The sequence below is a fragment of the Paramacrobiotus metropolitanus genome, unplaced genomic scaffold (assembly GCF_019649055.1).
Source record: "Paramacrobiotus metropolitanus isolate TYO unplaced genomic scaffold, Prichtersi_v1.0 Parri_scaffold0000133, whole genome shotgun sequence".
Lineage (NCBI taxonomy): Eukaryota > Metazoa > Tardigrada > Eutardigrada > Parachela > Macrobiotidae > Paramacrobiotus > Paramacrobiotus metropolitanus.
Genome location: NW_026570353.1, coordinates 232,818 through 342,124, shown reverse-complemented (window position 1 = coordinate 342,124; position 109,307 = coordinate 232,818). Strand labels below are relative to the sequence as shown.

Here is a 109,307-nt window from a genome sequence, read left to right as displayed (position 1 = left end):
TGGGTTCAGTGGTGGTTGTGCTGCTGGTGCCGGTTCAGTTAGGCCAAGTTGGGCCGCCAATTCCGGTGGAACCTCTTCTGGCCGGTTGTAAATGGTGAGCCGTCCATTCACGAATACCCGTAATGGGTAATCACAGGCTGGTCAAGCCGTGATGTGCTTGGCTGGGTTTCCGGCGGCGCTGGAGTTTGGTAGGCTTCCGGTCCGCTCGTGGAGGCTCAATGGATGAATCAGACGGCGCCTGGCCCGTAGGGTCAGGTTGTGCCATGAAGGTGGGCTATACGGCGGTTGGCCATGTCTCCATATCCGCCATAAGGCGGTGGATATCCATAAGGTGTAGGCGGATACATCCACGGTGGTGGGTATCGCCATTGGTTCGGATCTGGCTGCGGCTGGTTTGAAGGTCCAGGCGCAGGGTATGGTGGATATCCATAGTAAGGGTTATGGTATGGAGGCGGAGTGTACTGTGGCCGCGGTCCAGTATGGACCGGCGTAGTCGTGACCGTTGGCCCGACTGCCGCAGTGATGAAAACTGGCTGACTCGCCGAAGTGGTCGGTAGGCCACCATACCGAATTGGCTGATGTGAGCCGGTACGGCCGTGAGGATAGCGTCGGACCGTTTGGCCCGACGTAGAGCTTGGCTGGCTGCCGGCTATTGCTGCATTCACCAAGTCCAGTGACGTCAGAGAATGTCCCTGGCGGCCAAAGTTGTGGCGGATGGCTCGAGGTGGCAGAAGGCTGTGACCGCGGTAGTGTGTCGGCCGTGAACTGGGGCCGACTGACATAGTTGCCAGCTGCTCAGCGGTTAGGTTGCTCTGATGTTCGGTACCTGTACACTCGGAGGCCGGTTAGACGACCGAGTGGAAGATCCGCCGACCGGGATTCCGGTCGTGAGTATGGATGTGTGCGGTTGCGGTCGGAGTCATCAGAGCGATCAGTGCGTCGGCGTCCGTCCATCGTTGAATGGGGCGCTGTCACGAGACGAATCACGCGGTGTTAGACTCCTACCTACTGTGTTAGTTCAAAGTACGGCTAGCTAATTCTTAGCTACCATGTCAGACCAACTTAGGCTACTTTTAGGCTACTGGTCTTTTGAATTTAGGTTTTAGCAGCTCACGAAGATGATCGTGGGACTTTAGGTTAGTTAGACTAATTCTAAGTCTGAATTAATTATGCGTCATTCTGTCCAGCCTGATCAAGACCGCCTTGTCCAGTACATCCGGTGGGACTGTACTGGACTTGTCCGATACGTCCGGTAGGACCGTATTGGACTTCTGCTTTGCCCTTTGAGACTTTCTCTAGATTTTTCCCGTCCTGTAGTTATGCGGGTGAGCAAGTCTTTTTCCGCCTCATCTTCAGCAACGTCCTCTTCCAGGACTTGCTGGGCCGTAAGTTGCCTTAGGCTTCTTGGGCGTCTTTGGTTTCTTGGGCTTTTCCTTGGGCGCCGGAGCCACCTTTGGTTCGGTCGCCGCTGGCTTGTCCGTAGCGGATGTTCCTTTTCTGGTTCCGCCGGGGAATAAAGTCAGGTCAATAGCGGCCAATGGCTGGTTTGAAGTTTTTCAAAGCGCCGGGTGTCTGGCTGGTTTGAGTTTTGAAGCGCCGGTGTCTCGAAATCCGGTTTGGCCTTTCGAGGTCGGCCTGGGCCACGCTTTACTGGTGGCTCTGGGTCTGATGTCTTTGAGTCAGGTGGGCCATAGCCAGGGATTCGCAAAGTCTTTTGTTGCTCCGCCACAAGTTTCTTGGACGGGCCCTTTCCGGGCTTCTGCTTTTTCAGCAGCGTCTCAAGTTTGCTCTGGGCATGTAGGAGCTCTGCATCTTGTCCTGGCTCTGCCTTGTTATTGCACCTTTCCGACTCTGTGGGTTCAGGTTCTGCGTCGCCGCTCTTCTTCTTGGATGAGCGTGTTATTCTGCGACTCGGGCCGTCCGGGTTAAGGTACGGCTTAAGGCGATCGACACATACAGTGTGTTCTACACCGGTGTCCCGCTCTCGGATCCAGTAAGTGTTCGGCTTAGGTATGCCGATGATGGTGTAGACGCCTTCGAACTTGTTTAGATTGGTCGGGTCGTCCACCATGTTCTTTAGGGTGACCAAGTCCCGTTTCTTGAACTCGGCCTGCGACTTCTTTTTGTTGTAGATGGCCGCATCGCCAGGAACCCTTCTTCGATCCGCGTTTTGGCAATTTCATGCGCCCGGTTCAGGCGCTGCTGCATCCTCTTGACGTAACGTTCGTTAGTCGTAAAGTTTCTGGGACGTTGGTCCCAGCGAGGACGTCTTGCGGTATCGTCATTTCTCGTCAAACAGCATGTGGTATGGCGAGAATCCAGTGGTTGCGTGAACGGCACGGTTCATGCCCGAGATCACGTACGGTAGGGCCCGGTGCCAACGATGTTCGTCGCCGGCGCCGCCAAAGTTTCGGATTCCGTCCCAGATGGTTTGCATCTGGCGTTCGACTGGCCTTGGCCCTCCGGATGATAAGCGGATCCGAAGGTCTGCTCAATGCCGAAGATTTTCGCCACTTTGGCGAAAGATTTTGCCGTGAAATGCGTGCCCCGGTCGGAGTGCATTGTATGTGGCATGCCGTACTTTAGTACGACTTCTTCGACAAAGAACTTCTCAAATTCCTTGGCCGAGTTTGTCTTGGTCGGCCGAGCTATGGTGAACTTCGTCATTTGATCGACCACCACAGCAATGTACCGGTATTTCTTTGTTTGTGTTACCGGTAGAGGTCCTTTGAAGTCGGCGAAGACGCGATACCATGGCGCAACAGCTTCAGTCGGCTGCAGCATACCGTAGGTAGCTCGCCGCGGTACTTTGCCGAAAATGCACGTCTGACATCGGTCGATGTAGTCGTGTATGTCGCAGCTCATGCGGTCCCAGTAGTACCGGAGTTTGGCTGCTTCAATGGTCTTGCGGTATCCAAAATGGTTCCCTGTTTTTCCGTCATGGAGGGACTGGATAATGTTTTTCCGCATGAACAGAGGGACAACGAACCTCCTTTCGAGTTTCGCATTGATGTCGGTGAGTCGGTAGAGCACACCTTTGTCCATCTGGTAATGTTCAGGTAGTTTGGACCTCTTGTCCAGTTCGCTTTGATGTTCCAACTCATAGATTTTCTTGGCCAGAGTTGGATCACGGTGTTGCATCCGTCGCAGTTCTTGCGCGGTGCGGTCCGTGACTTTTTCTGGACACGGTGGGACTTCGGGCTCTGGCTCTCCCGGTGCGGGCGCCGGTACATTGATGACCCGTATGTCCGCCGTGCTGAATTGATCCCAATCTGTAATTGCGTTGCAATCGGGAAGGAGAGGCTTATCCCATTCGGTTGCGGGGTCCTTGTCCGTGACTTGCAGCCTGCGCACCTTTATGATGCGTGCTGGGATCTCGTCCTTATAATCCTCGAAGTTAGGGACTTGGTCCAACTCTTCGTGTGGGCCTTTGTCGTCGTCCCGTTCGAGTGGCCATCTGGACAATGCATCAGCATTGTCACAGAATGTGCCTGGCTTGTACTCAATGGTGATGTCCCTTCCCTGTAAGGCGAGGGCCCATCGAGTAAGACGAGGATTGATGCCGGGCCGGTTAGACTCGCATCTGAGCAGATTGGTTAGGGCTCTGTGGTCCGTCCTTACGGTAAATGGTCCATGGTCGATGTAGTGTTTGAATTTTTGGACGGCCCACACTACGGCTAAGCATTCCCATTCGGTTACACCGTAGTTTTTCTCAGCGCCATGTAGGACACGACTTGCGTAGGCAATTGGCCTCGAGTCCTGGCTGAGTATGGCTCCGATGCCAGCGCCACTTGCATCACATTCGATGGTGGTCTGCTTCGTCGCATCGAATTTGGCCAATATTGGGGCTTCCGTTAGGGCCTTTTTGATTTCGTTGAACTCAGCGGTGTGGGCGTCGGTCCAGTCGTTTTTCACTGAACTTTCCTTCCGCAGTAGTTCATACATCTTGGAAGTCTTCTGGGCGTAGCCCAGAATGAACTTCCGGTAGTAGTTAGCGAGTCCAAGGAACGAGCGAAGTTGACGCTCGGTCTTGGGCGGTAGTTTTTCGGCGATGGCCGCTACCTTCTCGGGATCGGTATGGACACCGTCCTTGCTGAGGATGTGTCCAAGGAATTGAGTTTTCCATTCCAAATTCGCATTTCGACGGTTTTATTGTGAATCCGGCGTCTCTGAGGCAGAGGAGCGTGTTTCTGAACGCCTTCCTGAATTCCTCGAATGTCTTGCCGAAGAATATCACGTCGTCGATGTATGCGAAGACGCCGCCTTGTTTGCGTGCTGGCGCCATAATCTTGTCCATTGTCATTTGGAATGTGGCTGGCCCGTTGCAGACGCCAAACGGCATTCGTTTGAACCGGAACATCCCTTCTGGAGTCACGAAGGTAGTGTAGTCCATCGACGCTGGATCCATGGGGATTTGCCAGAATCCGGACTGACAATCTACCTTGCCGTAATAGGCGTTGCCTGCACATTGATCCAGAAGTTCGTCTGGATTGGGCAATGGGTAGTTGTTCTTTTTGGTCACCGAGTTCAGCTTTATGTAATTTATGCAGAACCGGGTGCCCATGGTCCCGTCGCCGTTTTTCTTCGAGGCGAGGACCACTGGGAAACTCCACGCTGCCATGGACGGTTCAATCACGCCTTGGTCCAACATTTCTTGGACATGCTTATTGATGAACTCTCGTCCCTTCCAACTCGTTCGGGTTGGGTTCATTTTAATTGGTGCAGCGTCGCCGACTTCTATGACGTGGGTCACTCCTTTAACGTCGCCGTAAGGCTTTTTGGACGTCGGGAATATGGCCCGGAGTTCCCATAAGTCCTGACGGAGTAGAGCGGTCTGCTCTTCGGTCAGGTGATCGCCGAAGTGTGCATTAGCGATGTGAGCGCGAATTTCGCGCTCCACTTCAGGATCTTCCTCTCCGGTTTGGAGGGAATTGATCTTGGCATAATCTTCATCCGAGATTTCCTCGTATGGTTCCACTTGGCCCATGTTAACTCCTTTCCGGAGTATATGGGGCTCTTTGGAGTAGTTTGACACCAATATGGTGAAACTGTTGCCATTATGCTGGACTGGTCCGTCGAGCATGGCCAGACTCCGTTTGGTGTCTTGGCTTCCGAGGTACATAAGTTTCTGTCTTGGATCGACAGGATAATCAATGCTGACTTGGACCGGGGTAATGGACTCCGGTGGGAGTTCCACTTTTACAGTTGCCCGGACCATAGCATGGTCGTTAATGGTGCGGTACCGATTTGGATTGTTCCCCGCCGCTTTTGGCCATGGTAAGGCGTCGGCGTTGGGAATTGACCAATCTACGCCGTCCTCCTTGATGTCTGGCTCATATATGTCGCTATAGTACATATGGCCAACTTTTGCACCTTTGCGGAGGATTTGGTCGCGTCGGGACTTATTTTGGACCTGAATCCACGCGTGTTCGCTGTTTCGAGTTTGGACCTCTGCTTCGATCGGTATGACCAAGCGGTGTGGTCGTCTCAGCGATTTAAAGTGGATTGGCCGTCCCGGGTCCATAGTCCGATAGGACCGGACCTTAATCCAGCAGGTTGAGTAAGCTGGTAAGGTGTACCGCTGATGAACGAAAACGACTTCTTTCTCCTCCTTTAAAACGTCGGTTGGACGTCCGGTCCGCAGTTTGCGGATTACCGGTGCTTCGGCTCGAAGTTGGAGGATTTCTGTGTCCTCTTCGTCATCACTTGACTCCTCCGATGATTGGTTATCGGAGTCCGTGTCCGGTGAGTCGCTTGAGCTTTGGACGTCCGAATCGGTAGACTCGGGTTTGTCGTCCTGCACTTGTTTTGGCTCGCCTTTATCCTCGTTAGAGGCTGGCGGCCCGCCGGTCACCGTTGGTACCGGTTCTGTTATGAGATCCTTTGGTTGGATCTCTGGCGTCCCGGTTGCGATTTCCTGTTTCTCAGGTTCGTCCAGTTCCGCCAAAGTGGTTGGACGGCTCCCGTTAGGGAGTGGCGAGGCTGGTCGGCCTTTTGCCCAACGTTGAGTCGAACGGGTTTGTATGGCCCGTATTACTGCTTCAACGCCGTCTCCACATAGAGGACAAGTCAATTGGACTTCCTCTGATGAAGGGTCCTGCTCGTTCTGGCTGGTGTCCCTTCGATGGCCTCCCTGTTCTGGGTGTGGGCCATCATTGAAGCGCACCTTTGTCGCTATATGCGGTGCAGCTTCCGGCAATGGTTCCGGTATGGTCCTAACGTTAGTCAGGCTCAGGTCGTACTTTGGCCATATGCTGACGGTTAAGCCAGGGTGTTGGGCCACTTGTCTTCGAAGTTTTATGATGTCATCGAAGAGATCCGTGCACATCTTTTGAAGGGCTTTCGGCATTTCCATGTGGTACTCCCTGTATTCCCACACTAGGGCTAGACGTTCGTCCTCCCATAATGCTCCTTCTTGAACCAAATCGTCCAATTCTTGGGCGAATGGTCCGTATTGTTCGGCAATTTGCGGCCACGTTAGTGGTTCGCCTTTTCTTCAAGCCAGCTCTCTTCTAGAGCAAGGAGTTGGTTAACGCGGTATTCCAGGAAATTTCTTACTCCTGTGAACCAAGTTTTATAGCGCTGGACCAGGTTCTCCTTAATTTCTCTGTCAGGCACCGGCCGTTGGCCCGGTGCCTCTGGTATCGGGATAGTCTTTACTATCCCGTGATTTGGCTTGAGTATGCCTGCACGGAATTGAGTCATATAACGCTCGATTGCGTTATGGACGCGCAGCTCCCATATGAGGCTTTCAATGGTATCCAGGCATTCCCAGCAGGTAGAAGGAGAACCTTTCGGGTGATCAAGCCGATTAACTCTCACTTCATCATCGGGTCCCGGTGCCTCTGGTATCGGGATAGACTTTACCGCGTCCCAAACGATTTCTTCGTTTGGCTTAAGAATGAAGGTGAACTTGGAGTGGAGATAGTCACATCCAAGTAGTACGTGCACGTCCGTTAACGTTGGTTGGACGAAGAACGTGTGGTGGCTCTTGTATCCCTGCAGTGTCACCGGTACGGTGCAGCAGTGGGAGACCACGAAGGCGGTTTGTCCGCCAACACCAAGGATTTTGGTGTTCCGTCCTAATGGCTCCGTTTTGATGCCATTGGCGGTGCAGAATTGCTGGCTGATGAGGGATGTCTCCGCTCCAGTGTCCAGCATAGCGAGCGTGTGGACTGGTCCAATTTGGACTTTGTGCGTCCATGCTCTGACAGTCTTTGGTTTGCGGTTTTCATCAAGGCCAACTGTCACTTCCCGCATCACCGGTACTATGGGGATTAGCGACACTGGCCCTGGATCGTCAGGAGCGTATTGAGGTGAAGGTGGCTGCTGTTGGACAGACTCTTCCTGTGGTGGTGTTTCCGCGACCCGTAGGGTGGAAAACATACTTTTGGTGTTAAGGAAGGTCCGTGAACTTTTTATGGTTCGCACCGTTGGTGTGGTGCCGAGCGGTTGTCCACCGATCTGGGCCACAGATCGGGAGTAGACGCCTCGAGAGGTTCGGTTGTCCAGTCTTTTAGGGATCCGACCTCGCTGTCCGTATCTTGTACGGACCATCCTTCCGTTGCGCTGTCGGAGGATGTGTCTGACGCCGATTTAGGGTACGTCATATTCGTGGTGCGACGTCTCGCTTTGCCACGTGTTCGGTTGGCCTTAGGGGTTGAGGCTCCGAGTTTTGGGGATCGGTTGGCCTTAGGGTTAGTTGAGGCTCCGAAAATCGACTTGGTCGCCTGCAGTGCGACTGTCGGCCTGGCATCAATTTTAGAGCCAGGTGGCTCAAACGCTGGTTTGCCGCTGAGCCTGGATCCACTGGTGGGCTGTTGAGCCATAGGGGTTAATTTGGGATCCATGTAGGGATTAGTTAAGTACGGATTAGTAATGGTTATGTCCGGCGGTTTCGGTTCCGGTCTTAGGTCGGGTGAGTTGCCGATACTCCCCGACCTTAGGCGTTTCCCGCGGTTGGGCTGACCCGGCTAGGGCCGCCGCCGCCGTTGCCATTTGGCTTCACCAGCTGGTCCGGTATGGGTGGTAGCGCTGCCCTTTCGTTGGCTGGCGTCTGGTATCCCTGTTTTGGACCGTTCTGCCGGTTGCCGCCACCTGACCCACTTCCTGAGCCGGTGGATTGCCTTCGGCTGCCATTCCCCCCACTACCACGTGGTGGTCTGGGTTGTTTGGGTGGCACTAAGCCGAGGCGGTTAGGATTGGCTGACCCGGTAGGGTAGCCTTTCTGATAGCGATTTCGCCAATCCAAATACCATTTCCGGTTTGGATTTTCGCCATATGGCCTGTTTGCGTAGCCACAGCCCTCGGTTGGGTGGTTTCCCCATAGGCAGTGGTTGCAGGTGATGATTCCATCTTTGGCCCATCGCTCGAACATGCGCTCGACTCTGTCGATATACATGTCCTCTTGTCTGCGGGCCTCCTCGGGGCTCAGAGTCTGGCGTTGGCCACTCTGGCCTCCTGGGCTTCGGTTTTGTCCTCCAGGGCTGTTGCCGCTTTGGTTTCCACTAAAGCTGGCGTTTTGGCCCTTGGAGAACTTGCCCTTTGGTCCTCCGCCGCTATTGCCCTGGCCGTAGCTATAGTTGCCCTGGTTCCGGGCCTGGCCATAGCCGCCACTACCGCCGTTGGGCGGTGTAGACCCACGTTGTGGGGAGGCTAAGTTCAAGGCCGCGATGGCGGCGTATGTTGCCTCTATTTGGGCTTGTGTAGCCTGCGGGGGATAAAGTGCCGGTTGTTGCGGTACGACTTGGGCTTGTGGCGTTTGTATGGCCGTTCGGATGGTTGGGTATCCGCGGCCCGCCTTCCCTTCGTACTCCGGCTTTCCCATTGTGTATTGCCGGACGTAGTCCCGGAATTCTGCCGGTGACTTCGGTATCCGGATGTCCAGAGCGCGGCGCAGTTCTGGCTCTTTGACGTTCTCCCTCAGGAAGTGGAGAGTCATTGTGTCGTCCAAGCCAGCGCGCGTCTGGAGAGTCAGCATGGCGTCGTAATACTGCTCTGGGGTTTCGGTCAGGTGCTGGTAGTACCGATGTGTGATTTCTCCCATGGCAGTGGCCTGCTGATTATCGTCGCCATATCGAGTGGCAAACTTTTGGAGCCACTCTTCTACTGGCCAGCCGTCCTCGTCCTCGCGATTGGCTTGGCCAGTGTACCATTCCTTTACAGGGTCCGATAGGGCCATGTAAATGCGGCTCATAAAGTCCGGATCTGGTTTGTTCAGATCGGACGACTGCTTACAGATCCGTCGGACCTGTGCAAGCCATCCTTTCACCATTGTTTTGTTGCCATCGAATTTTGGCAACTCGGTGCGGACTTGAGCTCTCGCGTTGGCTTTTCCCATCTCTTGGGCCATTTCTTTGATTTGCTCTCTGGTTGAGAGAGCTGGGCTGGCCGGTGGTGATGGGGCAGGTGTTGGCTGCTGTGGTATCAGCGGCACCTGTTGAGGTTGGGCCCACATTGGTTGGCCCGGTACGATCTGGATGGCTCCGTTGGACGCCATCCATCCGTATGCTCCATTCGGGAGCTGGACCAACATGGGCGCATTTTGGCCCTGGCCTGGTTGGGCAGCTGGTCCTGGTGGCATGGCCGCTGTTGGCGGTATGCCTGGTGGTTGGGGCACGTTTTGGCCCGTGGGCGTGGTTTGGCCCATCTGTGGCTGAGCTTGGCCCGTTGGGGCTGCCGCCGAGATAGGAGGGCCAAATAGGCTTAGTTGGCCTACTAGTGGTGGTTGCACCGTTGGTGTACCACTTTGGCCTCCTATCTGTCCTTGCGTGACTGATGGCCCGAACATAAGGCTCGGCTGGCTGGTCCTGGTTGGATCCATGCTGCTAATGTGAGCCTGGCTTGTGGCCGGTTGTGGACTGAAGTTAAAGTCCATGTTCGGGAATATCGACGGGTACAAGGACGGGTACGATGGCTTTGGTCCGAAATAACTGTGGCTGGGTGTTGCCTGGCTCGGGTCAAAGCCTAGCCCGCTTGACGTAGACGGATGAGTCTGCGTTGCGGGCGTCACTATTGTCGTTGGACCAATAGTGGCAGTTGTGGTGACCGGGACTGGTGGTGGCGGCAGTGTTACTGTCGCCGTTGATGTTCCGCGGTCCACCGGGCTGGGAGGCGTAGGTATGGTTGGCCCCTTTGGGGGATCTCCAACCAGTGGTCCTTCCACAGCCATGTTCACATGGTAATGCTGCTGTTGATACACTGGCTCTCGGTAGAAGCGTTGGCCTTGCCGCAGAGCCTCGTCGACTTTTTCTTGTCGGCGTTGTGTATCCGAGTCCGGAAAGGTATGGTAGGACGGTGGTTCAGCGGACAACTCGGAGTTAATGTCTACGAGGTGTTATTTCTCCGCGTCTAAGCAGGCGTTTTCCGTGCTTAGCCTTTCCAGTTCCTCGTTCATTTCGGTTATGCGTTGGGTGGCCGCCTGGTAGTCTTTGACCAGGCCGGCGTTATTGGCCTCCAAGGTGATGATCCGGTCATGTTGGCCCTGGATCACCTGTTTGGCTTGGTTGAAGGCCTGCTCCAATTGGACAAAGTTTTGATGTCCAATGGCGCTATTTTGCTCAAGTTGGACCCGAATAGTTGCTTCGGTGTTGAGCTGGCTCTGGAGGGCAACGATCTGTTGCTGGAGTTGCACGTTCTGTGCCTCCTTCTGCTGAACCGTTTGGCTCATCAGTCCTCCTTGTTGGATAGTCTTCATGAGATTCTGGTGGCTCTCATAAAGAAGATTGTAGCCGTTCCGCAGGCGGTTGATTTCGTCCTGCAGGTTGGCCATGTCTTCGGTGAGACGCTCGTTTTCTCTCTGTAGGCGGTCCGCCTCAGAGTCGGTGTCGTCAATGGTGGTCCGGGCCGCAGCCAAGTCATTTTTGGCTTTGGCCAGCTCAGTCCTCGTAGAGGTGAGCAGGGCTTCAAGGCCCGCCACAGCCGTTTCTAGGCTGTGGATTGTCCTGTTGAGCTGGTCTCGCTCAGCATTGGGACATGGTGACAACTTGAGTTGGGTTAGCTCAAGTTGGGTCTGAGCCAGTATGGCCGAGACGCGTTTGGCCTCTGCGTCCGATTGGACCGCAAAGTTTTTGTGCCTGCAGATCTCGTCCTGCATCCAACGTTCGGATAGCAGGGAAGCTTCTGCAATGTCCGCCAGCTGTTTGGTCAGGTCCCTTACTGTGGTCCGAAGTTGGTCGACTTCGTCGACTTCGTCGGGCCGGGTTGCCTGGATCAGCTTCGGCGGGCTGACGTTGGCGCGGCTTGTGTCCCAGGAGGGCTGGTTAAGGTCCATCCTGGCTGTGGCCCTGTTAAGTTGGGCCAGGTCCACAATTGGCTCTTCGTCCGGTTTGGACGGGCCAGACGCGCCGATGACGTCATTGGTTGGCGATGGCGTTGCAGGGGTTGAGCCATCAACTTCAAACATGATGGGCGACTGACTCACAGGCTGTTGGCCCTGGTCATGTGCCTTTGGACCAGCCTTTTTGGCTTGGCCCTTTGCCTTGCGTCCACCTTTGGCCGCCGTTGGCGCCTCAGGTTGGATCTGGTCCAAGCCCGATAGGGCTGGACGTGCTGTCAGATCCTGGACATCAAGGTTGGACCGGGCCAAGTTGTTTGGCTCTGGTCCATCAGTGCGTGTCCTGTCCTCACCTGTGGCTGCCGTTGGCGCCGCAGGTTGGACTTGGCCCGGACCAGGTATGGCCGGTTGGTGCGCCAAGTCCCGAGGGACACTGTTGGCCTGGGCCGTCCTATCGGCGCCAGGTTGGCTGTCCAGAGGCTGGTCGGCCTCGGACAGTTCGTCGGATGCCTCCTGGAATGTGTCGTCCCGGGTGGCGTCCAGACTTTCATCACTGGTTTCCAGGTCAGCCGGCAGGATTTGTTTGTCCCGCCTGGCTTTGGCCTCGACCGAACTCGTTGAGCCGGCCGAGTTTGGCTCGTCTGGTTCAGAACCGCTCTGTTTGGCCCTGCGGAAACCGTATGTTCCCGGTGGGTCGCGTGTGGCGTAGTTCTTCCCCAGTTGCTTTTTGTATTCGTTGGGTTGGCGCCTGTCCATTGGACTGAGCAATCTCCGTTGGAGTTGCTCATGGCTGGTGTATGGCATCACCTTGGCCAAAGCGCTTTCGATTTGGCCCATGGTATTGGGACTTAGAAAAATTTCTTTGGTCTTGGTCCGGACCGGAACGGTTGGTTTGGCTGTCGCTGGTTGGTGCTGGTCAGGTGTACTAGAGCTTAGGATCAGCGTTAGCTCCCTATGGCCCTATGTTACGCTACTGACCAGTGTGACGTCAGTTACAAAGTGGTCTTGCAAAAAGCTCTACGTCACGAGTAGCGTGCCGTGAGCAAAAAACGCAAAAAAGTATGATTCACTACGGCTGTTATAACACGGGGAAGTTTCCCACGTGTTCTGATTGGCCGAAATTTTATGGAAAATCACCACGCTGACGTCACGCGACTTTTCGCAAAATTTTCCGGCTGGACAAAATGGCGGTTGTTTTTCGCCGATAATTCGTCAAAAATTAGGAAAAAATTTCTCGAGAGTAACACTACACGATTCTAGTGCAGAATTTCACGAGGAATCCGAAAATGCTAGTTTTACGCAAATCGGATGAAAGGATCAAAAGTTATGGATTTTAAAGTATAGTTCTACGCGGGAACCCCGAAATTTTCGAAAGTTCTACGAAAACCTAAGCGTCACAGTCTGGTCTTACCGAGGTTTTCTCGTCCAAACTGCTGCTCCGTCGTTCCACTTCACCCTCTTCTACCGTGAGGGCCGCAGCGCACCCGATAGGGCGTAATGGAGTAACAGGACCGTACCGAGCGCAGTTTTTGCTCCGGGAGCCAAAGCTGCGGGAGACCTACTTTTAGGCGCTGACCCGTATCAACGCAACCCGGTAGGGCGCTTAGTTGGACAACTGGGACGTACCGAACGCAGTTTTTGCGCCGGGAGCCAAAGCTGCGGGGGACCTACTTTTAGGCGCCGACCCGTATGTAATCCGTCGCGCAGCAGGTTTCCAATGAAACCTGTATGATGCAGGAGATATGGTCGCGGGATTGCTGGCCTACTTATAGGCGATCAGCGTAGTTCGACCGATGCCTTCACTGGGGATCAGAGGTCTCGTCGGAAGGAAAACCGAACGAGTCTGCTACCATGTCAGAGATGACACAGAGGCAGATGGAAAATGGGGCAAATATCGCCTTTATTGGTACAATAAAGCAACAACAACAACACAAAAACCAACAGAAAACCCAATGCGGGAAAAGCTGGAAAAAGTGCCTGCAGTGCGCTGGTGAGGAATCGTGATTAATGATTCCGCGTGCTGCGGGTATGCAACAGCTGATGCGGCAAAGCATGGAATCGCCCGTAGGCGCAGGGCTCCACCCCCAAGAGTGCAGAGAAATGCGCTGATTGGTCAGCGTGGACAAAGTATACGCTGAGTAAGCAGCGTAATAGCGCGGCACGAATGGAGTAGCCATGTGCGGGCGGGCGACAGAGCAAAGCCACAAGAGGTGTCTACCGCCTCGAGTGAGCGGTCTCTGACATGCATTTCCAGTTTTGATAAAGCTCTTCAAGTTCCAACTTTCCGTGGACTGTGATTCTCAGGATCTCTGAATTTTGCTGCATCCTTTTTGTTAGGATCGGAATGGATTATTATCAGTGTACCGTGAGTCGAGTTTGCACTTTCCAGGCAGTACGAGTCAGCAAACCGCAAGGCATTTTGTCGTCAGCTCGCATCTATCCCAGTAGTTTATAATTATCCTCATAAATTATGGCGCAGAATCCCTCGACGCCGTTGTCCGCAGACCGTGAACGATCCTCACTGCTGCTACCCAGCAGCATGAAACGGGCCCTGAGCAGCGGAGAGCTCAGCGATGTGCAGTTTTCCGTCGGACGGGAGTTTGGGCCAGCCAAATGTTTTCATGCGCATAAGTAAGAAGTGATGGCAGCCATCTGTTGCTTTGATGCTGGAGCCTGGCATTCGTTTTGCCTTTTCTGTAGGCTCGTTCTGTGCCTGCGGAGCTCCGTGTTTTATGCCATGTTCTACGGAGGTCTGCCTGAACGTTGTGATCAGCCAATCGACATTCCTGATATCCTCCCCGATGCCTTTGGGAATATGCTCAGGTAACTGAGGTTGGGTAATCTGATACTGTTCCCAGTAGCTAGTCATGTACGTAATTATGGCTTTTGTATGGCAATTTCAGCTTTCTTTATACTGACACGACGGAGAATTTGCATCTCGATAATCTCATCCAGACGTCCATGTGCGCTGACAAGTACGATCTGCCATTGCTGGTGGAGATGTGCAGCGACTTTGCCAGCGCTGGGCTTACCGTCGACAACTGCCTAACCATCCTGGAAAATGTGCGTCAGCAAATGCAACATTTCAGTATATTTTTCCTATTCCGGACACTTTTGCAGATCCGTATATGGATTCCCTGTATGGAATCTACGAGTAGAGGCACGGTGTTCTATGCGTTGTTCCACATGATAAAACTTTTCGAAAATTGATTACATTTTGATTACAGCTTGTACACCAAAAAATAAGAAATTATCAAGTTTTCTAATGCGGAGCAACGCTAAACATACCAATCTATTGTGTCTGGTTCGCGAATTCGTATCGTGAAAGTGTCCGGATTGCGAAAGAGCTTGTATTCGCAATTTCGCAGTAATTATGATGAACATGGTTGCAGGCAATATGTCTCCGTGCCGACATGATTGTAGGTTGTTGCCTGGAATTTATCGACGGGTGCGCTGACGATATTCTCCAGTCGGAACATTTTGCGGCTCTTGAGCAGAAGACCATGGTGATGATTCTGCAGCGGGACACGTTGTCGGCGGACGAACATAACGTCTACCTGGCTGTCGAGAGGTACATACAGGTCCGAGCAACAGCTGAGCACCTAACAATACAAGTAGCGCGTACTGAGTGCGATGCTGATGATTGCAAGGATAGCTATTGCAACATCATCGCAGTGACAAATTTTTTACTTTCATGGTATGCTTGTTTTGTTTTCGTAATTCAACTACGTCGACGTGGTGTGGTTTTCAGACACTAATTTTTGCATACTGGATCCCAAGTCACGGGATTTTATACTATTCTCCACAACGAAGAAACTACAGTACATATAAACTCGATTTTATAAGAACGATAGAGTCAAAAAAATCGGTTCTTTATAAAATACTTTATATTCCATACAGTGATTATTATAGCTATTACGGCACAAGAGCACACAACCCCTAGTTGATCTCAAGTCTGGTCGAACAAAAAAGCAAGTTTATGCTAATGATGGTATTGGTTGTTTGTGTAGAACATGTACGTACATGTACCTATTTCTGTAGCACTAGGGTCTGGTTCATACTGTGCTAATTAATTATGCATCGAAATAAAGAGTACGTACCTATTTAATGGTATATACCACGTTGTTCTATGGATCTGTCAAGGATAATTTGTGTTCCAGATGGGCACAAGAAGCCTGCAAGGCCCACAACATGGAGCCGACCGCCGCCAATCGGCACCAGGTGCTGGGCGAAGCGCTGTTTCTCGTCCGGTTCCCACTGCTCAGCAATACGGAACTGGCTGATGGACCTATCCAGGTAACCGGGACGTTTAATTAAAGTGGGCAAGTTTTATTTCGGAGATATTAAATGAGATTTACCCGCATTTGGAGTGATTGCTCTTACCGGCCTTTCGCAGCACGAACCGGCGTTTTTATTTTTTATATTTTTTCTCTGTTCGGGGCACACACGGTAGTTTTAACCAACGCAACCAGACCCGTTCCCATAGGTTTCCACGACAAGCTGTGCTCACAATTTTTGAATTTTTGTTGTTCACGTTGTAAAAAATATGAAACCAAATTCAGATGACCTGCACATCAGAAAAGCTAATTTGGCAAGTGCAACGGCAGAACTGCAACCGCTGGTTACGGAATAGAATAAATTCCTGTTACGATGGATGGCGCCGGGCTGTGAATAAATTTGTGCGGGGTTTCTTGTAGTTAACTATGCTCATCCTTTGCAGAGTGGTTTGCTGCTGCAGTTCGAAGTGCACGACCTGTTTCAGTACAAATACGCCACGGTCAAACCGTCGCTACCTTTCTCCGGGCAGCCTCGCAAAGGCTCCGCCTTCCGTGTGGGCAAAGTGGAGCTCCGGTACAAAGAACTGGTATTTGTCAAAAAGATCACGACCAGCAGTATCTGGAAACCAGCGGAGATCGTTGGTGTTCGACAGACTGTGTTCCTGCACCAGTGGCCTCTAAGTTGTGGTCGCATCTTCAGAGGCACGGCCGGAAGCGGGAATATTGTACGGGCGTCCGACATCTTGCAGCCGGGGCTAATGTTGTTCGCCGAAATCAACGACCTCTTGGAATATGTTGCGTACATCAAGAGAGACGGCGATCGGTATGCTGTCCTACACAATGGTTCGACGTATACAGTCACCTTTGACAGTTTGGTGCTGGACGACAATGATGTGTCGCACGATGTGCGTTTGATCTTCTAGTAGTGTTTTTCCGATGGTTGCAGTGAAGTTGTTGGTGATTTGAAACTAGGAATCGAACCCAGAGCATACAATCTTATCATTAAAGCCAGACGTAGTATCAAAGTAGTAGAATGATCGCTACTTAATTTTTGCTCACGATTCCGAATAATTAAGAGTACCAGTAGTTCGAAGTCACGACGATCGCAAAGAGTTCCGCGATGCTGCATTACTGCTGTGTTATTAACGAAAGTCTTTCCATGACTTTGTATTTTAAGGCCTTGCATAGTGATAAAGACATGCTAGCGGATCACTTCCGGCCACGAACACAACGTAGACCGGAAATTATACACCACCCGCCATGGGGCAGTGATCTTTTTCATATAATTATTTTCTACGAGCTGACGCATGTCGCAAACCCACTTTAACGAGTTTGATGTTTTTAATTTTCGCTTATCATTAATTTTTGAGTTTTATCAAATCTTGGAACTGTGCTGAACGGATGGACAGTGATGGGATTTCTCGTACAATTTTCTGTTGCATGATTGCATTCACTAGTAAATTGTGTTTTTCAAGAAGCCATCCTCGTGGCCTGCACAGCTTGCAGCTGCTGCCAACCAGCCATTCTTTCGTCACTTTGGTATTACTTTTAACTCCGCGACCCATAGTCTGAGCAGACATATGGCAGATATGAGTGCGAATTCCTCAGCGTCCATCGGTCTGGAACCATCCGCACTGCGGCTGGCCAGCAGCATGAGACGTTCCCTGAGCAGTGGAGAGTTTAGCGACGTGCAGTTTTCCGTCGGACGGCAGTTTGGGCCAGCCAAATGTTTTCATGTGCACAAGTAAGCACATGCAGCATGCTACTCAACAGTCGACACTGGAAATGGAGCCCTGCGTTTATTTTCGTTCTGGGTAATTTGAACTTTTGAAGGTATGTTCTCTGCCTGCGGAGCTCTGTATTTGGCGCCATGATCTACGGGAATCTTCCTGAACGTTGTGATCAGCCAATCAATATTCCGGATATCATCCCCGATGCTTTTGGGAATATGCTCAAGTAAGGCCTTTGTGGTACAGATGGCACTGTTAATCTCTTTTTTATTGAACGCTGTGGTTTAGTTTTCTCTACACTGACGTTGTGGAGAATCTGAACGTGGAGAACGTCGTGCAAACGTTGACGTGCGCTGACAAGTACGATCTGCCGTTGCTAGTGGAGATGTGCCGCGATTTCATCAGCACCCACCTGAACGTCGACAATTGCCTTACCATCCTGGAGAATGTTTGTACAGCGTCCACATTTATATCTTCCTTATTTTTGCATTTTCTTTTTTTTTTGTTAGAACGTGTGAGGCTGTTGTAGGCGATTCGTTTCCACGCCGACGTGATCATTGAACGTTGCCTGCAATTTATCGACCAATGCGTTAAGGAGGTTTTCCGCTCCGAAAAGTTTGTCGTCGTCGATCAAAAAGCGGTCGTAAGGATTTTCCAGCGTGACACACTGTCTGCCACCGAAAATGACATCTACCTGGCCGCTGAGAGGTACTGTACAATTATTGCTTGGTGGAACCTATTTAACGACAATAATTCTTTTCGGCATAAAAAAGCAATGGGCTTGTCACTACTGAGCACGCCCCTGATTTAACCTTGCATATTTTTTTGGATAGCAGAATGGCTGGTTTGTTGCAGCGTAAAATGTATGCTTCCCAAGTTGCAGTATATATATCATCTTTAACTAATTTACAAAGACATGATGGAAAAGTAACATTTTGTGTGAAAATTCAAAAATAAGATTATTTGAAAGAATTTTCTGAAAATTTTTTAACTAAAGATCGCATTAATTAGCTGCCCAACAGACCGGTTGCAACTGCTTCATGCACCGGAAGCGCCTGAATTTTCTTTTCTTTAGTTTCCATCTTGGAAGGGTGCACATCGCATGCCATGAAATCGTGTTCATTATATTGCGAATTCGACTACCAACGTTTTTAACGTTGTTTATGACATGATGTGGCCGGATGATATGTTTACACTGGCGTGAAAGCCGTTTGTGCGCGGAGCATCAAGTTAGGGAGTTGGGGGTGAAATGTGAATGAAATTCTGAAAAGTTTAAACGCATATACAGAGTACCTACTCGAGTAGGTTGCCAGACTGATTGTAAACCTCTTTTTTTTGGCCGTGGTCATGTGAACGCCCATATCTGTATGCATGAAAATAGTTCTTCCATCAGAACTGAATTTTAAAGTATTTAAAATTTATTTTCAATAGCAGCAAAAAATAGTTCTGTCTGGTTCGGCGGAAGTGCCAGACAGTGAAATTTTTGAACGTATGCTGGTGTAATACATGAATTTGGTTCCATGTACCGGGTCAGTTCCCTTTAAAATTCGTTCATCCATTTTTCACTGTACGTGTGTACTGCATAGCTTTGTGTCCCAACAGGCGTCGGGTTATCACTGAAATTGCTGTCCGCTGGCTGTTGGTTTGGTAATCCGACGTAAATATTGTACTCATCAAGAGGATAATTGTTCCATTTCAGGTGGTCACTGGAAGCGTGCAAGGCCAACAACTTCGACCCATCAGCCGCTAACCGGCGCCAGATGTTGGGGGAAGCGTTGTTTCTCGTTCGCTTTCCGCTGCTGACCAATGCCCAACTGGCTGATGGGCCGATAAAAGTAAGCAAACCGTGCACTTTCAGTTCTTGCTGAACCCGAAAGGCATTAAGTTACACTGAATGGGGGCTTTTTAAAAACTGCTTCTCATCCTTGTCCGTTGCTTGTAGAGTGGCTTGCTGCTGCAGTCGGAAGTGCAGGACCTCTTTCAGCACCGGTTTGCCACAGCGAAACCCTCGCTGTCCTTTCCCGCCCTGCCTCGCACACACCCCGGCTTCCGTGTTGGCGAGCTCGTGTTCCAGAATAAAGAACTAGTTTTTATTCATCGCAGCCCGCAGTCCACCGCATGGTGCCCAGCGGTAATTATCGGAGTTCAGCAGGGAGAGTTTGTGTACGAGTGGCGCAGTTGTTTCCCTCAAGGCACCGGCACGGCAGCCGGTGCAAAGATTGTGCGGGCATCCGACGTCTTGAAGCCTGGCCTCGTGTTGTTTGCGAAAATTGAGAGTCTCGCTTACGCCTTGTACTGCCGGGCCGATGGCGACCAGCATGTCGTAAAGCGCTGTGGTCAAGAGTATACGGTTGGGATTGACCATTTAGAGTTGGACGACAGCCGCCTACATCTGCGCGTTTGAAACACTACTTTGATTATTATTACTATCATCTTTCTGGAGCAGACGTCCCTTTTCATGGGACTTCGACAGTGACATTACAGTTGTTAAAATGGCCATGTGGCATTGCTTTGCTCGTGTATGTAAGTGCACGTACGTACAAGTGCAGCGATGTCTATCCTCGTGAACGTGCATATTGTCCGATGTCCATTGTGCCGTGGCAACAACTGGTAATCGGAGCACCAGCGCTGGTGCGTTTACTACGTAATACGTTATGTCTATTTAGTTGGTTTTTGCTCGGCCAGCGAGCGGATAATTATAAAGGTATTATACCGCTGCTGCAAACGTGACAGTCTGGTGGTAGCAGTTTGCAACAATTCGCGATGATATGGTCAGGGCTTCGATCGGCTTCGTACCTCACTCACGTACAGAAGCCTCGGTTTTATACGGTTGCTTTATATTTCTCTATACAGATACAATATTTATGATACCTGCATTATATTGATCGCGGCATTTGGGGCTGGCCTCTTTGGCCATCTGTCGCAAAATAAAGTCCGAAGCCGTAAATAGCAGTATTGGTAGTTTGATTTGACCTTCCAGTATCCACCTGATGCCGTAGTATTCTGCCGGCCGTTTCCGTTCTTACCGCATGAAAATAAAGTAGAAAATACATGCAAAGTTTTCTTGGCAAAAATGCTAGAACTGCAATTTACTGTACCCGTTATCAAGGTGAATTTTGTGATTATAAGAAGCAAAATTGCGGATCAACCGGTGAGTTTAATTTTACTTTGTTGGATTTTTCTAGACGCTTTTTCTCTCAACTTAAATAAACATTTTATTCTCGATGGAATTTAAATAAAGAAGCAGCAGTTGCATCAGTCTTGCTGCCTACTTGCAACGGTAAATGACTTTCGGTCAGGCCTGGACAGTGTACAGATAGAAAGCTAGGGAAATGCAACGACAGTTTCCATAGTCAACTCCGCCCGTCTGCACGGCCACAGCATTCAAAAACACAGTCACAGTGATGACAATACATACATTCGTTTTAAAATTTCGTGCCCATTTAGCTGCGTTACAATTACTTCACTATACCTCTAAGAATCTGTTATGAAAACTGATGGAGGCCAGTGACGAATGTCCATCAATCTCTGCGCTATATGATGGCAGCAGTTAAGACGACAATTAAAACGATCAGATTCTTCGTTGAGAAATGCCGCAATAGCCCTCTTTTTTTGGAAATCTCGAGATATTAATTCTACTTGGTTAAAAGATTTATTTGTTTTGAAATAAAACCATGGAAACTTTATGGTTACGCACTTCTGGTCAGCCTCGGCAGTTCCGGTCAGTCTATATGATTAGCTGCGGGCGGAGGCAAATATCCTATGCCAACAGCGCGCTCGCCTCCCACGGGAAGCGCTCTGCTGGCCCTGCTCATAAAGGCTAACGGTTGCAGCAGCAATGGGGATTTTTATTTTTACACAGTTCTTGTTTAATAACATAAACTATTTAAAATGCCAAAAACTTACTTTTTAATACCCTACTTGTAACAGAGTGTTTGAAGAAACTGTTCTAAAACAATCATCAATAATTTTTTCATCTAAATTTTGTATTCAGCTGTTAGTCGTGCAATTAATCTCGCATCCGCACGATAAATTATCGTGAAAAAAGAACAACTCTAGATCTACGTATATGCGATCCGCTGCATCATCACTCTGCACGCCATGTCCCAGAACTCCTTTGAGCGCACAGCCCGGGAACGCGAAGCGCTATCCTGGATAAAAAAAATCGCTGGACTGCCAGCGAAATCGCGGAAAGCCCAGTGGAAGTGGCAAGCACGATTCCGTAGCGCCCTCAGCTCCCGAGCACCCTGGGCTCGCAGTGCTCGTTGACAGTTTGAAACAGTCGCTGACTAGCGGAGAATTTAGCGATGTGCAGTTCACAGTCGGACGCCAGCTTGGAGAAACCAGGACTTTTCACGTACATAAGTAAGTTTTGATTTGTTTTGTGCTGGATGCTAGAGTTTCCCCGTGCTACCCTGCCTCACGAAGAAGATTTTATATGCCCTTTCGCTATATGATTCTTATATCTAAAATCCATTAACGAAATACAATTAATTAGTATTTCGTTAATGTATTAATTACTGTACTAATTAATTAGTTAGTTACCGGCATTAAGATATGGTTTCCTGGAGAAAAAGGACTAATGTAAATTATTAATAAATGAAAACAATAAAGAGCACGAATGCCAGTAAATTATAAGCCGCCCAGAAATCCATGGGAATGCATATCACCCATGTCTGCTTAAGGGGGACGGGAATAATTTATAGCAGGACTCAGGAACCCCATTTTAGAAATCAGCTATTTTCTAAAATGAATTTATACTTGTTAAACAAATATTGCTCTATTTAAAACAAGTGAGATATCGGAGAACGGATGAGACGCTTAATTCTTACTCAGTTTTGTTTTTGCGAAGTGTGGTATATGTTGCGACCTTGTCGGTCGCGTGTATTCTCATAATTATAACCTTGTATGTCCTGACTTGCTTAGATACGAATATACGCTGTTGTCACGTACAACTGCATTAGCAGTTAGTACGTTCGTGGACAAGTTACAGTAAACATCAATAAACATTAATGTAGTATTATACAGTACGTACCCAATACTTCACATTGGCGTGAAGCTTTTTGAGCTCATTCGGGCCGTATGCCGCCCAAACCTCCTACGTCTACTAATCCAGTAAATCCTCAGTCCATTTCCGCTGCTACTACTACGACATCTACCAGCATTTCCGATCCATCCCTTACAGCTCCGTCGGGCGGGTCCGTTCCCCAAGTACTATTCCACCCAGTTCCACCCGTACTTCCGGATCCTTGACCAACCAGCGCGTGACATCCTCATCCAGCCCACTAATGGCCCAGCACATTCTACGGCTGGAAAAGTGGAATCCGGATGAACTCACTTGGACAGAATGGTACCAGAAGTTCGAAAACTACATTGAGATGACCGGCGTCCCTGATGACAAGAAGGTCAACCTTCTGCTGGACTCCCTAGGTCCGAAACCATTCAAGCGCCTGGTGGCCGTATGCCTTCCGGGTAAACCTAAAGATTTCCCATTGGATCAGCTGCTCGAGAAGTTACGTATCCGTTACACTTCCTTCACCTTCCGGAAAGTTCAAATTGCAAAATTCTTCAAGGTGACCCAGACTTCCAGTGAAACCTTAGAAGACTTTTCGGAAAAGCTCCAAGACGCGACAGCCTACTGCCAGTTCCCGTCCACAGTGCTGGACGATAACCTCTGCGCGGCCTTCATCAACGGTCTCCAGAACGAGAGTACCCGCTCTCACCTGATGACCCATGACCTTCAATCGTTCGAAGAAACGTTAGAACGCGCAAAGAAGTACGAAGCGGGCCGGAACGAAGCGAAGCAGTCCGGATCCCGTGGCGATGCCGACAATGATGTCCACAAGGTACAAGGCAAAAGGGCGTTCCGTCGCACCCCGAAATCCGGTTACAAATGCCGCAGTTGTGGTTCCGACAGCCACCAACGCGACGAGTGCAAATTCCGAAACGCCACATGCAATCAATGTGGGCGTAAAGGTCACATTGAGAAAGCCTGTGAATCCCATGGAACGAAGTATGTCTCCGTGGAGAAGTCGAACAGTTACTATGACCTTTCTATTCTATAACCTTCATTCCTAGTTTTAGTTTCTTTGAACTTGGGGAGGAGTTGTGGTATATGTTGCGACCTTGTCGGTCGCGTGTATTCTCATAATTATAACCTTGTATGTCCTGACTTGCTTAGATACGAATATACGCTGTTGTCACGTACAACTGCATTAGCAGTTAGTACGTTCGTGGACAAGTTACAGTAAACATCAATAAACATTAATGTAGTATTATACAGTACGTACCCAATACTTCACACGAAGCTTGTCATAAAAACTACTGACGCAGCAAGCAAATAATTTACGAGGCTAATAATGAGTTGTGTTTGTGTTTGTACTCATAATTTACGTACCAACTGTGTTTGTAATCATAATTTACGTATTTCGTAAGATAATAATTCGTAACTGCGGCTACCATGTACAAGCTAGTTTGTTCGGCAGGTATATTTTATGCCTACGCAGTCCGGTATTTCGTGCCATGTTCCATGGAGCCCTTGCTGAGAATTCGGATAAGAATATCGACATTCCGGACGATTCGCCCGATGCGTTTTCCAATGTGCTGAAGTGAGACACCTGTTCCCACGGTTGCCACCCATAGGGTGCCATTGGCCGTTGCATAGCACATGATTATTAAATATCTATATATTTATTTCTACTGTAGTTTTCTGTACATGGATTCGCTGGAGAATCTGACCGTGGACAACGTCTGTCAGACGCTGATGTGCGCGGACAAATACGATCTGCCACTGCTCGTCCGAAAATGCTCCGACTTCGTCAGCGCCCAGCTTGGCAGGGATAACTGTTTGAACATCCTACAGACTGTTAGTAAAAAAAAAATTGAAAAAATTACACAGCCGCACTCAAGCCGGTATCAGGGATTCACATTGATGCGGGCTATCGGTTTAGGCAGTTGAGTGTCATTCTGAAATCAATATTAGACTCTGTCTGGAATTTATCGATCACACCGGTGACAGTGTCATCTTCACGGAACCATTTCCCTTCCTTGCACTGACGATACTCGTGATGATTCTGCAGCGTGATACACTGTCCGCCCCGGTGTTCAGTATCTATATGACTGTCGAAAGGTACGCATGCAAGACCACTATATACCTACGTTCTTGACGTATGGCGAATACACCAGCTATTTTCGTGTTATCCTTGTGTCTACTGTTGTTCTGCGCTGTAGATGGGCGCAGGAGGCATGCAAAATGTCCAAGCTCGATTTTACTGGCGCCAACCAGCGTCTGCTGCTGGGCGACGCATTGTTCCTGGTCCGGTTTCCCTTGTTGAGTAGCACCCAACTGGCAGACGGGCCTGCACAGGTTATACTCATAAGTCTCATAATTATGATACTGCATGGTTTGGGGATTCGATCTAATTGTGACCGATTAACTCCGTTTCGTCTTTTATCGTAATCGCTTGACATGACTTTGATTTAAATTTTTTCAAAGGGAAAACATCCTTTTTTTTTGTAATAATACTATAAGTTATACAGTAAAACACCAATACAGTACAACAGTTATACAATACACAACACCGATACAGTTATACAGTAAAACCCCAATACTTCTATCACTAATTACAATTTGAGATAGTTTCACGAGTAAGGAAAACAGTTTCTTGTTAGTTGTTAGGCTATGAGCAGCGTTTGAAATCTGAAACGCACGAAAGCGTGAATGAAATGCGCAGCACAAAAGTAGAAACTCCTGTGTTGTACTTGTATCCTTTTTACTCTTATATTTTTATACGATCAGAGTGGCTTACTGCTGCCGTCGGAGGTGCAGGATCTATACCAGTACAGATTCGCTCAGAAGAAACCTTCGCTTTCCTTCCCCACAAAACCTCGGCAGTCGGCTGCCTACCGCGTCGGAAAGACCGTGTTCCAGCACGGGGAGCAGGTGTGCGTCAAGGAACGAACGCGTGGACAAATTTGGAATCCCATGGTGATTGTGGGAGTACAGTGTTTTAGCTACGGGTTCCAGTTCCAGTAGGCGCCTCCCCGCGCCACCGATAGCCCTGACCAATATAGCACGGCTATGGGCATGGACATTGTACGCACCGCTGACGTCCTGAAGTTCGGCCAGGCGGTGATGGCGTCTATCGCCAATACCGAGCGGAAGTGCATTTACCGCAGCAAACTGCGTGCGCAGCATGAGGTTGCAATCCGCGATGTACAGCATTTTGTCTACTTCAGGGATCTAACCATCGCCACAGCGGAACTGAAATTAAAAACCAACCAAAACGTGTGATCCCCCAATGGAAAATCGTCTCTGGCCTTTGCATGTACATGAAAAATACTATGTCGCTAACGTTTATTACAATTTGTTATTTGGAGCTTGCGCTTGTATTTGGAGCTTGCGCTGGTAGATGTGCCACAGTACGATATGTTCTGATTTTCTGGCAATGTGGGTAGCTTTTTACCGATTTGTTGTAATTTCGAATTTCACGTCTATCGGGTGGTGGGACTATAAGTCTATAACCGTGGCAGTGCATAATTTATTCGGTATACAAGTATCCCAAATAAAATTACTCTGGTGATTGGAGCAGGATGTTACATCAGACAGGATTTCAAGCAGCGTTTCGCAGTCTTTTCGGCAGCCTAGTGGGAAGATGTTGAACAATTTATGACAAAAAAACTGGGCAGTTGAAGAGCCAGGTGTTAGAGCGGCATCCGCTCTCTATAGGATTGTTTGATAAAACATTTCGATAGAATTTGTATGCTTTGCCCATAGCCTAGTGGTGCCTCTCTCGGCCTTAGAGTATGGTTCGATTCCCTCAATCGGCAGATTTTTTCCGAAGTTCTATACGATCCTACCACATCCCTTGCACAGGGCAAACATGCATAACAACAGCATCATCCTGTCATGGGCCTGCTGGGTTTGCTCCGCTGAGAAAGGTTTGGCGCCGGCAGAAGCCCGGCATGCCCCCTCGGGGAGGTGGCAGTGTTGGTATCTTTCAGTAGAAAAATGACGAAATTAGTACTAGTAAGTAGTAACATAGAAAAGGATATCTGTATTAATTTTTGCACCGTGCTAGTCCGTCTAACCTATAATTATAATTTTCTGGTTTTCAGTATTACAGGCGATTTCAAGCGATTCTTCATTTCGATGTAATCATTCCGTGAAAGCCTTAATTTGAAACACCTGGTTATACGTACGATGGAGTTGTTCTGAATTTGCATCTTGCTTGGTTGCATCCACCTGTTAGTGATACGTTATTCGTGCTAGGGTTGAAATTCACGAGGCTTAAACCCGTTTGTGAAACGAAGTGAAATGAAAGTGAAATGAAGTGAAATGAAATGAAATGTGAAATGCAGAAATTACCCAACGCAGTTTTTATTCATTTCGTAAAACACTGTCATTTTGAATAGCCCAAAATGTCTTTCAGACTAAGATTATAAGCACCGCTCAGTTCTGACTCGACAGCTTCATCACTTTCTTGCATCTGGTCGTAGCTGTACACCAGATCCAAAAAACTAATCTCAACATCCACACTGCCGGTTTTCTTGAGTACCATCTGAATCTAATGAAATTGATGAATCGACAATCTCCACAACTTCTTCGTCGTCCTCAACTTCCGCTTCAGACTGCTGCGTATTTTGTTCCCGTTTCTTTTCAGACTCACGTTCTCGAATAACATGCAGTTTGACAGCAACCAAATCCCGCGCTTTTTCATTAAGCAAACGGTTACGAGGCTTCGTGGCAATACTTCGCATCATACTCCAAATGCGTTCGATATCAGCAGCGTGGGGACACAGTTCGTGTAAAGCAAGGCCAATCTCAGAAAGTGCTGGATACACCGACGCAGCTAATAGCCAAAAGGATCGGTGATCAGCTTCCGATACAACTTCGTCAAACGGAGATTCTGCAAAATGTAACACTTTTTAGACGAGGGAAACAAAAGCCGCATTTGCAAGATCTCGTTAGCTTAAAACTCGGTGCCGTTAGGCAACATGCAAATTGTTATGAACGCTACGTATACCAGCTACAATCAGACAATACTGCTAAGAGTATTTCTATTTTAAAATTTTTAATTAAGTAGCCTTCTGAGTTAGCTACAAAGTCCCCGTTTATGCGATGCTTTAATTTCGTACCTTTATTCATAAATGCCACCACAGAATTTCCAGTGATTGAGTGCTTGGACTTCGGAAACATTTCCTTATGAAGATCTGTCGTCCACTGTTTGCTGATTATGTACGTATTATGACAGACAGTAGGGGGTTTTTTACCTTTAATACCAATTTCAAATCTAGAATGGAGCGAAAACACTTTGCGAACGAGTACCAACGGGTTTCGGTAGGCTTTTCAAGGGAAGTGTGTTGTCGATTAGGGTACATCTGCTTCGCAAATTTGCGCAACTTTCCCAGGAGAAACGTTTTCCGGTTAAAGTCCGTAACAATGGCCAGCGCAGATTTGCACGTGGGAGACAGAAACGGCAGCTGCAATACATCTTTGGTCCACAAGTTGAACTGGTGCGCATAACAAGGCAGACTAAGCATCGATGGAAACTCGTTCTTAAGAAATTTTCTGGCCTTAATGTGGGCTCCAGTAGAATCGCAAACCAGATACGCAGCTTCAGCACCAAACTCCTTGTACAACAAATCTTTTGCCGCTTTCACATACTCAACTACGTCTTCAGCAGTATAGGTTTTGTCACTGACGTTCTCCGCTGACAACAGTGTCACTGTAATCTTCCCTTCCGTGCGATACAGGAAAGTAAAACCTGGAAAATCAAGATACGTTGAGTTAATAACTGATCAATAACAGGCAGTCAAGTAAATAGTTACTTATTATAATAGGTCTTATAGTTTCTTATGTATTAGATTTTACTTACTACGGCGCCTTCAGTTTTACTTACTAAGTACGTTTTCTTTCCGGACATTCTTGAACGAATCCATAGACAACGTCACTGCTGGTTTAATGATCTCTAGCTTTTTCTTGACGGCAGTACTAAGCCTGGCAGCTTCTCGAGGCAAAACAGTATCGGACAAGCGTTGACGATGCGGTATATTTCGAGTAGGGATTCCTGGTCGCAGAAATGACATCATTCGTATAAAAGTACGAGAATTGAAAAAACTGAAGGCAAGAATATTTTCAGCCAGCATTTCCAGGAGAATTCGCTCGAACGGTTCTTTCTGGTCAGCCGTCAAGTCACGATCCAGAAAGCTCCTTAGAGGTTCTACGGCTGATTTCGGCTTCTTTGCAGAATCGACAATTGCGGATTCGTTCTTACGCTTAGACTGAATTTCCACAAGTGTTTTGTGTGCTGTTCCGCGTGACTCAGCAGTTCGGCGTTTGCACATGGACAAATGTTTCAGCATCACCGTACGACAACCACGAATGGGGTTTTTCTGCTCTTTGTCACAGTGCTTGCAGAAGACCTCGTACTCATTAGTCTTTTTGTATTTGATGGTGCCCTTTGTAAACTCATCAAATTCTTTCAGTCGGTGTTTTGGATCTGGTGCTCCTGCTGTAGGATTTATCAACAGACATTAAGCATGCAGGATTTTATCATTAAAAAGTCTTAGTTTACCTGTTGCATAAATGTCCTCCTCTTCTTCTTCTGCCATATTGATGACCTTACTACACCTTGATAGCTTCTTTCACTTGCAAAAGACAAAGAAAATCGAAACCATTCACGGTTCAAATGTTGGAACTAGGAGAACACTTTTGGATTGCAAAACACGAATGAGTAAATTTTACACAGATTACGCCGATGTAAACGGGCTTAGTGCAGCTGGCAGATGCGGGCGGTGAGCCCTGAAGTACTAAACATACTAAAAATCAGCAGTCAGCGCAGCCTGATCTATTGTATTGTCGGCATTGTTACTATCATCAGTAGTTCATATTTCGTAAATATTTTGATACTTTGCTATTTGTCATTGCTGTTTCGTTTCATCGTTTCATTTCGTGGATCCGCGTTTCATGCGGTTTCCCTATTTCACTGTTTCACGCATTTCACATTTCATTTCACTTCACTTTCACATTTCACGCGATGGTCCGCGTGATTATGAAATGAAAGTGAAATGAAAAGTGAAATGTGAAATAGTGAAAGCGTGATTTCAACCCTAATTCGTGCGTCATATTAAACGGTGCAAATCAATTCGAAAATTGATTTGCATCCTCACATTCGAGGAGAAGCTGCTAAAGAGATTGATCCATTTAAATGGGCTATGTCCCAAAATTTCTCGGCGTTCTCAACTCACAAACGCCTCAGCACATGCGAAGCACCGAAGTTGTAACCGCACCAACCGACGGTTTTGTGAAGCGTCGGATCAGCTATGTCGCACAAACCCCTAGCATCTACAGCTCCCGAATGTCCTGGACTAGTAGCACTGGTAGATAGCCTAAAACGGACGCTAATCAGCGGAGAGTTCAGTGATTTTCGGTTTTCGGTAGGACGGCAACTGGGACAAGCCAAGATTTTCCACGCGCACAAGCAAGCTGTTGAGATTTCCATGCTGGAGTTTTTTTGTCTAGCACGTCCAGAATTCTGTATGTCCGCTTTGATAGCTCGAAAGTCAAATCTCAATCCAAAAAAATATAGGGAAGCTTAAAATAATAAATTATTCTTGGCCGAAATAAGGAAAATAACTCAATCATCAATTCATCATCCAGAATCCATGTGAAAAAATACTTACTGATAGCCTTTCGTAAGGACACCTTAAGACTGCAGCGCACATTACATACCGTGACAGATAAATTGTTTTATAGTACATTCTGTGTCTGCGCAGCTCCGTGTTTCGCGCCATGTTCCACGGAAATCTGGCTGAAAGCGGGAGAAGATTATCGAGATCCATGATGATGCGCCTGATGCTTTTGCCAACATGCTCCAGTCAGGCACTTGTCTCTATGGTAGCCGCCCCTAGACGTTGATATGTCTTACATCGCTCGTTTGTAGTTTTCTGTACACGGACACCCTGGAGCATCTGAATATGGACAATGTGTGCCAAACGTTGATGTGCGCGGATAAATACGATTTACCGCTGCTTGTGCAGAACTGCTGCGACTATGTCAACGCCCAGTGGACCGTGGACTACTGCCTCATCCTTCTGCAGGACGTTAGTAAACAAATCACCGAAAAAGGGAAATACTCCATCTTATGTCACATTAACGGTGATATAGGCCATTGATTTGCATGCCGAAGAAATTGTGAAGCGCTGTCTGGAATTTATCAATCAAACCGGTGATGGCGTGTTCCTGTCGGAAATCTTTCCATCCCTTATACCGGCGACATTGGCGATGATTCTCCAACGGGATACCTTTGTCGGCGTCGGAGTATACCATTTATACTGCTGTTGAAAGGTTTTTATACTGCTGTGGTTTTCTTCTAGCTGATGTTATGCCCAGCTGCTGCCTGGACTGGCGGTCTTCCATGCCGTTGAACGCGCCGTTGTAATCGGGATGTGAATAAATTCTTTCTTACAGGTGGTCGCTGGAGGCCTGCCTAACCTGCAGGCTCGAACCCAGCGCAGCTAACCAGCGTCAGGTTCTAACCAGCGTCAGGAGAAGCGTTGTTCTTGGTTCGGTTTCCTCTGTTGAGTAACACCCAACTGGCCGACGAACCTGCACAGGTACGGCTGGAAAAAACTAAAACGATGCCATTTCAACATTTCTAAGACCTTTTCGAAATAATTTACAGTTTAAACTTAATGAAATATACTGTCAGAATATATTGGAAATTGTAAGAAGTTTCTAATGAGTTATGCTATAATCAGTTCCAGAATTATAATCAGTTTCGTTTGCTGCTGTTTGGCATGAGTTTACGAATCTTGCCACGTAAGAAGTATTTCCTGGACATTTCTGTTGTCCATTGGAGCATTTTTTTTGGTTTGTCCCATTTGGAACAACCTCGTTGGCTTTTAATTTTGCTCTTGAGTTAGCACTTTTTTTACAAATTTCTAATTTTTTCTATAAATTTTCTTGAGTTAGCATTTTTTCGCGCTTACGTGCCAACCGTTTGATTTTGAAATACTTCACAGAGTTGAAAATTAGCCGTATGACAGTGACATGCCAAGATTGCCAACACATATGCCGCAAAGTCGTCGCATCGGCGTCATAATAATTCCTATTGTGCCGACCCTGCCACCAGCACCAGTGTTTTCATTTTGCATTATATTTTCAGACCGATTTGCTGCTGCAGTCCGAGGTGCACGATCTGTACCAGTACCGCTTCGCTAAGAAGAAACCCCCGTTGCCCTTTTCCCCCAAGCCCCGTCAGGCCTCGGCCTACCGCATCGGGAAGACCGTGTTCCAGCACCGGGAGAAGGTGTTTGTGGAGGATGAAATGCACCGGCAGTTCTGGAATGCCTGCGTCATCGTCGGCATCCGGCGGTCGGAATTTCAGTTTGCGCTGCCCGACTATACGGGGTACCCAGGCGAGCACTGCACGACCGCGAGCCGCAACATCCGGCGTGCTGTCGACGATGTCCTGCAGCCCGGCCAGCCGGTGACGGTGTCCGTGAACAATACGGATCGGAAGAGTATTTACGTGTACTGCCGGGCACGCGGTGAACAACATGTGGTTAAGCACCGTGACCAGGAGCATATTGTCGACTTCAGCGACTTAACGATCATTTCGGGGGAACTGAGATTCAAATGCAGTCCAGATGTGTGATGGTAACTGCAATCACCTCTGTTCTTTGTACACGAACGATCATTACAATTAGCTCAGTGCATTCTTATGTTTATTTGGCAACATGCCGGTTTGCATGCTAATCGCGACTGCGCGGTTCAGGTTTCTTTTCCATGCGGCAATTTGCAAGCAAAACTTGTAGATCGGTTCCGCTGTAACTTGCAATATATTGCAAGCTTTATAATGGGACCACAGTGGCATCTGATTCAGTATTCCATATAAAATCACTCTGTTAGTAAAGTCTAAACGACGATCCAAGAGAGTTTGTCGAATTTTCCTCGAGCGAATGGAAAATAAAATAAACTGCTTTATTCGGTTTAGTTATTTCGAAATCCGCTTGTGCCCCCATTCGTTGCTCTGTTTTAATGATAATGTCTGCATTTACCCGTTTACATATTATTGTCTCATTTAAAAAATTTCCTATGCACTGGTAAAATCAGTACATTTTTAATTTGGGAGCCCGCTGTCAAAAGGCCAAACCACCAAAGCCTGGCGGCTTAGAAACAGCCGATCCTCTTAAACGTGTCCTTCATAGAATAATGGATGCTCCCTACAAGAGAGGACACTTCCGGTCTCGAAGAATAAATTAATGATAAATTGCACGGCACCCTCCTTGGGGTAGCGTTCTGTCGGATGGCCAGGCGGATGCCTATGGCAGCCCTCGATGAGATGGCGGGCAGGTTGCAGCTGTTGTCTTCTCCGCATCAGATACGAGATGACGTTCTGGTTTTTAAAAATACCTATTATTTATTAATCACGGATTCACGGTTATCGAAATCGTTTTGATCTTTAAATACTTGCCGTTGCGAATTTTGTTGCTTTATCGACGTGTACAAGGCTATGAGCCATATTTTCTGCAAGAAAATCCATAACATTCTGAACTTCTGTGTTGCATCATTTTGACAGCTATCAGCCACGGATCTCAGAATCATGTCTGCGCATTCCTCAAGGTCCACAGGTCTTCGCCGATACGGAATGACACTCATCAACGGCATGGAGCGTTCATTAAGCAGTAAGGAATTCAGTGACGTGCAGTTCACAGTCGGACAAGACTTTGGGCCACCGAAGCTCTTTCAGGCGCACAAGTAAGCACTCTGCAGTTGCACTGATAGGCTGGTAGGATCCTGCTGTCGATTCTGCGGTACAACCGTGTTTTGTTTAACAAATGACAGGTACGTACTGTGTCTGCGAAGCTCCGTGTTCTGCACCATGTTCTACGGAAGTCTGCCTGAGAAAGGCGAGGAGCCTATCGATATCCCGGATGTTGTTCCTAATGCCTTTGAGAATATGCTCAGGTTAGGGCCGTTAGGCACTGCTTTTCTATTGCATACATTGCATTTATTCTACCCAGTCCACACCTTAAAATATATGGGTATATTAGTTCTCACAAATTGTGCGTTTTTTGCGGTGTGTGGTACTCAGTATAACACAGAGTTACAACGATGTGTGATACTCAGTATTCAAACGTGCGACTTGTATGGGTCACTGGATATTTTTTATGGTTCCCTTGATATGTTTTTTGCCCATTGCAGGTACCTATACACCGATACGGTATATTTGGGGGTGGGCGACGTCTGTCAGACGTTCATGTGCGCGGATAAGTACGACGTGCCGTTGTTAATGGAGAAGTGCTGCCAGTTCGTCAGCGCTCATCTTAGCACACTCAACTGTCTGACTCTCCTGAAACACGTTAGTCAAAATTCATCATGCCTCTGTAATCCGTATCTGGACGTTGGCTGATATTTCATTACAGGGCGTGGAATTTCATGCCGAGGAGATAGTCGAGAGCTGCCTGGACTTTATCGACAAAAATGCTGACGAAGTCGTTCCCGAGGACGATTTCACGGTCATTGGGCAGGAGTTGCTCGTGCTGATGCTGCAGCGTGACACGCTGCTGACGGAGGAACATAACATTTATTCGGCTGTCGAAAGGTACTTGAACATTGTGGATCAAAGGTTGAGCTGTTCATAAGAGTTTTTGTTTTTCCTAAACAGATGGGCGCTGAAGGCATGCGATTCGCATAACCTGGATGCATCCGTCGCTAATCGGCGACAGATTCTAGGCGAAGCACTGTTTCTCGTTCGGTTTCCGCTGCTGAGCAACACTCAGTTGGCTGATGGACCTGTGAAGGTCAGTGCATCCTCTGTTATATCATTGCAAACCGATCTCGGTTTACAAAAATAACATAAGAAAATTTCTTTTATCGAAGTAATCGCTTAATGCCTACGTAAACCGAAGCTAGTATTATCCTCCTGATAGCGTGTTCTTATCCGGTGCTATCTATCATCATATACTGTAGCGGCATTTGACTTATTAGTCTCGTTTCCCACAATACAATTAAACGTTATTTTGGAGCAGCTGTTCTACGTAGTAGAAATGCTGAAACGATTCCAGAAACCATGCTGTTGGGCCCTGCTGTACAGTAGCACCATTAAATGAATTGCTCGTCTAAAGTCCCCATTTTTCGCTGCCTTTTTCGTGTTCCAGGGTCTGCATATCATAATACAGACCATGCATATTCGATCTGCCTGTCGGGTTCAGTGTTGCTATAGCTCGGCTTGAATGAATTACCGTCCGCAATTTACAAACCGACCTTTCCTTGTCGTTTGGTTAAGTAAATAAATTGTTGACTGTGTACAGCCGTTTCGGAAACAGCTAGTTACATAAAGCAATCGCAAAGTACGGCTGTATTTTTTGCAGAGTGGTTTACTACTGGAGTCCGAAATTCGCGACCTATATCAGTACAAGTTCGCCACGGTGAAGCCACCGCTGCCCTTCTCCACGGAGCCACGGCACGCCCGCTGGCATCGTATCGGGGATGACATCTTTCTGCACGAAGAAAAGGTCTTCGTGAAGGCTGGTTACTTTCTGCGCAAGATTACATGGGCTCCAGCGGAGATCATCGGCATCGAGAGAGCGCAATTCGAATGGCGCAGCGTGACGCATTCAGAAGGAGGTCCCTGCGGCCTTGCAGAGATTGTGCGGGCATCCGATATTCTGAAGCCAGGCCAAGAACTTCTGGCGGGTGTCCATGGTGACAATAATCGTGTTGTGTACCGCAGAGCCAGCGGTAAGTATCATATGGTTTACCGCAAGGGTGAAGAGTTTGGGATGGAATTCGGCCAGCTAGGATTCAACGATGCCCAGATGAATAAATTTCTTTCAACCAGAAGGTAGTGACTATCGATAGGCAAAGAGTGCGATGCAGATGGTGTATATGAATGAGAACTGTTCAGAAATTCTTTCTCGTGTTCTTTCTTGTTCGGTTAATCTTGGACTCACGTTTTCCACTCGCGGCGCGCCGGCAGTGCTGTTATGGTGGGGATCGGCTTTTACCTACCGGCAATTTTCTGTATTTTTTTACAGCATTTATCCATGCTGCAGCAACTTGTTGCATCATTTCTGTTTGGAAATTGTATGAAAACTGTATCTTTACTGAATGGATTTTGATGGATTTTTTTTTAATTCTTAGTGCAGCATCAGTACTTGAAACGCATGTACAGAACAAGTAATAACAAGCGCGTACGTGCGCTCTGTACAAAGTTTTAATTGCAGTTAGTGAAATGTAAGGTATTTAAAAAGCAGTCAAAAAACGACATCAGAACTCAACGTAAGCGTTATTATCTAAGTGCGCATATTATGCAGCTCTTAGAGTCTACTCAAGAGCAGCCAGGCAGTGCCGCAGCCGGAAACACCTTCCCTATATACAAGTTGCACAGTATGGCGAAATTTCCTTTACGTATACGAGTTAGTTACTTATTCAAGTGCAACTGCACATGGCCACAATAAAACAGATTAGTTTGCTTACACATTTAAATCGACAATCGAGCCTGTTGTTGCCCATAACTACTGTAGTCTTTAAGTATGTATAAAAAATCAGTTCGCCGATGAAAGAAGCACTGCATGGGAGCTTAGTGAACATAGCAAAATAAGAACAGCTAGTGCCAATTCCAGCCCGGTGAAACCGTTCAGCGTGAACACAATTGCCCACGGCGAGCAAGTTCTTCAGCTGGCGAATACGTTTCCAGGCGTGATGCCGTGACAGCAACGCATATTTTGGCAGCTGCGGCAGCGCCGACTGCCAGACCGCCCCCGTATCCTCCGCTGCGGCAGCACAGCACTTCATCCATTCACTTTTTCTTTCAAATCCGCCATAACACATCATTGTTCGTTCGGAGTACCAGTCCCAGCTCCGTCCGGGCAGTATGCATGCCTTCTAATAAATGAACACAGGCAAGGCAAAGCGAAGGCGTTCAACTTGTTCCCGTACCGGACGGCTAAGTCGAAGCACATAGCAAACGTTCTTCACCGTCTCCTATTGCAGAGGAAAATGCTTTCCTAGGCATAATATGGTAGCATAGTATCTTTCTACATAAAACGAGGTTTTCTTAATTTCACTTTCATGCTTGGTAAGCCGAATTACCTAAACTGGTATACCTGTGCTTGCATTTTTTCAGAAAGCTTTGTCTCCTGGTTTTTTTGATCAACAAGTATTATTTTGTACGAGATCTGAGATTCTGGCTTACAGATTATTGCAACAAAAGCAAGCGTAACTCCATACGTTAAGCAAGAACGCCGTAGTCAGTTTTCGCTTTAAAGCCTGTTAGTTACTGGGAAAGTATCGTGGCTTTATCTGCATAATAGCAAAGACTTTCCGAAAATTACGACAAGCGGTTGCAGACTTGCAGCGCAGCATCAACACATCATCATGCGTTCCCGGTGCATACAGTGCGAGCATGCCTGATACATAATCTCGGTCTTTGAAGAGTGTCAGATGCCGGTGGCAGTTATCAGTTTGAATTGCATCAGATGGGTTACCAGAAACCACGGACGGACGGTTGATTTACATTTATAACGCGCGCGAAGAAACGAGCGGTAAATGTGGCCATCATGTCGCACAGAGTAATTAGGACTGCTTATTCCACTTCCGTGAATGTACTGTAAAGTAAAGTACCAATTAAAATCTCAGCAAGGGTTATAAACGATAACAAGCTTCATTTATAACCTTTGCCGCAAATTTTATAGCATTTTCTCTTCCGTCAACGTGGTTCATGCCAAACACAATGGATATGTAACTCCTGTACACAGTCCTTGGTATCGTATCATAGTAAACCCAAAGGTCCCGATGTGAAAATGTGTTGACATTGCACGAGTAACGAATATGCCAAGAGGGTTGTATAATTCAATCAAAATTGGCCCTCCTAGAATGATTAAAGTCAGAATGTTAGTTTAATCTAGTATAAGACAGTAGGACCATGGCTCTAAATCAGTTCAGAAGAATGTAAGTTAGGGAAATGCGTCATAAAGATGTCGGCGCAAAAAATTCCTCCCCAAAAGTTCTCTTTGCATTGCCATCTTCATTATGCACAGCCTTCTTCTTGCAGGCTCTGAAAACCAGGAATCAGAAATACGCCGAAAAGGTCAAGCTAAGGTTGCGACGCACAAAGTAAAAACTTGATCGCGCAACTCAAAGTTGCCAGTACAGAATTCCTATGTTCCGAGTGCTTTGGACATCATCCACGGATCGATTGGCGTCCTCTGCTTTAACTGAGTCTAACAGACCGACAAAGCGAAACTGACATAACGTTCCCCTGCAAAGATGGCCCGAGAGAACAAGGATGAACCCCTATGAGCGTGCTGTACCAATGTTCTCAAAATACACCGATGGTATAAAAAGGAATGATGGATAGTGGTTGCTACTGTTGAAGCCACAGCGGACGCGGTTACCGATCAAACATTGCCGGCGTGCTCGTTCCCCACCTCACGGGATTAACGTCAGCATAAGCGACGGTGTAGTTGGAATCTGTTGACGTAAACCTGTAATTTGACTCTAGAAGCAGAAGTATTTTTCCACTGAGCGAGAAAGTGTCAACAATTCCCCTCGTCCGTTTGTTTGTTCTCTAGAAAGCTACTTCCCGTTTGTTCACAACGAGCTAAATCACTTTCCACGAACAGTAATTCATATTACAGCGCCAGCTTCCTGGAGTGCTGTGGTGTTCTCGTACAAGTGCCTTGCACCATGCAAAAACCGAGTCATCCAGCAGCAGTTGCATTTATCATCGGTTTCACTAAGAATTCATCATTTCACTATATCATGCAGTATTCCGCGGACTGCCATCATCATTCAGCGTTATTTAAATATGCGTCGAAGTCCACAACACTGACCGACATGCGCTGGCACTGCCATGCTCAAAACTTGCCGCCGGGTTTATCTGTTATCATTGTGCAAACTGCACATCGCTTTTCCTGTGAATAGGTACGCAGCTGTCCCAGCTGAGTCTGTTTCAGAGGGTAAGCTATCGTTGAAAAATATGTACTTCGTTCAAAAGCGCATTCACAGCCGCGTTCGTATGAATTTGGAAAATTTCTCCGTCCGGATTTATTAATGCGTCGTCTTCGCCCCGACTGAAATCCGGTGTTCTTCAGGACTTTTTTTTGTCATCTAGATATTTGCGACAGGTAAACTACAAATATATGTTGAAGACCATTAAAAACGCGGACAAACACTATGTACGTCAGTTATTCCAAGTCTACTCACTTTCGTGAACTCCCTGTGTCTACTGAGTGGTTGCAAATCGCCGGAAGAGGCTTATTAGCCAGTACCGTCAAAAACCAAAATGCGGTTGGGAAAGGATCTCCGTGATTGTTAGCCGACATCTCAAAATTACAATTAGCACGAAATTTAAATACGAAAATACGCATATATAGGTATTGTTCAGAAAAGACCAAATTTCAACTGCCCGTATTTTTGGCGCTGTTTTTGCTGATGGATGTTGTTATGACTTTAGTTTAACGCGGTAACGCTCATAACTGTACAAACTGTTTTCGTCAGATGTACAAGCTGATGTACCGTCTGTATGAGTACAGTATAATTTACAAAACGGAGCTATCCATGCGGGTATTAATTGTAAAACGTGCCGTATCTTTCCTTCATCCAGTGAGAAGACAGTTCCGCTCGGAAAGTTATGAATCATAATCCTGGTCGAAACAAAACCAGAGCGGAGATAGGAAAGCAGAAGAGATTGAGGACGTATTTTGTGAATAAAACTAATACTTCTCGGCATCTTGAAAATTTGAGTAGTCCACTGCTGCATCAGAGTCTGGCAGTCTGGAACAGTGAATGCAAATTCGGGCACTTCCGGTCGCGAACATTAAACGGGGCATGCCATCCACTTGGTGCAGCGGTCTGTCGAGTGTCGGCCATGGCAGTCCTCACTGAAATGGCGCGCAGGCTACAGCTGACATCTTCTCAGTTTGAACCTTCATATTCGCGATTGCCAAATAGCTTTTCAGTTTTGAATTACAGTATGTACCCTGACCGTACAGTTAAAAAAAGTGTTTTGATTTTGTTTGTCAATTTTTGGAAGAGCTTTATCGGTGTGTCTCGGACAATACTTCTCGCGTGAATTCCGGAACATTCTCAGTTCTTCTTAAGACCATCCTGAACGAAGTTCTATGACACAGTACAGCGAAGATTATGCCTTCACTTCCCGCAAATTCTTTTAGGCAGTATATGGTTGATCTCCGAAACACTTTTCTACATTTTTCGTATTAGATCAAATTTACTTGTGGTACAGTTATTCAAGTGTGCATACTGCGCTTAATTAAAAACGGATCATTTTGCTTGCACATCAAGTTGACAATCCATGTTGCTGTTATACTGCCAACGCATGCTGTTAATGTTGTTGAAATGTCGTAATGAGACTAATGACTAACCTTTATGTTTGTCAGTTGGGCTTTACTGCGCATCAGATCATCTTGACATTTCCTGTGGAATGACCCGTGTTTTTGTACGTGCACCAGCTACATGCTGCCTGTCTTGATGTATCGTTCCACGCCTGTCTTGTGCCGCGCACATACGACTTGCATTCTTAGTATTCCTAAGTTTATTAACTGCAACAGTCCATATCTTCTTAATTGTGGTAGAATAGGTTTGTAAAACATAAAAGTAAATTCACCTTTAATAAACCAATTCACGTATGCGCACTATACGATCCGCGTTTCCGCCATGCCGCTAATCATTAACTCTCAATAAGCCAAACGTAAGTAATTATCAGATTACATTGTGTTAATAATGTACTCGTGACTACCTAAATTGTACAGAATATAACAGTTAATATGCTACGCAATGAAATGATTGAAGCAGTTAAAACAAGTTATTGCGTCTCTATCAAAAGCTTTGGCCGACAGCCATTAACAGCGAACCTAAGTAGCTCTACAGCGTAAAAATCCAAGCCAAAGAAACCGAATTCTTCCTGCAACTTGGTTGGTCCAATCAGGTAACCCTTTGACTCTGCAGGAGAACGTCAAAATTAATAATTTAAATAATCAAATTTTGTTCTCTAACCAAGCATAATACTATAATATAGTTTTATTAGAATGCTGCATTTTGCAGGATCTGTGAGAAACTCGACACATTGAAAGCGTGGTTTCTCATTAATTGTCGGTTCGACTGATAAGCCCTGCTTCCTCCGCCCATTCCGTATTCGACACAAGCCGGCTCTCGACTACTTTTAGCTGCTCCGTAAAGATGTCCGTGGCTGCCGTACTCGCTAGATTTTCCATCATATTTGCAACTGGTAATGCTGCGGTAACGGTTTTCAAAAAGTCTGTACCCATTTTTCCGTAATGCAGTTCTGGCAACACTGCATTCGCGTCCAGGGCCGTTGTATCCATATCGCCGCCTTGAGGCAGCGCGATATCTTTGCTTACCATAGCGGTAACGCATCCACTCAATGCCTGGTCTAGTAGATTATTATAAGCGCGGTTCCGGTTCGCAATCACGACACCAGCACTGCTATTCTTCGTTGCTAACGCCACAGTCGATTTAGATGCCATCAAACCAACCATCGAATTAACATGCTTCACACTCGAGCCAACGGCACCAGTGGTGTTTTGTTGAAGGTCAAGCGTGGTTGCTCCGTTTGTTGCTCTTAAACCGGTACCGTCGGCGCCGTCGCGTTTATTCCGATGCACGGTGACGGCTGCGGCGCCACTTTCAAAATGCCCTCGCACTCCATCCTTGCCGCGACTAGCGTTGAAACGCGCTTCGCCCGCTCTGAGCTTTCCGTTATCTTCTTCTTATCAGCCTCGATGGCAACGGCGGCATTTCCATGTCTCCCGTGCAGAGTAGCTCCGTTCTTACTTCCTATCACTCCAACAGCCAGAATATTATGTTCCGCATTTACCGCGAAATGACCATTGCTGTTACTGTTTAAGCCAAACTTTGATTTTCCTGCAGCTAAATTAAAAGCTGCACCACTTCCATCCGCAGAATAGCCAACAGTGGATCCTTCGTGTTTAACCTTCAAAGATTGCTCCGCATCACTGGCGTTGAACGTCACCGCCGTTTTGTCGTATCCCGCATTCATGGTCACTCCTTTCTTGTTGTTGCTAGTAAGCTTCAGGTGCGATTTGCCAGCACCCACGTCCAGTGCAGAGCCAGTCGCTTTCGTGGAGTAACCAATTCGGGCTTCACCATGTGATGCTGTCAGAAAACTCCCGGAATCATTGCCACCAAGTTTAACTACAGTCTTCCCGCTTTGTGCATCGAGTACACATTTGCCATTGCGGTTCGCGACATTAAAGCGCTTATCGCCAACTTTGACGCCCAGCGCAGTGCCGTCGGAATTTTTTGATAAATTAAATTCTGTATCACCGTGTGTCGCTGTCCAAGACGCCTCGGATTGGTGCATTCCGAATTTAACAGCTGTTTTGCCGGCTTTAACGTCCATCCCAAACTTTCCGTCATTGTTGCCGTCAACGCCGAGATGAAAATCACCAGCTCCCGCGCGCAAGGTAGTGCCGCTGCTGTTTTTTTTAAAATCCACACTGGCGTCGCCATGTCGTGCCGAGAAGGAGCTTTCTCCATTACTTTTACTGAACCTAAGGGCTGCATCTCCACTTCCAGCGTCGATGTTAAGTTTTCCATTTCGGTTACCACTGATGGTCAAGTGTGACTGGCCCATATTAGCGCTGAAATCGCCACCATCCGCGCTACCTGAGTAACCGAGACCGCTGTCACCATGCTTCAAATTGACATACTTTCCGGAATCGGTTGCACCAAAGGCCACAGCGGTATCACCGCTAACGGCACCCACACTGAATTTTCCCTTATTGCTGCTGTTGAAATCAATCCGCGAATCACCCGCATTTGCGCTGAAAGTACTGCCATCGCTGTTCTTGGAAACATCAAATCCGGCACCTCCATGGGATCCTCTCAAATAACCACCAGACTTTTCCGACCCGAGCGCCACGCAGGTACCCTCATGTTGCGCGCCAAGATCAATGTCCCCGTCTTTCGTTGTGCCGAGCGAAAAGCCTGAACCTTTAATCGCTGTTTTAACTGAGCCACCATGTTTTCCAGCTGCAGCATTAATGTCGATGTCCCCGTGTATGGCTGTAACTGATCCGCCGGTTTTATCACCTTCTACACGGTACTCAAAATCACTGGTTTTTACTCCGATATGTCCACCATCTTTTCCAGCTCCTGCACTAATGTCAACAACCCCGTGTTTGGCCTTAACCGATCCTCCAGTTTTATCGCCTTTAACACGGTATTCGAAATCACTGGTTTTAACTTTGACATGTCCGCCAGCATCTTTCAAAGAATATCCCGCAGATATATCTGTCTCCCCCATGCGAAATCTGGCGCCGGCACCATCTTTCTCCGCATAACTGAAACCGGCTTCGAAATCGACCACACTGATATTTGCTTCAATCTTATCTTTCCCCAGAATCAGCCCGGCACCCACACCGTTGATGTTGACCTTTGCTCCGGTCTTACTGGCGTGTAGCGCTGCACCAACAGAAGACTTGTGCTCTTCGGTGACAATGCGTCTAGCGTTCGCATCGCGGTTGATGGTTGCCGAGTGGTACGCTTCTGCAACGTTTCCAGTGGATGATGTCGACGCGATAGTTGCCCGGACTTTACCTTTCCGTTGATGGGAAGCGTCGGAATAACCTGCGGAGTACGAGTTCGCTTGAGGATTTACCGATAGTGCCCAGGAGTTGGCGCCATGGTCTAAATACTCGTCAACATCTTTCGTTTCAACTTTCTCCACAATATTTTCAACGTTCCCGTCCGAAGTGATCGAAGCGCCAGTTAGCATGGCCTTTTTTATTCGCAAATCACTGGAGCGTAGCGATTTCCTTGAATGAATTCCGGATATTTGATCCACGTGGCCGGACTTTGTTTGACTGTTGCTCATATCAAACCCTGGAACCGGGACTGGAATACCGCTCACCATTACGAAATTGAAATCCACTGTCTCCTTTTTGCTGGTTTCTTCGCCAGTCGATAAACTCGATATGACGTCCAAGTTTTCGATATCTCCGGTAACTTCTTCCGCATTGAGATTGGCATCGTGCATAGCCAGATTTTTAACATTTTTAAAGGTCACCTTACCACCAACGCATACAATTTGATTCTGGTACGTTGATGATTTCTTTGCAGATGTATCTTCCGTGAACGAAAGGCACATACTCAAAGCGGAAAAAGATCCTTCGAATGAATGGGCACTGGACTGCGATCGCAGATGGGCACCGGTAAACTTCACATCCTCCACATCGACCTCCATACCATCAGCCACTTCAAAATTTATACTGTTTTCCACGTGGAACTGCTTGGCTTTAACGTTGAGCTCTCCCACGCTGAAGCTGTTGCCAGCCAGCCGATCCTGTATGGAATTGGATTCCTCGGCTCTGTAGCCGAGTGATCCAAAACCGATCGTCAAGCCTGACCAATTTTTGGACTGTGTATCGGTCAAAATGCGCTCTTTGATTTGCGCTTTGCCCCGTTCAGCTATCAAATTCACCTTACCGGCTGGCAGCGCTGTGGACCCTTCGATAAGAATATCGCATTCGTCGGAGATGATGGTATTAAGACCAATACTTTTATTGAATAAATTGCTTCCATGACTGTTTGGCTTCGCTTTCCATTCCGTTGAATTCCGCAGTCCCCACCACGTGCTTTGATCGGTCGTGATACGGCAGGTGGTAACAAGGTCCAAGAGTTTGACGTCTTTTCGAGCCCTCAAGTAATTAGATTCTTTCCCATTTATATCGGATGCAATGCAAGTAATGGCGTCGTTTTCTGCGACCATTATTTGCTTGCCCTCCGCTTGGACGTCGGAGCCGTCAACTTCGGTCCACGCTACAGTTGTTGTCCTCTTTTCAAAACCGAAAATCTCCTTGATGCACGGCATCGAAGTTTGTCGCAGACCTTTTCCCGTCTGTGCATCATCTACTGTTGCAGGAATTACAGTAGCTGCACTAAGCTCCTGCACAGTTTAGCAAGCATTAATGCCTAAGGTAAAATTAATAGGAATTATTGTTTTTAAAAACTAGACAGTTTGGATAAAACCTAAAAAGACTGTTTTCCTGAAAGGAGCCTTAATGTTTTCCTAATCTCACCTGTGACACTGAGGTCGTACGGTTTATTGATCGACCCAAGAATAATTGCTTGGTCCGTAACGGCTAAATCGAGTTTATCCGAAATCTTCATCGCTGCAAACGCGCCACTGCCGTGCAGCAGTTTAAACAGCTCGTCCTTTTGCATTCTCTTGGTCTCCAGTTTCAACGAACCAAACTCGTGATCCGCACTGCCGTCAGCATATTCCAGCTGCACCGTGGATGCACCAGATAAAGTAGCCTTGTCAGTAGCAACCTTGCCGGTAAGACGTACTGCTTGTTCATGGCTTTTTGCGCCCATATCCTTCGCTTTGACATTTGCGAGGGTGACATCATTCTTGGCTTCTGCGATCAAGCTGTCAACATCCACTTTTGACGCGGAAACAGCACCCAGCTTTGCGTCAGCCTGTAGGGTTTTCGCTTTGACGCCGGTGGCGCTAACTGAGCCTTCCTTGGAAGACGCCATAATCTCTCTTCCTTTCACGCCAGCAAGGTTGACGTCGCTCTGTGCTGTTGCTTGTAAATGTTCTGCATCCACATCCTGCGCATGTACCGTCACACCTGACACTAACACAGAATCGGCTTTTGCGCCAGACATACAAACGCTGTCTGATTTCGAAGTTAACTGTGCCAGTTTGGCGTTGATGTTGCTTGCTTTCAGGGATTTATTAACCTGAAAAAATTGTTAACAGTGAGAGCCGTTAGAAGGAGGCCTTGTGATAGATGCCTACTAACTATTAATTATAAATCGGCATCGCCAGCAATTCCTGTGCAAATCAACAAATATTTACTTAAGTAGCTGAATGGAAAAAATTATTTTTCGTATAGGTCAAATCAACACGGGGGAATGCGCGTGGAGAGTGTTAGATTTGCCGAATCACACAGATTAGTGGCACCGACTGGCACGGCAAAGTAATGAAAGACTTACGATTTCCAGCACCCTAATAATTAAAATACCAATAAAATACGTACTTACTTCCAGCAGTAGCATCTTGGCAGCGTTAATGTTACTGACGTCCGCCTGCTCTGCATCCAAGAACACCGAACCGTACGCGCTGAGCATGCGCCCAGCCGCGGACTGTTTGATCAATGTGCTGCCGCTGATGGCAATATCTCCAGCGCTGGACGACACAGTTCCGTCATTCACCCACGATTCAACGAACAAAGCCGTATATCCCGCTCCTGTCGTCATGACACCGGAATGATAAGCCCACATTCCACTTTCCTGCACTCCCTTTTTCGTTGGTTCCCCCGCTTTAATCCCAGTAAACCCGAATTGCTCGTGGAGTGATTTGAGTTTTCTAATACCCTTGTTGTACAATTCCCGGGCCAGCTTTGGTACCTGTAGCAATCGCCCTTTAATAGATGAAATGTTCTGGAAATAGCTATTGGCTTCCATCAGTTTTCCGACTAGTTCCGGTACGTCAAACGTCTGAATACCGCTGGTGTTCATTTTGTTAACAATTTCCCGGGTTCCTGCGTACAATTTCACAACATCCCGCAACTCGATTTCTGTCCGTCCCGTTGAAGCCGAAACTGATTGGATCGATCGCTGGATATCGTCCAGCGAGGCAGATGATCCCAATGTAAAATTTTGATTCAAGGCGTCAACGGTTTTCTTCCAGTTCTCCAGCTGATCCTTACTCGGAGTTTCCGCTTGGGTTAGTGTACTAAATTTGAATAACAGTACCGATCCATTCTGGATGCTTTCGGCTGACATCTGGCTTCCCGAGCAAAGGCACACAAGCGACTTTATGTCCAGCACTCCTTGTTTAGGATTGCTTCCCATTGCAGCGGTATCGCCGGTCAATGAAATATTAAAAATAAAAGGCGACGCAAAGGTCATCAGCGGTGCTCCTAATTGACCAATATTGGCGAACACTAAATTCGAGTGAATGGAAATTTCGTCGATGGCTTCGTTCAGTCGCCCGGTACATAGCAATCCCCATCCAGTTAGTGAGAGTTTCTTGCAGTGACTGACTTGACCTTTCCATGTCATCCATTCTCCGTCCGCTTCAAGGTTTTCGATTGCCTGAAATTTTCCGGTCGGCAGCAGCTCAAAATTGTCTCGAGCTATTACCTGACAAAGTTGTAGTTTTCCGATGGTCCCCGATACAAACAACTTGTCCACTCGCAAAATGGCGGACGCATTCTTTTCCGTTCCTTCAATAGTGCCTTCGACAGTTACGGCCGGCTGTTTGGTCTCATCTGCTGCAGACAGGAACAGTTTACGTTTAATGTTGACTGTACCAACAACATTAACGGTTTGCGTTGATAAAAACACAGTGGCTTCTCGCTCGATGCTGTCCATCGTTACTACGGCATCTTTGAGAATAATGGCAGACTGGCAGTCGATATCGTCTGTGCGGAAATTCGTCAGTGTTCCAAAGTGCAGAGAGCCACACTTTGCCATTATATGTGCGAGCGACTGAAGTGAACCAGTACCCTTTAAAGCAAATGATTCAACAGTCTCGGCGACGCGCAAGTAGGTCACATCCGTCGAGCCGTCCATGACAAATTCCACGAGTTCTCTGGTGCCGGTTACGTTAAACCTGGGAATCAGCAACGACCCATGCGCAGTTACAATAATCGTTGGAACAAGGTTTTCGGTAGTACGGTTAGATTCTTTCCTGATGACCTTTACTTTGCAGCTGGCTAGGCTAACCGCCGCATCGATAATGACCTGCCCGTCGAAAATGAATGTCGTAGCCGGTTGTGTCGCCGTGTTCCATTGGATCGGAGTCTTTATTCTTGAGAAGTCTGACGATTTAATTAAGAACTGCTTTTCTGGAAGTATCAAGGCCTCACTATCCGGCGAAGTGCAAGCCAACTGAAAATCCGTGGCATTGGCAGCATTGATCAGCAGATTAAAGGGTGCGCTGACCGTTCCAGAAAGTTCAGTATTCGGATTGCAGAGATATTCCAGGGAAATATCGGGTGCATGCAAAAGACCCTTTCCGTTGTCGATTCCGATTGTCAAAAGGGAGAGTAAGCTTTGCGCCATGATGGTCCCGCTGTTCTCGATGATGCTGTTGCAAACAATCCGTAGTTCGCTCGCTGCCAATATTCCCCGAACGATAAATCCCGGATATGGGTTAAAATTGTCAAGTGTCGGTTGTTTTTCCTTCTGGACGATGAGCATTAATGGTCCGCTGTCCACAGACATTTCGCCGCTTAGGACAAAATGAGACTCAGTTTCAGAAAATAAATGCACGGTGGCAAGTTTGGTTTTGATCAGTCCATGGCTGTTGAGCCGATGAGTCATTTTAACGAGTAACGAGCCAGTAACAGTCAAACCATCCCAGTTCTCATCCGAATCAGCAAGAACTGTAGCCGTGAACTGATTGGCAACTAGCGTAACACCGATCTTGGCTTGCTCTAACTTTTCCGTTACGATCTGCATATCCTTCCCAATAGCCAAATGGCTCTCGTTTCGGTAATGCTTACAAACAACTGATCCGTTCTCTTTAATTTTTACAGTGGCCTGCGGTCCGATCAAAAACGAGTTGCCGATGTAAATATCCATTTCATTCACCATCCACTGGCTGAAGATTTCACATTGATGTTTTGCTTCCATACGTAGCATGCCGGCAAACAGAAAGGACTCGGGGTGAAAAATTGCAGAGTCCTTCAGTTGTAATTGCAGCGCTTCGTCCGTAAACCACTGTCCTGAACACCAAAAATTATTACCGCAGACTTTGGCGTGGTCGGTAACGGCCACTACTGCGGTCGATTTGCACAGGACATCCTCGTTGACCTTCATGATCGCTTTATTAAATTTCACTTGTCCGTGTAGAACCAAATTTTTTCCTATAGACATATCCGTAACACCACCAGTCGACCAGATTGAATCGCGCTCGCACACGGCAGTTCCAGTAACTGTCACCTTTAAGCTCGTTGTTGCTTTCAACTGCGCACAGTCAAACAGGTCTCCGTCAATCGCCAGATCAAGATTCTGTGATTTAAAATTTCCGCGTCTCCAGTCCATAGTTTCGAAAAGCGCTTTAATGGTCGTGATCTTTTCCGGTCGGTCCGGTCTTTGTGCCTCGCCTCGCAACTGTCTGAACCATTTCCGTATGGCTAGCGCCGGTGTTACCAAGTTATGTGTCCGCTGATCGATCATGGCCTCATTAGGATCGACGAACTTCTCCAACAGGTTGGCGACCTTTTCCGGGCTTTCCTCGGTGATAGCTCCCAGCAATGCGCTGCTGGTAAGCTGCATTGATGAGTCCGCAGGTGCTCCCACCCGTTTCAGATTCTTAATTGCTTGGTAGCCTCGGTGCGCTGAATCATCAATGTTATTTACCAATGACAAGATGCTCCCGATTATTTTGAGTTGAATTTCTTCGCGGGCCACAACGGTGCCGAAGTTACTGATGTGTCCCCGAATTGTCCCTCTTATAGTGTTAACCAGGACATCTTTTCTTTTTTTCTGGTTCAACGCATTGTCCTTTTTGGAGCCGATTGCGCCGTCCACGCCGATGTGACACTGGTCGACTGTGACATCGAGCTCAATGTGCTTGGTTTTCGAGAACAGTCTGCCATCGATCACTAATTTCTTGCCGGAAACCGTGAAATGTTCACAGTCGACGATGCTTTCGGTTGTCAGTCGTACATTATGGTCTCCCCCATGCACGGCCAGGCTGCTGCAGTGGACCGCTTTCTCGATCCGTACGGAGCCGTCCGTAGAACGAAAAGCCAGATAATTCCCTCGCACGATTCCTCTCGTAGTGATCGACAGTGCGGTTAAGAAAAACTTTTCAATGGCAACATCAATAGTCGAAACAGTCACTTTTGAGTCATCAACGTGAAGAACGAATTGACAACTTTCCTTTGCCGAGTTCTACGATTAGCAAAAATTTGAACGAATGCAAACGGTTATCACGAACTCGTAAATATCAGCAACTGTTATAAGGTTAAAACACAGGCAGCTATCAAAGTTATCCGTAATAATTATCAGCTTTTACATTACAGAATGTACGTAATAATAATCGACTGGAGAGAAGCCAAGGTCTCGTACTTCAAGACCAATGTATTAGTTGATTTCTGTCCAATACGGAAGTGCGCTACGGAAGAAACGATATTGCGCCTTTGCTAACAACAGCTGTAGTGACTGCCATAATATGTTCACGTGACATATTGACTCTATATACAGTAAAAGGCTACTGCATCTGTTGATTGTTATCCTTTATTGAAGGTGAAGGTCGCGCACGTGTGAATCTACGTACGTTGGGTTCACGTGCATACTTCTATTCATAATACTACTACTGTAAATAGTAAATACTAGGTACTTTCAGTTCTGACTGCCTTATGACAATGCAGCCCAACGGACTGTGCGTCATGCTCCTATGACATTGTGTCATTCAGAGATAACGCAAGCGTTGTGCAATGGTTTGTTGCAACAGTCAACACCTGCCCACTTTAAGGCAACATTGCCCAACGGTAAATCTGGTCTCGACTAGATTTTCCGTTGGGCATCGTTGACTTATCCATGCATTGCGCGTGTTACACGCTGTAGACGGTGAGTGCTATGGACTGCTCTGCCCCGTTAATACCGTGCTATAGACGCTATGTACTAACAAATTTAGATCTAGCATAATTACGAACGCAGAGTAACATTAATAATTTAATGACTTAGAGACGGCATTAATTACTAATTAGGCAGTAATTTCCCGCAGTAATTAATAATTAGGCAATACTTAAGCTAATTAGATAGTCATTCAAGACGGCAGTGGTCAGCTTTACTGATGTATTAAAGGTAATTAAGCTACTCAGGCAGTAATTTCACGCTCTCATTAACAACGTCGAGCTTATTATAAGTCTAACTTATCATAAGCTGGGGCACTCATATATCGCAGCCGTTACCGTTGCTGTGTTATCGCATTATTGGATAGGTTTTCTATGAGTCAAATGTGATTACTCATGGTTTTGACTTATCGTAAGTTAAACTTACGATAAGTCAGAGTGTACTGAAATTCCTTAATGTACTTTAGTACTATTATGACATTGTTATCACCTATTCCTGCGCTTATGATGCACACCGGAGCGCACTTTGTAACTGCCTAGAATTTTTCTCTGCCGTAATCTTGATAAAAAGCAGTGCTCTGCCTTTAGCGGTCGATACTGTCGCATTGAAAAGGTCACTCGAAATACTGCCATATTAAATTGCGTTAATTAGCGCTTCATTCACTAATTCCCATGCTCAGCATGTGAGTGCACGCTTTCACAAGAAAACAGCGCACCAGTCGACTCAGAGATCCCATCACCCCAATATTAGTGTAATTTTGCCGTGTCTCTTTTATGGAAAGATATAGTCCCGGCAAAACAAAATATGTTTTCCCTCTCCTCTTTCCTTCTGAAATATTTTGTTTTATATTGGCTTAGCGAGGCACATACCGGTAACGTGCTTGATGACGGGTCGTGTTTATCTGCGCACATAAAGCATGAAACCACTTGGTTTGTTAAGCAGGAAGCAAACATAAAATTATAAAAAAACTTTAGTGCATACCAAGAAAAGCACCGCCTCAGAATATTGGTTTAGGCAGCATTAAATGCAGCATAAACCAATATTCTGAGGCGGAAGACATAGATCAATGAAATTTCTATGTAAATGCACTGCATTATTTACATAGAAATTTCACTGATCTATGTCTGTTAATAAGAAAAACTGGCCTGAAAATAACCAAATCAAGAAGTTTTCTGACTTCGCTCCGGTCTGCCAATGCACGCCAACGTGCACTTTTCTACAGTATAGTTTAAATTTTTTTTATATCTCGATGTTATCTCAGTGTCCGGTCTTGGACCATTGCCACCTTCATTACACCGGCTGGTGGTGTTTGTTCTGTGCCTGATATGCGTATTTTCAGTTTATTTATAAAAGATTTTTGAATTTCTACCTGACCTTCGACCTTCGTGGGAGGTGGGGTTGAATGGATGAGGGTTAAAATGTTTATTTTAATAATAGTAATTATCACACTTTAATAACACCGGTTGTTTCAAATACTTGTTTGCGGTGTATTCAGAAATCAAAACCTGGTTATCACCACTCTAAAAACTGTCGAAATTACAGTACAAAGTGATCAACCGCAAAACCGGTCAGTAATAGTTGAAACCTGGCGCTTTTGGTACTATTGTATCTTTAGATATTACGCAATGATTGTGTAAACACGCAGTCCAAAAGATTTATTTTTCCTATTTGCCGCCGTCCATAACTTTGGGTACCTACTCTAGTTGTTATAAGCGAAAGCGAAGCAAGATTTACTAATAAGTACCTGGATCTGGCGCGACAGTGCGTTGACCCAGACGGTTGACTCGGACGAACCGAGCTGACCGGAACCCAACCTGAGTGAACGGTTTGAGCCGACTAAACTGGAACCGAGCCGACCGGATTTGAGCCGACCAAACTGGAACCGAGCCGACCGGATTAACCACCCGAACCGGACCGAACTGACCCGGAACCTGAGCCGAACCGGTGGGGTGCGGATCCTCCGAATTCTGGGAGATTTCGCTCCGAGGACGTAGCGATGCCTGCAAAAGGGGTGTAAGGGCGGGACGCCCCGCCCTCCTGAGTAGCTATTCGCTGTTTCTGGGGATTTCCGCCCTGCACATTGCTGCGCTGTTTTGACGGACCTGCAGCACAGTTGCACTGGCTGCAGGATCCTTCCTCATTAGTCTGGTGTCAAAGTCAAAGTTGCAATGAAAAAGATAGTAAATCTGCGCTGATTACTTAATAGTTCGCTCGAGTTAATTACGGCCTCAAATCGATGGGTGGGCACTATTATGGAATACCTTGAGTCGACCATCGATTTTCCAGATGTCCTGCACTGACTTCAGTGTGATCTGGAGGTCACCAACAGTTACCGCAGGCGGATCAGGCCACGATTTTGAAGTGCCCGGCGGAATGTGCACCTCCACTGTCTCATTGTCCGCGTGAAGTTTGGGCCGATCGGCATATTTTACAATCAGGTTCAGTCCATTAGGATTTAATTTTTGGTCCTGTAAGACGCATACCACATTGGCAAAAAAAGGTAAACAGTTCGATGTTGCCGTAAGGTTCACTAATAGTTTGACAGGCTGATATTACTTTACATTCAAGCAGTCAGTAGTGTTGCAGTTGAAGTAAAGGAATATAGGTATAAGACTATAAGCTCTTTCGACTACGTTACCTAGTACTTTTATCGATACATCAGCAACTTAATTCTTTTTCTTGTTGTACTCATGAAACAGATTAATAACAAAGCCATAGAGATACATTCATATTAAGATATTAAAATTATTCATAATTACAAACCACCATCAATGAATGCAACTAACAGAATTAATTATAATTAACAAGAGTTCACAATATTCACAGATCCATCATAGTGATCAAACACCTTACACGACGGATTAGTTTAAATATTATGAGCGGAAAAACAGCAGCTGTTTGGGGAAAGACAACAATTTTAGACACTTTGCCAAAAGAGAATAAACGTGATAGTGAGAAACATTTGCTTGTTTTTCGAAATATTGATAATACTCGCAGGGTAAGCAGGCCTTATTAATCGTTATTAACATATAACATATCGTGAACGCATATATGTATATACATTGTATTACAATTTACAACGTCTGCCTCCACCAAGAGACGTACTGTACATGAACGAGAGTATAATTATTAAGTTAAACGCCGATTTAAAGGTTTAACTGCACGTTTACTGCAGTTTGTTCATGCTCCTACGATCTTAATATCCTACGATCCTAATATATTAATATTCGTTCCCAGCAAAAACTAAAACCACAAGCTGGGTGACAGCGGCAGTACAAGGAAACAGTGCAAGTAATTTCGCTTTTCCTTTTGTACGTAATATGCACGAGTATATGTACGAGTTATGGAGTATTAGAAATTCGTACTTACCTCATGAGGATCTTTAAGAGTTTTGGCGGATTTCATGTCACGCATCGCTGGAAGATACTCGGGATTGGGAGCTCGGGAAGATGCTCTGGAAGGTACCGGAGACCTCAAACCTACGGACGCACCGATTACCTAATTGCCGCACTTCATTTGCAATAGGCGCGATGATAAACAAGATTCTATTTATTTACATACATCAGCACATCCAGAGTGTACTGAGAGTAGTGTCAAAGCGATTTACCATTGAGTAGGTTTAGAAAGTTTGCAAATGCTTGGCATTCTGCTTGGAATGTAAACTACATGAGCACAACAAGATAATATAGATATTAAACAAGCTGGCAGCATGATTCGATGTTCTTTACCACTTGCACGTTTTGGAGCTTTGATGGAAGCCGGAAATGGAAACATTTTGTTGATGGTTGAGGATAAGAGACGAAGACTGTACTGACAGATTGCATTGTTTATGGGCCATGAGCAATCATTCTTGACACAAAACTGACTCATGTAACATTCCGGCTTATATATTACCGTATTATATATTGCCTTGAATTTGGGGTCCCGGTAGTCGTATGATAATAATTATACAGTATAGGTTTAAGTAAAATTGACCGGTAGTGGTCCGGTACATCACTGAGCGCATCAAAACTGTTTTATGTTCTTCAGCCCATGCTCATCACTGTGCAAAGTACAACATTCACACATTCCCGGACAATAAACTATGGCAGTAGTACAAAGTGGTAAGTAGTACAAAGTGGTACAGTACTTGCTACTGTACAATATGATATAAACGCAAGCTCAACGTCAGTGGATAGCAGAGAAAAAACAGCCGTATCCGAAAGCATTTTGCTGTGGGAGCGTAATGCGGAACATCAATACGATTACGATTACTATGCCATCTGCTTATGATAGGTCATCGCAGTTCAAGCACGATAAACTACTGGTTTTGCAAATCGGAATTATATCACACATAATAATTATAATGTTATCAGATTCATATGCACTGTTTTACCTGATATTACAGCTGATCAGTAAAAGAAACATACAAACTTTTCTCAGCATTATGTAGTATAATTACGTATTTTTAAGTCGTGAACTCATATGCGATTTTATTATTATCAGCAGTCTGCAGATAATGCACATTACCACGAGAAGTTAACGTAAAATCGTAAAAACTGTAAGTCACCTTCTTCGCACAACGTAATTGGTCAATACTGAACAGTTCGGGAAAGTCAAAATGCAAGCGATCCTGGATCAACTTGCAGAAAAGGTCATACTTAAGTTAAAATTAAAAATTAAGAATAGTTTAAACACAATGTTGTAATGGTTGGTACTAAAAAAGACAAATCTGTAACCTTGAAGTACATACACTACTAATGTACTATCGTAGCATGCACAAAAAATAATGCTACCTATCCAATGAAAATTACATTTTCTATACATATTCATGTATACTACAGGTACGCTGCAGATATAGAGATTATACAACTTTTTTGTGTATTATTTAAATACATATGTACGCATGTGCAGTATGTGTTGCGCACATTCTAGTCTTCACGGGATTCTGGTCAGGTGTTGGTTGGCCGGTAAATAGTCAGTCTGGCTGATCGTCAGAAAGGTTACCCGACAGGAAGTCTGAGGAGGGGCAAACCATTCCGCCCCTCAGTATCTACATACGTACCGGCGGCACATTTTATGTATGAAATCAACCAGACTTTCTGCAGCCAGACGGGTGACAGCAGCCATTGATTTAAGTTACTTTATATTCATGTACCAATGTTTAAGTCAGCAGTCTAAGTTATGTTATTTGCTTAAAAGTGACTTCCGGCCAAACGTGTGTCATTTTTACACATGTGTTTGTTTAGCACTCGCACAATTTCACGTTCAATTTACGTCGGCTCTTCCTGTGCGCCGGCCAGGCAGCGCCAATCACGATCGTGCAACACGCCATTTCCGGCTGTGTTAGCATTCCAATTTCAAAATCGAAATTCAGTGTGATTGACCTTTGATTTTTTTATCATTCTCATAATTCATTTACTTCTCTGCTTCACAGAGTGCAGAGTTAGTTCCGATATTTAGAAAATGTGCGTCGACCCATTTTAGTTCTTATCATGGATACTACGGAGCATTGACTGGCAGATCAAGATTGGGACGCTCAGTTAATAAACTTAATATCAACTGTGCCTGCGCAAAATTATATTTTTTGAATAATAACTCGCTTCTTCAAAGTCTGTGATATCTACCGTAGCTCATATGCACAGCTAGCAGCGCACATCCGCAGAATCTGTGAGGAAAGATGATCGATATTATGTTTACTTTTCCAAAATGGAGTCGACTCCTGGGAGTTTAGCAGTGTTGATTTGACCCGTCAAATCGCCTTCTACAGCTCTTTAAAAAAATCTCTTCGCCAGTGGTCCCCATGTAGCCGTAGTTTTGAATGCTACTCTAGTGGTTAAACTATGTAGCGATTTGCCAGCCCGCTGTATTCTCCTAACAGCCGGTTTCAAGTAAGTAGGTAGTAAGTCAGTAAATGTTATCGTTTTACATAATCTAACTGATACACAAGCTCTTGATTTTTTTCCGTTGAAGATCGTTAAAACTTTTCCAGAACACTCCATCGACCATTTACCAAAACTTTTCCGATGTACATGTCCTGCCCAAAACAAAGACCCGTCGAAATCCCATACGAAAGAGCTGACCCCGGGGCACTGACGGGCAGTAACCGTAGCTGTCAGCGGCTTGCCTCCGCAAACCTCCGTTAGTCTTACAAAGTAATCGAAGAGTCATAAATGAACAACTACCTTACCTAGTTACAACTACCTCTTTGGCCCCGAGACAGCCGGTCAACGCGTAATAGAACAACAAAATGTGCTTTTGCGTAATACTAATCAAAATGATTAAGAAACGTTGTCCACGATGAGCCAGTCCTCAGTCGGTCAATAGTTTTCCAGGCGTAATGCCGTGTCAGCATCGCGCAGTTGAAAGCGCCTTGCTCATTGGTCAGTTTCGGCGGCGCCGACAGGCAGACCGTCCAGGTGTCCGTTATTGTATCGTAGCACTCGATCCATTCTCCCTCTTTTTCAAATCTCCCCACAGCACAGAGTTGTCCCTTCAGCAGCACTAGCCCTATGTCTGCTCGGGGAGTGTGCATGCCCTCTAATCAACCAAAAAACACAGGCTTCATAGTTCATACACAGGAGCATACAACGGACACTAGAAAGCTGCAAGCCCATCCTAGAAACCGGCGAACACTAACAGCGAAATCTGAAAATCCCAGAATCTGAGCCAGTTTCCATTTTACGGCGCGCTGTCCCATTGCGGTGGTCATACAAATTTGTACAACGGACACGAAGGATATTTTAGGCAGTTGTTGGAAGTAAGGTGTGTGAGATATATGAAGTAAGCTGCATTGGTGCGTTTACTATAACACAAATTACACAATGCTCTAGCCAACGTACTACAATCCGCTTCATACGTTTTCACACGCGGCTTTGGTGCTGCTCACTTGTGTTACATAATTATTCGCCGGTTTTAAGAATGGTCTTGTATTTCGTCTGACACTAAATCCACCGATGCGGGGCTTTGTTAGCAGATCTTAACGCGAAGTGGCTAGCGGGCGAAGTGGCTAGCAGCCAGTGGAATCAGAGTTTCTACTCACTTACAGATATAATAGTGCATGTGCGTTGGTTTCGTGTATGTGTACAAATCACGCATACATCTATACAAGTAGCACAGACCAGCCAATGGCAATTGCAAAAGTGCCTTAGTTGTATAGATGTATGCGTGATTTGTACACATACACGAAACCAACGCACATGCACTAATGTGTACAGCAACAATGCGGGCATTGCCAAGGGCTGACTTACTCTTTATTTGCCATTGGTTCGTCTGCACGTTATACACTGCCACACAGTTGAGAGGATGTCCATCTTCGTTGCAGCCTGCGTATCCTCCTACCACGAATCACGTACAGCAACGGCAATAAATTATCTAAACTTTGTACGTAGCATAATCTACGTCTCAGCACCCGCATGAACTCACCGACAACGTAGATGAGCCCATCTGGTCCAACGCAAGCTCTCGCACAGTTGCGTGCCGTGGGCATGGGCGGCAGCTCTTCCCAGACATCCCGCGCCGGATCGTAGCAGTAGACGATATTGGACCGCGAGACCGTCTCATTGTCGTGCAGAACCCCGCCGAACGTGTACAATCTGCCATGGAGGACCACGGCGGCACTTTCATCCACCCAACGCGGCTTGACAGCCTTGGCAACCCACTGATTCTCAATGGCATCGTAACAGTGCAGCGTTTGTTCGCCCACTGCGTACACCTGATCGTGGATGACAACTATGATCAGTTCGGTGATAGGAAAGTCACCATTGCCCAGTGCTATCCAACGATCCAGCAGTGCATCGTACTTGTGAACGACCGGTGGGTTGCCACTCCATCCGTAGAGTACCGCGAAATAAACGGTGAGCCGGTCATTCTCCAACACGAACGCGGCCGGATGCTTGCAGTACGTCGGTGGGTCGGCGCACGGGAAACTGACGTAGCGGCCCGTGTACGGATCAATGCAGTCCAGCCGGCCCTCGTACTCTTCCGCTTCGCTATCGTGTGACATGGTGAAGACAACTGGCTCTACAAGTTTCAACATAACGCATATGTACGCCAATATGAAATACGCATGGCGGACAAACCACCAGGCTCTCGTTAACACTATTTTTTCATGAAGAAACCGAAGAGGCCGTTAGGCCTAGAATATTGGTGCAGTACTCTGGATAATATTAAATAAGACAGGCCTTCAAAAATTTTACCTGCATGATCCGTGTCATACGTGTTTTACACAATACTTCAAGTGCATATAACTAAAGCACCAACCCCTCCCTAGACAAAACAAACCGCGTATGCAATGAATTCATTGCGTATGTTACGACCGTGGTGTTGACAAGTGGACGGCGGCTTTCGTGGTTTGATTAATTGCCAATGTGCATGATCTGCGTGCTCATTAGTACGAGTATTATTATGACGACATCTGTGTGTGAAGATATTTAAGTCTTTACCGTATTGTTCCTTAACTGTGTAAGATCCCTGACTGCTGGTCCAGTGGGAATAATGAGAAGGCAGGATGAATGTGGTCTGCAGATGTGGTTAATGTAAAATGTAGTGATGGGTTTGGTGCGTGTGTTTTTAGCTTTGTGGCTGTATGCGAATATGTCAGTATGAGCGTGTTATGCGAGTATGCATATTGATGTGAGATATAAGTTGATGCAACTGTGAGGAGACGGCACATTTGTCGGGAGTGCAGGTGTCATGGTGGAAATAAAAAAAAGTTAACCTTTTTCCTTAGTGAACGTTCTGCAGACGTATTGCTAGGGTTTTATCAATTACTCAGTTTGTTTTATTACGGTAATATTATCACGGTCTGCATATTCGAATTAAGCAAACCGCGCATCTTCGCAGCAACCCCCAAAAACAGCGACTGCTTACTTACGGCATGATTTACGCAGTTGCGTTGGGCTGTCGCCTACCCGGCGTAAATCGGCAGCGGAATCGTCGGGAAGCGCTGATAGATATTGTGAAGATAGCAACGAGACCCTTATGCGCTGCAGCAGCTGACGTCGGACCACCTCCGATGCGCGGTCAGGGGAATGGTCCAACCAACGCAGCACCGCGTCGGCCACTTGCTCTTCGTCCTCCACGTTCAGTTCGTCTGCCCCGATCAACTCACTTAGCTGCCGAAAGAATAGTAAATTACTGGCAAAGATACACAGTGTACAAGCAATTTAACAGCAACGAAGCGATACACACTTCCGCTGCATCCATTTCTAAAAATTCCCCGGAGTGGCACACCGTGGTGAAGTACTCTAGTGCGAAGGCTTGACATTGCTGGATCAGATCCGCGCAGTGCAGCAGCTTCGCGCCGCGCTGAATGGTCAGCCAGTTGGTCTTGTCGACACTCTGCCGCAGAAAATCTTTGCATGCCTCCACAATTTGGCTTAACTCCAACATATCCGCCGCCTGCCAGAGAAAGAGTGCGTTGCTGCCGTCTACGGACAGCTCACGAGAATACATGGAGTTGATGAGCCTGCAGATTTGCAAAAGCCAAAAGTCTACGCTGTGTATGCTGAAAGGGATCCGCAGTATTATTAGTAATGAATACGCTCAATCTCTTCGTTCGACGGTCTTCTAAAAACAACAATGGGCATCAAAAACACAGTCAACAGACAGCAGGAGCGGAAAGTCGCGGAAAATCAAGAAAACGGGAAAGTTAACGTAAAAGAAATTAAATAATGGAGGTTTCGAAAAAGCCAAAAGACTACGCTGTGTATGCTCAAAGGCATCCGCAGTACTATTAATAATGAATACGCTTAATCTCTTCGTTCGACCGGCTTTTAAAAACAACAACAGGCAACCCATCAAAAACACAGTCAACAGACAACAGGAACGGAAAGTCGCGGAAAATCAAGAAAACGGGGAAATCAACGTAAAAGAAATTAATAATTCAAGATTACAAAAAAGCTAAAAGACCGACAGCGTTGATCACTGGCCGCAATGCGACACGGATGCATATACAGATAGTAAAGATGTTGCCAACGGCCAATGAGTAGAGTAGCCGCTGGGACACGTTCAGGATATTACAGACAGCCGAGACCCAGGGCGCCAAGATAGAAGAGGAGCATGCAAGAATCATGCAAATTAATTAACTTCACCGAATCAGTCAACTAGTAAATCGTTTAGCCACGCGCACTCACTGCCCCAAGATGTCGTGGGGAATACTTTTTAGCTGGATGTGATTTTGTGTGGACTCCTGCATGGGCGAGCGCAGCATACAGCGGAACCAGCCACTGCAAGCCATCAAAACTATCCGGTGGCAGGCGATCCACTGCACCGGCCGGGACGGATCATCCGCGCCTCGCACCGACACGTCGCAGAAATCGTGGCGGGTGTGCCGCAGCCCTTCAACCAGCTGCGCGTCATCCAGTTCTACCAGTGCTGTCTCCTCTTGACGAAGACGTTTTCGAGGAGCCCCCATCTCTGACATGTCGAGCGCAAACTTACTGATCCCTTATGGCTCTGGCAGCCGGCTGAAGTATAAGTAATAGATTGTTACAGTGAAAGAACACAAAAATTTTCAGGATATCCACAGATCAGGAGTTTTCCAGTATCCGCACTAATAACATTGGTCCTTTTATCAGAACGTATGGAATCTCGCAACTCGCATTCTACTGGTGGGGTGCTTGTCTTCGTTTGATGCAAATGCTTTGTCGTAAATTTACGTGACTGCAGGCATCCATACCGGGCGGTTTGTATGCGACGGGCATATATTGGCGGTGCTTTGTTCCTTGTTGTGACTGCTGCCAAATTACGTGCAAATTTTAACTGTTCAGAAATGTTTAACTTTGTGTATTCTTTAGCGAAAACTGAATCCATACTCGAATCCATCCATAGTCTCTTAAAAATACGTAATGATACATACTTTTTGGCGCATGACATTGTTGCGTGCGAGTTTCCAACGACGTTTTGAGAAGAAGGAAATGAGGCGTTGGTTGCTGAGGCAGTCTTAAGTGCGCCAGAGAAGTTTGGTGAATTGTGGTTTTTTTCACACTAGTCAGTCGGTTGAAACGATGCAGGTAGGGCCGGCTTTACCATAAAACTGTCTGCTGCTCTGCCTTGCTAGTTTTTGTAAACGTGTCTGCCGTGGCACGTGCCTCAAGCGATGCACTGCCACACGTGACCACAAACAGTAGCAACTCATCCAATGCCGGCATAATTAAAAGTGGACCAGTTTTTTTCGCCAGGGATAAATTGGAGGAAAGCGACCTGGGTTGGTGGATGTGGAATTGTTGGAGCCGGAATCGGGTTCGCAGCAGGCGGACCGACCGGCAGGTGCCGCGGTTGGAGCACAACTTGGGATGCAGTTCGCCGATTCGTCTTGGGAAAAGCGCAGAAAACGGGACGTTAACGATACCGACGACACATGCCGAATTTTCGCGACCGTTTTCGCTTATGCCGACGCCAACCAGGACGTTGTCCTGGAAGTGAACGAGCTCGCAAAATCGGCCCAGTTCTAAACCAGACAGTAATTGAGCGACTCTTCTACAATATCGACGTCAACGAGGATGGCAAGTGGCAACCTGGTGAGGCTCATCCATGTTGGGAAAATGCAAGTATACCTTCAGTTCAGTCGCGCAGGAAACGTTGTAATGATGATGACGGGGACGACCAGGTAGCTGTCGCGCAGCCATCTTACGAAACGACAACGACATGGTGCAGTAGCGATGGAGGATCATCTTACTACCAGTGCTAAAGAGCGAATATGATTATGAATTTATGATTTTGTTATACTGCTCTCTTGTATTTAGTTTTGCAACTTAATTATTCGATTAAAGTTGGAGCAAGAGCACCTTGGTTCTTTCCATTTTTTCAATTGGACAATATACAAATGTCGTGATGCTGTACTTCACATACTCGAAATTGTTAGCATGTTCCAGCCATTTCTCTTCTTCAACTAAAAAGAATAGCAAGAATACATAGTTTATCTTCCAGAGTGGACCAGCATATCACATATGTATAGTGTGGCTTTTGAGAACAAACGCATGTGTAAGTGTGCAATGTGCATACTATAATTATTATGTGTTAAACTCCCGGCGGGCTTAGATTATACTTTACATGTAAAGTCTTGAAGAACTCTGCGTACAGATAGGTAGCATTAAGGGCCATTGTAACTGGTGCTTTGTAATGTAGATCTGCAACCGGTTGCATTATTACCGCAGGTTATTGCCCGTACGCATCACAAACATCAAGAATGACAACGCCCTTTTTGACCGGCGTTGTAGAAATACTGAAAAAGTCTGCTTTTCGATTACACAAAGCCGCTTGCAGTTATTAGCACATGCGCAGCTATAATCGAGGAATCAGGCACTGATGATTACCATGGCCGTAGCTATCTGTAGGTTTGAGGGATGAAAAATGCGCAAAAGGCGCAGGTGAGATTTGTTGAGCGCAGTGGATGCAGACCGAACTTATAAAAGCGCAAAAGACGTAGCCATATTGTCAAGCTAATGAACGCACACGTCGCACAGGTTTGCTTGTGATCTAGTATCCAGTTATGTGTGGGAATTGTATTCAGCAATCATATACCGATCGTAGGTACATAATTAAGCTAGCAGAATTAGAAAAAAATATTTACAGGGATTGCCACGTAATAACTTTAGAAACGCTCTAGATTAAATCAAGAACTCAAGGCACAAACATTAAATTTGTGGTCATTCTGTGCTGTTTCGTGTAAAACCTTTTATCAATGTATGTAAATTAAGCAGCTGGGAACCTCCGTGTCATTTCCGCCCTCGAGTTTCGGCTAGTGCTTCGATGCGGTCAAGAAGTTGCTCTTTGTCAAGTTCCGGATATAGCTCGGGATCGTATTGCTCGTAAAAGGCAAAGGCAGTTACGATGAAAAGTAAAACGTTTGCCATTCCGATGTTGTTCAGTTCCTTTACTATGGCCTTATACAAATCCTTTCGAACTTCTTTTGCAATGGTTCGTCTGTTAGCTGCGTTCTCAACCGCTGCCGATCTCACCGCACGTTCGTAGGCATTATGAATGGTGGCATCAGCTTGGGTCCGAATAAAAATAACAGGAACGCCCTCTCGTTGTGCGCGAAGAGCTAGCTTTGCATCGACTTCAGTGAAGCGCACTGTGCTGCTGACGATAAACAACAAATCAAAGGCGCACAGTTTTTGATCAGAAAAATACGTATTCATGGGATTGTCGGGGTGGTTTGTGCCAGGCATGTCCCAAATGGCCACGCGTGGGTATTTAGCTGGTTTATACGCACGCGCATGTCTTGTTCCGCCACCAATATGTCCAACCGCAGCTGCGGATGGGTCACCCTCTTGGTAGCCACAGACGGCATTAACGAGAGTCGACTTCCCGGCTCCCGTTTCTCCGCATACCCCGAAGTTGTAAAACTGCATGCAGTCCATGCCAAGCTTGTCCTGCAACTCCTTACGCTGTGCTGAGGAGAGTCGACGTGGTGCAAAAGCAGGACTGGGAAGGTTGCCCATAGCGGCGGGAATCGAAATACAAAATTTCAATCAGTATTATTAAGTTTTTGTAAATAACCCACTTGTGCTACTACCGCGGTATACAGGTTGTTTAACACAACAGGCACAGTCAACAGTATTTGACAGCTAGAGTATGAGAAAGAAACAAGTAGCGTTGTCGTGCTTTTATTTAGAGTTTAACGAGAATAATACTATCGTGAACTTCGGAAGCCGATAAATGTGGGCTATGCAATTACTTTGATGGGTTAACCGAACAGCTGCTCCCCCAGGAGCTTAACAATAAAGGCAAATAAACTCAGTTCGCTAACCTTCGATAACCGAGAGTCTCGGCTGTATCAAGCCCATCCGGTACAACGAAAACAAACCCATATAAACCAGGCTGCAAATCCAAGTCACTCACCTCAGTGTTCAGTCACCTGTTCAGTTGATTCTCTGTTTGTAAATGCGCAGGGGAACAACATCTTATCTGACACATATGTGAGTTCTAAATATATACATAGATAAAAACAGCACGAGTTCTGGTTGATAACGCCACGAAGTTACTTTCAGTATTTAACAGATTAATGCAGTCACGTTCAGAATGATTTTCTCTAGATGCACTACATGAACTTTCGCTGGGAACTTTGTGACATAGTATTTATTTTTTCATGGAATGGATCCTGCAGTAAGGGTTTCAACAACTAGCGATGGCCAAAAGCCGAATGATCTGGATCTGCGGCTTAAAGAGAATATAACGCGATTGTTCAGTGGCGTTGACGAAAACACCGCACACGTGTTGCATCGTATTTTTGAGAAGTGGGCTACCATTAACGACCAACGCAGCCAGTTGATTAGCATGATGCAACGTGGCAAAGATCAGGAGTTTAAAAGCTGTGCTATTGCGATAGTGTCCGCGGAAATGGTTTCCTTTAGTTTCTCAAGGTATGAAATTTCAGCATCTCCGAAGTAGGTAATCGTGAATAACCTTCTATTAAGCCGTAGTTGGATACACCGCCGCGATTTCTTGAATGCGACAGACGTAGAGGTTCTTACTGACTGCAAGAAGCGTTTCACGTGATCTTAGAGCATTTTGTTTTATTGAGACTACACCATGTATGATTTGGTTCCAGCATAATGCATATCCACAAAGGCGCAGGCAGATCGGTCAAACTCAACAGTGATTAAAGAAAATCATAAAACAGAATTTATTTTGGCGATTGGCGAACTTGAAATTAATGTCATTCTAATGATATTAACTTTGTTTTCAGAGACGTTCTACTCCAAAGTTCACTTAAGCGAAACCACCAGGTAAGCAGTTTAGAATACGTATGCAAATGCAAAAATGCTAACTCACTCCCTCCATGTACAATAAGGAGCGATTTCTGTATTCCCTGTCTGCATTAATCGCTCCATGTCGTTTGTTTTGTTTATTGTAGCAAGAGGCAGATGACCTGAATTAGGATTACTGTCTTACAATATAAAACTTTCAATTCTACTAAACTAAGCAAAAAAATTTAAAACAAACGTGTAGACAGAACCGCTATACGAAGCCGCTGCATTGATGTTAAAAGGATTTTCAAAAGCGGTGCTCGCAAAATTATCTCTACATTTTTCGACGATAAATATAGTACTGTATGTATCGAGATTCGATACACTCTACTATGTAGAGCAAAGCGAATTAGCGAAAGAAGAGCTCTCTGTTAAAATGCGCCACCATTCGAAGAGAATTCAAAGTTCACTTCCAGAACTGTCACTCCCACTTATACGGTGCATGAAGCCACCTCGAGAGAATATGATTCAATGTAGTATCCGAACCGAGATTCGTTTCGAATACGGGACGCGCCCATAAGATTAGCACACGCCACACAAAAGTTATTGTTCTTTGTAGCTCGACTCAATAGTCTCAGTCTGCGCCCTAAGATCACGAATAATGCTGCTAATGATTTTAGATGGTTTTTTTTGCTGTTTAATACTCATTCCTTTTAATTCGCATGAACTGGCGCAGACTTGTTGCTGATATTTTTAAACGTACTGGCTATTCCCGAATCAAAGCAATTGCTACCACGCGTTAACTGATTTAATATTGTTATCATTACTGGAATAGATCTATAGATCTCATGCAGCATACAAGTAGCAAACTCAATTCCCGGTCATTTTAATCATAATGATGTGTAAACAATGCCAATGTTGAGAAAACTACTACCCGTAGTGCTTAACAGTTACTACGACGTATGCTACTCGCCAGAATGACCAGGTGACACCGTATGTCATTCTTAGGATGCGGTAGCCATGGAGACGGATGAGCCTTGTTCAACCGGCCTTACCCTTTCTCCAACACATCGTGCAGCAGTAGATCTGCCGTCCACGATGTTCAAGGGTAAATCAAAGAATGCGTTCACCATTGCAGTCGTTGGAAGAGAAAATGCCGGTCAATCAAGCCTAATTCGAAATCTGCTCTTATGGTACGGTCAAGCCATGTCAGGAACCGTGCAAAAAGTATCTGTCGACGTTGTGCAATATGAACTTACCGAAGATTTGTTTCTGATGGAACTTCCGCCGATTGGACAAGCAGGCTATTCCATCAAGAACTTTTGCGATGCCTATCAGATACGCGGATATGACGTGGTCGTTTTGACTGTCGGCAACCGCTTTCGAGAAAATGATCAAGAGATAATTAAAACGGCTAGCAAGTCCCCACATCCACTGCCACTGATTATCCTTAGCCAAGCTGCGCCTGCAAATAGGTCCATGCAGAACTGGCACGGTTATAAGACAAGCGCCGGGGTGGATGGGGAAATTAACGCTTACTTGAACAGGCACATATACAGCAACGCCAGCGCTTTCGTGCTTACGGTCGGCACTGACTTCTCCAACCGCAATAGTTGGGAAAACGATGAACACATGTTTCTAGACAAAATAGGCATGTGTTATGAGCATTTCCGTAAGGGAAAGACCCAATAAAAAAAATGAACCTGTCAAAACACGAATTTGTTTTCTTAAAAAAAAAACAATTCGGCGATTTGGCAAGTGTTTGTTGAGAGTTCAAAAATCGCACTTGTTTTTGGCGGTGTGAGACGCGGTTTAGTTTGTTTTTTTCGCTCGAATTTCTGAACTGGTCATTCCGTGTCACCATTATTCCAGTTATCTGGGATTTACTCTGCAATCTACAGGCAAAACAATGAGCCATACAATCTAATAAATGTTAGGATCACTGGAAATCTACTTGTTAGTGTAAACAGAGCAAGTTCACCTTTCTAAGCCTACGTTTACTTAGTTTTGCAATATCGGTATAATATCGGCTCTAGCGGGGAAGCGCGACCGTGTGTGTGATAATGTATATCGTTCGAAATGAGTTTCGCTGTTCCTCTAGAAAAACCATCTGGAAAGTGTCGGGTCTCTGACGGCCACCGGAAACGATGCAGGGTTGTTCCCATGGTCGATAAGCATTCCGATAACTCGGTTACTGCAATGCTCGACGGTTGGGGCGCAGCATTTTCCATTACGGCTTACTGATAGCATTCTGCAGTTACCTTTTCGTAATTGTTCAAGAGCTGCCGTTGAAACTATCGGCAAGTTAAAAGATTTACCTCAACTTTACAGAAAGATGTGTTAAGTTTTGCTACTGTACACGGGTCACGGACAGGGAGACACTGTGACTGAGATTTTATCAGTTTTTGACAAAAAACCGCAGTGCCGGTGAAAAGGCAGCCGGGAAATGTAGTCCGGCCAAACTGCGCGAAACTGACTCGATCGGCATTCGCTTGGGAAGTATCGACAAACTGAGGGGTGGCTCATTCGTGGCCCGTGGGCACCATTTTTACACGTTAACAGGCTGCTTTGGGATCTTAAAACAGATGTATGTTAACTAGCTGTTCGCAAATGAATTTATTAGCTTGGCATTAACTGATTAACACCACAACCGCACAACTTTTCGGCAAACATGACACTCGGTTATGTGTATGGAAAGACACAATAAAACAAAGTACACATAGTTACAGACCTTTAATAACTAATACGTGATGACGTCAAACGGTTGGTTACCAGTCCTTCTCACACTATAATAATTACCTGATAATAAATATATGTATATGTATATACATAATAACTACAATAGCATAGAGAAAAAGGTCATAGGATAAATTTATATGTGACGTGCACCAGAGTAATCTGGGATTCTGTGTGGTGCGGCGCGCCCGGGTGTGGTTGCTTTCGTAACTCATCACATCGCTAATCGCTGTATGTTTCATGCTCAGTTTGTGGACAAGTTTGTGCATTCGGTAGGCAGGAATGGGTGTGCAAATTGGAAAATTCTATAGTTTTGGATGTTCTTCGCCTTGTGGGCGCTTGCATGACATAGCGCGAAGAACTCTGCACGAAAAATGCCTTTCTAAAATCGGCTGGGTAATAAGTATTCGCATTAAGCGACCTTACATACATACTCTGTACACGAGAATGACAAAATAGTTATGTAGTACTTTCATGGGGAATAGCCATGAGTAGTTCTTGTCTCTGGTGTCCGGAATTGCGGCAAAAAGCGCAAATGCAATCGCGCCATTCAACACGGTGAACTTCTAGAGTAGACATCAACAGTCTTTTTAAATTTCAGCTAACCGAGGCAATCCATTACAGAGTGGTGTACTGCTGCGAACGAGGTGCACGACTTGTATCAGTTCAAGTCTGCTACAGTCAAACCAGCGCTGCCATTCTCTATGCAGCCTCGTAAATTGTCCGGCTTTCGTGTCGGGGATGTTGTATTGCAAAATAATTGGAGCCAGTATTTGTCTACATCAGCGGCGCCCAGGCCTGATATCCAGCGGAAACCATCGGAGTGGAACAGGCGGAGTTTCTGTACGCGTGGCTTAGTTGCGTGGTATGCGGAGGCAGTGGCACACCAGCCTGCAGCGGGATAATTGCGCGGATGTCTGCTGTTTTACAGCCCGGCCAAGTGTTATCGGCGAAAATCCGCCACTTTCGACCCGCTACGTACTGCAGGGCAGAAGGCGAAAAAATGTTGTAAAACACAAAGGTCAAGAGTATACGGTCGGCTTCGACTGTTTGGTCGTGCAGGACATCCATCTACCACATTTTCTGCGCTTGAACTTCTAAAACTATTACCAAAACTTGCATCAGTTTCCAATTATTTGATGTACTCATAGTTAAAAACGCTCACTAAACAAATAATGTACTGATATCCTTGCGGAGATCATGGTTTGGTGTTATCGGGTGTTTGGTGGGCCTTTATTGAGTTCTTTAATATTACTCCACCGATGCATAGCGAAGGCCCTCGTTGTTCAGCGATTATGGAATATGTGGTGTCCATCGGTCACCGCCACCAAATGCACATAAGCGCGGTGACGTACCACCATTTATTTTTCTTACGATTTTGTCAGTATTGGGTCTTATGAAATAAGTCAAATAACATCTTGGACAAATGGACAATTAAATGATCTGCCTTCGCAGCTATGTCCAAATCAACGCGCTGCGCTTCGTATACACTGTACTGCTGCATCGTCCTTTCTTCCAAGCGTTTTACCAACCATGTTTGAATGCCTTAGCCGGTGTTATGGTGCTACTCCCGGGTTTCTTTTAAGGAAGATCGTACGCAAATGCCCCCGAGAGTAACAGTTTACGCGAGCAAATGCTTGCCCTCGTGCAAGACCAGATGGCATCGATGTACAGCAGTTTAAGTGCTACTGCACATAATTAAAAACACTTGTTCTTTACTTACACAGCCATCCCCCAATTTTGTTAAACGTTCTACTACTGCTCACGAATACGTAAGCTCGCAAACAAAATGCTACCGTATAAGGCGTATATTAGCAAGTGGTGACCTCTCAGATCGTATAGCCGTCACAGAGCCCGTTGTAGTTCTGTGTCAAGCCGTTATGGTGAACTTAGCGTGATACCTCCCAAATTACAAGCCCGGGGCTAATACCAATGGTTAGAATAAATATTTTTTTGTGGTGAAGCTTTCTAGCTGTTAGTGTAACGGATAGCTGGAACTTTAAAGATCAAACGGTGTAAATGTTTTAAGTAATGAGGTAGGCTTGAAGTATCTGTTAACACGAAACTTACAGCGTCACTTCCGTTTTGCTAAATGAAAGGCAAAGTACCATCTTTCTTTTCTACCATGTCGCTACATGTACCGAGAACAGAAACTGCATTTCCTCGCTGGATCTCGATATCAATTTTTAGGCGTAAAACTCTCTGGAGCGAGGATTGCATGTGATGTAGCAAATCTTTCTCTACAGCTCTTTAAAAAATTTATTCGTCCGCGGTGCCCATGTGGCCGTAGTTTTAAATGCCAGCAGTTGAACTAAGTTCCGGTCTGCCAGCCCGCTACACATTGCTAACATCCGGTTTTAAGTAAGTAGGTAGAAAGTAAATGTTACCATTTTGCATATTCAAACTGATACACAAGCTATTGATTTTTTTCCGTTAAAGGTCTTTAGAACTTTTACAAAACACTCGCCCATTTAGCAAAGCTTTCCCGATATATGCAAGTCCTTCTCAAAACAAAGACCCGTCAAAATCCAATACGAAAACATTGACCCCGGGTCACTGACGGGCAAATTACGGTAACTGTCAGCGGCTTGCCTCCGCAAACCTCCTTTGGTCTTATAAAGTAATCGAAAAGTCAAAAATGGATTTGAGTTATCTACCATCAGTATCCGCAAATAGTTAGCTAATGTCGGGTCTATGGCCCCGAGACAGCCGGTCAACGCGTAACAAAGCAACAAAATGTGCATTCGCGTAATACTAATCAAAATTATTAAGAAACGTTGTCCACGATGAGCCAGTCCTCAGTCGGTCCATAGTTTTCCAGGCGTAATGCCGTGTCAGCACTGCGCAGTTGAAAGCGCCTTGCTCATTGGTCAGTTTCGGCGGCGCCGACCGGCAGACCGTCCAGGTGTCCGTTATTGTATCGTAACACTCGATCCATTCTCCCTCCCCTTCAAATCCCCCCACAGCACACAGTTGTCCTTTCAACAGCACTAGCCCCAGGTCCGCTCGGGGAGTGTGCATGCTTTCTAATCAACAAAAAAACACAGGCAAATTTCAAACACAGAAGCGTATAACGGACCTTAGAAAGCTGCGAGCCCAACCTAGAAACCGGCGAATCCTAACAGCGAAATCTGAAAATCCCAGAATCTGTGCCAAATTTCATATTACGGCGGGCTGTCCCATTGTGGTGGTCACAGAAATTTTAAAAAGGGACACGAAGCATATTCTAGGTAGTTGCAGAAAGTAAGGTGTGTGAGTTGTACGAAGTAAGCTGCATTAGTGCGTTTACGAAAACACAAATTACACAATGCCTAGCCAACGTACTACAATCCGCTTCATACGTTTTCACACGCGGCTTTGGTGCTGCTCACTTGTGTTACATAATTATTCGCCGGTTTTAAGAATGGTCTTGTATTTCGTCTGACACTAAATCCACCGATGAGGGGCTTTGTTAGCAAATCTTAAATCCATCTAGCAAACTGCTGCAGTCAGCCAGTGGAATCAGTGTTTCTACTCACTTATAGATATAATGTGTACAGCAACAATGCGGGCATTGCCAAGGGCTGACTTACTCTTTATTTGCCATTGGTTCGTCTGCACGTTATACACTTCCACACAGTTGACAGGATGTCCATCTTCGTTGCAGCCTGCGTATCCTCCTACACGAATCACGTACAGCAGCGGCAATAAATTATCTAAAACTTCGAATGCACTGCTACGTACAGTCTACGTCTCAGCACCCGCATGAACTCACCGACAACGTAGATGTGCCCATCTGGTCCAATGCAAGCTCTTGCACAGTTGCGTGCCGTGGGCATGGGCGGCAGCTCTTCCCAAACATCCCGCGCCGGATCGTAGCAGCAGACGATATGGGACCGCGAGACCGTCTCATTGTCATGCAGCACCCCGCCGAACGTGTACAATCTGCCATCGAGGACCACGGCGGCACTTTCATTCAGCCACCGCGGCTTGATAGCCCTGGCGACCCAATGATCCTGTATGGCATCGTAACGGTGCAGCGTTTGTTCGCCCACTGCGTACACCTGATCGTGGATGACAACTATGATCAGTTCGGTGATAGGAAAGTCACCATTGCCCAGTGCTATCCAACGATCCAGCAGTGCATCGTACTTGTGAACGACCGGTGGGTTGCCACTCCATCCGTAGAGTACCGCGAAATAAACGGTGAGCCGGTCATTCTCCAACACGAACGCGGCCGGATGTTTGAAGTACGTCGGTGGGTCATCGCACGGGAAACTGGCGCAGCGGCCCGTGTACGGATCAATGCATTCAAGGCGGCCCTCGTACTCTTCCGCTTCGTTATCGTATGACACGGTAAAGATAAGGGGCTCTACAAATTACAACATAACACATATGTATGCCAATGTGAAATACGCATGGCGGACATCACCACCACCAAAGTCTCCCGAATATCACCTTTCACTACCCCCAGCCTCTCGACATCGCTGTTCTTTCATAAAGAAACCGAAGAGGCCTGTTAGGCCTAGAATATGGTGCAGTACTCTGGATAAAATTAAATAAGACAGGCCATCAAATTTAACCTACCTCAACCGTATCATACGTGAATTGTGTACGTAATACACAATACTTCAAGTAGACATAACGAAAGCACACAACGCTATCCCTAGACAAAACAAACCGTGTATTTACGCAGTGAAATGCGTATGCCATGAATTCATTGCGTATGCGGTTTATTTGATTACGCTAACTTTATCACCGGTTGCATAATATTCGAATTAAGCAAACCGCGCATCCTCGAAGCAACCCCCAAAAACAGCGACTGCTTACTTACGGCATGATTTACGCAGTTGCGTTGGGCTGTCGCCTACCCGGCGTAAATCGGCAGCGGAATCGTCGGGAAGCGCTGATAGATATTGTGAAGATAGCAACGAGACCCTTATGCGCTGCAGCAGCTGACGTCGGACCACCTCCGATGCGCGGTCAGGGGAATGGTCCAACCAACGCAGCACCGCGTCGGCCACTTGCTCTTCGTCCTCCACGTTCAGTTCGTCTGCCCCGATCAACTCACTTAGCTGCCGAAGAGTAGTAAAATTACTGGGGAAGAATAGAAGATACTAAGTGTACAAGCAATATCACAGAAGCGAAGCGATACATACTTCCGCTGCATCCATTTCTAAAAATTCCCCGGAGTGGCAAACCGTTGTGAAGTACTCTAGCGCGAAGGCTTGACATTGCTGGATCAGATCCGCGCAGTGCAGCAGCTTCGCGCCGCGCTGAATGGTCAGCCAGTTGGTCTTGTCGACACTCTGCCGCAGAAAATCTTTGCATGCCTCCACAATTTGGCCTAACTCCAACATATCCGCCGCCTGCCAGAGAAAGAGTGCGTTGCTGCCGTCTACGGACAGCTCACGAGAATACATGGAGTTGATGAGCCTGCAGATTTGCAAAAGCCAAAAGTCTACGCTGTGTATGCTGAAAGGGATCCGCAGTATTATTAGTAATGAATACGCTCAATCTCTTCGTTCGACGGTCTTCTAAAAACAACAATGGGCATCAAAAACACAGTCAACAGACAGCAGGAGCGGAAAGTCGCGGAAAATCAAGAAAACGGGAAAGTTAACGTAAAAGAAATTAAATAATGGAGGTTTCGAAAAAGCCAAAAGACCGACAACGTTGATCACTAGCCCGAACGCGACACGGATGCATATACAGATAGTGAAGATGGTGCCAACTGCCTGTGAGGCGATGGCTCCCTTGCGTCCACCTTAGTGACGCTACTGGAGTTGGGGGAGTGCTTCGTTGCACTGCGCACTGGGGATTTCCCCGTGGAATTACCGTCTGTGGCGTGTCTCTTTTCTGATTGGCTGACGGCTGCTGTTCACTGTGTTCACTATGCGCCGTGCAGTTTGTATGTGAGATATTGGGTAGACGTTAGCTGACTGAGTAGTCTGAACGTCAGTGTGTTTTGGTTCTCGATCGGAGATATTATTAAATTGTATAACGTAGTCTGGATATCGTGCGTTGCGCACTTCATCCCTTGTACGACACGCTCTACATTCCACGGAGTCCTGTCAGTCTGGGCTTCCGTCCTGGACTCTTTCACAGTCCACGGTTATATGGTAGCAGAGCCGTGAACAGACGGTTTCTGAGTTGTCATCTGTTTGGCGAACGGCCACGATCATCTGTTTGGCGAACGGCCACATCGATCTGGATCATATCGATCTTATTACACCAGTAAGGCACTGGTTTTCCTCATCTGAAGCAAGGCGCGCTCACCTATCGGATTGCCAACATCGACTGCACTGACTAGAGAGTCTCCTGTAGGAGAACTCGTCGTGCATATCCAATCAGACGGCAGAAGGCTGCGGTGCAAGAGCTCTCCTGTCGGAGAACTTGTGCTGTTTCCTCTGCTAGGCAGCGGGCACCTCTTGTTGGGGTCAAGGCTGTCGGGCACAAGAGCCGAGAAGCCACGAGTTGGCAGCACCGAATGAGGTGCCAAGAGATCAGTTAACGCGCTCCATCAAATTGGTTGTAGAGCGACCTGCTGGCAGGCTTGACAAGCCCAGCAGAAGGCTGATTAGGTCGGATAGGAAGGCGCCACAACCGTGCGGAATACGGCTGCGCGGGATCGGAGTTGGAGAAGATCATCTGGATCATCTCCACCATCTGGATCATCTTTTTGTGGGATCGGAACGGTGACAGGTAAAAAGAAACGGTTATTAATTATTGGATTGGTTGAGGCGTAAAATACGCAATTTTTATTGGTCGGTACTGAGCTGAGCTAGACGTAGGCGTAGTTTTTGCACACGGCACGCAAGTCTGGCCGTCGATCTGTGACGTCAGGCCGGTCAGAAAATTTTAACGGGTACACGTGATTGGTCAGTTAAACGAATTCTGATTGGTCGAAAATTTTAACGGAAAAAACGATCTAAAACGATCTTATAACGATCTCCCAACAGTGAAAACGATCTTTCTTCATCGGAAACAATTTATATTTAACTAAAGGAAGTTGATTTTAATTGAATTGAAGTGACCAAAAAGTGACCATCTTGGAGATCGATCATCTCGAGATCGTCAGTGATCTTGACATCAGATCAGATCGATCTAAGACGATCTCGCAACGATCTTTCATCAGTTAAAACGATCTTTCTTCATCGTAAACGATCTAAAATCAGTTAAAGGAAGCTGTTTTTAATCGAATTGAGTTGACCGAAAAGTGACCATCTCGAGATCGATCAGATCGAGATCATCAGTGACCTTTTGAGATCAGATCAGATCAGAGAGTGACCTTTACAGATGAGCTGAGATCATCTATTTCAACTGAATACGAACTCTAAACGATCTTTCCAGCAGTTTTATTGATATTAGCAGTGAACGAGATCAATTTTGAGGCAAACCCCTCGATCTTTTTATCGAAAAAGTGACCTTTAAAATCGAACTTGACCGAATCAGATCAGCTAAAAAGCGATCTCAGGGACTTAACGATCTCATTATAACGTGTGTGTGAGCAAAATCAGCAGGTGCGTCACAGTTATCCGATCACCATGGATAAAGAGATCATCGAACCGACATCTAACAGCAGTCAGGGGAGCCGTAGCTCTCACGGGTCACAGCAAGGCGCACATAACCCGTACAAAAAAGACTTGTACCCGTACTCGCGTCCAGTTGGACATGATCGAAACACTCGAGCACCGAAAGTCCCCGTGAAGAAAGATTCACGTGGGTCAAAAGCGACATATCAGAAGGCACTCGAAGCAGTGTCAGCTCAGGAGAGCTCCAGTGATGATCTGAAACGATCTCCCGCGCCTGCGGCGGGAAACAGTGAGGTGAACCAGGAGGTCACCAAAGAAGGAACGAACCCAGAAGAAGCCGCGGAGATGGATCTGACATCGCAAAAGGATACGTCAGACCAGGATAAGAAGGATAACCTGGCCAAAACCGAACTCACCGAACAGCCAAAGATCACAACAGATGATCTCAACGAACTCAGACTAGATGATCTCACACTCGGAGATGAAACAACAACCGAAGACATCTTCGAGAGTCCGATGGCATCTGATGAGATGATGTCCAATCGCGGGAACGAAGAATCGTACTTCACAGAAGACGAGATGACATTGAATATGTCATTTCAAACCGCAATGAAGGAAGCGGATCGAGCTCAAGGATTGACATCCTTCGAGGACATCCCCGAAAGTCTGATTGAAAGGAATCAGACGGGGAAGATCGTCAACGTACGATCTCCATCTCCCAACAGCCCCACTTCAAGCCTGAAACGTCGAGTCAAAGAACTCGAGATTTCGTTGGAAGAAAAAGAAGCTCAGACTATCAAGAAGAAACAGGAATATCAAAATCGGTTGGGATCTCTTGAAGCTCGTATCTATGAGTTGGAGCAACACCAGGGCGTATTAAAAAACACGGCAACGGAATGGAAAGTAAGATACGAACGCCAGAAGGAGATCGCGGAAGACAACTTGAAAATTGCGGATGATAGGGAGATGGAAGGCTACATGGCCGTAAGCGATCTCAACGAGAGTCTATCGGAGGAATCCGCCGAGCGATCTCGCCACATAGCGGAATTGAAAGATCAATGTGATGAACTGCGTAAAAAAGCAGATGAGGCTAAGGCGAAGCGAGACGAATACGCAACCAAATTAGCGGAAGCAACCAAACGATTAACAGCGGTGAACAAGGATATATTCAAGCTCAGAGAGGACCTGAAGCTGAAAGATGGGGATATTCAAACTCTCCAAAGGGAATCGGAAGATCACCAGAAACGAGCCGATGATGCTCTCAAAGTGGCACAAGACCTGAGAGAGCTCCTAGCTACTGAAGGGGGACGACTTAAAGATGAAATCAGGCAGGTCACTGAGGAGAACGCACAGCTCAAAGAAGCTGGCGAGAAGGCGGCCGAATGGGGCCAAAGATGGGAAGATGAAGCACGACGACTAGATACGAAGGTGACAAAAGTCGAAGTGGAAAGCAAAGAACATCAGGAAAAGATCCGTGAGCTGACAGATGAGAATATAAAGCTCAATACGGAAATAGTCGATATGACACAAACAGTGATGACTCACCAAGACGAAGTCACCCAATCGAGAACTCGACTGAAATCGGCAGCTGATGCGTATGCTCAACTGGAACAGCAAATGAATCAGCTAATTGACCAGATTAAAGCGAGAGAGATGGACGAAAAGGAGTTAAACGCGGAGACGATTCAGCGGCAGAATTTCGCCCATATGCTCAAGCAGGAGCGAGATCAGCTGCAAACGGAAAACGAGCAGCTTAACATCAGAATTAAACGTCTCGAAGATGAGAACAAGGGCCTAAAAGTGACAAATAAACACAGGGAAGAGCTAATTCTGCAAGCAGGAAGTGCAAAGAGAGATGCTGCCGACACGCCCCCGCCTAGCTACAGTAAGGCACAAGAAGCGGGCGGGAGCTTCCACTTCGAGATGCCGCTACGAACGGGTGGCGGCACAGTCGGTTTCAAAGCGGAAAAAGATGGGGAAACTTCGGATAAAAGAAACCCGTCGGGCAGTCACCAACACCACTCAAGCTTCGACGACCCCTCACAGTTTCAACAGCCCATTGAAACGACAGTAAAAGATGGAGCTAACCAAGACGCACGATCACCCCGACACGAACATGACGGCAGATACTTTGGGGATTATCGAAATGATCGAAACGACAGAAATGAACGATATCAACGAAACGATCGAAATGAAGATCGAGGGCAACGGGAATTTGATAGATCCATCAAGAACATGGGCCGCAAAACCGATCTTGCGACCTTTGACGGTAACCGCGATGCGGTAAGCGGTTGGATCCGGTTGGTGAGAGAAACACAACGAACATATGACATGACTGATGATCAGGTGTTGATTGATATCGCCAGCGCCGTCAGAGGACCAGCAAAGATCTGGTTCGACGGTGAAAGAGACATCGAAGAGGCCGAAGAGGAAGTTTACACAGTCACGGAATGGTTAAACAAATTTAGAGATGAATTTGGAGATCGAAACGAAGAAGTCCTTGGCTTACGTGAAGCCATGAACAGGAAATTCAGACCCGGAAAAGAGACACTTGAGCAGTTCTACCAGGCGATCATGAAATTTAAGGCTAAGAAAGCCATTACCGAATTACAAGCAGTTGCATTCCTTATCGATGGATGCAGAGTCGATAACGATCTCTATAAGGCGCTGAAAACGAAGGGGTTCAGAACGCCAACAGAGATCAAGGACTTCTTCCGATCGTGGGCAGCTGGCGAAGACAAATATAAGGTTGTCGAAGGTCAACGCAATCAACCGGATTATGTGACCATCCGCTCGGGCCAAATTGAGATGGCACAGCGACAATATGCACCCACACCGTCTCCAGCGGAATACCAGACGAGATCGCCAACTCCAACTCACAAGGAGATGACATTCATTGATAGCCAAACTGGACAACCGATTTCATACGCAATGGTCGCCGCGATACAAGCGCAGACGCAGGCAAGGCCAATGGCCCCGGCAAATGTGATGCCGACTCCCCTGAAGGGAGGGGTGCCCCAACAGCAAAGAAGGTCCAATTACGGAAATGGAAATGGAAACTGGAATGGTGGCCAACGAAATGGCAACTTCAATCGAAACCAGGGGCAGGGCAACTATCAGCCCAACAGACAAGGAAACTATCAGCAGAACCGAGGCAACTATCAGCCACGACAGGGTTCTCGAACGGAATGGAAATTTGGCCAAATTGACGGATGGATCGCCCAGGGCGTGCAGCTGTGCCAAAATTGTGGATTTGGAAACCACGACGCACAGAACTGCATGTTCGCTGGTATGCCACCGAACCGGAACCCGAACTTGTTTGCCACCCGAGAATGGGAACGGCTGCGAGCCCAAGGCGGCTGGCGCCAAGCAGTAGCGAACGGCTACGACCTGGTTGCGCGATGGGCCGCGTTCAAACAGGGGAACGGTGGCGGCGCTGGCCAGGGTAATGGAAATGGTGGCGGTGGCGGCTATAACGGCGGAGGAAGAGGTGGCTTCCGCGGAAGAGGTCGCGGCAACGGACGCGGCGGATACGGCAACCGGAACGGCGGCGGCAACGGACGCGCCGATGATAACGACGGCGGCGGCGCGAACGGCGCTGGCCAGAGAAATGAACAAGTCCAGCAGCGGCAGCAGGTGCTGGATCAGGGAAACGGCCAAGATCAGTAGGTGCCGGTGAGCCTACTGATCCTCCGCAACCGAAACCACCGGATAAAGGAGGAACGCAGAAACGGACTGCGAAAGAGATGGCTAATAAGATGCCATCATCAGTGGGCAAAGTACCACAGCCACAGAATCGGACTGTAGGCGACACGGCTAATAAGATGCCGTCACATCAGCTGAAGGAGATGGTTTATAAGATGCCATCACAAGTGGACAAAAGGCCACTTCCGCAGAATGGTACTGCGAAGTCACCACAGAATGGTACTGTGGGTGAGATGGCTCAAAAGATGCCATCACAGGTGAAGAAAGGACCACCTGCGCAGAATGGAACTGCGAAACCACAGCAGAATGGTACTGCTGATGATCAGTTGATAAATAAAGGAAAATGTAGTGCCGAAAAGCTAAAAGAACGGCGCGCTCAACGTAACGAGATCATTGGAAAGGCGAACTTGAAGAAGAAACTGGAAGAAAAAGAGACGAATGATCAGCACTCCAGATTCCGAGAGTTTCTACGTAATCAAAACGCAGAGAAGGAGATGAAAACGAAGTTTGGGAATTGTCCGGAAGATGAAGATGATACGGTACTAAAACGAAAGTGGTTAGAACAGAACGCCACAGTGGGCAGCAAAGATGAAAAACCACTTCCTATAAGGAAAGCACCAGTGAGAGATCAGAGAGCAAGTGCAGTCGCCAAAACTAACGACAAAAAGATCGTTGAAAAAGGTCAGGAAAAGGAACTGACGCTGCGAAAAGTGCAGCTTGAAGAGAGCGAACGGGCACAACAAATTTCAGATGACTCATTGGATGATGCAGTTACGCTACAGCGGAAGCAAATTTGGGGAAACCTCGTCCCAATGTTCAACGAGATGGACTATAAGAAGACACTCGTTGACCAAAACCGAAATGCTCCTCCAGCCGATAAACCGCCAAATTACGGAGAGAAAGTTCCGTTGCAGAAGCTGCCAGATGGTGGATTTTCCATGAAACGAACCGAAAGATCACGGGACTTAACCGAAGCACTACAAAAAGATGCTAATGACAAATCACCAGCTCGAACAGATGGGATGTCTTCACAAACTGATCCGACCAAACCGAATAATGAGATATCGGCGAAGGTGATCGATTGGATGACCCAAAAGGGATATGAGATGGTCACATATGAGAGATCACCAGATCAGCTCGAAGAAGATGAGCTGAAACGAGCTGACCAGATCACAGATGAGGTCATCGAGCATCTGCGTGATAAACCAGATGATGTCACGCTACAACAGACCATCTCCGAGGTGATCAAAGATCACTCGGAAGTTGCGAAGGAGCAACTAAATGAAGTTGGAAAAATCGTCAACGATGATAAAGCTGCAAAGGAAAAGGAGTGTGAGATGGGAAAAAGCTCAAAAGATGGAAAGAAGAGACAATTTTATGATATCCGAACTGATGTCCCACACAGGATCGATCATCTGAGTTCGATACTGAAGAAGAACAGCACCTTAGCGAACGGGCAGGTGCCTTCTTCAGCAGTTGATATGGATCCGGGATCTGTATCGCTTATCCCAGTTAAATGCACCGTTCGTACGCTCAAAGTACAAAATGGATCGAAACATAACTTGCCGAAAAGGATCGAAGCATATACACACGAGGTGAAAATTGGCGACATAAAGGTCTTGGCGATGTTGGATACCGGTGCGGAAACATCCCTGATCAGTCGACCGTTTTGCAAAAAGAACGGACTTCATGTTTTACCGCTTCCACCAGATCGATTGGTGCGAATTAACGGAATCAGCGGGACATCAGGCTTCAACGTAACGCGTTATTGTGTAGCACCAGTGACATTGCGGAAACGGACCAGTCAACACTCCTTCTACGTAAGACCGAAAACAGATGATGTACAAGTATTATTGGGACATGATTTCCTGGCGACAAAGTTCGTCTTGATCGATAATCATGGGGAGGAGGAAGTTGAAGATGAGCCGAAATCAGCTGTCAAAGTTCAAACCGGAAAGGTTACCGGACTTGTAAAAGCAGCTAAAACGGATCAAAAGGTTATCCCAGTACCAGAGGCACTGGGAAAGCAGATGATGAACCAACGAAGGGGAGGTTCACCTGCTCAGCTGTCGACGATCGAAAAGATGGCAGCCATCCAAAAGGAGATCTCCACCCGACTGGGGAGATCATCAGTGAAACCGAAAGAACGGGCAAACGCCGTTATCCCAGTACCAGAGGCACTGGGAACGAAAGATGAAACTCCGTTAACGATGGAGCAGATCGCTGGCATACAACAGGAAGCAACTACTGAAGCGAAACGAGCTCTTGTACCTGGCATGGAGTGGGCAAAGTCTATCCCAGTACCAGAGGCACTGGGAATAAAAGTCGCCAAAGTATGGGACGATAAGAAGTTCGAAAAGGAACTAGACGCTCCGAAAAAGATGACACAAGATGAACAGATACTCTTAAGCGATATACGAGACGGAGCGATTGAACAGCTGAGAGATCATCGAACCGAAAAACAACCGGAGATCATCGAAATCTCATCTGACAAGGATAAAGGGACACCGGATCACGGTTTTTGGAATACGGAAATCGACGACAGCAACAACCCATTCGCTTGCCTCGACAAAATGACACTGGAAGAACGTATTAGCAGTTGTCATCACGGTTACAATGAGAACCCGTGTCGAGTGCAACCTCAAGGGAGATGTGAGGAATGTCGTCGAGATGCTTGTCAAGATGATCTCAGAGATTGGCCAAGCTGCAATGCGGCAATCGAAGAGACGAAAAACCATGTCCAGAAGGAAGTGAAAAGTATTAGTAGAACAAACTCAACGTGGAATCAGCACATCGAACGCTACCATTGGCAGCGATATAAGGAATGGCTATCCTGCGTCCGGAACTTCATTATAACAAGGGGGAGATCATTGCTTCATTTGGATAACGGCGTCGACAGCTTAATTGCGAACTTAGGGAGATCGGACCCGAAAGTCAAGCATCTCCGATCGAAACTCGATCGAGAAATAAATGAAGTATTTGATGAAAGAATTATGTGGGAAAATGCTAGAACCGACTTATTCTGGGACTTTCGCGTGAATCACCTCTATAAAGGAAAAGGAACAACGATCATCTTCCCAACCGGACTCGGTAAACCAGTATATGAGCTGTTCGAAATGTTCTATAAGGCGCTGGAGAGAGGAAATGAAAAATCCTTTGAAAAATATTGGAAAAAGTTGGAAGCGGAATTCCCTCCACTGCCAGATACCGATATACTTGAACTAAAAGTATATCGAAAACGAAGAGAAGTTGAACCAGCTGGTTACCCGGTCAAGAAAAAGGTGACCTTCGCACCAGTCCCAGATGGAGCTGAATACCCTCAACGAGGAGATGATAAATGGTGCATGTACGAGATGACTCCTAACAATGAACTCCTCGCCGAAAACTTAAATGCGAACTGTGTCTTCATCGGGAATAAGAGACCCATCGGATACGAGGAGGATACAGATGAGGAGATGATCGTAACAGATGAAGAGAGATCACCAACAGCATTCGAGATCTCGCAGATGATCTCAGAAAGGGGAGCGATGTGGAAAAAGTTCCAAGAGGAGCTCGAAAGGATCTCAGCAGCGCAACAAAACCCAGTAACAGAAGCAAAAGAAGATGGAAATATACTCGATACTGGTGAGGAAGGTCCACCGGTCGGGAATCACAGATTGACGAGCTTGGAAGAGATCGACCAGCTCGGAAAAACAGTTCCAGAGGATCGGAGATCGAACTCCGATGAACAAAGGTCATCACCGAAAGTGCGAGTAACGCGCAGTCATCCGAGAATCGCAGCGAAATATGGAATCAAGGCAAAAGAAACGGGCAAACCTCTGCTCAAAAATCCGAAAACGAAAAAACTTAGCGATTCTCAGGGTGACGAAGGTGACCTTTCATCTGAGGGAGATGGAGTTGATGAGCGGCCACTTGATAAGAGCGCTGCAGCTGACGATGAGAGCAGTGACTCAGATTCAGATTGGACAAGCTCGAGTGACAACTCAACAACTTCAGAAGACTCAGGTGTAAACGATCTCACAGAACAAGAGGATCTCCTCGATCTCGACGAGGATGACGAAGTAGATGAAGAAAAGGAACAGGATATTAAAGTGAGAAGAACGAAGGTGCAAAGGATGAAATTGAACAGAGAGACGATAAGAGTCTATAGCGATCAACGGATTCTTTTAAAACCATCTGTTTGTACCCGTGTAAAAGTTAGAATGGGGAAATTCGTACCAGCTAAAGAGAAGCTGATGTTCACACCCGTCTTCCAAGTGGAAACTGATGTTCAACCGTTAGCGGGAGTGACCGATCATAGAGGAAGGCACTTTGATCTGGTCATCGCTAACCACAGCATTAAACGGCAAGTTGTAAAGAAGGGTCAGTTTCTCGGCTACGTTGAACCGTATGATCACATGGAGAACGTCCAGATTAATAGTGGCACAGTAAAGAACGTGCTTTTTGATCCCGAAGTGGATGACACAACGAAAGCCGAGCTGACAAAAATCATCGGAAATTTGAAACTCGGACCTGATCTCACACAAGCTCAGAAAAACGATGTGTATAATGCATTCTGGGAGTTCTGGAAGGTGCTTCCCACATCGAAAAAACCGTATGGCGATGTAAAAGGAATCACCCATGTGATTGACACGGGAGATGCGAAACCAGTAAAATGCAATCCCGCCAGAACGAGCTGGACAGGTCGCGAATTCATAACAAAGCACATCGAAAAGATGTTGGCACAGGACGTCATCGAGCCATCAGATGCCGATTGGAGTTTCCCAGTCGTGCTGGCTGCGAAAAAGAACGGTGACGGGACAATGGGCACAAGATTCTGCGTCAATTACATCATGCTGAATAAGTTAACGAAGAAAAACAATTATCCGTTACCGAATCCAGATGAGTTGCTAGATGCATGTGCAGGCAACAAGTATTACGGCAAAATGGATCTGCAAAGTGGATTCTGGCAGATACCAATGGATCCAGAATCGATTAATAAAACAACTTTCGTAACGCAAGACGGCATGTATCGATTTAAACGGATGCCATTTGGAGTCTGCAACGGGCCTGCAACGTTCCAACTCTGTATGGATCGTGTCTTATCCAAGGCAAAGCGAAAGGGCTGCGTCTTTGGATACATCGATGATGTCATTTTTGCTGGAAAGACCTGGGAGATTTTCCTACAGAATATGAGGAATGTCCTTCAAAGTTTGGTCGAAGCAGGCTTCACCATTAAACCGACAAAATGCGAGTTTGGAATGCGGGAGATGGGATTCCTGGGTCATATACTCAGTGAAGATGGAGTTCGAATGGATCCCGAAAAGATCACCGCAGTATCAGAATTCAAACGACCTCAGACTGAACGACAGCTGAGATCATTCCTCGGACTAGCGAATTACTATCGAAAATTCATAGCTGGATATGCGCAGCAGACCTGTCACTTATATGAGCTGCTGAGAAACGATAAACACGTGCGAAAAGACTGGACAGAAGTTCATACGAAGGAGTTTGAAAACTTGAAAAAGTTGTTATGTGAAGGCCCAGTCTTAGCGAAGTTCGATCCAGCTAAGCCAACGGTAATCGAATGCGACGCGAGCAAAGAAGGACTATCACAGTAGGAAGGACTATCACAGGAGCAAAGAAGGACTATCACAGGAGCAGTACTATCACAAGAAGGTCATCCAATTGCCTACGCGAGCCGCGTCTTACATGGAGCTGAACGGAATTACGGTGTAACTGAATGGGAGTGTCTGGCGGTCGTGTTCGCCGTCAGAAAGTTCAAATCGTACATTGATCACTCCGAGTTCACCGTACGAACGGATCATCAGGCATTAACGAATTTGATGAGATCAGAAACGAATAAAGTTGGCATGAATCCGCGACTCACGAGATGGGCGATGGCGTTACAAGGTCATCAGTTCAAAATCGAGTACAAACCGGGAAAGTACTGCGACAACGCGGATGCACTATCGAGGGCACCAATCGAAGGTCCGACATGCCACGATGAAGAATTCGATGAGATTCCGAACTTCGAAGATATAAAGAAAGAGTATGACATAAAAGAACCGGCAGTTGAAGTGTGGCAGCTGTTCGTACAGATGGTCGACGAACGAGAGAAGCGGATAAAAGATGATCCGGCTACGGCGAATGAGCCGGCGGAATCAACGATCAACGTTAACCGTGTACGAGCCCTAACTGAATGCCCGATCAAACTGCTGAGATTCCCTAAAAAGAAGGATAACCGACACAAACCGTTACCGCGATGCAAAGTCATCACGGACTGGAACGATCTCAGCACCGCAACTGTTCGCATCGTCAACCTGCAAGGAGATGAGGAAGAAGAAGATGACTCGAACTTGCAGCTCCGAAATAAGCTGCTGAAAGATCCTCACCTTGCAATGATCATCGATGAACTCGAACATTTAGCAAACGCCCAAACGAGATCGAAGTTCGAAGTTCATTACCAGTTGTGAAATGGAATTTTGTACCGAATAAAAGATAACAAAGGGAGATTAGAAAGGTCATATGTCGTACCACTGTCCATGAGACGAGCGATCATCCATGCGCTGCACGATGAGAAAGCGGCAGGTCATCTTGGATATGAAAAGACGCTAGCAGCGATAAGACTGCGCTATTATTGGGACAGAATGAGTACGGACGTTAAGAACTATATACTCGCATGTCAGGGATGTCAGTTCACTAAGACACCGAGGAAATGCCCACCAGGAAAGTTGCAAGAGATCAAAGTGGGACATCCTTTCTTCCGAGTATATGCTGATCTTAAAGGACCCCTATTGCCAACGAAGAAACGCGGATACAAGTATATCGCGGTGTTCATCGACCAGCTGACGAAGTATGTGATAGCAGTACCGATGAAGACGGCTACAGCGAAGGAATTTGCCAAAGTCTTCGTAAAACATGTGATATTGGTACATGGAGCACCGCATATCTTACATACGGATCGTGGAAGACACTTCACAGCGGAAGTTCTATCGAAAGTCACCAACGTGTTTAAGATTAAACACACGTTCGGGACGGCATATCACCCTGAAGGCCAGGGCCAAGTCGAACGGCAGATGCAGATCATTGGAGATGGACTGGCACAGTATATGAAAGCGGGAAACGAGCGGAAATTCAACAAATATCTCCCGTATGTGGTATCAGGGATGAATAGAGTGATACATGCCACAACCGGCTACTCGGCATATTTCATGCTACATGGAAGAGAGATGACTATGCCAGAGGATGTGGTGACAAAAACGAACTTACCAGATGATTATGGTACTCCAGACGAATGGGTGGAGACCATGAAAAGGAATTTGATATTCGCTGAGGAAGTTGCCAGATGTTGCAACATAAAAGATGCATATGAGAAGAATGCAGAGATTTATAACAAGAAGAAATCGGAACCGAATTTCAAAATCGGCGACTTCGTACTTATCCGACTTCCTAAAGATACGAAACAAGGGAAAAAGGAAGTTCAATCGGATTTCAAGAAGAAGTACGATAAGGTTTGGAAAATTCTCAGCTTTCCGCGACCGAATGAGGTCGAAGTCATCGAAATGAACCCGATAAAGGAAGCCGACTTGAAAGTCGTTTCCATCGATCGATTAAAGCCATGGCATCCACCTTTAACGGAAGAACGAGAGGACAATGAAGGAATATCAGAGCGCGAACTACGATCTGCTACCAATGGTGCTGACATAGCCGAGCGCGTTTCTCTTAAACCACGCTCAATGCTACTCGAACCATCGGATATAACAGAGATGAAGAAAAAGAAACGAGGAAGATCGAAGAAACAGGATAAGGACTTCGAAACGGCAGTCACTATCAAGTTGAGTGAACAGGCCGGGGACTTAACAGAAGCAGACGGAGTAACAGAGCGAGCTCCGCAAAAAAACTCCGACCGATATGCTGGGTCTTTTTCCGAATCATGCACTGCTACCAATGTTAATAATCAGCAGAAAGATGCTGAACTAGCAGATCGTGCTTTTCCAGAAGACCTGATTCAACAGTCTTCTTTCAAACCACGCTCTGCTGCTACCGATAGGCAACAGCAGCTCGAAGCAGTGAGAGCGACAGCTGCACAGTTGGCAAGCGATATCGCCGCTGCTATCGAGCAAAGGAAGGTCAAAAAGACCAAGTCGAAACCCACTCCTACGGAATTCCTAACGCGACAAGGAGCTGATGAAGATGCTGCCGATACGGGACTCCTTGATCGGATAACTAAAGGGCGCAAAAACACAAAATAATACTAAAAAAGGGCGTTATGATGCATGCACAGGAGTTGGGGAGGTGTAAAAGTTAACCGTTGTAAACTGGCTAACGGATATTGTTTCATTGTTATAGCAGGTAATAAAAGTTAATGGAAAGGTTGGAACGGCAAAATTCAGAGAATTCCGACTCGGAAAGCATCGGAAATCCGTTAAAAGCATCAACGCCGATAAGAATGGAAGGCGATCGTAGCCAAGGCACTTATTACGGAAATGAGTCCACATCGTCTGCAGGAATGGCGCAGAACGAACCGGGACAGGGAGATCAAACGGTCTACGCGGCCGGCGTCCAGGCATACTATCCGTATCAGGACCCTACGAATTATCAGAGTACACAGAATTGGTTGACCTACGGCCATCCGGCCGGACCAACTCAATATCCGGTACAAAACGACCCATTTCAACTGTTTCCCGGAACACAGACTCCACCGATGTATGGATCTGTGCAAATGCCGATGGGACCACCGCCAGTACCCAATTTTCCGACCGGACATGGCGGATTTGGCCGGATGCCATCCACACCTGTGCGACATGGGGGGTTTGGCGGAATGTCAGCGTCGCCTATCCGGCATCACGGATTCGGAGGCCCAATGTCAGCACCAGTTCGACATAGCGGGGCAATTGGCGGATCGCCGCCAGGATCGGTGCGCGGCGGAAGGGCGCCAGCACCATCTTTTCCATCACTGTTTCCTGAACAGAGTGAGACACCACCTATGAGAGGAAATCAACCGTTTAACAGATTTAACAGACGATCTCCGAACCAAAGAGGCGGAAGATCGCGACATGGGAATCGTAATTCACCTCGTCCACGAGGAATGTTGCCCCCATTAGGCCCACAGTTGGAGAGGATGACAATAAGTCCTCCAGGTTCACCCTCCAGATATGTACCACGATTGGCGGTGAACGTGAGTGAAGATGATGATCGGCTCAACATGATTATAGGAGCGGAGGAAGAGCTCACCGCAGATGATCAGAGGGCTATCCATAACTTTAACCGTCTGTGTCGGGACTTCTATCGGATGCACGAAAGGGTGAACGATGAGCAACTCCTCTACGGATACATGATAGAGCAGATGGCCGTAACGATTCGGGACACATAGTGCTTAAGGATCGGAAAAAGAAAGTTCAGGAAGCACGGACAGACCTCGGAATCAGAGTTGCCACGATGAAAACATATCACCAAGCGCTAATAAACAGGCCGTGGCCAGAAATGATTGAAAAGATTCTGAGATGGATCGAAAAATTTCCCGAAGAAGTTGCACAGCCCGAGCCCATCGTAGCCGGCCCATCACAGATGCAACCTGCGACGAGCGGCGCACCTAAACCTGGCACATCAACTGCGAAGCCAGTTGAAGAGATGACAGATGCGGACTTAAAAGAACAGAAGAAACGAACTGACGAAGCTATCGAGCAGAGAGCGAGATCACGAGAAAGCTCAACGGCAGATTCATCTCGTGGTAGCGTCAAACGGAACAGATCGCAGACGACAAGTCCTAAATCGACGGAGAAGGGACATCAGACTAAAAAGTCGACGGCGAGTAAGGAACCGCCGAAAGAAAAAGAGATGCCGGTACCAGTGAAGCCCACGGCGAGTAAGGAACCGCCGAAGGTGCAGGAAAAGTCCGTAGTACCAGTGAAGTCCACGGCAAACAAGGAACCGCCGAAGACACAAGAGACATCGGTAGTTCCGGTGAAACCCTCGATGAGTAAGGAACCATCGAAGGAGCAGCAAATTGCTGTACCAGCAGGGAAGAGCTTGACTCAACTACCACCACCACCGGCAAGAACTCCGATGATCATACCGCAAGTTAGGGCATATATGGTGACATATTCGAGATCAGAAGAAGTTCCGAATAGGGTTACTGCCCAGATTATCGATAAAGCCACAAACGAGGAGATTCCCTCATATCATTCGAGTACACCGACGGAAATCAGAAACCAAATTACCAAACAGTCGAGAGATGAGGTGCAGGGGGCGCTACTCAAGATTGAACGGGAAGAAGATCGTGCAAACCCACGAATCCTTATTCGGATGTTAAGACAGCTGATCACGCCACTAGCAGTGAAAGAGAAGGCATGGATCTGTATACGAGTGGGAACGCATGACGACCACTTTGCGTACATGTACGCAACCGATGGAGAGATGCTGGCAGTTGAACGAAATCGGCTGAAAGGGGGGATCGAGTCACATGGTCAGAGGATGCCGAAAGAGGCATATGACACGACTTACTTGTACCAGGAAATGACCTGTCGAGTCTTCAAATTGGGACTCCACTGTACGGTCGGATTGCCCATCGTGATGATCGCCGGAATTGTCGATCCTATATCAGGAGATCCCGTCCCATTCGCACCTTGGTTTATATCGAAAGAAGAGAGGGAATATGCTATTATGGAAAATGAAAAAGCACTGGCGAATCTGCACAACATGTTACCTGAGGACAAGAAAAAAGATGTTGAAGCTAACAGAAATGGAATTCTGAATATTATGAGTCATCGAGCTGCCAAAGATGAAGCCTATGTCAGAGTGACAGTTACATATACTGAAGATGGCCAACTTCGTACGAGATTCTACACACCACATTACCAGTTGGTTTACGAGATGGAGACTCCGAAGAAGCATCTAACGGTAGCAGCCGAAATCCACGAAACTTATGTCCAATCAAAACAGGCAGAGGAGGAAGGTCTTGCCGGTGAAGGTGAAGATGAAGACGAACAGATGGAAGCCGAAAATGCTCCTCAGATGGAAGATGAACCAGTTGATGAAATTAACCCGAGACGATCGATGCAACGAGCGATCGCGATCATCCAGGGAGCAGATCACGAGGCTTGCAATGATGTGAATGTGATAGATGTCACCCACCTGCGGAATCTGAAGAAGAGGAGGAAGAGGAAGAGGACGGAGAAGAGGATGATGACGAAACGGTTCAAGAAGACTCGGAAGAGGATGAACCGGCACCGAGATCGTCAAAAGACACATCAAAATCGAAATCGTCTAAAGACGTATCGAAAACAAGTTCATCTAAAACTGACACAAAGTCAAAGAAATCCGAGAAATCAGACGAAGGGACTGATAAACCCGGAAAGACGGGAACGGAAAAGTCAACAGGGAAATCTCAGAAAGATCAGAAACAAAAAGGGGAGAAAAGGAAGGACCAATCCCCATCTGATGATGAAGAGATCGGGAGCGAGGAATCAGAAGAGGATGATGAAGTCCTCGAAATCGATGAGAGCTTGAGATCGTCGACGACCACACCGAAAAAGGGTGTTATACAATCAGCAACATCGCCAGAAGAAAAGAAACCGAAATCGATCGCGATAAAGAGGGCGATCAATATGGGAGAGATTATGGCAGCGTCGACTCAAAAAGAACGTAGAGAGAAAGTACAGAAGGAAAAAGGGAAACGTGATACATCCCGCGAGTCGACAGCATCAGAGGCAAGTCGTCCGAGTACATCGACAGTTGCTTTGAAGTCGAAACCCAGCATCCCAGTTCGCGCTACGAGGAGTATGACAACGGAGCCGAAGGTGGCCCCGAACAGTCTGGAAGCGACATTGGAAAAACAGAAACAAGCAGCCTTGGAGAAACAGAAGAAAAGCGCCAAGAAGAAGAGTACTAAGAAGAAGTCTAAACCCGCGGCAGTCCGACGCGTTGATGAAGTCGGATTGGCAAATTACACCAGAAGACAGGGGAATAGCGATTTGGAATATTCGGAACCAGAAGATAATGTACCCTTTCCCGACTTCGAGGAATTAGGAGACGATAACGATATCCTAACGGAGGATGATCTGTATGAGGCTGGTAAATTTGCCATGCGAACAATACGCACACGAGGTGATACCTCAGTGACAGTCCGGTTTCGACAGCGTGTTAAGGAATGGCTGAATAAACAGAACAGACGTCTAACCCCATCGAAGTTGGACACGATAATCGATTACATCCTGAATTCGGGTCAATTGATCAAGAAACACCTGGATTGGCGTTGCAAATCGAAGTTAATCAGGACTAAAGGAATCGATAAAAAGCTATTCGAAAAGTCCGCTGATAAGAGACGACAGATTGAATCGGCCATTGCAGGTCTAAGGAGTCCTGTAGGATCTACTCGACACCGTATTAGCCAATACATGAATGGTTTATGGCACGGCGGAATGGGTAGGATCGATGAGATCGAAGCGGGCAATGAGACGATGTTGACACAGATGCTTCAGGAGGGTAAACTACTCACCGCCAACGCTTACGAAGGGTCTCCGATCAGATATACCATGTTGGGGTTTATACCGGAAGATATACATGATTATTGCAACTTCTCGTCTAGCGAAGTCATGGAAAAACTTCCAATTCCTCAACGAAACGACCCGGAAACTCCCATGCTGAATGTGATCTTACAGAAGGGAGATCAAAAGCGAGCTGCCAGAGAAAAGATCGCGGCAGATAAGTTGGAGAAATCGCTAACACCGAGTGGCATCATGGGATTAGACTATGAATCGGATAATGAACCAGAACAAGATGCACCCACAACGTCGGGACAAGCAGCTACGACGAGCCAACAGTCACATGGATAAGCTGACGGCACAAACCGAAGCGGAGTTGGAAGAAATGCGCCGTCGTCGACAACAGGCATCGCTGTTGCCAACATCGAAGCAGGCAAAGACTAGCGGCGGCAAATCGAAAACTGATTTAACTTCCCAAGAAGAGGGAGTGGCAGCCGAAGAAGCATCGAAAGATGATGAGACGGACTCAGCTCCCACCCAGAAAAGCGAACCGAAATCAACTAAGTCATCCTCAAGTTCAATCCCGAAACTCTCGATCGATGAAAAGGAATCAGCGTCAGAAGATCGCGACTACATGCTTGGGATTCCATTGGATAATCAGAACCACGCTTGGTGCGAACTGAAACGCATCTTGGCGAGAGAGCCATTCCAGACGATGACTCAAAAGGATCTTAGAGCGACAATCTGCGCCAACCGAGTCTTGAAACTATCTGGTGTGAGCTTTGACAGGATGACCAAGAGGGCCTACAAAGAAGGAAAGTTGGGCTTTTGTTACTCGGACTCTAACAGATGGTCATATTACCTGCCACAAACAACACTTCATCCACGACTGAAGATGGAATTGAAGTTTTGGAAAATCGCCATTACCGACGCGGCAATGCCGAGACTTGGCGGGTCGATGGGAGTTACATGGGACGATTTATCAAATTTCTTCGCTGTGAACTATGAGCTGGGAACTTACAACATTGAAAGAGATCGTGATGTGATCAGACAAGCAGTGGAAAGTCTCCTCGATGATAACCTTCTTGAGATTAAGAACAAGCGTATCTTCTCAAAACCCGGAGAGCTTCCAGAAGATACTCCAGAGAAGGAGATTGTGGACTCAGCCAACATTTCGGCATCTCAGGAAGTTGTCTTGGAATCGCAACAGTCGACATCGGCCGAGCCCGCAGCCGGCGATGCTCAAATGAAACCACCAGAAACTGGGGATACGGTGTCAGCAGCGACTGAGACAGTAGAGTCAGCTGACACATCAGCAAAAGAGTGAACGCGAGATGCGTGATATGCGGTCAGGAAGGTCCACCGCATATCACAGATGAAACAGCATCATTCCAGTTTAACGAAAGTGAAAAGTTGAAATAACCGAGATGAAAAACGTTGAAACAGATGGTTGAGATGACTTAGCGAATGTGCTAAAACGAGATGAGAAGATGAGATAATCACATCAGTTAAAACAGGCGAATGAGCTTAGAACTGATAACATGGAAAGGTCACCATGTCACAGTGTTAAAAATGTCATTAGGAGCTAGGAAGGTCTCAGCTCAGTACGGAAATAGCCTAACTTAGGCGTAAAGGATGATAAAGAATGATCGGGAGATGGTTACGAGATGATATTTTGACACGTCTTACCATTGCAGATTAAAAACGAAGATGGCGGAAAAAGGTCCGACCAAGTCGAACACTCAAGCGGCGGCACCGGCGGTGAGAAGTCAAGCAGCACCAGCAGCAGCCGCGAGTAACCAAGCCCGATCTACAACCGGAAAAAATCAAGCAGCACCGACATCCACGCGAAGTCAGGTGGTGCCGTCCACAAGTCAGGCAACACCTGTGCCTCAAGGCAGTCAAACGGCAGCTGCGAAGAGTCAAACTGGAACCACACCCGCGAAGAATCAAGTCGCACCTACGAATGTGCGAAGTCAACCAGCACCCCCGCGATCTCAAATTGCGACCGCACCTGCCGCAAACCAGCCAAAACCGTGGATTGATCCGTTTACGGGCTATAACTCTAAATGTCCGGACTGTATCAGAAACAACAAGGTTGAAAAAGGAGATTATCCTTGCTGGTTTTGCATCTTTAAAGAACCGAATCGAACTCTGGTGGCATATAACGAGGCCATCCGCGGAAATAAAGATGTTTTCCGAGCCATAACATCAGCAGAGGCATGGAAGACAGTTCCACCACGAGAAAAGATGCTGATCGAAGATCGATATCGACAAGCGATCAAGAATGGCGAGATCGGCTGGGACGCTACATACGAACCTCCACAAGATGATTTATGCGACGCCTTCCGCAAAAAGTTTGAGGCGGATCAAGCAAAGATGATGGAGGAGAAACGACAGAAGGATCTGGAAGACAGTAGAAAACGTGCCGAACAACGGGCAGCCCAGGATTACCGAGAAAGGTCGGTGCAGGGCAAAGCTCCTATTCCTGTGGCGCAATTGAATGCAGCCGAAGCGGAGGTTAGAGTGAAGGCCATTCTCCTCCAGATCGATGAATTAATTAAGGAACCGTCAAAGATCCGCGCAAGTACATTCGAACTCCTCCTACGAGAGAAAATGAGATTGGAAAGAGGCGAACCGCTTAAACCCGATACTAAGATGCTCATCGAAAAGATGACCGAGGAGGTTCGAAAGACACATGAAATGGAACGGGATGTTATGAAAGCATTTCAAAGTTTTCGGCGCGATGAAGGTTTCCAACGGCCTCGATCACCAGTGCGAAGGGAACATCAGAGATCACGAGAGTATTCACATGAACGAAATTACGACTCTCGCAATGAAAGGTCAAGAGAACGCTCCCGCGAAAGAACTCGTGACTATCATAACGAAAGAGATGATAGATCACGTTCGCGCGATCATGATTACCGAGGCGGCAGATCATGGGTGCGACACGGAGATCAAGTGATCGAAACCAGCGCACATCGTCGCCATCAACCCACTGACAAACGACGAGATGAACCGCGTCAAGATGAAACGCGTCGAGATGAACCTCGTCAACAGATACCGATGGGAGTTGGTTTCTGTCATCCGAAAGTCGGAGGGTTCACACCGGAACGACGAGAAGGAACCTTAACGGGACCCGCCAGAAGCCGTAGTCCATATGATAAGGGATGGCAGGATGATATGAATTACTTCGCAGGTTTCCCGATCAACCATAAACGAACTTCGAGTGGGGAACGTGATGATACTCCACCGAAACAGCCGAAAGTTAAATCAGTGGTCCACATGGTAGAACCATTGGTTGTAACGATGGATGATGATGAACCGATGGAATTATCATCAGAAAGTATCGTTCACAAACGGAACGTAGTATTAGACCGCGATCTTGAACCATCGACATCGGCGCGACGTGAGCAGGAAGGCCCTCACGAATCGCAAAAGGAACCGGAAAACCGATATCAGCCTGAACGCCACCGTCAACAGGAGCGACCTGATCGACGACGTGAAGATGGTCGTCAGAGAGATCACTCTCGCTTTGATAATTCACGTCGGAGGCTGATTAGCAAAATGTATGATATGGACGACATCGAAACTCAGCGAGCTGAAATCTGTCGCTACTTCGGATTGGAAATCGAATCGGAGCAGTCAGTGATGATACATGCGCAGCTCCATAACCTTCGTGAATTTTTACGGGACTCTAATTACGAAACAAATCTCAGAGAGAGTAACCTCGGTCGCCTGGAGATCACCACCGAATCTGCGATGGTGTGTTACACACCAATCCGACAATGTGGCTTACCGAGTCTCCTCGACTTGAGCTTATGGGAAGTCCCATTGGATACAATCGACAATACGGGACTTACACAGTTCCGCTACCAAGAAATTAAGGAGCGAAGTCTATATGTGGCACAATTTGTGCTACGTAACGTGAATCCGGCATTCAAGGTACTTGCGGCACGAGCAGCCATTGGACTGACGGTTGACCCTACCGACTACAAATCGCGAGTTTTCGGTCAGAAGGTCTTTGCTGCGAGATTGGGCCATTTTCCGACACAGAATCAGCTGTTTTCGGACTTTACGAAGGGGAAAGTTCCGTCTGTGTATCGGGAAAAAGTTGCTAAACTAGGAATGCCGTCGAGACATCAGGAAATCGCACGTAAAGCGAAAGATGGATTGGCGATCTGCAAAAAGCGATTTGACGATTGTAACCTTCATGAAATACACGAAGCACAGTACCAGGAAAGAATTACTCGAATCCGAGATACTATGGACACGCCGTATATCGAGCCGCAAGATCGAGTCCATGAATATATCGAGGATCACCTGGTATGGAAGGGACCGAAGCAACCGACATCGGCACAAGTTCCGAATACACCGGGCAGACGAGCTGCTCGAAACCAGAACATCCGAAACCAGTACGAGGATGCCCGACAACGGTTGGCCGAAGATCCTCAGAATCGAAACTTGCAACGTGAAGAAAATGAGGCACGACACCGTTTGGACGCGATCAAACGTTCGCGACAAGGGAAAGGTCGTGGTCCGCGTCATATCGTCTTACGAGTTCAAGCGGAAGAGGACGTACCGGCTGGATCAGCTGCACCAGTTGATCGGACTTCTGACAGAAATCAGCCGGGTCCAACGCGAAAACGTCCACCGCGCGACAACGACGATGGAGATGGGTCGAACGAGATGATGGATCAGTAAAAAACCGATCTGATAGGAGTTGCTACGGCTTATGTCGGCATCCCTATATATCGACTCATCTTAGTTAAGAGTAGCTACGGTACACTTGGCCGGCTCTCTAAATAAGGCAGAAGAGATGGATTGTGCGACGAGATGACTTTTACTAGGGAGGCAAGCTGAATGAGCTTGAAGCTGAAAAACGGCTAAGTTCCTCCATGACATATGCTGAATGAATTGTACCAGATGATGTCGCACATCCATGATCAGAAGGATGATCTCACTAGGGAGGAAGCGAACTTCGCTTGTCTATATGATGTCCCTCCATGACTTAACCGGATCTCATTATAAAGTCGTACAATTGATACGCACCTATTCCAAAGCTGAAGCAGTATTCCTAAGACGTACATTCGATACGCACCTTATTCCTACAAAGCTGATGTGATGAAAGTCGCACGAGGATGCGCAAGAGATGCTCAAGCGGAGCGAAGTTGCTCAAAATGGAGCGGAATGGGCCAAAGAGATGTGGAAAACGGTGGACAGGACCAGTGACCTACGCGAGTCAATGGAGGATCCTAGTCTACATGTTTCATTTAACTGCTTCTGTTGATCTGTTATAACTGTTGATCTGTTTATATGGAATAGTATTTTTATACAGATCTCTTTAATTCACATTGTGCATTTGGAATTATGTGATAAGAAGGAATAGAGAGAATTTGATGTTGTTTTTGTTTACGAGCGCGCGCACAGACCACCGATCGGAGCGAGATGGAATGGAATTAGCTTCGACGGAGCTCAGCCTCCCACCCAGAGGCATGTGAGGCGATGGCTCCCTTGCGTCCACCTTAGTGACGCTACTGGAGTTGGGGGAGTGCTTCGTTGCACTGCGCACTGGGGATTTCCCCGTGGAATTACCGTCTGTGGCGTGTCTCTTTTCTGATTGGCTGACGGCTGCTGTTCACTGTGTTCACTATGCGCCGTGCAGTTTGTATGTGAGATATTGGGTAGACGTTAGCTGACTGAGTAGTCTGAACGTCAGTGTGTTTTGGTTCTCGATCGGAGATATTATTAAATTGTATAACGTAGTCTGGATATCGTGCGTTGCGCATTTCATCCCTTGTACGACACGTTCTACATTCCACGGAGTCCTGTCAGTCTGGGCTTCCGTCCTGGACTCTTTCACAGTCCACGGTTATATGCCATTGAGTAGCAGCTGGGACACGTTCAGGATGTTACAGACAGCAGAGACCCACGGAGCCAAGATAGAAGACGAGCATGCAAGAATCATGCAAATTAATTAACTTCACCGAATCAGTCAATTAGTAAATCGTTTAGCCACGCGCACTCACTGCTCCAAGATGTCGTGGGGAATACTTTTTAGCTGGATGTGATTCTGTGTGGACTCCTGCATGGGCGAGCGCAGCATACAGCGGAACCAGCCACTGCACGCCATCAAAACTATCCGGTGGCAGGCGATCCACTGCACCGGCCGAGACGGATCATCCGCGCCCCGCACCGACACGTCGCAGAAATCGTGGCGGGTGTGCCGCAGTCCTTCGACCAGCTGCGCGTCATCCAGTTTTATCAGTGCTGTCTCATCTTGACGAAGGCGTTTTCGAGGATGAGAACAATTAGCCCCAGTCTCTGACATGTCGAGCGTAAACTTACTGATCCCTCAGGCAGCCGGCTGAAGTAAAAGTAATAAACCGTTACAACTTACAGTTTGTTTGTTTGTTTGTTTAGTCAGCTTAACGTCTACAATTATCAGGTGATAACCTGCACGAGGGTGCAGACTAACATACAAGATTAGCTGCCACAGTAAAGGACAGCTACGCACAAAATTCTTTGAAATATCGCATTCACAAATAATATATACGTACTTTATACAATTACATACAACTGTGAGGAGAGAAGCGGCTCATGTACAGCGACAAAGTCTTTCAAGGATTTTCAACACTTTGCGCCGTGGTGCAGTGGTAGTACCACTGTGGTACTGCCTACGGCCCTACGCGGATCTAACGACGTAGCCGGGGTTCGATTCCCCCATCGGCGCCTTTTTCAGCCGTTTCTCGGTTTCCCTCGGATTGCGCCCTGCTTAGACAACATTTAAACGTGAAAACAAGAGATCACAATAGTGAATAGTCAACAATAAATCAGTACACCCATTCTTGGACAAAAACATTAGACGGCCAGATTTCAGGTCGGAGAATTTTTTCAGCGTCATCCTTGAATATTCCAATTCGAGCAAACGTCGCGGTGCGCTTATCTCCTCGAGAGGGAATAAATACACTTACAAATCTCGTAGAAATCCCTTGGCTAGCGATAAACTCGTTGTATTCCTTCGCATTGGCAAACCTTGAGTTCTCCAGGCGTGGAATACCTCTTACACAAAAATCTGCGTGGGGCTTTCGCTTACATTGCAGGGTCTTGCCTAGTTCGCTGGAAGGTGAAAGAACACAAAAATTTTCAGGATATCCACAGATCAAGAGTTATCCAGTATCCGCACTAAAAACATTGGTGCTTTTATGATTTTATCAGAACGTAGGATCTCGCAACGCGCATTCTACTGGTGGAGTTCTATGGTAGCAGATACAGACGGTATACTGTACTAACGAGTAAGTACCAGACGGACGGATCGTTTGGTGCAATTTGCAAATGCTTGTCGTAAATTTACGTGATTACAGGCATCCATACCGGGGCGGTTTGTATGCGACGGGCATATTGGCGGTGCTTTGTTCGGTGTTATGACTGCTGCCAGATTACGTGCAAATTTTAACTGTTCAAAAATGTTTAAATTTGTGTATTCTTTAGCGAAAATTGAATCCATACTCGCAGACTTCAAAAATACGTAATAATACATACTTTTTGGCGCATGACATTGTTGCGTGCGAGATTCTAAAGACGTTTTGAGAAGAAGTAAATGAGGCGTTGGTTGCTGAGGAAGTCTGAAGTGCGCCAGAGAAGTTTGGTGAATTGTGTTTTTTTTTCACACCAGTCAGCCGGTTGAAACGATGCGGGTATGGCCGGTTTTACCATAAAACTGTCTGGTGCATCTGTTTTGCTAGTGTTTGTAAACGTCTCTGCCGTGGCACGTGCCTCAAGCGATGCACTACAACACGTGACCACAAACAGTAGCAACTCATCCAATGCCGGCATAATTAAAAGTGGACCTGTTTTTTCGCCTACGCGGTACACGGGCTGAGCGAGGGATAAATTGGAGGAAAGCAACCTGGGTTGGTGGATGTGGAATTGTTGGAGCCGGAAAATCGGGTTTGCACCAGGCGGACCGGCCGGCAGGTGCCGCGGTTGGAGCACGACTTGGGATGCAGTTCGTCGATTCGTCTTGGGAAAAGCGCAGAAAACGGGGCGTTAACGATACCGACGACACATGCCGAATTTTCGCGACCGTTTTCGCTTATGCCGACGCCAACCAGGACGTTGTCCTGGAAGTGAACGAGCTCGCAAAAACGGCCCAGTTCTAAACCAGACAGTAATTGAGCGACTCTTCAACACTATCGACGTCAACGAGGATGGCAAGTGGCAACCTGGTGAGGCTCATCCATGTTGGGAAAATGCAAGTATACCTTCAGTTCAGTCGCGCAGGAAACGTTGTAATGATGATGACGGGGACGACCAGGTAGCTGTCGCGCAGCCATCTTACGAAACGACAACGACATGGTGCAGTAGCGATGGAGAATCATCTTACTACCAGTGCTAAAGAGCGAATATGATTATGAATTTATGATTTTGTTATACTGTGCTCTTGTACGTGTTTAGTTTTGCAACTAAATTACTCGAATAAAATTGCAGCAAGAGCACCTTGGTTCCTTCCATATTTTTTCCATTGCATAATATACAAATCTCGTGATGCCGTACTTCACATACTCGAAATTGTTAGCATGTACCATCTCCTCTTCAACTAAAAAGAATAGTAAGAATACATAGTTTATCTTCCAGAGTGGACCAGCATATCACATATGTATAGTGTGGCTTTTGAGAACGAACGCATGTGTAAGTGTGCAATGTGTATATTATAATTATTATGTGTTAAACTCCCGGCGGGCTTGTATTATACTTTACATGTAAAGTCTTGTAGAACTCTGCGTACAGGTAGGTAGCATTAAGGGCCATTGTAACTGGTGCTTTGTAATGTAGATCTGCAACCGGTTGCATTATTACCGCAGGTTATTGCCCGTACGCATCACAAACATCAACGACGACAACGCCGACGTTTTGACCGGCGTTGTTGAAATACTGAAAAAGTCTGATTTTCGATAACACAAAGCCGCTTGCAGTTATTAGCACATACGCAGCTATAATCGCATTAGAAAACCACCTGCGTACTATATGGTAAAGAATGCTACGATAGTCTACAAATGAATCTTTCTCGTAAAAGCAATCAAATTTCAGCATGCAAAAAGACACTTGAATTCAGTAGTGCTTCATCCTTTTCCAGAAATCTCTGCGTATGTTCTCCTTCATTGCCGTAGAAAGTATTTGCAGCCCATTAAACCTTGTTTTCTGTTTTATTCGGCGAAAACCACGTTAACAGCAGATTAACAAACGCTATATAGCTGCAAAATAAGTCTTTAAACAAGTACTAAACAGACATCTGTGATGGCTGTCTTGTTAGCTCTATATTTTTAGCTTTTTAGCTGGCTCTATATCTGGTCTTCTTCTTATGTTTTTTATGTGTCTTCTGTTTATCTTCTTCTTCTTTGTTAACCACATTAAGTATACGATAAATAAATGTGATCGGGCTCCGTAAATTTGTAATTTCGACGGACGTAATCGCTTTTATAATCTCCATATTGTTACAGTTGGTAAGATCGCAGTGCGTGATTCCAACCCGTATTACAAAAATAGGACAAGTGCGTAGTGCTAAACAATTTCCACGCAGACCTCTACTTTTTCACTTTGGGAAAAAATTTGTCAGCAAAAAAATCAAATAACATTTGAATGTTGCACAAAAAGCGCTATATATATGTACACTGCAGTATCTGTCCGTGACTGCGTCGCAACCGGCAATTATAACATGGTGACATTGGGACTAGCTTAATCCAGGAAAGCATAATATTATTATATTGTGCGCAGGGCTTTAACACGGCAATCCCTGCAAGATATGCTGTAACTAGCGCCAATAAAGCACTGTCACCAATGAAATTTAGCCAGCTGGGCGCAGTCGGCATTACTTGGGACACGAAGCTCCTTCGTTTCATTTCTTTGTCTTCTCGCACGCCAGCATGGAGCGGAATGCCATTCGGAAGCGGCAATTCTGCAATTCAGCCAGGAAAAACTAGGTCACTGTATTGTCCAAGTTGTTGCAAACTGGGCATAACAGTTGAATTTTAAAGGTCGACGGAACTTTTTAATTTAAGAAGCTACTTTACGTGAGTGCTTACCATGACGTTGTACAGGACGGGATTGATGGCGCTGTTGAGGAAAATACACGTTTTGGCGAACAGCAGGTACCAAACGTTTAACCAGGGCTTGTCGGCGAAACAGTTGTACACCATCAAGCAACGGTAAGGTACGGACAGGACGGCGAACAGAAAAACTACCAGCGCCAGCATCTTCACCACCTGCGAAAATACATTACTTCAAAGCCGGTAATATAGGTGTACACTGCATAATTAAAATGTGAGACAGCGTATGGCTATCATCGCATATTATTACTTATAGCGCTACCAAGCGTTTCAGGGAATCACAAAAGGCATACATATAAACGGGAGTCAGAATGACGCAAGCGACGCAAAAAATCAATTTTTCGGGTAAAGAAGGAAAGGTGGTTTTTTCATCCGGTTTTGAATTACCTGAATTCGGGAGCGGACGATCCGGCGCGTACGGCCACTATCGATGCTGCAGCGGCGTGACGTTAACTGGCACACCTCCGTGCTGACCGCCGGGGATTCCGGCACCAGCGCCAAGACCGGCTGCTGCTCAATGCCGGAGGTGGCAGCGGACGGGCGTCGCGAATCCGGCATATTCATTTGGGTACTGCGGTACAGTACGAGGCCCATCTTCGCGTAGAGAGCGCCACAGATCAAGAGCGGCAGAGCGTAGAAAAGCGCCAGGTCGCCGATGAAGAGATACGCGTACTGCTGGCGGGACAGACGGAACTGGCAGCGCTGCAGCTGCCGGTGGGCGGCTTGGGTGTAGCCCATACTGGCCGTTTCCGTCAACCAAAACCACGGGCTGCAGTAAACGCTGGTGCCTATCCACAGCGCCAGGATGACGCGCCGGATCTTGGCCTGGCTGACCTGGTAATCTAGGAGCGGTCGGGGCCGGCATACCGCATAGTAGCGCTCCACGCTGAAGGCCAGCATACTGCAATTACAAGCTAGGGTTAAAAAACTGGAAATTATTTGCCCTTTTTATTTAGCCGCAATATCTCAGCAGCCGGATGTGGTGCGCTCAAACAGTTTTCGAGCAAATGTATACAAATCATTTCAAAGTAGAAGGCCTAGAAAAGTACCAAAAAGCTTTGTCAAGTACGCGAACCGGAGACTTCCTGGTCAAGCATGTACGGAATTTTTACGATTTTTAAGTGAACCAAATCTCGCTTACTCGCACATCAAAAAATAATCTTTTTCTCCGGATTCACCGCGTTCTGTAGACCAGTGATTTGTATACATTGCTGAGAAAGACAGTTTAGGAGCGTAACATCCGGCTGCTGAGATATAGATACCGAACTCTAATTTGCAAAAGCTTATACGGGTTTTCTCCACGTAAAAACAGGTGGCACCGGAAAGACCGGCAAATTACACGGATACTATTCTGTGCCAAACGGCGGAAGTCGTAAACAGAAGACGTAGAAAAGTGTTGCGTCAGTAATTCTATAATTAGCAGCTACCGGAAGAAGGGCAGTTTTTCCAGCGGAAACGGTATACCATCGCACCACAGCGGAGCAATTGTTGCAGTGATGAAAAGCGTAACTGTACACATACCTCGCACTGCTGGCGTTAATGCCCAGGTACTGCAGGAAGATGAGCGTCTGACATCCAATTTGCCCCAGCACCCATACATTAGCCGGCCGGAAATACGAGGCCACCGAGTCGGGGATGGAGGCCAGCAGGACCAGCACGTCAGCTATCGCCAGTGACACCTACAAATCACAATATCCCCACTGAAATTAATCACGGCCCGAGCGAGTGCAGTGTCTACAATTATGGCGCGCGATCGATAATCAAAGCGAGACGGGGGTTCATACAACCCGCCGATTTAATTCACCAGCACACTGCTTCGTTCAGTGCCGGTTCATGATAAGACTAGAGTACCCAGCGTAATTGCCATACTAACTTGTTCCCTATGAAACCCTTCATTAGCATAACCATCAATACGCGTAACGGCCGGTTAGGGACATATTCCTACCGTCAAGTATGGTATAATGGCTTCTGCGGAGGCCGGCCTGTACAGCGAAGTATGGAGATATGCGGAACATGTCATGCTTTTTTCGCTTCTTTCCGAGCGCTGCTCATTTTAAGTACCGTATTGATGATAGTAAAAAGGGAGTTTTTTGCTTAATTCTTACCAGACCGAGATTCAGCTGAGACTGAATACTCTGTACATGAATGCATACGTGCTAAACCGTAAAATAAATATCGAAGCCATAAAAAAATCGTTTCGGGAAAATGTGAATCTACAGTACGACAATGCGCGGCCGGATTGATTCGCATAAATATAATTATCCGCGGTATTTGTACTGTAAATCGATCGGAAGCTATAGACATGTTAAAAAATCCAATACGGTTCAGTTACCGAAAAAAACTGTCCTGTCTGGGCCAGATCGATTTAACAATTGCGTGGTAATTGAACAGTATTTCTGGTAACATATTAGCGATCGATGCTTTCTGCACCGTTTGGATCAAATTCACATTTCTATTTGCTTGGCCAAGGATAATAAGAAAATTACACAACAATATCGTCCTATGTGCCAACTGCACGACATTACTGCTGTCATATTTTGTAAAATGAGTATAAGGTATTAGCGTATCCTTGTACATTGGTGTCCAATAATTGTGACGTAACGTTTCAGCTAGAAAAGATAATACCTAATGTTTATTTTTAAGAATCGACAAAATTTACAATAGCAGAAACACTAACCCCGCGTTTTAACAGCAAAGGTCATTCTTCTGTCCATTTTCTGCATGACGCACTACCCATATTGTGCAGCCCGGCCACGGGATTGACCTTTTGCGACAAAAAGCGACATTAAGACCATGACGTCTGCCAATATCAATGCGATTCCTGTATACTGTCTCTACGTACGCAATCTGCATTCTCCAAGCGATTTATCCTTGAAATCGGACGCTATCGTCCCCAATGGGCGGGGTTAGGATGATAAAGCTCGGCCTACATAAACTGATTTTATACACCTCGTGATTCGGGAGAATGGCGTGCGCCGGCACAATGAAATTAATCTCCTATATGTGTACTGAATTATTAATAGAAGTATACGGGCAACTGTCTGCGTTGTGCGTTAAAAATTTATAAAATACACAGATGCAATGTGACCGGCAACTGGCGTCTAAAAGAATTTAGCGGATTAGGTTTATACCGGTCATGACGATCGCGACATGTCCCCTGGGTTCTACAGCGGACAAAGAGCTCCCTACATAATGCAGCGGAAGCTTAGCGTAATTAGCGGCAGCTAATCTGCATGGCGTCAATTAACTGCCAATCTGCACTGTAATTCGCCGTTTGAAGGAACCGTAGTATAAAGTCTGTAAAAGCGCCAAGTGTTATGGCGGGCAACCGGAAGCCGGTGCCCAAGGGGCGACCTAATTTATTAACCACAGGAAGTCCATCATCTGTTACGCAGGTTCCTGTTGCGGCCAGACTGAACTTTAAAATGCGGCCAGACTAAAATTAATGTACAGTGTGAGGAAGGAGCATATATGCAGCTACGTATTTCCCAGCTGCAGTGATCCCATTAATGATCCCATCACATCAACACCCATCACTTACTGATGACAAAACCAATCACGTTCTGCGTCAGACCACCACTTGAATTTCATGCGCCACAACAACCCAACAACAACACACAAGTGAACCGATCATTAACGCGTACGCTGACACTTTCGGCAGTTGTGCTGCAATAATCGGCGCGGTGAAGGATAAGCGTATTTCAAGTACCGGCACGCGTTCGCTCAGACGAAGACATTATGCAGCCATAAGCCGTACATATAATTATAACAAGATTTTCTGTTTTACGGAATAGATTTTTATGCATAAATTAAAATGTTATTTGAAACGAATTAATTACTTATGTTATTTTTGTTACAATTACAGTCAATTATGCCGGCAAGTTTTCAGTGATGATAAGTAGCTTCAAATCGACTTTGTGACAGATAAACCGTATCACGCAATCATGATAGGTATATTAAGTTAAATATTTACGACACATAAAGTGCTTTCCATTGAGTTACTTCCGGGTTCATAGGAATACAAGATATTCCGAAAAATCTGTTTCCTAACCCAAAATCTATTTACAACCTTATAATCAGCGTGCTACGCGTGTCTAGCAGCGCATGAATAATTTTTAAATAGTTATTTTTATCATTGATTGACCGTACCAGATAATAGTTGACGGGCGTCTGCAGGAATTTCCGGCGCATCACCACGGCGATGACCAGCAGATTGCCCAGCATCCCGAAGAGGAAGATGAGGGTGTGCAGCAGCGTGGCGGCCACCTGGTATTCGGGACTGAACATCTTGGGCTCCAGCTCCGGGAATGCCGTGGCCGTCGCGTCGGCCTGGGCTGCGGCCGCCCACTTGCGCAGCTGGCTGTCGCTCAAGGCCAGCGCTCCGGCCAAGCTCAAGCCTGTGGTGTTGTAGCTGTCCAACTCCAGCAGCGTCGCTACCAACAGTTGCCGCCAGCGTCCTCCGAAGGGCTCCGCATCGGGAAGTGAGTTCGAGTTATTCAACGGCAGGTTCGGCTGTAGCAGACGCCCGCTGCGCAGCCAGTCCAGCAGCGCTTCGTTCGTATCGCTCATCTTCCGCAGAATGCGCCAGTAAGAAAATCAGATGCGGATAACAATGAAAACATTAAAAAAAATAAAAAAATTAGATGGGGATAAAAATAAAATAAAATTAAACAATAATAATATCAGTAGCGTATTAATTCAAATAATAAAAATATCAGCGGCTGCGGATAATTAAAAAAAATAAAATAGCAATAAAATAGAAAATCAGATGCGGCGAATTACTGCTGCGACCAATCGAGCTAATAATTTGTACAACACGCGATCAACTTCAAACTACGTAACGCCAAAGAATGCACGAGGAAAAATTCAACACTGTTGTTGCGCCGGATTAAAATGCAAACTCCAGCACACAACGGAAATGGAGCACATATCCAGCCCGATCGGACGCTGCAGCTCACCCATCCATCATTAATTATAATCCCTGACGTGTGTCTAAATGTGTATGCAGCTGCGCTCGTGCCGGCACCGGGCTTTATACGCGTCTTTAACCGCACCGGCTGGATCGACAAGCCGGTACAATACAGCACCCGCTTCCCGGGTTCAGTCACGCGCTGGAGCCCCGCCCATCAGGATACAGCCGGATTCCGATCACAAGGACTTTATGGCGCGCATCCCGGCTTCCGTGCGCTGATCCGGATGATCAGATCCGACAGACATTTCTTGCCAGCCAAAAGTAAGTTAAAGCCAATGTCGCAGAAAAAGCGGATTGTTGGATGTCGGTGTCTGGCATTATGTATCCTGCGGGCCACCGTGCAGCCAAACAAACACCCTATTAGCGCTAAAGTATTTATTGGCTTGCTCGAAATATCCGGCAACACCTTATGACGCTAATTAAGTGCCGGTTTTGGTCACCACGCGGTGGGGATTGATATTATGGAGACTAGATCCGAGACAGTATAGTCTGTACAGATATAGGCGCCGCACGCCGACCTGCGCATACAAGTAAATATGCCGGCATAATTATGTGTACACAATACGGCGGAATGAAGAATATTGGGAAATAAAATGACGCTGCTGTGATGGAGATTGCGACGCGCTTTGTACAGTATGAGCACAACGGACGAGGAATACGGAAAGGCCACAGGGCGGTGCGTCAATCCCGTTTCTGGTTGGTACCCTTGCCGGTCAGCAATTATCGACTGCAACTCGGTTCTGTAACTTTGGTTGACTAGATTCATTAATGCTCAAAATCACCGGATGCGTGTTAGGCGATACTCTTTATCATGACATCACCAGGAATCGTCGTGCATTACTGTAACAGCAATTAAAGTAAAAATACAACTACCCACTACAAATATTTTAACTATTCTCCGTATTAAGCGCACACTTTCCTACTTACCGGCATTGCTGTCGCTTGCTGTGTAAGCAGATGCCATGAGAACACCATAACTAAAAACAAACACAGCCTTTATTGCGTTTTTGTGTCCCTATAACTTTAACTACCACGAGAACACCATAACTACTGTATTACTGTTAACAGCAATTAAAAGAAAAAAAAACTACTACCCTTTACAAATATTTTAATATTATCCGTATTGCGGACACACTGCCTTTGTTTATTGAAATTGCTGCCCGCCTGCTGTGCAAGCAGATGCCATGAGACCAGCATTTTGTTTTGGTCCGAAAGAAAGCACAGCCTTAATTGCGTCTTAGTTTCCCTATCAAATTTGTTTCCTATTACATATATTACATAAATACTTCAACAAATTTACTCATATTTGATGATCATTACTAAAGCTTTACTTTGACCGCTGCTGAAATCATGGAAGCTGTCATAGATTCTTACGCTGCCCTGTGACGGTTGGCATTGATGCTGCCAGAATTGAACTTTCCCTTTCGACGTACGCATCGATTACTTATTATTCTGGTTTGCCTGTGTATTAACAATAAATATTAAGTGATGCAAGTGTGTCAGCCGCGCTGTACGGAAGCAGGATAATAAATTACTAGCACGACAACCCGGTGAGCACTACCGGCAAACCATCAAAGAAGTTGTCTGCTTCACTCCGCCGCGCTCTGTTGGTGGTACCACTGGTACGTACCGTACGAAAATAATTGCTGTAAGGAAAGACCGAAAGAGGAAGTGAGATCAAACGTTACCGCTCGATCTACAGATATACGAGTATTACATAATTGCCTGTATAATATATGTCAACAGGAAAAATGAGCGGCACCCTCTGTCATGCAACCAAGCAGGTTCAGCTGATTAGAGCTTCTCTTAATTAGATTTCTTGGGTGTTTCTTAATAGACAGCGGAGTACTACTCGTAGCCTGTGCCCGGTAAATACATCCACAGTCAGATAAACGCCCACAATCAAAATACATGACGTAGCCACTTCCCCGTTGAAATCTGGCAGCTTGAATTTCCGCTGTGTTTGACCAACCTGGTGACCGCAGCACGGCCACAAAAGGTGCCATACTCGGCTTTCTTTTGCGGTTTTCTACATAATTAATGCTTATTCTGTTCGTGCCTGGGTTGCCAGTTGCTATTGGCCGCCTATTGCTGTGAATCTTCCGACTATGTTGTGCAAGTGTGTTTCCCTTAAAAAAAGATCGCTAATCTGCTGCGCAGTTAATTGACTGATGGAGTTTCGTGCCAACAGAAATGGTCATGCGAACATGTGACAGTAATCATTCTAGTTTTAATTTGACTCCTGCTGGAGCCGATTTTGTGCAGGCTGCGGCGCTTCGTGTCGGTTGATTCGAGTTTTCGCTTCCACAAAATTGAAACTGTAATTAAGTTTGTACGCATAATTCTAAATAAGGCCAGTAGGTGTCAGTCGGTGTCAGTCGCGCCGTAAAAAAGAAGCATATTACTCGTATATTGCAGGTTGATACCTGGTTTTGGAAACCAGGAACAGAAAGGTGACATAGTCGGCTACGCTACGTTCGCTACGGCTAAGTTGTGTCGAAAAAGTTCGCTTGGCCATAACTGTTTATCTACCGGTAAAATTTTTGTGTTTTCGATGGGAATGTGCTCAGCTCTTTTATATTTGCATCGGCTTCGGTACGAGGACCATTGGGTGCTGTGAACATACCCTGCACGATTAGGCTGCGATGAACAGCCGTAGCTCGCAACGCCACTGATATCACAGTCTGAATGCAAACGGCTTAACTTTAGCCGGCTGTTCATCGTAGCCTAATCGTGCAGGGTATGTTCACAGCACCCAATGGTCCTCGTACGTTTTGTTTGGTGTTTAGGAACCGGCTGCTTTTTCAGCTGGATTGCTCTAACTGCCCACGTATTCACCTTAATAGGAAACGCCGTTCACCGACGACAGAACAGAGAAACTGTGGCAATAATCGCCTCGGAATACCATCGTGGAATGCAGTACGTCCAGGACCCGGTTCGACGTGGTGCCTCAGCATAAAGACGTCATTATATTACGGATGGACAGTAACACCGTGTGAGATCCTAAGCCGTTTTTTTAGTTCGTCGCTGCTTGAGAAAGCGTGTACTGAGGAACCAACTAAGTTTCGGCTCACAGAGTAATCCTTTCAGTGAGCTAATATTTGTTGTTCTGACGTGGCTGACACGTGCCAGGGTCCCATCCCAAGCTCTCTGATACTTGCTCTATTGGGCGTGAAATTGTTATTGATTCTCCAGTGCGATGCGACAATGATTTTGTTAGGAGATACTTGCGTCCA

General features: G+C 46.5%; 12 protein-coding genes across 12 annotated transcripts; 6 read left to right on the top strand and 6 right to left on the bottom strand.

Annotated features, from left to right (window-relative positions):
• Positions 1 to 13,574: 13,574 nt before the first annotated feature.
• Positions 13,575 to 16,475, top strand: LOC129598980 (BTB/POZ domain-containing protein 6-B-like). The gene is made up of 6 exons (XM_055497076.1): positions 13,575 to 13,906; positions 13,976 to 14,098; positions 14,179 to 14,338; positions 14,668 to 14,846; positions 15,436 to 15,571; positions 15,996 to 16,475. Exons 1-6 carry the CDS (start codon positions 13,746 to 13,748, stop codon positions 16,473 to 16,475), a joined length of 1,239 nt encoding a protein of 412 aa, XP_055353051.1. The 5' UTR covers positions 13,575 to 13,745.
• Positions 16,476 to 16,897: 422 nt separating this feature from the next.
• LOC129598951 (BTB/POZ domain-containing protein 6-B-like) lies at positions 16,898 to 20,035 on the top strand. Its single transcript, XM_055497042.1, has 6 exons — positions 16,898 to 17,296; positions 17,386 to 17,508; positions 17,571 to 17,730; positions 17,812 to 17,990; positions 18,982 to 19,117; positions 19,225 to 20,035. The coding sequence occupies exons 1-6, from the start codon at positions 17,133 to 17,135 to the stop codon at positions 19,684 to 19,686; spliced, it is 1,224 nt and encodes a 407-aa protein (XP_055353017.1). The 5' UTR covers positions 16,898 to 17,132; the 3' UTR covers positions 19,687 to 20,035.
• Positions 20,036 to 21,370: 1,335 nt separating this feature from the next.
• On the top strand, positions 21,371 to 25,808 carry LOC129598962 (BTB/POZ domain-containing protein 2-like). The gene is made up of 6 exons (XM_055497056.1): positions 21,371 to 21,647; positions 23,768 to 23,890; positions 23,988 to 24,147; positions 24,233 to 24,411; positions 24,513 to 24,648; positions 25,081 to 25,808. The coding sequence occupies exons 2-6, from the start codon at positions 23,805 to 23,807 to the stop codon at positions 25,315 to 25,317; spliced, it is 798 nt and encodes a 265-aa protein (XP_055353031.1). The 5' UTR covers positions 21,371 to 21,647; positions 23,768 to 23,804; the 3' UTR covers positions 25,318 to 25,808.
• On the top strand, positions 22,571 to 23,347 carry LOC129598979 (uncharacterized). The gene has a single exon (XM_055497074.1). It carries the CDS (start codon positions 22,571 to 22,573, stop codon positions 23,345 to 23,347), a length of 777 nt encoding a protein of 258 aa, XP_055353049.1.
• Positions 25,809 to 32,754: 6,946 nt separating the features above from the next.
• LOC129598963 (BTB/POZ domain-containing protein 1-like) lies at positions 32,755 to 35,282 on the top strand. Its single transcript, XM_055497058.1, has 6 exons — positions 32,755 to 33,045; positions 33,133 to 33,255; positions 33,493 to 33,649; positions 33,714 to 33,892; positions 33,956 to 34,091; positions 34,662 to 35,282. Exons 1-6 carry the CDS (start codon positions 32,891 to 32,893, stop codon positions 35,136 to 35,138), a joined length of 1,227 nt encoding a protein of 408 aa, XP_055353033.1. The 5' UTR covers positions 32,755 to 32,890; the 3' UTR covers positions 35,139 to 35,282.
• Positions 35,283 to 40,365: 5,083 nt separating this feature from the next.
• Positions 40,366 to 44,143, bottom strand: LOC129598940 (uncharacterized transmembrane protein DDB_G0289901-like). The gene is made up of 2 exons (XM_055497028.1): positions 40,577 to 44,143; positions 40,366 to 40,513 (listed from the first exon to the last, which is right to left on the bottom strand). The coding sequence occupies exon 1, from the start codon at positions 44,063 to 44,065 to the stop codon at positions 40,895 to 40,897; it is 3,171 nt and encodes a 1,056-aa protein (XP_055353003.1). The 5' UTR covers positions 44,066 to 44,143; the 3' UTR covers positions 40,366 to 40,513; positions 40,577 to 40,894.
• A 182-nt stretch (positions 44,144 to 44,325) lies between these two features.
• On the bottom strand, positions 44,326 to 53,532 carry LOC129598978 (uncharacterized). Its single transcript, XM_055497073.1, has 5 exons — positions 53,461 to 53,532; positions 53,269 to 53,378; positions 52,161 to 52,367; positions 45,349 to 49,215; positions 44,326 to 45,045 (listed from the first exon to the last, which is right to left on the bottom strand). Exons 2-5 carry the CDS (start codon positions 53,311 to 53,313, stop codon positions 44,326 to 44,328), a joined length of 4,839 nt encoding a protein of 1,612 aa, XP_055353048.1. The 5' UTR covers positions 53,314 to 53,378; positions 53,461 to 53,532.
• Positions 53,533 to 57,437: 3,905 nt separating this feature from the next.
• LOC129598977 (kelch-like protein 3) lies at positions 57,438 to 60,295 on the bottom strand. The gene is made up of 5 exons (XM_055497072.1): positions 60,015 to 60,295; positions 59,071 to 59,347; positions 58,880 to 58,994; positions 57,524 to 57,900; positions 57,438 to 57,473 (listed from the first exon to the last, which is right to left on the bottom strand). The coding sequence occupies exons 1-5, from the start codon at positions 60,293 to 60,295 to the stop codon at positions 57,438 to 57,440; spliced, it is 1,086 nt and encodes a 361-aa protein (XP_055353047.1).
• A 1,684-nt stretch (positions 60,296 to 61,979) lies between these two features.
• Positions 61,980 to 63,478, bottom strand: LOC129598950 (interferon-inducible GTPase 5-like). The gene has a single exon (XM_055497039.1). The coding sequence runs from the start codon at positions 63,324 to 63,326 to the stop codon at positions 62,598 to 62,600; it is 729 nt and encodes a 242-aa protein (XP_055353014.1). The 5' UTR covers positions 63,327 to 63,478; the 3' UTR covers positions 61,980 to 62,597.
• Positions 63,479 to 63,867: 389 nt separating this feature from the next.
• LOC129598945 (uncharacterized) lies at positions 63,868 to 67,315 on the top strand. Its single transcript, XM_055497035.1, has 3 exons — positions 63,868 to 64,247; positions 64,574 to 64,613; positions 65,583 to 67,315. Exons 1-3 carry the CDS (start codon positions 63,979 to 63,981, stop codon positions 66,264 to 66,266), a joined length of 993 nt encoding a protein of 330 aa, XP_055353010.1. The 5' UTR covers positions 63,868 to 63,978; the 3' UTR covers positions 66,267 to 67,315.
• A 2,406-nt stretch (positions 67,316 to 69,721) lies between these two features.
• On the bottom strand, positions 69,722 to 97,324 carry LOC129598975 (kelch-like protein 12). Its single transcript, XM_055497071.1, has 6 exons — positions 97,023 to 97,324; positions 72,449 to 72,725; positions 72,124 to 72,364; positions 71,065 to 71,661; positions 70,883 to 70,969; positions 69,722 to 70,336 (listed from the first exon to the last, which is right to left on the bottom strand). The coding sequence occupies exons 1-6, from the start codon at positions 97,322 to 97,324 to the stop codon at positions 70,065 to 70,067; spliced, it is 1,776 nt and encodes a 591-aa protein (XP_055353046.1). The 3' UTR covers positions 69,722 to 70,064.
• Positions 97,325 to 100,462: 3,138 nt separating this feature from the next.
• Positions 100,463 to 106,467, bottom strand: LOC129598952 (thyrotropin-releasing hormone receptor-like). The gene is made up of 5 exons (XM_055497043.1): positions 105,249 to 106,467; positions 102,621 to 102,778; positions 101,487 to 102,000; positions 101,076 to 101,255; positions 100,463 to 100,948 (listed from the first exon to the last, which is right to left on the bottom strand). Exons 1-5 carry the CDS (start codon positions 105,666 to 105,668, stop codon positions 100,889 to 100,891), a joined length of 1,332 nt encoding a protein of 443 aa, XP_055353018.1. The 5' UTR covers positions 105,669 to 106,467; the 3' UTR covers positions 100,463 to 100,888.
• Positions 106,468 to 109,307: the final 2,840 nt, after the last annotated feature.

Coding starts and splice junctions, on each gene's coding strand:
- LOC129598980 (XM_055497076.1), top strand. CDS start 13,746: ATGGCGCAGAATCCCTCGACGCCGTTGTCCGCAGACCGTGAACGATCC. Junction 14,847..15,435: donor GTCTACCTGGCTGTCGAGAG/GTACATACAGGT, acceptor TTTGTGTTCCAG/ATGGGCACAAGAAGCCTGCA. Junction 15,572..15,995: donor TGGCTGATGGACCTATCCAG/GTAACCGGGACG, acceptor CATCCTTTGCAG/AGTGGTTTGCTGCTGCAGTT.
- LOC129598951 (XM_055497042.1), top strand. CDS start 17,133: ATGGCAGATATGAGTGCGAATTCCTCAGCGTCCATCGGTCTGGAACCA. Junction 17,297..17,385: donor AAATGTTTTCATGTGCACAA/GTAAGCACATGC, acceptor GAACTTTTGAAG/GTATGTTCTCTGCCTGCGGA. Junction 17,509..17,570: donor GCTTTTGGGAATATGCTCAA/GTAAGGCCTTTG, acceptor GCTGTGGTTTAG/TTTTCTCTACACTGACGTTG.
- LOC129598979 (XM_055497074.1), top strand. CDS start 22,571: ATGGCCCAGCACATTCTACGGCTGGAAAAGTGGAATCCGGATGAACTC.
- LOC129598962 (XM_055497056.1), top strand. CDS start 23,805: ATGTTCCATGGAGCCCTTGCTGAGAATTCGGATAAGAATATCGACATT. Junction 23,891..23,987: donor GCGTTTTCCAATGTGCTGAA/GTGAGACACCTG, acceptor TTTCTACTGTAG/TTTTCTGTACATGGATTCGC. Junction 24,148..24,232: donor GTTTGAACATCCTACAGACT/GTTAGTAAAAAA, acceptor CTATCGGTTTAG/GCAGTTGAGTGTCATTCTGA.
- LOC129598963 (XM_055497058.1), top strand. CDS start 32,891: ATGTCTGCGCATTCCTCAAGGTCCACAGGTCTTCGCCGATACGGAATG. Junction 33,650..33,713: donor GTCTGACTCTCCTGAAACAC/GTTAGTCAAAAT, acceptor ATTTCATTACAG/GGCGTGGAATTTCATGCCGA. Junction 33,893..33,955: donor ATTTATTCGGCTGTCGAAAG/GTACTTGAACAT, acceptor TTTCCTAAACAG/ATGGGCGCTGAAGGCATGCG.
- LOC129598940 (XM_055497028.1), bottom strand. CDS start 44,065: ATGGTCGCAGAAAACGACGCCATTACTTGCATTGCATCCGATATAAAT.
- LOC129598978 (XM_055497073.1), bottom strand. CDS start 53,313: ATGCGTGACATGAAATCCGCCAAAACTCTTAAAGATCCTCATGAG. Junction 52,368..53,268: donor CTCTTAAAGATCCTCATGAG/GTAAGTACGAAT, acceptor TGCGTCTTACAG/GACCAAAAATTAAATCCTAA. Junction 49,216..52,160: donor AAATCGATGGTCGACTCAAG/GTATTCCATAAT, acceptor TGCTAATCGTAG/AACTCGGCAAAGGAAAGTTG.
- LOC129598977 (XM_055497072.1), bottom strand. CDS start 60,295: ATGGGGGCTCCTCGAAAACGTCTTCGTCAAGAGGAGACAGCACTGGTA. Junction 59,348..60,014: donor CCCCACGACATCTTGGGGCA/GTGAGTGCGCGT, acceptor GCAAATCTGCAG/GCTCATCAACTCCATGTATT. Junction 57,474..57,523: donor ATCAGTGGGTTGCCAAGGCT/GTCAAGCCGCGT, acceptor CCTCCATGGCAG/ATTGTACACGTTCGGCGGGG.
- LOC129598950 (XM_055497039.1), bottom strand. CDS start 63,326: ATGGGCAACCTTCCCAGTCCTGCTTTTGCACCACGTCGACTCTCCTCA.
- LOC129598945 (XM_055497035.1), top strand. CDS start 63,979: ATGGATCCTGCAGTAAGGGTTTCAACAACTAGCGATGGCCAAAAGCCG. Junction 64,248..64,573: donor GTTTCCTTTAGTTTCTCAAG/GTATGAAATTTC, acceptor CTTTGTTTTCAG/AGACGTTCTACTCCAAAGTT. Junction 64,614..65,582: donor CACTTAAGCGAAACCACCAG/GTAAGCAGTTTA, acceptor TGTCATTCTTAG/GATGCGGTAGCCATGGAGAC.
- LOC129598975 (XM_055497071.1), bottom strand. CDS start 97,324: ATGTCAGAGACTGGGGCTAATTGTTCTCATCCTCGAAAACGCCTTCGT. Junction 72,726..97,022: donor CCCCACGACATCTTGGAGCA/GTGAGTGCGCGT, acceptor GCAAATCTGCAG/GCTCATCAACTCCATGTATT. Junction 72,365..72,448: donor TAGAAATGGATGCAGCGGAA/GTATGTATCGCT, acceptor ACTCTTCGGCAG/CTAAGTGAGTTGATCGGGGC.
- LOC129598952 (XM_055497043.1), bottom strand. CDS start 105,668: ATGAGCGATACGAACGAAGCGCTGCTGGACTGGCTGCGCAGCGGGCGT. Junction 102,001..102,620: donor ATTAACGCCAGCAGTGCGAG/GTATGTGTACAG, acceptor TTGTAATTGCAG/TATGCTGGCCTTCAGCGTGG. Junction 101,256..101,486: donor TCGTCCGCTCCCGAATTCAG/GTAATTCAAAAC, acceptor GTATTTTCGCAG/GTGGTGAAGATGCTGGCGCT.